At 39.8% G+C, this 144179-nt stretch overlaps 2 protein-coding genes across 2 annotated transcripts; one reads left to right on the forward strand and one right to left on the reverse strand.

The window, feature by feature from the left end:
• Positions 1-3248: 3248 nt before the first annotated feature.
• On the forward strand, positions 3249-75638 carry ENPP1 (ectonucleotide pyrophosphatase/phosphodiesterase 1). Its single transcript, XM_043888220.1, has 25 exons — positions 3249-3500; positions 36632-36704; positions 40127-40243; positions 41328-41453; positions 42336-42396; positions 43443-43540; positions 45443-45522; positions 46408-46527; positions 47584-47693; positions 49981-50046; positions 50351-50423; positions 52577-52685; positions 53875-54006; positions 55500-55531; positions 56299-56426; positions 57428-57497; positions 58426-58513; positions 60679-60848; positions 61682-61733; positions 63012-63163; positions 64993-65122; positions 66172-66252; positions 67078-67210; positions 69292-69454; positions 71632-75638. The coding sequence occupies exons 1-25, from the start codon at positions 3261-3263 to the stop codon at positions 71800-71802; spliced, it is 2775 nt and encodes a 924-aa protein (XP_043744155.1). The 5' UTR covers positions 3249-3260; the 3' UTR covers positions 71803-75638.
• Positions 75639-128448: 52810 nt separating this feature from the next.
• On the reverse strand, positions 128449-131796 carry CCN2 (cellular communication network factor 2). The gene is made up of 5 exons (XM_043888244.1): positions 131412-131796; positions 131075-131297; positions 130521-130772; positions 130180-130391; positions 128449-129804 (listed from the first exon to the last, which is right to left on the reverse strand). The coding sequence occupies exons 1-5, from the start codon at positions 131475-131477 to the stop codon at positions 129508-129510; spliced, it is 1050 nt and encodes a 349-aa protein (XP_043744179.1). The 5' UTR covers positions 131478-131796; the 3' UTR covers positions 128449-129507.
• Positions 131797-144179: the final 12383 nt, after the last annotated feature.

Below are 144179 nucleotides of genomic sequence, written 5' to 3' on the forward strand. Positions count from 1 at the left end.
ATTTTAACCATGCATAATTTATGTAAAAATTAAAGTATTTAATTGTCTTACAGGGGTAGGGACTGGGTGATTTAAATATGGAAAGGATCCATTTAAACTTTTGTGTAAAGTTAGAGAAATGTAAAAAATTTTATTGACATTTAGAGATAGTGTAATTTTAATGTATTACTTGTAGCTCCAGTTTATAAATGAGGAAACCAAGGCACAGAGAGTTCTTATACTCTACAAGGTCATGTTGTTATCCAAGCTTCTTCCAGGGGGAATATTTTCACGTTTACAAAAAAGGAAGAGAAACCAGGATGTCATACAAAGCTTTAAAAATGAACTAATGTCATGGAAAAAAATTTTTTTCTACATCTCATAAAGATGAAAGAGACTTGTGGTTTTTTTTTCATTTTCGACTGGCCTAGATGTCTTCTGTGTTTCACTGGGGAACTGGAGGGATTTCAGCTGGAGAAGCTTTGGAGCAGCTGCTAAAATAATTACTCTATTGTATATTTCATTTTTAAAAAACTGAGAAAAGTTGTTTCTCAACTTTGAGAAGCCTTAGTTCCAAACACAGCAAGTTGGTTGCACTTGGTGTTCTGGTCTTACTAACATCCCAGAGTTCCAGGCACCCAGGGGAGTGTTCACATATTTTTGTACAATACAACCTAAGGAATCATCAGATCTTACCCTCTCATCTTTACTGCCATCCTAGACTAGAATCCTCAGTCATTCAAGGCAGAATGGTTTAGGACTACGGACAACACATTGCCCACCTTTGCCCACCATTGATTTCTCCACTAACTGGAGAAGTTGTTACATCTTTATGTCTTTTGACCTTATTGTACTTTGGGCGTGTGGAGTGTTCACATATTTTTGTACAGTACAACCTGAGGAATCACCATATCTTACCCTCTCATCCTTACTGCCATCCTAGATTACAGTCTTCATTCAAGGCAGAACGGCTTAGGACTAAGGATGACATATTGCTTGTTCACTTTTACACTAACTGGAGATGTTTTGTTGCAGTTTTATGTGTCTTGACATTATTGCACTTTGGTGTGTGAGGCTATCCCTCAGATCATGTTGAATATAAAAAAGATGGAGGCTAAACTTGTCTATCACTCAGTTTGTAGCTAAACAACATGAGTGGCCTTCTCAATCCAGTTTTATTCTGATTTTAGAGCTTCAATTGGATTTTTTATAGTTACCCATAAAAGTCCCAGTTAGCATGAGGCGAGGCCTGAGCATAAGGCAAAGGCCACATCCTGGTGGCCTGTGTGCCAGGCCCACCCTGCAGATGAGTTACGTTTTGTTTGGCCTTGAAAGTGGTTTAAAGAAATTGTTTTTCTGAATTTCATAGACAAAATTTTGCAATCTGGAGAATTCACATAAACATCTAAATTTCCTGTTTCTCCTGAAAAATCTGACTATCTGGCCACAGTGGGCACACCAGCCTGCTGAGTAAATGCCACTACCTTTGACAGGGCACAAACTCACATTCACTCTCTGCCTCACTCTTTTATGTTCCTGCTGATCCTGGATGTTTGAGTCCATGACCATGCAGTCCCCTCCACCAATGGGCCAACTCTTTAAAATGATTTGTTGCCTCGGGATGCAGACAATACACCTACTTCATTTGCTTTCCCAAGTTCAAAGCCATTGGGAATGTTTCTGTTGTGGTGCTTTTAGAAGATCTGACACTCATTTGACCAGTCTCCATGGTGTAAATCTTTGTCCTTGAATCTGACTTTTGGGAACACTCAAAGGAAAATTTAGAGCCAAGTTTGGGGTGAAAAATATGTGTGACCATGTAATAGTGAAACCTGTTTCTCTTGGGTGGTTTGGTTTGTAAGCTGACTCAAAGGTAATTAAGGGAAAAAAAGGCTCAATCATGTTCTGAGGCCTTTACTTCTTCCAGATGTCCATTACCCTTTCCACTGAGCTGTCATAATATCCTATGTGTGTTTCTATTATGCATCTATGATTTGGGCTTTAGTTTTTTGTTTACTGCCCTCTCTCCTCTTTGATCAGACTGGGAGCCGCTTGGGAAAGATCTACTTTTGTTCATCTTTGATCTTGTTGGAGGCCATTAGCACTGTTGAAAGCCAAGAGACTGAACTGAAGGATTCATTATTGAATGAGTGAATGAATCAACGGACCTAAATGGAAAGCGTCCCAAGGTAATTATTTTAAAGGGGACAACAAACACTTTATATCGTAGGCATACATTCTTATTAAAAAATATATTTGTATATATTCCTGAAATCAAAATGAATTGAAAAATTAATCGATATTGGATTGTATAACTTTCCCTGTTCACTAACGTCAGCTCCGGTATTGAAAGTCACTCGTGACTGCACATGTGTGGTTTTCCTAACTGATGAGCAAGGAAGTATAAAAGCTGTAGAATCAAAGGTGAATAAAAATCCACCAAGAATTACAGCCTACAGCTCCTGTCCTAGTTTGAAACAAAGTATAAAAGTATTTCAGATGTTAAATGTTTCGGTAGCAGCAGCAACCTCATGATAGCGCAGCGCCGACACTTCGAAGCTTTCGATGTAGAAAGTCACTAATAAATATTTCACAAGAGCAGCAGCCCCACCCCCAACACCGAAAATCCCAGAAAATTAAACCTCATATATGTTATTGCATTTGTAAAATCAGGTGTTTTAAGGTTGGATAGTCCTGAGCAGCGTGAAGTATTCAGGGACTTCTTGTCTGTTTCTACGTAGGAGAAAAAGAAGGGTCGCTTCCCACCCCCGCGCTGTACCGTATAGCCTCTCTGCTTGTCCATCCAGAAACAGAGAGGTCCATCCCGACTCCACTCTCCCGCCTTTGAGAAGCCGCACAGGCGGCCGCATCCTCCCGGTCCACCCGCTCTATTTTGGGGCCCCATGATCTCATGCCCTCTGCAGACCACACGCTGCAGTTCCAGACCAGCCCGCGCCGCGAGGCCACGCAGGGCGATTCCTGCAAGTGTTCGGACGGTGCCCGAGGCGCGAGGTAGGCAAGGCTTGGAGGGGGAGGTTAAAGACACGCCCACGTGAAGGACCCAAAATAACCGACACGCTGAGTGCCCGAAATCAGACAGGAAGCCAAATAATCCGGGGCGTTGAGTTGCTTTCCCCTCACTCGCAGCGCCGGGCGGCGGGCGCCCAGCCAAGGGTCTGGCGGCGAGGGGCGGGCGGGGCGGCGGGCGGGCCGGGGCGGGGCCGGCGCGGAGCCTATTAAAGGCGCGGCGGGGCGGCGGGGCCCGAGCGCCCGGGGCCACGATGGAGCGGGACGGCTGCGCGGGGGGCGGGAGCCGCGGCGGCGAGGGCGGGCGCGGCCCCCGGGAGGGCCTGGCGGGGAACGGCCGCGACCCGGGCTCCGGCCGCGCCGCCGAAGCGTCCGGGGAGCCGCAGGCGGCCGCGTCGCTGCTGGCCCCCATGGACCTGGGGGAGGAGCCGCTGGAGAAGGCGGCGCGCGCCCGGCCGGCCAAGGACCCCAACACCTATAAAGTGCTCTCGCTGGTAGGTCCCCGTGGCCCAGCGCGCGGGAGGGCGGGGAGGGCGGCGCCCGCTCCTGCGCTGCGAGCGTGCGGTCAGCACCCGCGGCCCGGAGAGAGACAGCTGCGTGCCGCTCTTCGTCGCCCTTTGGCTCTCCTCTGCGGGTTTTCATCCGTGCTCATCACCCCCGAGCCTTCTCTTCCTCTCGGGGAAATAGCCCACTCTCGCTGGTATTACTGATGCTCCGAAGGAACCTGTTTATGAAACCAGGCTGTTAAAAATCGTGATCTTTAGAAATCCCACCGCTTTCCCCCAGAGAGTACAAGGTTGTTCCTGGGGAAAAATGACCAAGCTGAAAGTTGTCGGTTTTAGGATGATCGACAAGGTTTTTCTTATTTTTTTTAATTTAAAATTTTAATGTAATTTTTTACCTCTTTGGGGATATCCTTTCTTTGTATTAACCGATTCCACTTGAAAGATGTAATAGAGTTCTTTAAGTTGTATCAGGAACTTTAGAAAGTACTTTTTCTCTTGGCTCTGCTTAGGCATTTCCTTGCAGCTGTTCAGAAACTCCATCAATATTCATATTACGTGAATGTGAAGAAGTGTTTATGATTCGTCGTCCATTCTTCCAAAAGTACCCATTCGTCCTCTGCCATTTCGTTGGTACAGTTGCAGGATCCACAATCGATTTCAGGAAATGTGGGGGTGGTTTTCCCTTCCACATCTATGGCAGGAAGTACTGGACCCAGAATCCTGGGTTCTTGCTTTCATGGCCTTTATTAATTGCTGGGGCCTCCTATAACTTTCCCCAAACCTCAGTTTCTTCAATGTTAAAATGAGGACATCATCTCCGTGTGCATCACATAGAGTTATTGTGAGGGTCTGGTGGAATAATGTATGTGGGGAAGTAAATTTGAAAACCACAAGGAGATGTAATCATTTTATTGTATTATGTGGAAGTGCCATTTCCATGTAAAGTGCACCTTAAACTATATTGTCACTTAAGGTTTTATGATTGGACAATGCAGTGTGGAGGACATCTTTTCTGATATTTGAAATCTTTCCTTTCATAAACTTTCCTTTTTCACTGTGTTTTGGGTGTCATGGAAATGATACAGTGCTTTGAGGAACGAACTTTCCTAAAGAGATGGTGTCATATAATTAGTACTTAAAAATAAGCCTAAGATTCAAAGAGTAAGTGTCTCAAACCACATAAATGTTTGTATCTCAAGATATATTTTGCATCATATCTCACTGTTTAAGAACACCTGATACTTAGGAGAACTTAGTCTTTTGAGTCACCATTTTTGTTTCTGTCAGAGGGAAACCTTAGCTTTTGCAACACTGTTACTTAATATTTTGCAGTTTGGCTCAGGCATTCAATAATTGTACATTGAATCTGTATGTAACTCCCATGTGAAATCACTTCTACCTGCAGTCTTAAAAGTTTGCTAAATTTGCCAGTTGCTAAATTCAGTTTTAAAATCTTTCCTATTCATTTACCTATAAATCCACAGTAGGTATCAGCAGAGATCTACCTTTGGAGCATGAATTTCAGTCTTTGACACCTGCCATCAGCTGGTTAAATAGCATTTCGTTTTACTCTGTTGATACAACTCTGGGCTTTGACATGGAAATTTCTTTAATATTGCTACAAGTAGGACAGTCATGAGAATGTTTAACACCATTAGGTGGGGTCTTTTGCTGTAACACATGTTGAAATGAAAAGAATTCTTACTTCATGTCTTTTGAGGAAATACAATGGGCCATTAATATATACCCAAACTCTCTGCTGTGTTTTTGAAACTCTTAATTAATGGTTTCAGGTGAAAATGAAACCCCGGTGACTGAGTGGTAAAGAATCCCCCTGCCAGTGCAGGAGATGGGTGTCTGATTGCTGGGTCGGGAAGATCCCCTGGAGGAGGGCATATGGCAACCCACTCTAGTATTCTTGCCTGGGAAATCCCACAGACAGAAGAGCCTGGAGGGCTACAGTTCTTAGAGTCACAGAGAGACAGACACGACTGAAGTGACTTGGCAGACGCGGATGCACGCATCCATTCTTTCCCTTCCGTGCTTCCGTATTCTTCTTCCTCTAGACTTTCCCAAGTGATGCACTTCTAACGGGAAAAGTCTCCAAAAGGAGCTTGACAGTTGTCACCCAAGAGCTCTGGGGCATGTCTTCTAGAGAGAAGCTGCAATTACAGCAAGTGGAACATCTGCACTGTTTTCATAAAGCTGAAGAAATAGGTTGACTAATTGCATCTGAAGTTGGGATTACGAGAGCCCAACCACTGAGGGTGTCTTCGGTTTTCATCTAGCAGGATTAACACAAGAGTTACCTTCCGGAGAGATAAGCAGGGGCCACGGGACTGTCTCATTTTTTCTGAAAGTGCTTCAGATACACTTGAATGGTGGAGGGGAGGGGGAGTGGACGCAGAAGGCACAGTCCTGCCCTGGCTTCTCCACATATGACCCCTAAGCAGACCACAGGCTCTGCTCTGGAGACGTTGGCCCTGGTCTGTGGATGTACTCATGCCTAGGCACTGAGCCAGGCTGGTGGAAACTCCAGGAGGTCAAACAAATATATGCTTCAGTAGATACGTTAGATCGGAATGCTTTTTCAGGTCCCACATTAAGTTCTGAACTGAAATGTCTGCTTCCACTAAGGTTGTTCCTGGACATTAATTTGAAATAGCTTTCCTGTTCCCTGGCAGGGTTTTCAACCACATTGCAATACACTTTTCCATTCTTCAGTTCACTCTTCCACAACATCATGTTGTGTTTGTGACCTCTTGCTGTCCTTATGAATACATATACCTGTGTGTGCGCGTAGGTGGCCTTGTGTGTGGGTGGTGGTGCGTGAAGGCAACTTTCACCTTTTGATGAAAGAGTTCTTTGTAAGTGGCAGAAGTTGCCCTTGTTGATCAGAAATTTTAGTGTGAAAGTTATTAATTCCGTTAGCTTCTCTCTCCCTTCTTGTAACACAGCATCTTCTTTCCAGACTACCACCTGGAGAATACTCAAGATAGAGCTCTGCTGTTAATCCAACTTGAAATTGACATTGCTTTTTGGTTTGTAAAATTTTATATCTGCCCAGCCATCGTTGAGCATTTTATTTCAAAAATGACAAGCACATCTTAGGGTCTAGAAATGTGTCCTGTTTTCCCTTTATGGTGTTTTGTTTCACATGTTCTAATAAAATGTACTCAGGGTTTCTAGGAACTCAGCAAGACTGTTGTGTTTACTGCTGGGCCTACGGTACCTCACTGTCAGTGTCTGCTTTTGGTTGAATGAATGCAGTACGTTTTTACTTAGACTGAGTAACACGTTGACTTGGAAGAGGGTAAGCTAGGAAGACTGAATACACAACTATATACTCATATAGTCGATTGAAAGTCAGGAATCCAAATACAAATGCACTGATTGGGCTTCCTTGGTGGCTCAGATGGTGAACAGTCTGCCTGCAATACAGGAGACCTGGGTTTGATCTCTGGGTTGGAAACATCCCCTGGAGAAGGAAATAACTACCCACTCCAGTATTCTTGCCCAGAGAATCTCATGGACAGAGGAGCCTGGCGGGCTGCAGTCTGTGGGGTTACAAAGAGTCAGACACGACTGAGTGACTGCTGCTGCTAAGTCACTTCAGTTGTGTCCGACTCTGTGCGACCCCATAGACGGCAGCCCACCAGGCTCCCCCGTCCCTGGGATTCTCCAGGCAAGAACACTGGAATGGGTTGCCATTTCCTTCTCCAATGCATGAAAGTGAAAAGTGAAAGTGAAGTCGCTCAGTCCTGTCCGACTCTTAGCGACCCCATGGACTGCAGCCCAGCAGGCTCCTCCATCCATGGGATTTTCCAGGCAAGAGTACTGGAGTGGGGTGCCATTGCCTTCTCCAGACTGAGTGACTAAGCGTGCAATAGAGATGACACTTGTATCAATTCAGGGATAGGATCAAAATGGGAATGTCATTTACTTAGCGCTTAGTGAGATAAAAGAGGCAGTGAATGAACGACAAACAAAAGTTCCCAACTAGGGTCAGCATACCTAAGAGGCCAGAGGGCCTTCATGATAACTTGGATTCAGAATCAAGATCTAGCCACTGGCCATGCCGTTAGAAAGAAACAGCCCAGGTATGGTGCTCCCGCGGGCACAAGTAAGGTCATCCGTCAGGTACAAATGAATCTCCTTTGCTTATGCCAAGGCCTCTTCTGTGACTTTGCTGTCACATCCCAGCTTCCATTTGTATGTGGTTCTTTTAGGGATCTGTTATCTTCAGCATTGCTTTCTATGACTTCCTTTCCTTCTGGTTTGAGTCAGATTCTAGTCTTCCTCCCTCTCACCATTGATATTTCAGCTGTTGCTACTTCATGTGGCCTCTTAGGGACACACGGGTGCCCTTTCAGCCTTTCTGTGTTTTTCCAGTCTATTCCCTCCACTTTTTCGCTACCTCTAGGCTCTCAGTTTTGCCATCTCCTGCCACATCACATCCTAATCATGACTCTGAAGAGAATCTCTGGAACCATATTGAGAGACCTCATGCATTTTCTATAGTAAAGAACTGGGGACCAATAACCTTTTTATAATATTTATGGATTTTTTTAAATCAGCTTCTTATCTTCCTCTAGGTAATTCTTTTTTTTTTTCTTCTTCTTCTCAGATTTAAGTATTAAAGGCAAATGAAAGTAGTTTTAAATTCAGTTTTGTTTTTGAGTCTGATAAATTTCATTGGCAACTATCTGTGTCACTGTTAAGACATAGAAAATGTATTTCATCTATATAATGGACATTTTAGAGAAGCCAGAGAACTTAATCATGATTCATGGCTTTTTGGAGTGGAGGGAAGGGGGAAAGCCACTTCAACGTTCAAACAACTTAGGGACAAAAACCTTTTGAAATACAACTTGTAATTAGAGATCTGCTGTGGTTAACATAAACATGCCTCCATCAACCATGAAATATACCCCAAACAACAAAAAATAAACAGAAACCTTTTAGCAAATGACACCAAGCAGAACATAGATTACCCTTGTTAGTCTAAGCTCTGTGCAACAAGAACTGATATTCAGAAGGCTGACCCAGTATGAAAACCCTTTGACATCAAACAAGAGCTAAGTTATGTATTTACCAAGGAAAGAAAGTATCAGTTCAGTTCATTTTCTCAGACGGGTCTGACTCTGCAACCCGATGGACTGCAGCACCCCATGCCTCCCTGTCCATCACCAACTCCCGGGGTTTACTCGAACTCATATCCATTGAGTCGGTGATGCCATCCAACTATCTCATCCTCTGTCGTCCCCTTCTCCTCCTGCCCTCAATCTTTCCCAGCATCAGGGTCTTTTCCAGTGAGTCAGTTCTTTGCATCAGGTAGCCAAAGTATTGGAGTTTCAGCTTCAATATCAGTCCTTCCAATGAATATTCAGGACTGATCTCCTTTAGGATGGACTGGTTGGATCTCCTTGGAGTGCAAGGGACTCTCAAGAGTCTTCTCCAACACCACAATTCAAAAGCATCCATTCTTTGGCGCTCAGCTTTCTTTATAGTCCAACTCTCACATCCATACATGACTACTGGAAAAACCATAGCTTTGACTAGATGGATCTTTGTTGGCAAAGTAATATCTTTCCTTTTTAATATGCTGTCTAGGTTGGTCATAACTTTCCCGCCAAGGATTAAGCATCTTTTAATTTCATGGCTGCAGTCACCATCTGCAGTGATTTTGGAGTCCGAAAAAATAAAGTCAGCCACTCTTTCCACTGTTTCCCCATCTGTTTGCCATGAAGTGATGGGACCGGATGCCATGATCTTAGTTTTCTGAATGTTGAGCTTTAAGCCAACTTTTTCACTCTCCTCTTTCACTTTCATCACGAACCTATTTAGTTCTTCTTCTCTTTCTGCCATAAGGGTGGTGTCATCTGCTTATCTGAGGTTATTGATATTTTTCCCAGAAGTCTTGATTCCAGCTTGTGCTTCATCCAGCCCAATGTTTCTCATGATGTACTCTGCATTTAAGTTAAATAAGCAGGGTGACAATATATAGCCTTGACATACTCAGTTTTCTATTTGTAACCAGTCTGTTGTTCCATGTCCATTTACAACCTGCTTCCTGACCTGCATCCAGATTTCTCAAGAGGCAGGTCAGGTGGTCTGGTATTCCCATCTCTTGAAGAATTTTCCACACTTTATTGTGATCCCCACAGTCAAAGACTTTGGCATAGTCAATAAAGCAGAAATAGATGTTTTTCTGGAACTCTCTTGGTTTTTAGATGATCCAACGGATGTTGGCAATTTGATCTCTGGTTCCTCTGCCTTTTCTAAATCCAGCTTTAACATCAGGACGTTCACGGTTCATGTACTGTTGAAGCGTGGCTTGGAGAATTTTGAGCATTACTTTACTAGCGTGTGAGATGAGTCCAATTGTGTGGTATTTAGAGCATTCTTTGGCATTGCCTTCCTTTGGGACTGGAATGAAAACTGACCTTTTCCAGTCCTGTGGCCACTGCTGAGTTTTCCAATTTGCTGGCATATTGAGTGCAGCACTTTCACAGCATCATCTTTCAGGATTTGAAATAGCTCAACTGGAATTCCATCACCTCTACTAGCTTTGTTTGTAATGATGCTTCCTAAGGCTCACTTGACTTTGCATTCCAGAATATCTGGCTCTAGGTGAGTGATCATACCATCGTGATTATCTGGGTCATGAAGATCTTTTTTGTACAGTTCTTCTATGTATTCTTGCCACCTCTTCTTAATATCTTCTGCTTCTGTTAGGTCCATACCATTTCTGTCCTTTATTGAGCCCATCTTTGCAGGAAATGTTCCCTTGGTATCTCTAATTTTCTTGAAGAGATCTCTAGTCTTTCCCATTCTATTGTTTTCCACTATTTCTTTGCACTGATCACTGTGGAAGGCTTTCTTATCTCTCCTGGCTATTCTTTGGAACTCTGCATTCAAATGGGTGTATCTTTCCTTTTCTCCTTTGTCTTTCGCTTCTCTTCTTCTCACAGCTATTTGTAAGGCCTCCTCAGACAACCATTTTGCTTTTTTTCCTTTCTTTTCCTTGGGGATGGTCTTGATCCCTGCCTCCTGTACAGTGTCATGAACCTCCATCCATGGTTCTTCTATCAGATCTACCCCTTGATTCTATTTGTCACTTCCACTGTATAATCATAAGGAATTTGACTTAGGTCATACCTGAATGGTCTAATGGTTTTCCCTAGTTTCTTCAATTTAAGTCTGAATTTGGCAATAAGGAGTTCATGATCTGAGTCACCGTCAGCTCCCGGTCTTGTTTTTGCTGACTGTATAAATCTTCTCCATATTTTATAATAATATATTTAAAAGAGCTTTTCAAAAGAATGACCAGAATGTTCTGATAAATTTTAACTAGAACATTCTGTTTCCTGGGTATTTTAGTTATTTCAGATTTGATGACAAGAATTAAGATAGCATCAATAGTACTTTTCATTTTATCTTCCCGCTTTGGGAATAATGTTTGGTGGAAGAGTAGGTGGTAAAAGTTCAGATGATTATGTTCATATAGCACCTTGCACTTTCAGAAGCATTTTCTCATTTCTTTTTAATTGACCCTTGTCATATCAGCCCCTCTGAAATAGGAAAGTATGGTTACAGATAAGGGAAACTGAGGCTTGCAGAAGTGAATGAGTTCTTCATTAGGGTGCATAGGTTCCAGCCGGGAGGTGTTAGGACCATAGACTCCTGGGCTCCAATCCCAGACATTGTGATTTAGAAGATACGAAATTGTTGTGGAGTGAAGGCTTTTGTCTCATCCAAATTCATATGTTGAAGTGCCCACCCAGCCACGTGTGTTTATGGAACTGGGGCCTTTCAGAGGGAATTAGATTTACATGAGGTCGTGAGGATGAATCTCTGATGATGGGATTCGTGTCCTTGTTAAAAGAGGGAGAGAGAGGAGATCTGAGCAAACATGCCCATCTGTAGAGGAAAGACGGTATGAAGACAGTGAGAAGGCAGCCATCTACAAGCCAGGAAAGTAGCCCCACCAGGAAACACATCTGTCAGTTCCTTAATCGTGGACTTCTGAGCCTCTACAGCTGCGAGAAGTACATTTCTGTTACTTAAGGCACCCAATCGGTGGTACTTTGTTTTAGCAATTTGAGCAGATTAAGATAGGAAGGGACCCAAGAAATCTTTTATACAAGTACCTCAATTTATTCAGATATAGTTGGTTCATTTACTCCACTTATAGAAACAGTGGGTTAAATTTACAGGCAAAAGTCACATCATTTGTGAGTAGAGGACTATAACTCAAAGGATGTTTAACTACAGATTTTTATTCTGGACTAATGACACACCCTCTCTCCCCCATTCATTTTCCTCTTATCAGTGGGAAGTCAATAATCATGTGAGCTTCCAATGTATACCAATTTTGGGGAAAGTGACTTTCCTCTTCTTAATTTGAATTTCCTTCTTGGTACATCTTTAGATGCACTAGAACAGGAAAATAGAGTCATGGTGGTCATTTTGGGGTGAGTGAATTTTCGCTAGCATATCTCATTTGTGGGTCAGTCATTTCTCACCATTTCTTAGAACTTGACATAGATTTAGGTGCAAATATCCTACCGCTGTGGTTTGAGTCCTTTAAAGATCTTTCTATCTTGGTTTTCAGGAAGTAGTCCTCAGAAAGTAACTTGTTCTCAGAGCCGGTATCTTCCTTTGATACACTTTTTGGCATTAACAAGCATCTGGAGCCTTTTGTCTCTCTGAAGAGAGAGGGAGAACTGAAAAAACTCAACAGTTTTTTAAATGATGCTGTGGTACAATAAAATAAATTTAACCATCATTATGAGACTTTTTTTCCCCAAATAGTTTCATATTATTCCAGGTTACCTGTAAGTGATTTTGGATAAATATATTTCAAGGCAAAAGGCAACACAGGTAGCAGAGTTTCAGCCAAAATTTTTCAAGCAGCAGTTCTCAAAGTGTGGTCTGTAGATCTCTGAGGGGCCCCTGAGAGCCTTTCAGAGGGACTATGTGTCTAAACCATTGGAACAATGATAGACATTATTTGGGCTTCCCTGGTGGCTCAAATGGTAAAAAATCTGCTTGCGATGTGGGAGACCTGGGTTTGATCCCTGGGTCGGGAAGATCCTCTGGAGGAGGGCTTGGCAACCCAAGTACTATTGTCCGGAGAATTCCCATGGACAGAGGAGCCTGGCAGGCTACAGTCCATGGGGTTGCAGAGAGTCGGAGGCGACTGAGCGACCAAGCATGAAAACTGCTTGCACCTCAGTGGAATTGGGGGCGGTGGTACCAACTATAAATGTCCTCCTGCATTTGCAATTGAAACCAGAAAAGCCAGTTTCATGTACTGAAGCAGTAAAAATGTCCTCGATAGAGCAGATTTCATTATATCAACCTAAATTACCTGCCTTGTTAGTATTCCATGTGACACAATTGGAAGTCTGCCATTAGCACATCTGCTGCAGACTGAAGTATTGTTGTTTCTGGAGGAAAAGCAGTCGTGTTGTTATTTGAGTTGTGAGCTGAACCAGCTGCCTTTTTTTGGCGGGAGGGAGATATCATTTTTATTTGAAAGAGCAGCTGACAAACTGGTTATTCAGACTTGGGTATTTGGCCCACATTTTCTCAAAAACGAATAGTGTCAGCTTGTCACTTCCAGGGAAACAAAGTAAGGTACCTGCTACCTGTAATAAAATCCAACCTTTTAGGTAAAAATTGAAATTTTGGAGAATTTGATTCTGCCATTGTAAGTTTGACAGCATCCCAGTCCTTAAAGATTTTTCTGATGAACTCGATGGAGATAATAAGGGATATGACTTTTTTCATAGGCTGTAATGATATGTGTCAATGTTTGGAAGAATACATAGCTCAGTGGACCAATATTTTCCAAAGGACCAATGAATAGATTTACAAAAATATGTATGGGTATAAGTTCTAATCAACGTACAAGAAAGAATAATGGGTTTTAATGTAACAGTTAATTAATATTGTTTCAAGTTTGAGGTTGCATTTTTCCTTTAAGAAATTACAGCCCATCAATAGATGAACGGATACAGAAATTGTGGTACGTATATAAAATGGAATATTACTCAGCTATAAAAAAGAACACATTTGAGTCAGTCCTAATGAGGTGGATGAACCGAGAGCCTATTATACCGAGCATAGTAAGTCAGAAAGAGAAAGACAAATATTGTATATCAATACATGCATATGGAATCTAGAAGCTAGAAAGATGGTACTGATGAACCTGTTTGTAGGGCAGTAGTGGAGATGCAAACATGGAGGATAGACTGTGGACATGGTGGGGGTAGGGGGGTGAGGCGAGCTGAGAGAATAGCATGGGAATGTGCATTACCACGTGTAAAGTAGACAGGAGGTGGGGGTTTGATGTGTGACCCGGGGAGCTCAGCTCAGCGCTCTGTGACAGCCTCGATGGGAAAGGCGCTCAGGAGGGACGGGGCGTATGTGTGCCTGTGGCTGATTCATGCTGATGTGTGACAGCAACAAACACAATATTGTAAAGCAGTTATCCTCCAATAAAAACAAATACATTCAAAAATGAGAAATTACAGCCTATAAAATTTTGGTGTCATTTTAAAGAAGGATGTGCACCTTCTGAGAAGGCTGTTTAGGGTCCTCAGTAATTTGTAAGAGTATAAAGTGATTCTGAGATCAAAAGTTTTGAGAATATGTACTTTAAGGAAAGGTGTATGTTCAGTACTATTTTAAGAACTAGGGAAAGAGGGAAAGGAAATTAAGACATATAAAAAGGATCAGCTATTTACAACAATTTTATCTTTATTTAGGTAAGGTCCTTTATTGATTTCAAAATATTGATACTTTTCATCTACTACCTGGTTTGGTCCAAACCACAGCTCTGTCATTATCTTCATGTTAGAGATGAAAAAGAGTGTACTTAGAGAAAGTTGGGGAGCTTTCCAAGATCACAAAACTAATAATTCTGTTAATCTCATTGCTGTAGCTTATTGACAAATGAAGTTAGACAAAATTGGATTTAAAGTATTGTTATCAGCTGTTTGAAGGTAGGGAAATAAATTTCCTGAATATCAGCTTCAATAATCATTAGGTAGACTTCATCAAACTCTGTTAGGTGTTAGGAGAATTAAGTTAGATACAGTTTACAAAGTGGCACATAGTGTGACTTGAATAAATAGTCATTTTTCTTGTTATTATGGAAAGCTGCAGTACTACTGATTTTTATTTTTTCTTACTCAGAAGATACATCTTTGCAACCCAAAGTGTGGTCTGCAGACTAGCATATCAGAGTCATCTCCTTGGAACTTGTACAAAATGCAGAATCTTGGGCCCCACCCTAGACCTACCATACCAGCATCCGCATTTTCACAACCCCCAGGGGTCTCTCTGCACCCTGAAGTCTGAGGGGCTGCACTCCATAGGTATACCAACCTGAATTTCTTTGGCTGGGGGTTCCAATCAACCCTTGTCCTGCCACTGACTTCACACATAATGTTCTGATTAAAAAAACAATGAAATGTTCCTTAGTGACCTCAACTGTGTTGGCATTGGAAGGGGTGCTGCTGCTGGTCACGTTTCTCGCTCTCCTTTTTGAAGTTAAGAGGCACGCTGGTTAGCGCTGCCCCGGCGCCTGTCGTGCGTACAAATGTTGCATGAACAGCCTGTCACTCCTTCCTGTGCATTTTCCCTCTCCTAGGAGTCTGCCTTTGCTCCGACGGCTTTCTTCAATTGCCTTGCCTTACTGTACCCCGGGCTTGTCCTTTAATTGTTCCTTTTTTTTTTTTCCATTTATTTTTATTAGTTGGAGGCTAATGACTTTACAGTATTGTAGTGCTTTTTGCCATATAGCTACCAGTCTTCTGTCTTTGCTATGATCTGATAACATGCCCATGTTCTTTCCAGTTCAGCCATTCCATCTATCAGAATATCAAGTGGATTTCACTTTACATTGCTCCATCAATAGAACTTTTCAACTCAAAGTTTCCACTGCAGCGCCTTCTCAACAATCCACCATGTACTTGACACAATACCCAAACAAAGGAATCTTAGATCAGGGCTTTCTCAGGTGGTGTTGAGTCAGGTTCAACATCCTTGGCACAGAGTTTATTCCATAATACTTCATCTTTCAAACACATATGCTTTAGATAAACTGCCACCCAACACCATTTAGATTAGAATCTTTTGGAGACCAGGAGAAACAGGTGAATGAAGTGTATTCAGGTGGGAAGGTGGAGAGGGTGTGGTTTAGGAGCATTGTAAATAGACTATGTTCGTCTTATCTGTTTTTGGATTAACTAGAGAAATAAATACAGAACAACTCTGCTTGTACGGTATGTATCTAAATACCTTCCTGATTGGCTCACAGGGAGTAAATGTGAAGAATGTTGAGAGAGGGAAGTGTAATTATGCCTGTGTTTCTTTGAAACTTTCAAAGAAAAAGAGAACATTGATTTTTGTGGGAAGACAGTCAAAGATCTTGAGAGACAGGGGTCATGTAAAGAGTTCTAGACTTGGAGTCACAAGAATAATTTGCTGGGTGATCTTTGAGCAGTTTTTTTTTTTTTTTTTGCTTTCTCTGACCATAGCCTGAGTGTTTTGGATTAAGTGGGTTTCTTCTAGGTCTAAAAATCTTTGTATGGACAGCTTATAATATTTTCCCTTTGTTATAAGGATACTACATATTGCAGAAAGTTCAGAAAGTACAAAAAAGTATAAAGGAGAAAATAAGAATTGTGTATGTGCTATTATCTGGTGTTAATATTTTGTTTTTTCCCTCGGAACTTTTCTATGTATGTATTATTATTTTTTTTTAAAGAAAAATGGAATCATCAATGTATGACAAAACCCACTGGAAAAAAAAAAAAAAAAGAAAAATGGAATCATGCTGCTGCATATACTGTTCTGTATGCTTTTTAAGCTTGTATTTCCCTTATGAGATTTTCCCATTGCTAGACAGCTTTTTACTGCACCTTTCATGAATGGAATTTTGAGAATTTTATCAACTTTAGTTCATGGGGTAATCTTTGAAAGCATCTCTGCTCATATCTCAGACATAATCATTCCACAAGAATTTAAGTATTTTTTAGGACACAGTTTTTTCTTTTTAATTGGAGGCTATTTACTTTACAATATTGTAGTGGATTTTGCCATACATTGAAATGAATCAGCCACGGGTGTACTTGTGTCCCCCATCCCGAACCCCCTCCCACCTCCTTCTCCATCCCATCCCTCTGGGTTGTCCCAATGCGCTGGCTTTGAGTGCCCTGTTTCATGCATCAAACTTGGACTGGTCATCTGTTTCACATATGGTAATATACATGTTTCAATGCTATTCTCTCAAATCATCCCACCCTTGCTTTCTCCCGCAGAGTCCAAAAGTCTGTTCTTTATATCTGTGTCTCTTTTGCTGTCTCGCATATAGGGTTATTATTACCATCCTTCTAAATTTCATATATATGCATTAATATACTGTATTGGTGGTTTTTTTTCTGACTTACTTCACTCTGTATAATAGGCTCCAGTTTCATCCACCTTATTAGACTGATTCAAATGCATTCTTTTTAATAGCTGAGTAGTATTCCATTGTGTATATGTACCACAGCTTTCTTACCCATTTGTCTGCTGATGGACATCTAGGTTGCTTCCATGTCCTGGCTATTATAAACAGTGCTACGGTGAACATTGGGGCACACGAGGACACAGTTTTTGTTTAATTCATCTCTCAACTCCATCTCCATTGTCTTTGTTTCTTCTTACGGTTTGATTATTACTTTTCTGAAAATAATGACTTCCTTGAACTGTATTTCCACTCTGAATTTCCCAGGTACTGCCACAGCACATGTGGGAAAATGTGTGCTCCTAGATGCAGTGGTCTTTTTAGCCTTATTTTTCATTATTCCAGTAACAGTGTTACCACTCGAGGGTTTAGCACTTATACCTTCATGCATTCAGAGCAGACCTGGGACAAATGTATGTAGCCATTTATCAGTCAGTATTTGTCAAGCATGCAGATCAGACTCATCACATGGTAAGTGGTATGTGCTTGTTGAATTCCTGCATGACTTTCTTGAGTTTACTCTTTGTCCGACCCTAGGTTCAGCCCTTTATTTCCTTACTTGGCATAGTTATCTAAGGCAGGAGGGAGCAAATGTGTTGGCTGGTGAGTGAGCCTAGTCTGGGACCCACATCTCAAGGGACTCTGTGTCCCATATGTTTTAGGGGACTTGCACATCTTATATGCATAATTTGGATTTAGAGGTTCAAAGGGTTCAGGTTATTTTTCAGTTTCTGCTCTGGTGGTATTTTACCAATTTTAAAGAATCATAAAGGGCCTCAAGATAGATGCCTATCTCATAAATGTCCAGCTCTGTTGAAAAAAAAAAAAAAAAACAACAACAAAACCCAGAAACCTACATTACAGCTCAGACTTGTACTGTTCTCCAGATACACTTTGTAGAGATCATTTCTGTTTTTCACCCCAGGAGTGGCCTTTCACCTGCTTTTTTCTCATCCAACACCAGGCACCCCCTGGAATCCAACTCAATTCACCTTCCCAAAGGAAACACTCCTTTATTGCTCTTCAGCCTGTGTCCCTTGTCCCTGAATGACTCAGTTTCCACTTAATCGTTCAGAGGGCAGAGAGCTTGGTGGTTAAGGCCCCGAATGCTGGAGTTGCATTGTTTCTCTGTCCGTAACTGCTGTTTCCTTGGGCCGAGGGCTTCCCAGGTGGCGCTAGTGGTAAAGAACCTGCCTGACAGTTCAGTCTCTGGGTTGAGAAGATCCCCTGGAGGAGGAAATGGCAACCCACTCCACTGTTCTTGCCTGGAGAATCCCATGGTTAGAGGAGCCTGGCGGGCTACAGTCCATAGGGTCACAAAGAGTCAGACGTGACTGAAATGACTTAGCACAGACACACGCATCCTTGGGCACAGTGCCTTAACTTCTCTGTGCTTAAGTCACCTCACCTGTAAATTGGAGATACTAGAAGGAAATGGCAGCCCACTCCAGTGTTCTTGCCTGGAGAATCCCAGGGACAGAGGAGCCTGGTGGGCTGCCGTCTATGGGGTCGCACAGGGTCGGACACCACTGAAGCGACTTAGCAGCAGCAGCAATGGTAGTTACCTTGCAGATTTGTCTTGAGGATTAAATGAATTAATCTATGTAAACTAGTTAGAAAATTGCCTGAAAGATAGTAGATGCTAGATTAGGGATTATGATTATTATGGTGATAGCTAGTAACTTATTCAACAAATATTTAGAGTTCCTGTTGTGTGAGCAGTAATGGTTAAGAGGCGAGGAGCTAATTGGTAGTGAGGGGAGAGGAGAGACTTGTTCTCATGGTCCATCCCCATAGGGCTGGATGTTTACCGAAGAATCCTCCAGGACTGTTTCTCACCACCTATGACTGGTGCTGCCTAGAATATGCAGGCCTGTGAGAAGAGATAGTGAGAGGAAGTCAGTTTAGTCGGAGAGATGTAAGAAGGTGTCCAGGAGGAAGTGATGGGCAAACAGCAAAGGATTCTGAGGGGCAGCGGCAGCATGTACAGAGGGCCTGGGGTAGCAAGGATGTGGTGTGACCCAGAATCGGGAGCTGACCAGGTTGCTGGTGGGCAGAAAGATATGTGGTGGGTAGAGACAGGAAGGGTAGTCCGGGGCCAGGTCCAGGCAGGGCCTTGCAAACCGTCTCAGGGTTTTGGAGTTTTGCTTTTAAGAGCAATTGGGAATCACCAAAATGTTTTTTTCTGTTTAGTTTTGTTTCTGTTTTTGCTCATAGTAACAAAGTTTCACTTACCTTTTGGAAAGGTCATTTTAGCTTTAGTGGCAGTAACAAATGAGAGTGTGTTGTATGTAGAAAGAGCACTATCTTCTTTTTTTTACTTGGCTATTTCGTAACTATTTACTTTCTCTTTCCTACTGGATTTTTAAGTTTTACATGTCGCTATGCAAGTTAAAATTTGCACTAATTAAAGTTAAGTAGCATAAAAAAATAATTCAATTCCTCATCACACTGGCCACTTTTCACGTGCTGGCAGTGATGTGCGGGCACCACCCTGAAGGTCAGCACAGACAAAGGGAACACTTTATCATCTTAAAAAACTGTGCATAATGCTGACGATTGTAATATCATAAGGGTTTTTTTTTTTTTTTTCACTTTTATGGTCTTTTCCCAGGAAGTAATAATGAAAATGTACATAGAACAATTGTTCTTTGCTGAAGAAATGGTTGTTAGAACAAAATTAATTGTTTAAGAGGGGTAAGTTGTGAATGTTCTTACAAGCATAATTTTAAGATTCCTTATCCAATGTAATTGAGTTGACTTAAGCCAGGATATACATATTAAAAGGTGACCTTTCTGAAATTATGGTTACCTCCTAAATTTTAAATCTGTGTATCCATTATCATATTTTAAGTTCTGTCTTTAATTTGTCACTGTCATTGTGATTGAGAATAATTGTGATAGAGTGTTATTGTGATTTTATTGGGTCTTTACAGAAAGTAAGGGGTCATTTTTAAGCTCCCTGTTAATCCCATTCTCAGTCTTCAGGAGGAATGACCAAAAATCTTCTGGAAGTTATCTTTTTGTTGTCTGTTTCCACTGCTCATTTTTCAAGAATAAATGCAGGGAATGCTAGTCATTATGTTCCAAAAAATAGTTATGAAAAAAAAAAAACTAGAAATAAATCACATAAACTGAACATGATGTTCTGTCTGCTTTTTTTTGGTTTCTTTGTCTCTGACCCACCACCTGAATAGGCAGGTATCTGCCGAGGCAAGAAAAGCAGTGTTATTTGTATAAAGCCCACAGCACTTCACCTTAGCCCGTCTGTTCCATCCTCTGCCTAAGGGCGGGAGAGGCTGTCCTGTACCATTAATAAGCGAGTTTGCTCTCGTTCCTGTCTCATGAGCTTAACAACACTAAAATCACTTAATACTACTTTTATTTATTGACTCATGTCTTTCTTGATTGTAGGTTCTAAAGAAACAAATCATTTTCAGGATTATTTTGACAATTTTTCCCCAACCCCTACCCCCACCTCCTTGAATCCAGCTGAAGCAAGATCTAATTAAAATATGTTCTGCATCTAGGACACTGAGAATTAAAAACAAGTGAACTCTCAAAATGGAAAGTTCTTTGCCTGTATTAACTGTAACTTCATTTATGCCTTGGGGTATGTGTATGTGTGTAACTGATGTCTAATTATTTGCTATGCAGCCAGGGTCCAATTAGAAAAATAAAATCCATACCTGGTAATTGAATCTAGAGAATTTAGTATAAGAAACCAGTTAAAGAGGTGTTGGAAGAGCTGAAAGTCAAATGTTGGAAGAACTGAAAACCGAGTGGGATGGTGTGGCAATGAAGAGTAACAAAAGGAAGCTTATACTACCTTGAAGGCAGGAAAGACGAAGGGAAAATCTGAAGAATGTGGAGCTGGCAGCCGGGAGAGAAGCTGGAACCCTGGAGAGGTGAAGCCTCTGCTGAGGGGTCCTGTCCGAGGCAAGGAGGACAGGGAAGATGTATGCTGACTGTATTTCCAGCCATCCCCTCTCCCCCCACCCCACATCTTCTGCGGTGTTTCCCTGGGGTGATGCTGGTGTCAGGGAGCCCCGGTAATGTAGTTAGTTAAGAGGTCCTTTCTCTGGGCTAGAAGCACAGGAAAAAGACAGCATCGGAGTTTGGGTTTCTCAGGAAACAGACTCAGAGATGGAGCTGGCACGCCAGGGGTTTCATTGGGTTCGCTCTTGAGATCGGCTCCTGGGGAAGGGAAGGGACTGTGGGGAAGGTGAGGTGAGCTGTGATGCGGTCTGTCCATGGAGACAGTTCTTTCTGGCTTGAACCCTTAGAGCCTTTGAAGAGGGTGCAGTCTTTCCTGGGCGAGGGGTGTGGCCTTGGGCAAATGCTCTCTTTAGCGGGGACAGTTCTTGTCTGGTGGCACCCGGAGGAGTAATTCCTTCTTTTTTCAAGGGGAATCCAGGCAGCTTATTGCAGTGTCCGCTACTGATGGGGCAGATACGAAACCATGTCTGCACGTGGTTTATTTTTGTTAATCACATGCTACTGAAATCATATGAAGTGTAAGTCCAGCTTTCTCACTTAACAATATCATTTATTGTTAAAATATTTCCATGTCCCAACCTATCACTCTGTTAAAAATATATATACTTTAAAGATTTATTGATAAAATAAGAAGTGCTTATCAAATAGTATTACATGTGAAAAGAAACAAAATTGTATATAATTTTTTAATTGAAAAGATTATATATAGAATAATTTCTCAAGTATGTAAATATATACATTTGTGTGTGTGTATATATAATATATGCATATATATACATGCATGTGTAAAAATGAATGTATATATATGTGCATTTTTTAAGAAGTAAAGGAAAATAGACCAACGTTTTTAAGTAGTGGAAATTTTGTAGTGGAATAATATGGATTCTTGCCTATTTCTTTTTTCAATAAACTTTTTATTTTTAGAATACTTTTGGATTTACCGAAAAGTTGCAAAGCTAGTACAGAGTTTTCATATGTCACACACCAGTTTCCCTATCTTTAACATCTTATATTAGTATAGTACATTTGTCGCAGTTAATGAACTAATGTGGATACGGCCCTGTTAACTAAAGTACAAACTTTGTTCATATGTCCTTAGTTTTTTTGTGATGTCCTTGTTTGTCGTTCTGGTGTCCTATCCAGGAATACCAGGTTATGTTTCGATGTTATGTCTAGTTGGGTTCCTTTTGGCTAGGTTTCTCAGACATCCTCAGACTTTCTTTGTTTTTGATGACCTGGACAGTTTCAAGAACTGGTCGTGTATTTTGTGGAATGTCTGATGTTTTTCTCATGATGAGACTGGGATTATGTGCTTTTGGGAGGCAGACCACAGGGGTGAAGTGTCATTCTCAACACATCATATCAAGATTCTGTGCTATTAATATGACCTCATCGTTGATGATGTTAACTTTGATTACCTGGCTGAGGTAGTGTCTATGAGGGTTCCCACCTCAAAAATACTCTCTTCTGCCTTTCCGTTTTGTACTCTTTGGAAGGAAGTCACTGTGTCCAGCCCACACTTAAAGAGTAGAGTTAGATTTCACTCTCAGCGTGGAGTATCTGCACAAATTGTTTGGAATTCTTCTGTACTGGAGATTTGTTTTTTCTTCACCACATATTTATCTATTCAATCATTTATTTGTATCAGTATGAACTCATTAGTATTTAGTTTATACTTTGTGTCGTAACCTAATAATACAGTGTTTATAGTTTTGCTCAAATTGTTCCAGCTTTGGCCTTTGAGAGCTGGCTTCCGTGTCCCTTTGACACACTCACATGGTTGTATGTGTGTGTCTTTAGTACGCCCTTACTTTCTGGTGCTAAAAGATGAGTCTAAAAGTCTGTAACTTCATCACACATAGTTACAGTTCTTTTTCTTGTGATGAGAATTTTCAGGACTGACTCTCTTAGCAACTTTCAAATATACATTTTAGTATTATCAGTTATGGTCATGATACTGTACTTTTCCAGCACTTCTTACTTATTTTAGAAATGGAAGTTTATACCTGTTGTCATAGCCAGTGACTGTGTGTTTGTGTGTATGTATGTAGCCTTCCCTTACTTTCTGGTACAAGATTCTCAGAGTTTTAGGCTCTTCTCATCCTATTTTTTCCCCCTGAATGTTTACTAGTCTCTTGATACTCTTAAACTAGTGAATATAACCAATGAGTCCACTTCTTCACCTGAAACTTAGAAGTGGACTTGTGTAAATGTGCATACCTGAGCTCTCTGTGCATTTACCAAAGGAAGAAAAGTATACGTCACACCACTCACATCTCCTTATCACTCTGTGGAGTAGTTTTTAGACATTTCTCTTCCTCTGTGAACCCAGGTCATTACTTCTGAATGAAGCTGGCCAGTTGTGTACTTTTGGCAGAGTCAGCTCTTAGATTCCTTCACTGACCATTTTATTGTGGGAATTTAGGCATAAAATCTGGGAGGAAGAAAAGCAAGCATGCTCCTTCATATGGTCAGGAAACCATATTGGTTAGTACTACCAACTTTGATAAATTTGTCTCTGTTCAGCGTCTGGTCATCAGCTCTAATAGACTCAAAAGCACCTCATGGTTTTTGATGGGTCAAGGATTCAGGAAAGGCTTGGCTCGGCTGGTGTGGCTCATGGGCATGCATTTGCTGTCAGTTGCAACAGTAAGGAATGGAGCTCCTTGATATTGGCCAGGTATCTGTCTCCCACTTCAGGTAGTTTCAGAACCTCCCAACTGGTCTTTGCTGAGATAGTCTGGGCTTACCGCATGATAATCTCAGAGTAGAATGCTTGCATTGGGGCTGATGGCTTTAAGAGTAAGTATTTCAGAAATAAATTTACATAATTTTAAAGTAATTGGATAGTGTTTTATATTGTTTGGATTTCAGTTCAGTTCAGTTGTTCAGTCATGTCCGACTCTTGTGACCCCATGGACTGCAGCACGTCAGGCTTCCCTGTCCATCACCAACTCCTGGAGCTTGCTCAAACTCCTGTCCATCAAGTCGGTGATGCCATCCAACCATCTCATCCTCTGTTGTCCCCTTCTCCTCCTGCCTTCGATCTTACCCAGCATCAGGGTCTTTTCAAATGAGTCAGTTCTTCGCATCAGGTGGCCAAAGTATTGAAGTTTCAGCTAATGTACTTATATTAACTCAATTGTTTATTAACAGAAATTTATGTTATTTGCATATCTTTGCTATTACAAATAATGCTACAGTAAGTAAATATCTATGCATATCCTTATCTGCTAATGTGAACCTTTCTATCAGATAAATTAAGAGATTTGGAATTGCAGGAGTCAGTCAGTCAGTCAGTTCAGTCGTTTAGTGGTGTCTGACTCTTTGCGACCCCATGGAAAGTGTAGTCCATGGAATTCTGGCCTGGAGAGTGGGTAGCCTTTCCCTTCTCCAGGGATCTTCCCAACCCAGGGATCAAGCCCAGGACTCCTGCATAGCAGGTGGATTCTTTACTAGTTGAACCACAAGGGAAGCCCAAGAGGACTGGAGTGGGTAGCCTGTCCCTTTCCAGCAGATCTTCCCGACCCAAGAATCAAACTGGGGTCTCCTGCATTGCAAGCGGATTCTTTACCAGCTGAGCTATCAGGGAAGCCACTTTTCTTAAGAAGCTACAGTAATTCTGAAGATTAAAGAGAGGCCACAAAAGTGTATTTTTCAATATTGAAAGCAGAAGACAGGTAAATAAGCCATAGACCAAAATCAGTGTTGATATTTAATAATTTTGTAATTCCGTGTGGGGATTACCCACTCTTGGATGTAAATAGAAACTCTGGTTACCTGCCAGGTTTTTCAGAGGATCCTGCTTTGTGTTGAGGTGTTTCCTGTTATTAATCTTCTTGATTAGGTGTGTCTCAGGATTCAGTGAAGGTATAGCAGTCATGGAGCGAAGGTGGCCACCAAAGCTGAATCTCTGCTGAGACTGTTACTTTATACACCAAATGGACATTTTACGCTTTGACCTTTAACTTCAGAGGGAAATAGTCTGTGAAAACTATCCCTGAAATCTGGGAGAAGTGATTTGCTCACTCAGGCAGAAGTTTAAAAAGTAGGGGATGTTATTTTCCTTTGAAAATGCTTGGTACTTTTGGAAACAAAAATAAATGATCATATTTTTCTTTTTATTGTGTCTATATGAAAGAATGGATGTTAGCTGAGCCTATTGTGGTAATCATTTCACTGTGTATGTCAATCAAACCATCATACTGTATGCCTGAAACATATATAGTGATATATGTCAATTATTTGTTAATAAAACTGGGGAAAGAAATCAGTGAACATGATAGGAAAGGAGAATTACCAGCCTAGATAAATCAGTTCTCTGGAGACCTTTCAGGGTCCCAGGAAAAATTTCCAATATGAAGAATATGGCTCAGGTGAGTGTCTGACTCGTCTTCTGCTTCACCTGGGGAAGTAAGGCTTCAGGGCTACTGTTTCAGGTACTTCTCATGACAGGCCTAGGAGTTTATCCCAATGGTCTGCATTCAGGAAGAAATCTTAATATATGTATGGATTTGGAGTAGCAGTCCATAAGAGAGTAGGGTACAGGATGGGGTTGGGATGATCCAAATAAAGATAAGATCAAATGTCAAGGGAAAGTAGACTCATAGATACTATATATTTATTAGGGAGCATAGAAAATATCCAATCTAAACCAATAAAGGGACTGTAGATGACGTGATTTCCTCAATGTCACAAAACTCCCAAAGTAATACACAACTTAATTTGGATATAAAGGCATGAGAGTTATTGATCTCTTTGAGATTAGGGCTGCAGCTTTCTTATAGTTATATGTTTAATTGAAAAAGGATAGAGTTTTAAAAATAATTTCCCTACAGTTTATGGTATGGTAACATTCTAACCTTGTTTCTCTTTTCTTAAGCTAGGATTCTCATTTGATAGTTCATCTTAACATGTTCTCCTAAAAAAATTTTTTTTCAATTATCATGACTAGCTCTTGTGGGCTACTGATTTGAACTTTCCTTGAAACATTTCTTCAAATGCTTATTTTACAGGCATAATTTGTTGAAAATTAGGAAAATGATTAAATTTGCTTAAATACCAAAGGTGTAAAACCCTTTTTTGGACTATTATAGTTTAGACAAGACTCTCACATTTTTATCTGCCCAAGAGACTAGTGAAATCAAGTGTGTGCTGTGCTTATTTTGATACTCTCTGACAGAAATCACAGCAGGATCCTCTATGACCCACCTCCCAGAATACTGGAAATAAAAGCAAAAATAAACAAATGGGACCTAATTAAACTTAAAAGCTTTTGCACAACAAAGGAAACTATAAGCAAGGTGAAAAGACAGCCCTCAGATTGGGAGAAAATAATAGCAAACGAAGCAACAGACAAAGGATTAATCTCAAAAATATACAAACAACTCCTGCAGCTCAATTCCAGAAAAATAAATGACCCAATCAAAAAATGGGCCAAAGAACTAAACAGACATTTCTCCAAAGAAGACATACAGATGGCTAACAAACACATGCAAAGATGCTCAACATCACTCATTGTCAGAGAAATGCAAATCAAAACAACAATGAGGTACCATTACACGCCAGTCAGGATGGCTGCTATCCAAAAGTCTACAAGCAATAAATGCTGGAGAGGGTGTGGAGAAAAGGGAACCCTCTTACACTGTTGGTGGGAATGCAAACTAGTACAGCCGCTATGGAAAACAGTGTGGAGATTCCTTAAAAAACTGGAAATAGAACTGCCATATGACCCAGCAATCCCACTTCTGGGCATACACACCGAGGAAACCAGATCTGAAAGAGACACATGCACCCCAATGTTCATCACAGCACTGTTTATAATAGCCAGGACATGGAAGCAACCTAGATGCCCATCAGCAGATGAATGGATAAGGAAGCTGTGGTACATATACACCATGGAATTTTACTCAGCCATTAAAAAGAGTTCATTTGAATCAGTTCTAATGAGATGGATGAAACTGGAGCCCATTATACAGAGTGAAGTAAGCCAGAAAGATAAAGAACATTACAGCATACTAACACATATATATGGAATTTAGAAAGATGGTAATGATAACCCTATATGCAAAACAGAAAGAGACACAGATGTACAGAACAGACTTTTGGACTCTGTGGGAGAAGGCGAGGGTGGGATGTTTCGAGAGAACAGCATCGAAACATGTATATTATCAAGTGTGAAACAGATCACCAGCCCAGGCTGGATGCATGAGACAAGTGCTCGGGCCTGGTTCACTGGGAAGACCCAGAGGGATCGGGTGGAGAGGGAGGTGGGAGGGGGGATCGGGATGGGGAACACATGTAAATCCATGGCTGATTCATGTCAATGTATGACAAAACTCACTACAATATTGTAAAGTAATTAGCTTCCAACTAATAAAAATAAATGAAAAAAAAATTTTTTAAATTGTTTTGAAGTGTGCGTTCTGTTATCAGTAACTCCTAACAGATTGTGGGTATCATCTTCTCTTTCATGTATATAGTGTCATATCTGAATGTTAAAACATATCTGTCTGCTATTATCTTTCTTTGTCACTTAGGAAAACAGTTAAAAGCTCAGAGTAAACATGGAGGGGGGAGCCATTAAGAGTTGGTATTTCATAATAATATAAATATTGCATAAATATTTAAATATTAATTTAATATTTAATTAAATAATTATCTAATATTTAATTAATTATATATCACCTTCTGACTTTATTTTTCCTTTATTCTTTTTTAAAGGGGTATGAGAAAAAAGAATCCCAAAGAAAGTGTGTAGTTTTTTAATGTGAATATTATTTCTTTTTACTCGTGACTGGAATTCACTTTGGTAAAATCTGTTATACTCAGCATGCTACTGATTTCCCTTATTCACTAAATATGAAAAGTAGTTGGTATTTTAAGAAATGTACCAGATTTCATGGTAATATTTCTGAATAAATTAGAAGTGAGTGCTGTTGGAAATCATGGTATACATCCAGCTAGTCTATTAATCATTATTATAAAAAAAATTCATTGATGGTAGATTCTTGGAAAGTCAACCAAAAAATCTCTGTGATATGTCATTGAAGCTTGTTTTTGTGAACTCCTATCTTAGCATCTCTCATTTTAAAGGCAATATTTTCCCTTCTATGTTTGTGGAAACTGCTGGTATCCACAGAGCAGAGATTCTTTCTGTCCATAAAAGTAAGAGTCTCTCTGAGGGAGGTGCTATGGCTGGTGATCTTAGATTGCCTGTAACTCATACAGAGGTCTTATTGTGCTTTAGCAGCTGGGTTTGGGAAGGTAATGACATATCCTATCCACGTTCTGGGCTTGAGCAGGTGGTTACCCCACGTGCAAGGATCTGTGCAGAGTCAAAGGAGCCTACCGTGGTGTTCCTTTCTGTTATAGTGATTAGCCCTCTGATTTGTCCTTCTGGTTATTCTTATAAGCAGTGGTTTGGTCGCCTTGATCACCAAGATATGTTTGGGGTTTTGCGGTCGTTTTTGTGTGTGTGTGTATTATAGTTTACGAAATTACAAGTTATTGCTTGAAACTTCATAAAATGAGTCTCCATTATACTTTATTTTACCACCTCTTCTCTGTCATTGTAATCTCCAGCCTATGCTAGTCATAAGCTGATAGATTTGTAATAATGACTTCCGTGACTTCTGATTGAGACTTGTCAATGAGAGAATAAATACTGTCATTGTTTCCATAATTGCCAATGCTGGCATAATGGTGAGGGTAAAGGACATTCAGTTTAATACAGTTATCATATGAGATGTTCCCTTGTATAGTACTGGCAGACACTAATATTTCTTAAATTGATTTTGATTAGGTTGAACATGGGTCAGAGAGACAGAGATAAAAAAGATATGTTTTTGGAAGCTATCAGAAATTGAAATACAATTTTGAAGTCATGAACTTAGTTTTATAAAGAAATTCTGCCTGCTTATATATCTTATATGCTGTTTTTTATATTATAAATATATTATGATGTATTAAAGTTAGAACATCCTCTGAAGGACCATAGCTATTGTGTAATTTGTGGTGTATTTCCCATATGTAAAGATACATACAAGTTAATCTCACTTGGGCTTCCCTTGTGGCTCAGCTGGTGAAGAATCCGCCTGCAATGAGGGTGACCTGGGTTCAATCCCTGGGTTGGGAAGATCCCCTTGAGAAGGGAATAGCTACTCACTCCAGTATTCTGGCCTGGAGAATTCCATGGACTGTATAGTCCTTGGGGTCACAAAGAGTCGGACATGACTGAGTAACTTTCACTTCACTTAATCTCACTTTATCCACCTTAAGTTGTGAAGATGATCTCAAGCTTGGTGATTCTCCGATGTTTTTGGCAGAAGCAAACATAAATGCTTTCTTGAGGGAAACACCTTCATCCTAGGCTTCAAAGAATCCTGGAAATTTTTAGCACAAGTGAACAGAATACATTTAGAAACGATCAAGCACACACTGGGAGCAAAAACCAGCAGAAACATCCCACAGCAGAAGAAGACGAGCAACAACTTCAGATGATGGTATTATCAGACTCGGATTATAAAATTCTTGACCATTTTTTAAAGAAAATATGGGAGAAATAATAGGGAATTGAATTAGGAGAAGAATTTCTTGTGATCTTTCTTTGTGATACATACTAGTTAATGTCTTCTGAACTGCCTTTCAGCTCACAAATTCTGTCTTCCACCACTCTTCCTCTCTTCTAATGTGAAGCCTAATCCCTTAATTTTGTTCATTTTATTTTTCATTTTATTCCTAGAAATTTTATTTGGTTCTTTAAAAAACTTTGTAGGTTTATTGATTTCTGATAATCTATTTTCCTTTCATTTTGGACACTATTTGAAGAAATGATAACTTTCTCAAACTAATGAAAGACCCAATCCATAAAAGAGCTATATACCAAAAAAAAAAAAAAAGAATAACATGGCAGAATATAATGGTAAAAATTAAAATCACTGAAGGTATAGAAGAAAAATATCACATTTTTTTCAGTGTGACAGGCAACTGAACTCTCAATAGCAATGATTAAAAGCATGAAATAGTACAAAGAGATGAGATCTTCACTGTGCCAAAAGAAAACAGTTGGCAGGCTAGAAATGTATACCTGTCCAGAAATATCTTTTAAGAATCAGAACAAAATAAAGACATGTTTATGCAAAAATTACTGAGAGGCTCTGCCATCAGGAAAATTTTAAAAGGTTTTTTTAAGCAGAAGGTAACTGATTTCCCTGATGGAAGGTATAAAGGAAAAAAAATGTATTAAAATGCATAAAGTTGTAAATATTTAGGTATGCCTGAATGAACTTATAAAATAACAAGGTCTTAGGGGTTTAAAAGTTAGAATAAAAGTTATATTAAAAGAGAAGGAATTCTAAAAAGCTATAACCTAAACATCCATATCAACAACTTAGTAAAAGAAAATCCACTAATATATAAAAAAAAGAAAAATCCAGAAAATTAGACCTGGGATATGGAAGAAAAAAAATAAGGATAAGACCAGAAGTCAGTAAAATAAAAAAATAAACATAGTAAAGAGACCGACAAAGTAAAAGACAATTTCTTTGAAAAAGTAATATTACCCCTAGTGAACCTGCTTAAGCAAAAAGAAGGCAGCACAAATTATATCAGGAATGAAAAAAACACAAATCCAATGCTACAGATACTGAAAAGATAACAGTTACTGTAAATCATTTATATCAATATATTTGAAAATGTAGATGAAATGAAAAATTCCAAGAAAAAAAGGCACCTTATCAAAACTGAGTCAAGAAAAATTAGAAAATCTACATAATTCTGTAACCCATGAAGAGATTGAACTAGAAATCAATAAACTTACACAGATCTTTCTAGGTCCAGACCTCTCCATTAGTTCTATCCTCCAAGGAAGAACTAACTCTGATCTTACACATCTTTACTGCTTATTTTATGAAGCTGGCATGGCCTTTTACTTTAGGATCTTCTTATTGTTAGTGTCCTGGTATTTTACAGTGATGTGATTAAGTACGAGCCTTTGATTTGTTATTCTGGATGCTTGGTATTAGGACCTTTTGATTTCAGGATTTGTTCATATCTTCTTAAATGCCATTAACAATACTATTTAGCTGGGTTTGTTTTAAATATTTTTTTCCTCTTCCTTTTTTTCCTTTGTTGTTTATCTTAGATCTTTTCTTTTTGTTCATTTTGTATTCTAAGTTTACCTCAAATGATGGGTGAATCATGGTGGTTCATTGATGTTTAGCACTGAGGGATTAGGTAGGTTGAATGGAGGCAGAATTTGTTGATTCGAGTTTACTTAGAGTAAGTCGGCAGGGAGGAGCTTCCTATTATGCTGAAGATCCCTAAAATGCCAGAATGAGGTAAACTTTACTCTGGATCACTAATATCCATGCTAGCTTCTGGGTTCTCCAGTATACTGATCCTAAACGTATATGGGTTTGTTGTGGAAGCTTTGAGCCCTTGCCATTTTGAAGCCGAACCCCTTTCTGCCAGGCAGATGTCAGCTTCTTCAGAGTTTTAGGTTTCATGAGAGGGGTGTGAGGCTTGCCCCTAAGTGATGTGCTTGCCCAGGGTTACTGTCTTCTTTCCCCATTTTCATCTGACCCGTTATATAAGATCTCACACCATTTGGGGGAACCTTCATTGAGGTCAAATGTAGCTAAAATGATGCTGTGTGTAAGAGGCTGTACAAGGGTTAGAACTTTGTCTTTAGAAAGCTCCTCCATCCACTCAAGCAGCTGTTCTAACTTTTGTACTGAACTTTGTAACAGTTCTTCAAGAACAAGACATTATCTTTGGGCCTCTCATATCTTTGAGTCTCCAGTGGATATTTCTTGGCACCAGACTTTTTGCATTAAGATCTAATCCTCGTCCTCTAGGAAAGGAAATCCCCTGAAGACTTCAGCAGTGTCTTGGTCTGAGTTCTTTCAGAGTGGTTTCCAGAAGTATGCAGCTTTGGTCAAAGGTCAGAAGACTGATAGGCAATGTGGTCAGATAATTAATTCATCTTCAAGTTGGGGGGGGGGGTCTGTCACATTTGAATACCAAATCCAGCCATCTTCCATCTCCTTAAAAAAATTGCTTTTTGCCTTTATTCATTATAGGTGCCCTTTATATAAAGCAGACACAAAGGCACTTAACAAACTGATTGATTTTGTCAACTCACATGAAGAAAAGGGGGGAGGTTTATAGTTTTCCTCCAAGTTGTGTTTAATTAGTGTACTGATTTTTCAGGTCAGCAGTTACTGAACGCCTGTGTGTTAGGCCCTGGGCTAGGCCTGGAAAATACCAAGATGAGTAAATAAATCCATGCCTCCCTGGAGCTCACAGTCCAGTCAGAGGCAGACAGATAAACAGATCTCTCAGAGCACGGTCAGGCTGCAGTAACTGGGAATGAGGAAGGGACCGGAGGAGGACAGAGCGTCTCCTGAGAGAAAGCAGGCAGAAGAGTGACTTCGCAGACTTCCACAGTGTTGCCAGAAGACCTTTCTAGAATTTATAAATCCAGTCATGTTCCTTCCATGTTCAGACACCTCAACAGCTTCTCAGTGACTGCCCCGAAGGCCACCTTTCAGCCACCTTTCAGCCACTGCACTGGTCCTCCCCCACCACCGACTGCCCACTCCCTTCACCACCTGACCGGTTAAGTTCGAATCTCACTCCCGTCACTTACGAACTGTGATCCTTGGCAAGTTGCTAACCTCTCTGCAACTATTTCTTTAAACTTGGTAAGCACAATCATCTGTGTCTCAGTGTTACTGTCAGGATTAAATGATTTGATATAAAACTCATAGAATAGTGCCTAGCACGTAGTAAGTACCACCGAAGGGATGGTTACTACTGTCCTGTACAAGTGATGGCTCTTACTGCCATCATTGTTGTTTCCTCTTTCCCAGACCGGTATGATTTCCTTCCCTGGCATCACACAAAGCACCGTTGCATAGATCTGTTCCCAAGTCAGACACCAGGCCCCTCTGTTGGGGCCCTAGCTGAACCAAAGCTCCCCCCAACCCCTGATTGCTCAAGGAGTTCTTTCCCACTCAGGTGTGTGCTGCTAATAACGAATCTGAGTTTGGTGCAGGCAAGTCAGGCTTTTACTCAATGACCAGAGAATGGAGAAGGGGTGTTCATGCTCCCAAGGTACGTTCTCCCCAAAGGGAGGGGAGTAAGTGAATTTTAAGGGTCAGGAGGCAGACAGGACATCAGGGCTCTAGGAAAGGGGTGGAGACTTCTGGGGCAGCAGGGGCATACACAGTCCTCCCTGCCCCTTTGCACATGGCACCAGTTGTGCCTAGCAGAGTACAAATCCCCCTCTTCCCCCAGGTAGAGATGAAGCATGGTGATGAAGCAAAGGTAACTCTTGGACATCTCCAGGTTTCATCTGCACAGGCGAGATCCTGTGGTCAAGTCAGGGCCAGTTCAGAGCGGTTGACCACTGTGTGTCTCTCAAAGCACATATCTCTCTCAGTAAAACTTCAAAGCATCTGCCCAACACCAGGTGCTTTTGAAACATGGAGATGAGTCAGGGCCAGTGTCCAGCTCTTAAGGGTTGGCATGGAAACATAGAGATAAGTCAAGGCATGGAAAGTGGTGACATTTATCCTACTTTATCTGCCCTCTTGGAGCTGGCTGGTTCAGTCTAGTTTTGCTGCAGACTTTGTGGCATCTTGTCATCATGTTGATGAGCCACAACTAGCCTGTAAAGTTAAAAAACAGTTTCTGCACCTTTGCATGGGTGAGACATTGGCACTATCTACGTTAATTCTTAGGTTGCTTCTCACCATCTCATATCTTTATCATCAACAAATTCTAGAGTTGTTGTCCTGAGTAGATTATCAACTCAGATTAGAAATTTCACCACAAATTCTTTTTTGCTTTAATTTTGTACTTCTCCACAGAATTGAAATCCCATGCATATTGCAGGCACTCAGACCTTGTTTATTGATTGAAGGGGAAATCCTTTTTTGTCCAGCTCTGTCTTCGTGGTGTCTTTTTATAACCATTCTCTCCTTTTCTTTTCTCCACTGTACTGTTAGCATGTTAACACTTTTTTACGTATTTCTACTGTAGCTCTTGTCCAGTTCTGTTGTAATCATTCATTTTAATGTCCACATGCTTTGTTTCTCTGGAAGGATAGGAATTGCTTTCATTTGCATCTCTGGCCTTTAGCAAAAGGGTTTCACACAATAGCCACATATTTAGATGAGTACTTGATAAAGAGAATAATATGCATTATATTAGTGAAGTGAAGTCGCTCAGTCATGTCCTACTCTTTGTGACCCCACGGACTGTAGCCTACCAGGCTCCTCCGTCCATGGGATTTTCCAGGCAAGAGCACTGGAGTGGGGGTTGCTATTTCCTTTTGAGGGAATCAGTGAGAACAAAAAAAGATTGAGTGATTTCTTTGTACCTATTTTGTTTCAATAAATATCCAAGAAATAATTCAGATCCTCTAAACAAGCAGGAAACTCCAAGTAAATGTTTTTCTAACATAGAGGCAAAACATGCCAACAACTTTTCTTATATGCCTCCAAGCTTCATGATTTTTAAGGTAAAATGTAGATACAGCATTGTTCAAACTATTCTTGACAGGTTTATTACAAAGAAATAAACTTTAATCTTCATGGTTTAAGTTGTTGTTATTGTTTAGTCGCCAAGCTATGTCTGACTCTTTTGCAACCCCATGAACTATAGCCCTCCAGGCTCTTCTGTCCATGGGATTTTATTACAGAATGCTAAATACAGATTAGTTTGACTGTTTTTTCATTTCCCTATATATTTACAGTTGACAATAAGAGAGTTTTTGTTGTTTTTGATAGATCCTTTAGAATCACCCTTCTATAAGTTTGTGTCGCTTTATACCATCAAGGCTTAAGAAAACTTATTAGTATTCTCTTTTGATACCTTGTTCTGTTTGCTATTCTTTACTTGTTTGTTCAGGCTCTTCTTCTGATGGCTATTTATTTTAATGGACATATATACGTTTAGGTTTTTGATTTCCCAAAAAGGAAACTGACCTAGACCCTGTTGCATTTTAGGCCTGCTATTCTTTTACTCTTCTTTCCTTTCCCCTCATTTTCCTTTGAGATGAGCTAGACCTGCTTCCTTAGTTTTCTTGCCCCTCCGTTTCTCTTTAGTTCTGCAGGCCCTTGACAGTAGGCATCCCGAGGACAGAGGTCATGTCTCCTTTTTACCAAGTACCCAGTACTTAGTCCGCAGACCAGCATATGGTCAATACGCAGTATATTTTATTTGAGGGAATGAGTTCAGAAAAGTTAAAAGCCTTTACCTACCATCCACCCTGCACCATTCACCCAATCCTCCTGGCTCTGTTATCGCTTCATTTTGGTTTTCGGGAAATGCCACACGACCTTCCCAGCCTGCAAAAGGAGGCTACTCATTACTCATCTGCTGCCTCCCATATCCCTTCCATCCTGAAGGCCTTGCTTTATGCTGGGTTTCCTCTACTTGTCCTCTCTTCCCTTCCATCAGCTGTGCCTGGCAGTAACACACCATCATGTCTCCCTTTCAGAGCCCAGCTGAGAGGCTTCTTTGGTGAAACCTTTTCTGATCTCCTTCTCACTAAACACCTTAGCCTTTCTTCTTTAAACACTAGAATTCTGCAACCAAATATGCGCCATTTGTGACTTAGCTTTTTCCCAAAAAGCAAAGCTCCCTGGGGTATTTCTTACTGTCTGTTTCAGTGCATGATGTAATCTTTACATGTAGTTGGTGCTCGGTGCAGATTTTGCTGGATTGTCCAGAAATGTGACATTCCAGAGAACTGCCGCGGGAGCTTCATTCCACTGAGAAATATTGAAGACAATTTTGTAGATTTTTCTGCTCCTTTTTTTTCTAACTCACAAACTTCTGTCATTGTTCTTGGGAGTTATATGGTGTAACCACTTATATTAAAATGTCAAAGTCCAGAGTACTGGAGAATGAGAAGGTGGCAAAATATTAGAACTGGAAAGATTTTTAGGGATCCAGGGAGTCCAGCCCTTTAATTTTGTAAGTGAATAAATTGGTGTCTGGAATGTTAAAGTGACCTGCACCAAATCTATACATAGTTAGATATGTATAGTTTACCATAGTTTATGGTAACATTTGGGTCTTGGATGTAATCTTTCAACCCTGTCTGTTGCTCATTCCCACAAGCTGTCACAGTATATATGAGGACACTGTTTAGGTTTGTGTAACAAAACTGTTAGAAGAGGCTTCTGATATTATCATATTACCTTTTATGGACTAAAAAGTAGAAAATCGAGTCGCTTATTAGGTTTTCCTTTCCTCTTCTTCAATTACAAGTTTTTGGACTGGATTCACTTGCATCAACTGGGAAATTTCTGACTATATTAACCTAGGAGGGCATTTGTTTGCTAATCTTTAAGTAAGATCTTCGGTCTTTTGGTTGAAGTCGAACACACATACAGAAAAGTACATGAAGCGTAAATGTGCAGTTTCAGTTTTAACAGTGTACATGTCGTGTGACCAGCACCCAGATCAGGAAACAGAGCAGCACTGACATGTTTGGAAGCATTTAAAGAAATAAAACATTTGAAGAAATAAAAGGGCTTTGAATGAAACGACATCATTTTCTTTTTTCTCCTGACAGGTATTGTCAGTCTGTGTGTTAACAACAATCCTTGGTTGTATATTTGGGTTGAAACCAAGCTGCGCCAAAGAGAGTAAGTAGTATACTAATTCATGCGTGCCTGGGCGTGTGTATGTGCCCCGCGCGGGTGCGGGTGATAGCCTTCTTGAGAATGTGATTGAGACAGTAGTTATGTCCTCATCCCTTGAATGCTCCATGCATATGTGTGCATACTCAGTTGTGTCCAACTCTTTGGTGATCCCATGGACTGTAGCCCACCAGGCTCCTCTGTCCGTGGGATTTTCCTGGCAAGAATACTAGAGTGGGTTGCCATTTCCACCTCTAAAGGTGAGTACTCTATGGATACTGCAAATTTGATGCTAGTTTGAGCATTCTTCTTGAAGATCTTTTATTATTTTAGCTGTATACTATCTACTTGCAAAACTTCATCCCAAAACAACAAAGAGGGGTTATGACCCCCCCAAAAAAAAACAGTGAAAGGCCTCAAAACAACAAAAAAGAACAAAGATACAAACAAGCAGACATGGATGACAGGTTCTTATGCAGGGCTCTGTGAGTCTCTCTCCCTGACTTCCTCCAGGGGCTCCCACTTTTACTCTCTAAGGCGTTAGGTGCTGGAGCAGCCCTGAGGTTACTAGGTAAACAGCATGCCTGGGCAGCTGGAAGCATCCTTACATGCTTGTAAGTCTTTTAGAAATGCAGTCATTTCAAAACAATAGTGATATTTCTAAGCTGTTACTTACATTTTTCTCTTTATGAAGTTTGGTAATCATGCCAACATGGAAAGATCACTATAAATAATAAAACTTTGAATCACAGTACATTGTAGCAGTCATTATTTTGGATTTGAAGTAGTTTTTTATTTTTACTCCTTTTAAATCATTGATGAATTCCTAGGGAATTCAGTTTTGAAAACTGAACAAATCCTTCTATTCAACTATTCCATAATTGTACTATTAGTCATTTTTTTAAAAAAAATAGTGATTGTTAAGTTGTCATTTATTTTTAAAATGAATTAAATGTAGTAATTTTACATATTTAGTCAGCAACAATTCAGAGCAAACATATCAACATTTAGTAAAATTAAGAAGCTACACATTTTAGTGTTCACCTATGTAGTCGTTAAGCACTTAGTAATTCACCTTGAGTTTAATTTAGCACGTAAAAATAGAACTGAGTGATTGAAAACACAAATTTTAATCTAAACTCAAGGTGAAATACATATTATTTTTTAAGTTAATGGAAGCATACTGATGATCTGCAAGTAATAGCTATTATTATGATAGTTTTCCCCCATGGATCAGGAAAGTTAGTATTTTTGACCCTAGAAATTATTATTGTCATTTCATGTCCTTAAAATTGCCTCATTTCCTGGTATCAAATGAGAGTTAAATTCCGTGACAGTGTCTTCTTGGGTCAGAGGACCATGACAACCACGAGCAAGGATTATTCCTGTTTTTTTCTTTTGGACTTCCATTATTCTACAAGTGGGTTGTTTTTCTTACCACCCTGATTTATTTCTCATTAAACCTAGATCGTTGCTGATACCTAGTAAAGAGTCACAGCGTGAATGTTTTAGATTAGTTGTTATTGGAGTGCAGTTGTTTTGCAGCGCTGCGTTAGTTTCACCCGTAGAGCAAAGTGAGTCAGCTCGACACACACCCCTCTTGTTTGGATTTCCTTTCCCCTGAGTCGCCCCAGAGCACTCAGTAGCGTTCCCTGGGCTGTGCACTGGGTTCTCATTAGTTATGTCTTTTATTCAGAGTGTCAATCGTGTATATATGTCCATCCCAATCTTCCAATTCACCTCCCCCCTCCTCCCGTCTCGGTGTCCATCCATTTGCTCTCCTTGTCTTGTAAAGTTGTTTTTCTCTTTTTTTTTTTTTTTTGTATTTGAAATAAGCTCCTTAGTTGCTCTCTAAGGTTTTAAAAAATCTGTATTCAGCCTAAAATAAAATTTGCTTTTTTTTTTTTTAATTTTTTTATTAGTTGGAGGCTAATTACTTCACAACATTTCAGTGGGTTTTGTCATACATTGATATGAATCAGCCATAGATTTACACTTATTCCCCATCCCGATCCCCCCTCCCATCTCCCTCTCCACCCGATTCCTCTGGGTCTTCCCAGTGTACCAGGCCCGAGCACTTGTCTCATGCATCCCACCTGGGCTGGTGACCTGTTTCACCATAGATAGTATACATGCTGTTCTTTTGAAACATCCCACCCTCACCTTCTCCCACAGAGTTCAAAAGTCTGTTCTGTATTTCTGTGTCTCTTTTCCTGTTTTGCATATAGGGTTATCGTTACCATCTTTCTAAATTCCATATATATGTGTTAGTATGCTGTAATGTTCTTTATCTTTCTGGCTTACTTCACTCTGTATAAGGGGCTCCAGTTTCATCCATCTCATTACAGCCACTATGGAAAACAGTGTGGAGATTCCTTAAAAAACTGGAAATAGAACTGCCATATGACCCAGCAATCCCACTCCTGGGCATACACACTGAGGAAACCAGATCTGAAAGAGACACGTGCACCCCAATGTTCATCGCAGCACTGTTTATAATAGCCAGGACATGGAAGCAACCTAGATGCCCATCAGCAGATGAATGGATAAGGAAGCTGTGGTACATATACACCATGGAATTTTACTCAGCCGTAAAGTTGTTTTTAATGCAAAGTGTTTTCCTTCCACGTCTGGCATTTGCCCATTTAACGAAAACTCACTAGTACCAACTGTAGTCACGGCTCTTGCTGGATTCCCGGGGTACAGTGTGCTGGCCAGCGTCCAGATGTGGTCCTTGTCCCTAAGAAGTTTGTGGTCCAGGTTGAGACTGGGGTAGTAACCAAATGATCTAGTTACAAATGAAATTCAGTGACTGAAAGGGAAGATGAGGTTTCATATAAACTTTAAAAAATGGAAAAAGCATCTAGACAGGGGAGTTTGGGAAAACTTCTCAGAGGGAGCCAGGCTAGATCTGAAGGTGCAATGGACACATCAGGTGTGGTGGGAGATGAGTCCAGCAGAACATTTTCTGCACAAACACATTACTTCTTTACACCAGACTTAGGGTGTCGTAAGTCAGGTACTCTTTGTCTTCATGAAGTTTTCAGAGATTATCAGTTTTTAGAGAACCCTACATAAAATATTCAGAACAAGCTCTTCTTATTTTTCCTTTATTTAATATTCTATATGTATTTAAGTTTCATTAGCCCCTTAGGGTTTATTATACTATATAAAAGAAAAAAATTATCTTTTGTTTCTATGGCAAGAGATAAAATTGCAAACTTGATACATAAGGTTACTGCCTTCTGTCTGTGTCACTTTCTATAAGTATTTGTGAAAAGATTCTTGGTTAGCTTTTTGCCCATCCCATCTGTGTTTTCTAAAAGAGTATTTAAACCAACTCAATACTGAACTTAGGGTACATTAGTTGATATTTGCTTTGTATTTATGTAATGATTAGAAACATCTAACTCATTCGATATTTTCAGTTAAGAGTTGCAAGGGTCGCTGTTTTGAGAGAACATTTGGAAACTGCCGCTGTGACGTTGCTTGTGTTGACCTTGGAAACTGCTGTCTAGATTACCAGGAGACGTGTATAGAACCAGGTAAGAATGTGCAGGGGAAAAGATGGGGTAAAAGAGCAAAGGAAAGTTCTGCATCTTTTAGGTGTCTGATTTACCTAACCCATTTGAGATTTTAAAAAATTTGTCCTTTGTATTTCCTGACACAAACAAAATTTGCATATCTTGCCTTTGTTAAAAATTTTATGGATGGCAGCACTGTGCTGGTTTTCAGTATTTACTGACAGCCTATATAGTCTAATTTGCATTTTACCTAAGTTCAAAAAGGCTGATTAAAAATATATGACTCTTTCTGTTATGGGCTTATTAAAGCAAGAGTTCTTAAGACATCCACCTAAACCTTAAAATAAAGCTATCAGACTGTGAAAAGTTTGATTTGATCTTTTTTACCTATGAAAGTGAAAGTATTCATCACTCAGTCTTGTCCAATTCTTTGTGACCCCATGGACTTTAACCTGCCAGGCTTCTCGGTCCATGGAATTTTCCAGGCAAGAATACTGGAGTGGGTTGCCATTCCCTTCTCCAGGGGATCTTCCTGACCCAGGGATTGAACCCAGGTTTCCTGCATTGCAGGCAGATTCTTTACCATCTGAACCACCAGGGAAGCCCATAGAATAATAACATTTAAATGATAGCTAGATTTAGAGAAATTTGGAGAACTCTGGCAATGACTGGTGGAATAAGCCAAGATTGACATGGGAGTTGTATAATAAAAGTTACGTCTGTTTACATTTTATTTTTTATTTTCTTAATTAATTTTTATTGGAGTATAGTTGCTTTACAATGTTTTGTTAGTTCCTACCTTACAGCAGAATGATCAGCCATACGTACATTAATGCGTATATTCCCTCTCTTTTGGACTTGCTTCTCATTCAGCGTTTACATTTTAAAATGATGAGATTCTGGATTTTTAGTGAAATGATAATTGTTGCCTGCGTATTTTCTGTTGGTTCAGATTGACCACTGTGGTGAAAAGTTCTGTGAGTCACTGAGGGTGAAGAAATGGTCCATCATCTCTCATGATCACGTTCTGGAAGACAGTTCTGTGTTCATTTTGGACATGTTGAATTTGGACCATAAAATGCGTTATGTTGACATTTGTTTCTAGAGCGGATATGGACTTGCAGCAAATTCAGGTGTGGTGAGAAAAGGTTGTCCCGAAGCCTCTGCTCCTGTTCAGATGACTGCAAGGACAAGGGAGACTGTTGTGTCAACCACGGATCCGTGTGCCGAGGTCAGGAGGTTGTACCTCACCAGGCTCAGACACAGGCGGACATCTTCCTAGGTCTCAGAGGGGGTTGGCATGGGTGTGTTTTTTACAGTCGAAGTCATAGTTATTGACGAACCATATTGGCTGAAAAAATATCTTAAAGGCATTTTTTTAAAGAAAGTTTCAAACATATATACGTGAATAGAGAGAATATGTAATAAAGCTTGCATCACCCAGCCTAATAACCATGATTGTCTACACACAGCTAGTCTTTTTTATCTATAGTCATACACTCTGCTGCTGCTCCACCCTCAGGTTATTTTGATATTAGCTGCCTATTTAATGCTGTATTTGTGGAACAATCACTTCACAATCTTGGCTGACTATGTAACAGGTTCTTTCATCGTAAACGAGGACAGTGTCTGCCTGATGTTGAGAGAAGTTAGTGTCTAAGACTCTGTGTAAGCTGGTGTTACTCTGATGTCTTGCCTAGGTGTTGCAGGGTTCCTTGAAATTCTTTGACAAAATTTGACTCTGTATGAGAGGAACTAAAGCAGAAGATTCTGTTGGGTGGAACGAAGTTGGGTTATAAATTTTGGCTGAAAATATTATTAGCGACAATTTGAAAATGGAAAAGGTGCCTTCAAGTTCTCACAAATACAGCAATATGTTTTAGTCTTGCAATTATAAATTCATTCTTTAATTCCTGATATCAACTAACTCTTACTTTGAAATAGAATAACTCTCTATTTGTTCTATTCCCTGAGAATCACACCCCACATGATCTATGTGTCTCTTAATTTTTTTTTTTTTTTTTGGAATGTGTCCTAATGTGTCTCACAAACATCACGACCATTGTTTCTGTTGAATGTGTTCAACTCACTGTACTTCTTGAAAATATTTTAGGGGAGAAAAGCTGGGCAGAAGAAGAATGTGACAGCATTGATGAGCCACAGTGTCCAGCAGGGTAAGATTATACTCTGAGATACTAATGTTTTCTTTTATAGAAGTACCATTCTTTCTCTTTCCAAATTGAAAAGATAAAAATAATAATAATAATTCACTGGTTCAATAAATATTATTTTTAGTTAGACCTTCTTTTGGCATTGGTGGTATAGAAGTGATTATGGCATGACCCTCTCCCCCAGCCCCCCAACCCTCATCCCCCACTTCCCACTCCTGGTCTGGAAACTGGATAAAAAAAGAGAGGTTATGAATATTTAATGTTCATGAGTGCTAGGTGGAAGAATTTGTGTCTTCCTTCTTAGGAAAAAAGGATCTTTACTTTCATTTGAAGTTTTTCAAGTTGAACTTATAACAAATTACTTTATAACTTTTTTAAAAAAAATTTTTGGTTCACTTATGTATTTTCAGGATAACATGTCTATGAGAGATGTTACATAATTTTTATAATTTGTATTTTCCATTTTTTGTCTAAAGTATTTTATACAATACCTTATGTTTATAAGGTCATCAGGAAAGGTTAGTGTAGAATTTGAAAAGTGGAAATTTGGTGACAGTGTTAGACATGTTTATCTTTGTTCCACTTGAGATCTATGTAATTTGAATTATTAATCTTCAGAAATATATTATGTGTTTAAAATAATGATTTTTCCAAACTGTTAAACATTATAAAGCTGCCCTAGTAGAAATAAGAACACAATTTAGAATATGCTGTTTGTTAATATTTATTCTCCTACAAATTGGAGAAATATTATTGCATTTTGGTTGCATTTCGTCTGTCTTTTAGAATAGCAGGGACCATAAATGATGGTCTTTGTATGGTGCCTCAAAATGGGATGAGTGCTCAGTCAGTACTATTTGATAATGTACATGATGAAATACAAAATCATATGTATGAATATAGACACTTCTAAAATATTCTTTATAAAGATGCTTGTTGAGCTTGTTAGTTTACCTTAGATTACATCCCGACCTCAGTGGAAAATGTTTACTGGATCTGTGTCTTCTTTCTTCTTTACACATTTTTTTTCTTTCTTTCTCATTACCCAGGTTTGAAACACCTCCTACCCTCTTATTTTCTTTGGATGGTTTCAGGGCAGAATATTTACACACTTGGGGAGGACTTCTTCCTGTTATTAGCAAGCTGAGTGAGTAACAGAGTATACTATTGGAGTGCCACAGTGTCAGTAGACTGAGAAGGCAGTCTCTTTTTGGAAAAATACAGCAGAATCTGTGTTACTAAACTTCTCCGTTGTAAAATAGTTAAACCCTAGTGATAAGGACCTAGTCTTTAATATTATAATTGTTCTAAAACTGCCTTTTAAACAACTCTAGGATAATAATGATTATCTCGGGGTTTTTACTCCTTGGTTACAGATGTTAAGGGTAAGACATACTTTTTTTTTTTTCCTTAGACTTTTGGATTCATTTTGTGGACTAACTATTTGTATATTTATTTATCTAATATGACTACATCTTAAAGTAGAATTTCAAAAACTGAAGGTATTTCTTATATGAATCTAGTAGTGCAGACATAGAATATTTACTTGTTATTTATCCTTTAGTATCATGAGGCATCCTTCCAATTTCTTAATTAAAAGTTAGTAATGCAGTAGTAGAATAGTCTTTTCTTAGTATGAATGCAAAAGTTTTAAATCACATTAACCACCAGTAATATGGGTATCACTCTTATCATCATTATTGAAAAAATAAAAAATTAAATATGAGTATAAAAGCTGAAGAACATTGCTTGTTATCAGTGATCAGTGTTTGAATAGCCACAGTGTAATTCTGGACTGAAATGGAAATAAGTAAATTCACTATTTTGGTGTTCTTCTGGAGTTCTGAAGACATTATTTACTGGACTTGAATATTTAAATGTCAAAATCACTCTCCGTAATCACATAGGTACATTTATTGTACTTCTTTTGTAAGAAACTAATATTTGGAGAACTAAAAATTTCAGTTTTTAATTTCTATTGGGAAGAAAGTAGTTTTTATAAATAATCATTTGACACAAAAGTCTTTAGGAAAGAGCTTACATGGACAAGAAAGACTCTGTTTTATCAGCCAGGCTCACGGGCTTTGAGGCTTGCATCTGGCCCTTTGTTATCATCGGGGGGAAGGTTTGTTTCCATAGCATCGAATACAATATCCTGAGTGCAGAAGTAAGGAGCCATAGGTACCTATATGTGAAGTTGGAAGGAACTCAATACATAGTTAACTAAAGTCCTTGCTTTGGGTAATTAGGAAGTGTAGCCTATAATTCTGAGCTGTTTGGAATGCAAGGAGATAGAGAGACATGTACCAGCCTGAGGAACATTTTGGGCAATGAGGTATTGAAATGCTAGAATCATTAGTGATGTGTTCCCTGCTCAGTGGTAGAGGCAGAAGAGGAATGTGACTTTAGGGCTAAATCAGGAACAGTTTGACTTCTGTCCTTCTCGTATTAATACTTGAAGCCAGAAGATGCCTTTTATCATTAAAGCAGTGTTGAATTTGTCTAGAGTTAACTGGTTTGGACTTTAGAGTGGGACAATGTCCTCCTAGCTACTGCTTCATTCTTGTTTTCATTTTGCTGAGTTAGCAACTAGGGAAGTTTGTAGTTTTGTTTTGGCTGTTTGTTTTTTTTTAAAACTACAGCTTGTATTTAGATATGTTACCACCAAGTAATAGCAAAGATCTAGCAAGCATCATTATGGTCCATCTGGAACTTAATGTTATTAGTAAGTATGGGATAAATATTTCATTGGCTTATTTATTTTAATTTTTTTTTAACTAAAAGGAAAAACTAGCTCTCAACATTGAGTTTGAATCCACAATGTTGCTTTGTAATTCACCCTGAATTTTTATTTATTTATTTATTTATTTTATTAGTTGGAGGCTAATTACTTCACAACATTTCAGTGGGTCACCCTGAATTTTTAAATGGTTGTAAATCCCTTCTGGATTCATGTTTTAGTACTATTCAGAAGTCTGTGGTATCAACGCTAAATGAAGGAAACAGATTGTCAGTTGTATTTAATAACAATCTTTTTTTCCCCTTGTAGAAACCTGTGGGACATATACTAAAAACATGAGACCAGTATATCCAACAAAAACTTTCCCCAATCACTACAGCATTGTCACAGTAAGCTCTGGATTTCAATTTTTGTATGTTCACAAAAGTGAGATGTAAATATAACATTTTTCAAGAGAATAATTCAAGAGAGATTTCAGATCAGAAAACAATAACTTCTTTTTCATTGTGTAGTTAAACAGAGAAACTGAGGTTCTGGTCCTTGCTCTTCTACTAACCTGTTGTGCCCTTGGGAAAGTCACTTTACCTTCTGGGTCTCCATTTCCCATCTGTGAAAAGAGGTGATTGAAGACCCCAAGAAATGATTTCTTAATTCCCTTTCAGTTTAAGATTCTTAGGTTCTGTTCTTTCTGATGAGTTTTTAGCTTACTTTATTTGAGCCCCAGATTGTCTGCACTCACAGGTCCTTGGCCGTCTTTCCAATCATTTCAATGTGTGAGTCTAAGCAAACCACTTTGCCTGACTCTAGATGTGATTACAGCTCTCTTTTTGTTTCACTTTCAGATTTAATTTGGATCCAGAAAAAAAAAAATGTAGAATTCATTAGGCCTCAGGGTTGAAGCCAGAGAATTAATACTTTGACTTATATTGGTACAAGCTATTCTTGGACCCCAATCAAAAAGGATTTTGTTATGCAGAAATTTTTCACTGAGCAATCCAAAAGGACATCTCAGTAATTTTTTCAAAATTAAGAGGCTGCCACCATTCCTAATTTATTTTCTCCTATTACATAAATTAAAGCCACAAGTACTACATAAAACCTTAAGCGGTTGGTTGTATTTTGATAATACGCAGTGTTTTGTCCTTCTCTCCTTAATTAAGCTAGGTTAAATTCCTTGTAGCTTCAGTTGTGTATTTCTCTCTGATGATTTTGTTCTGTAACCTTAACATTAAAAACTCATAACATGCATAAAACTTGTATTTTATGTTTTTTAGGGACTTTATCCAGAATCCCATGGCATCATTGACAATAAAATGTATGATCCCCAAATGAATGCTCACTTTGCACTTAAAAGCAAAGAGAAATTTAACCCTGAGTGGTACAAAGGAGAACCAGTGAGTTGTTTATTTAATTTAGCTGTTAAAATTATTTTTTATTATTCTCATCTGTTTCTAGCAGAGTAAAATAACAGATCCCCTGGAGTTTTTAAGAACCTACTTAATCTGCTGTGTTTGTGTAATCCTTATGCAAATAAAGATAAATGCAGATAACTCTAAATATAGCTTATATCTTTGTATATTTTATTCCCGAGTAGGGTTCAGGTTATTCTGAGCCAGTTTTCTTTTCTGCTTAATGCTACCTTTTTGTCCTAGTAGCAAGAGCAGTAATCTGGGGGTAATATTTTGATTTACACAAAGCTAATTGTTTCTGCAGGAGTAAACTATGACTTTGCATTTGCTGACTTAGAAGATTCTCTCTGATTGTGATCTAGATGTGTTCTCCTTTTTAATTTTTAAAAACTGCCACAACAATTCTATAAGGTCTATTTGAATAGTCTTGATATCCCTCTTAGAAGGAAAAGAGCATGATGTTAATTTGCAAGTTATAATTTCAAATTTTTAGCCCTGACATTTAAAACTGTGATTTTGGGGCAAATTATTCTTTCTGTGTCCATTTTCTGTACTGTAAATAATTCTGTTAACTACCTCATAGAGTTATTGTGATGATAATTTAAATTAATATTCTAAGTTGCTTATAGGAGTACCATTTAGAACTGTAACTGGAAATAATAAGTGCTCAATAAATGTTAAGTTACATAAGCAAAATATGTCAATAAGTTAAAGATATATATATTTGTGAATTTTTCTTTTTTTCATGATTTTTTTTTTTCTTTTAACAGAAGCCTATTAAGTAGAAGCAAGTCTATAAAAGTTGCAGGAGTTACCAATTGTTTATGTTCTTTAAGTTAATTTAATTTCTGATTATTTAATTTCTTTTTGCTGCTGTGCAAAATCTCATTACATGGTTGTTTTGTAGTCTAACTGCTGGAGCTTACTGACATCAAAACTTTCTAGCATTTGAGAGGAAAGCATTGGCAGTTGCATGAACACAGTTTCCCAAGAAATCGGTGCTTCCATAATTTCCTAATTTTCCTTCCCTGTCTTCTCCAGATTTGGCTCACAGCTAAACATCAAGGCCTGAAGACAGGCACATTTTTTTGGCCAGGATCAGATGTGAAAATTAATGGAATTTTCCCAGACATCTATAAAATCTATAATGGGTATGTATAACTGTACTTTTTCTAGGACCTATAACATAGAACAGTTTATTTTCTTATCACAGCCTGAGTTCTAGCGTTTGAATGATATGTTATCTGAAAAATGAGACCTATCAAAATAAGAACTCTATTTCAAAGAGTTTTAAATGGATGGATGGTAGATAGATAGTAAAACTAGATGAGGTGGTTTGTTTCTTTTTTTGGAGGTTTTCTAGAAAGCACTGGTGGTAACATGTTGGAGTTTGTGTTCAGATCTTTGGATAGGAATAAGAATTGAAGTCCTGGTGAAAGTAGCGGTCCCGAACATTTTCACTCCAGGAAGAAAGAACTAGAAGAAGGAGCTGAAAGTATTAAAGGGACATGGGTAGGAGTGACCCTCTGGTGTCCAAAAATACTATTTGAAAGAAGATAGTAATGGCACCTCTAGATTTGCATTTTCAAATTACTTTTTTAAACATTCCATCTATAGTGGAACTGATTAGAGTAACCTCCCTTTGATATTCAAAATCCATGAGGTATTGTGGAAAAAAAACAAAAACAAAAACATGCAACTCACGCAACTTTTTTTCTGGAAGACTCCCTTTGGATCATTTTAGTGAGACTAGCAAAATAATTTGGCTTATACTTGGGGAATTTATGTCATAAAACCAATACAATAGTGTATTTGAGGGACGAAAGGCAAAGTTCATAAATTCCAAATAAGAAATGCATATTTTCTTTGGTAACCTTATGCTATTGTTTATTCTTTGTGGTTCATGTAAGCACCTTGTTATTTGCCATTAATTTCATTCCGAGGATGGTAATTGAGATTCTATGCATCAAGCACTGTCTTAGACTTGGAGAATTTTGCAGAGTAGTGATACACATTGTCTGGCCTCTCAAGTTCTGATAGAGACCTTCTCAAGGAACAACCTAGTGTACTTGGGGTTGGCAAGCACTCTGATGGAGACCTGGAAACAAAATTCTGTGCCCAGAGGAAGATGTCATTAATTCTGCCCAGAAACTGTTGCCTGGAGAACTGTCTGCCCATCAAGTGCCCGTTTCCCAATTTTACTGAGAGTCATCAATGAGTGGGTTCATCTTCATGAAGTCTTCATGAGGAAAGAGTGTATTGACACATGGGTTATTCATGACATGGCATTTCCTACTCTCAGATACAGGAATAAAATGGGAAGCAAATTTTTACACCCGACTACAGCTTTCATTTTTTTTTACAAACTTTCTGTTTGTTTAACCTATACTCTGAGCATATCATGAGAAATGCCAGGTTAGATGAGTTACAAGCCGGAATCAAGATACGTGGGAAAAACAACAACATCAGATATGCAGTGGCAGAAAGTGAACAGAAACTAAAGAGCCTCATGATGAGGATGAAGGAGAAGAGTGAAAGAGCCAGCTTAAAACTAAATATTAAAAAAAAAAAAACTAAGATCATGGCATCGAGCCCCATTACTTCATGGCAAATAGAAGGAGTGATGGGGGGAAATAGTGACAAATTTCCTCTTCTTGGACTCTAAAAATCACTGCAGATGGTGACTGCAGCCATGAAATCAGAAGATGATTGCTTCTTGGCAGGAAAGCTGTGACAAACCTAGAAGTGTGTTAAAAAGCAGAGACATCACTCTGCTGAAAGAAGGTCCAATATAGTCAAGGCCATGGTCTTCCCAGTGGTCATGTACGGTTGTGAGACCGTAAAGAAGGCAGAATGCCAAAGAATTGATGCCTTCAAACTGTGGTACTGGAAAAGACTCCTGAGAGTCCCTTAAACAGCAAGGAGATCAAACCAGTCAATCTTAAGAGAAATCAACCCTGAATACTCATTGGAAGGATTGATGCTGAAGCTGAAGCTCCAGTATTTTGGTCATCTGATGCAAACAGCTGACTCACTGAAGTCCTTGATGCTGGGAAAAATTGAGGGCAGAAGGAGAAGAGGACATCAGAGGATGAGGTGACTGGATGGCATCACTGATGAACTTGGGCAAACTTTGGGAGATGGTGAGGGGCAGGGAGGCTTGGCGTGCTGTAGTCCATGGTGTTGCAAAGAGTCAGACACGACTGGGTAACTGAATAATAATGAACAACAACTTTCAAATGTGTAAAAACTTAATGTTTGTTCCTAGGTTGGGAAAACAATTTTAAGTTTTCAGATGAAACTCTTACATTGCTTCAAACACATTTGATGTCTTGAATTGTTTTAATCTCTCTGAATGCAGTTTTTAGTAAGACATGCATTGATATTTTAAACCCTAACACTTGTCACATGTTTGTTTCATTTTATCTTTCATTTTAGTTCAGTACCATTTGAAGAAAGAATTTTAGCCGTTCTTAAGTGGCTACAGCTTCCTAAAGATGAAAGGTATGTAGATGATTAATTTCCACTCTGAAATACTGCTTTGTTTTATAAAAATGTCTGAATATTTTAAATAGATGACAGAAAACTTTGCTATTGCCTATGATGTTTTATATCCAAATGAACTTTTTAGTGACTATTACAGCCATGTTTCGAAGAATTCTAAACATGTAAATTATTTCTCAGCACTTTTAGAAATGTTACTCCAGTGCTGTATAGCTTTTATTCACTATCATTTGTTGAATTATTCTTTCTATTCTGTTTTACAATGTGTTCGTAAAATATTACATTTTGATACTGTTTGATTTAGACCACACTTTTACACTCTGTATTTAGAAGAACCAGATTCTTCGGGTCACTCTTATGGACCAGTCAGCAGTGAAGTAAGTACGTTTTTATCACTGGTTATTTCATTAAACCTGGTAGCATCTCACTGAACCTTGCTTTGAAGCAGATTTCTTGATCGAATCCATGATTTCTAGAAAGAGTGTTAAGGACATTTCTATTAAACTGAAAAGATGCACTTTAATCAAAAGAACTGGGAACATTGTTTGATTTTATGCTATCTACGGTGCTGAACTGAACAAATGATGAGTTAAATTCTGTATTTTTAATTTCGAATGAGACCTGTCACTCTCCACCCTCTGTCCTCTTTCTAGCAAAACCTATCGCCACTGATTTCAGTGTGGTTACGACCCTATGTGCTCTTGCTCTGATTCTGTCTGTCAGCTCAGCAGAGATGCTCTTTCTGAGAGGTGGAAGACATGTGGCCGACAGCACGGTCGTGTCATCACTAGACTGAGGAAGGTTTCCCATACCTCTTATGTTAGTCTAAGCAATTGGCCAGATGCTAATATAATTTTTATTCTTTCACTATCAAGATCCATCTCTAGGTCAGTTTGGCTACAAGTAAGTCTAAGGGTCATTTTGTAATGGATTATCAGATCATATAAATTTTAAGACCAAAAAAAAATTTTTTTAAGACCAGTATTACTTTTGTGTTCACTAAAGATTTCCCTCTTGAGAAACCTGTATGCAGGTCAGGAAGCAACAGTTAGAACTGGACATGGATAACAGACTGGTTCCAAATAGGAAAAGGAGTACGTCAAGGCTGTATATTGTCACCCTGCTTATTTAACTTATATGCAGAGTACATCATGAGAAACGATGGGCTGGAAGAATCACAAGCTGGAATCAAGATTGCCAGGAGAATATCAATAACCTCAGATATGCAGATGACACCACCCTTGTGGCAGAAAGTGAAGAAGAACTAAAGAGCCTCTTGATGAAAGTGAAAGAGGAGAGTGAAAAAGTTGTCTTAAAGCTCAACATTCAGAAAACTAAGATCATGGCATCTGGTCCCATCACTTCATGGGAAATAGATGGCGAAATAGTGGCAACAGTGGCTGACTTTATTTTTCTGGGCTCCAAAATCACTGCAGATGGTGATTGCAGCCATGAAATTAAAAGATGCTTACTTCTTGGAAGAAAAATTATGACCAACCTAGACAGCATATTAAAAAGTAGAGATATTACTTTGCCAACAAAGGTCCATCTAGTCAAGGCTATGGTTTTTCCAGTAGTCATGTATGGACGTGAGATTTGGACTATAAAGAAAGCTGAGTGCAGAAGAATTGATGCTTTTGAACTGTGGTGTTAGAGAAGACTCTTGAGAGTCTCTTGGACTGCAAGGAGATCCAAACCAGTCCATCCTAAAGGAAATTAGTTCTGGGTGTTCATTGGAAGGACTAATGTTGAAGCTGAAACTCCAATACTTTGGCCACCTGATGCGAAGAGCTGACTCATTGGAAAAGACCCTGATGCTGGGAAAGATTGAGGGCAGGAGGAGAAGGGGACGACAGAGGATGAGATGTTTGGATGGCATCACCGACTCAATGGACATGAATTTGGATGAACTGCGGGAGTTGGTGATGGACAGGGAGGCCTGGCATGCTGCGGTTCATGGGGTCGCAGGGAGTCGGATATGACTGAGCAACTGAACTGAACTGAATTGAAAGATTTCCCAACATAACTGCTTTTCTGATTCATCTTCATTCAGCGTCCAGTCCATTGCTTTTTAAATCATATTCATCAATTTATAAACTCGGTTAAATGCTAGTATTATTGGCTCATCAAAACCTACTTTATCTTAAAACTTAAAAATCCCAGTCCATGTTACTTGGATATCTTTCAGTCGATGAGAGATCATGTTGAAAGAGCGTGTTTCATAATACAGTAAAATACACAGACTATAAGTAAAGATTAGACTGGTTTGCTATAGGCAAAAAGATGCACAAGAATTTCCCTTGGGTGATTTTGCTGCAAGAGAGGAGCAGAGAAATACCAAAGGCAGTTTGCCAAAACCATATGCCATTCTGTGTCCTTGTGAGAGTCATGCAAAATAATGCAGTTTGTTTGGAAATAATGGGTTTTGTTCCTAGAAGTTCTAGTTTTAAAAAATTAAGTACACAGAACCCTAAGAAGCATTTCGTGAACACTTTTAACTGCATGACGTGAGACTGTTTCGCTTTCTTAGGTCATCAGAGCTTTGCAGAGGGTTGACAACATGGTTGGCATGCTGATGGACGGTCTGAAGGAGCTGAACTTGCATAGATGCTTGAACCTCATCCTCATTTCAGATCATGGTAACCTGAGTTTATATCATTTATCCTTCAGGTTAAATGGAGCTTCTAGAAGTTTACTTGATTGATTACTGTTTTATTATTTCCTCTGACTTTTATAGCTAATTATTTCTTGAGGAGAACCTTTAGAAAATACTACATTAAATATAACGTGGCAAGTGAAACAGAGAACTCACAGACACCTAAGAGCTTATTAACCACGATGCATTCATCTCCTGATTTGGGGAGGGCTTACGTCAGGAACTTGGGTTTTTTTTCAATATTAGATTTTGGTAAATCTACTCTAAACATTTTAGGCATGCTTTGAACAGATTACTATGTGCTGCTTCTATTTTCTCTAGAATGATAAATCTGACTTTAAAAAGGAGTATGTGTTAATTTTGGCAGTATTTTGATCTAACTCTTACTTACTGTGACCTTTGGAACATGTTTGTATGCAGACTTGGGACTGTAAAAGCAATGTGTATACAGGAAAATCAGAAAAAGCTTCTTTTTGTTTGTTCTTGTTGTTGTTATTGTTTGCTTCAGAAATAATTATTGAAAACTATTTCTAGAAACAGTCCTAAGAAGATGTATTCTAAAGAAGCTTCCAGTCTGAAAATGAGATGAGTGTTTTATACTCCTAGTTAATATACTAGTTGATTCTGAGAAAATAACTGTGCTTTCATATTCAGGCTAAAACTGTGGTACTCTTCCCCATTCACATAAAAATATTGTAATACGTAAATAAGAAACACTGAACTAATTTTGGATGAAGAGAAGGGAAAATATTTTTTTAAGTGAAGTGGTAAATATATGTGAAGCTCTGTGTCTTACCTGTTAGATGTTCAACTATCACAAGTGCTTGCATGCGTGTGTGCTAAGTCACTTCAGTCGTGTCTGCTCTGTGACCCCATGGACTGTAGCCCACCAGGCTCCTCTGTCCATGGGATTCTCCAAGCAGGAATACTAGAGCGACTTGCCATGCCCTCCTCCAGGGAATCTTCCTGACCCAGGGATCGAACCCACATCTTTTAAGTCTTCTGCACTGGCAGGCAGGTTCTTTACCACTAGCGCCACCTAGGAAGCCCATCATGAATGCTGACTTCATGTTTATTGATTTTAATTCTGGAAGTGAAAGAAATTCTGTCCTACATGTTAAAGGTTTTTTATTAAAGTTGCAACATGTTTGGGGATTTTTTTTTTCTCCTAGGCATGGAACAAGGCAGTTGTAAGAAATATGTGTATCTGAATAAATACTTGGGAGATATTAAAGATGTTAAAGTTGTATATGGACCTGCAGCTCGCCTGAGACCCTCTGATGTTCCAGATAAATACTATTCATGTAAGTATATCTCTGTGCTAATTTTGAATATGATTATATTTACAGTTAGTGTGTGCGTGCTCAGTCGTGTCTGACTCTTTGTAACCTCATGGACTGTAGCCTGCCAGGCTCCTTTGTCCATAGGATTCTTCAGGCAGGAATACTGGAGTGGGTTGCCATTTCCTACTTAGGGGATCTTCCTGCAGGCGATCCCCAGTAGGGGATCCCCGGCCCAGGTATCGAACCTGGATCTCTTGCATCTCCTGCATTAGCAGATGAATTCTTTACCACCTGGGAAGGCTCTATATTTACAATACCCTCCTCTGAATCATATCTTTAAATTAAAAGTGATCAATTAATTTCTTTTTCATGATTAAATATCCAGGACTGGCCTTCTGCACCCAAAGGGATTTTATGGGACTGGATGTGAGGGCAGAAGTCTAACCGCTAATCTGTTATTCATGACTAAGAATGTTATTTGATGAGCTTGGTACAGTTTTATGTTATCATGTGTATTTTTCTGGGGCTTCCCTGGTGGCTCAGATGGTAAAGCATCTGCCTGCAATGCAGCAGACCTGGGTTCGATTCCTGGGTTGGGAAGATCTCCTGCAGAAGGGAATGGCAACCCACTCCAGTATTCTTGCCTGGAGAATTCCATGGACAGAGGAGCCTGGCGGGTACAGTCCATGGATGGCATCGCAAAGAGTCTCAGAGACATGACTGAGCAAGTAACACTTTCACTTTCATATGTTGCTTGTGTTGGATTCCAGATTACTTATAGGGAAAAAAGCTCAAAATTTCAGCTACATTTATTCAACTTTAATTAATATTATTTCATTAAAATTACTTACAGATGTTATAGCATAATATTCCATTATGAGGAAGAATGCTGGCTGAAATGATTAATTCTATAAGCAACTAATTTCTCTTCCCAGAAATGACTTTCTTAAACTATTCCGAAAAGCAATGAGAAAGTGTTTTGTGAGCAGAGAAGAAGAAATTTCACATTCTCTCTTGACCACATGTCATACCCAAACTGCCAGGAAATTTTAAACATTCATTCTTTTGAAAATTAAGCCTGTTTAAGAACTGATTGTTATCCCCTTCTTTTCGATTACCATCCTTGGTAATTGTAAAATACTAAGAGTAGTTTTGTTTATCATTCTGTTACAATTACCTTTGAAATGGAAAGAGAAAAGAGGTTTTTCTGACAGTCATCAGCGTTGGATTAGGTTTGGGTATATGCAGTGCTATATGTTTCAGTAGATATGGTTGAATATTCATGAGGAGATGTGGATTTCCCTCCAGGAAAATTGTTATGCAAGTATATTGACATAGTCACCCAAAGCACAGACTCTAACTTGTACAATAACAAGTGTTAATTAGTACTTAAGAAAAATTATTAAAGTAGTATGTGATTGTTTTAAATGGGTTTGTGTCTGACATGCTGTATTTTTGTATTATTTTTAATGGTAGCATACCATTCAACTCTTCTTGTCTTTATCTCTCTTCAGTTGATTATGAAGGCATTGCCAAAAATCTTTCTGTGAGTATCTTTATTCCCCCATTACCGTTTTGTTGCTAGTTTTGTATAAAATATATTTAGAAGAAAGTTTTGGTATTTGATTGGGAGATTGTAAGACTTTAACCTTAATCTATTTTTTTTTTTTTTTTGATTATCTGGGCCAACATTTAAATGCCCTGTGGTTTTTAAAGGCCTTTAAGGACATATCTCAATAATGTAGGTTTTTAAAATTTTAAGAATTTATTTACTGACATTATTAAATTTATATGACAGTACAAGAAGTAATTGAAAACAATAGGAGGGGAAACCCTGTGGCCATACTACCATAAACACTTAGCATTATGATATATTTCCTACAAGTTTTTCTTGTGTTGATTTCTTAAACTTTTGTCCTGATGCTAATTTACCTATATTCCATTTTTTTTTTACTTGATGAAAATTCTTACAATTTTAAAGAAAGTTCTTAAAATTATTATAAGAGTATTTGAAAATAGATTATCAGTAGTAGCACAAATACAAACTGGTGTCTCAATCTAAACATCCTAGGGCTCTTATGCAATAATTAGAATTTCCTATAAAATAAGAATATATAATAGTTGGGAATATGCAACTTGTACATTATATAAGTAGTGAAAACTCAGTTATTTTTGCATCTATGACTTATTGGGCATACTGATTAAACGTTTGGGAGAAAAAAATTCATATGGACTTAGGAAGCAATTTCAAGAGCAGTTTACACTGAAGAAAATATGGAAATAATGGTTTTTCTTTGCCTCTTACAATTTCAGTGCCAGGAACCAAACCAGCACTTCAAACCTTACCTGAAACAATTCTTACCCAAGCGTTTGCATTTTGCCAAAAGTGACAGAATTGAGCCCTTGACATTCTATTTGGATCCTCAGTGGCAACTTGCATTGTAAGTTCTGACAGTCTCCCAGGTAAACCTAGTCATCCAAGGTAACCATTGGGTCCTTTCCAATGATGGGGTAATATGAAGACTTCAAATATGATTCCTTTTGTCCCAGTTTCTCTCAGCCTTGGACTATTGACATTTGGGATCAGATAATTCTTTGTCCTGTGTGTTGTGGGATATTTGAAAACATCCCTGGCTTCTACTCACTAGATAAAAAAGTACTTTTGATAGTTGTGACAACAAAAAATATCTGCAGAAATTGCTGCAAATTCCCTGGTGAGAGGGGTCACTTCCAGCTAAGAACCACTGCTCTATCCCCTCACATCCATCTTGATTATTTCTTATGTTCCACTTGCCATTGTGTCTCTTCTATATGTTATAGTTATGCCTAATAATACCTTCAAAGTCTAACAAATGATTGGCAAAAGCTCTTTACTTTATAATAATGAGCAATTACCATCTTCATTAGACAGAGATTTTTTTTTCATTCTTGTTATACTAAATCTATCAATAAACCTCAGTTTATTGGTATGTTCAGCAAATTATTTGGATCATGCATATTGTTAATATCTCAAACTTGATCATTAACTTTTGGAAACCAGGAAGCCAGAGATGATAAATACATACCCTGTCCAGCAAAACTTAAGCAGTAAACCAGAATTCAGTCAACAGAATTACACTGTCTCTCCCTTATTAGAGAACTGTACTTTGAGTGTTTAGAAAAAGAATATGAAAGAAGAGAAGGTCCTTATTCTCATGAGAGAACTAATATTTAGTTCTCTAATATGTTTAGAGAACTAAATTTAGAACTAATATTTAGTTCTCTAATAATAACATATCTACTATGTTCCAAGCATTTCTTTAGGCTAAATGGTATAATTTTTACAAATAAATTGTTAAATACAAAGAATAGTTACTCTTTATTAATGGAGATAATGTCATGAGTGTCGATTTTGCTTTATGAGTGGACTTTGCGTTATTAATTTGTATTATGTGACAATTAGGAATCCTTCAGAAAGGAAATATTGTGGAAGTGGATTCCATGGCTCTGATAATGCATTTTCAAATATGCAAGTGAGTAAACCTATTCTACTTTAAAAATTATAGTTTATATCTAAAGAAAAAACTGATATATAAAGTTTTAGACTTAAAGACATAGACTGTCATTATGTGTCTTTAAAGAGAATTAATGAGGCACATTCTTTCATATAGCTGTTTTACTTTGAACATTAATAGAATTTTAAAAAATTTATGTTCCATGAATATGTGACTTACACTTTGTGTGTGTGTATGTGTGTGCATGCGCACACTCAGTCGTGTCCAACTCTTTGTGACCCTGTGGACTGTAGCCCACTAGGCTCCTCTCTCCATGGGATTTTCCAGGCAAGAACTCTAGAGTGGGCTGCCATTTCCTCCTCCAGGAGATCTTCCCAACCCAGAGATTAAACCTGTGTCTGCTGCATTGGCAGGCAGATTCTTTCTCACTGAGCCACCTGGAAATACGGAAGCCCATATTTCATACTATATTTCTAATAATTATTTTTTCATCTATTTGTACTTCATTGAGAATGTTGCTTCACAGTAAATGAAAGGCAGTAATTAATAGGTGGAAAGATAACATACTTATGTTCTAAATAAAGATAATCCCCTCCATTTGCCTAGAACTTTAAAAATTTCAAAATACACTCATATCATTATCTGATTTGATCCCTACAGCATGGTGAATGATGGGCAGAGTAAGATTTAGATCCCATTTCACAGTTGAAAAAAGATTTCATCATCATTTTGTTCTGGTTGTCAGGTTAGGAATTGTGATAAAGTTAAGAAAGATATCCTAGATGTCTTTAGATTAAATGTGCAACAGGGATTAAAATAATATCCTAGAAGGTCCACTGGGCACAGTATTTTTCCACTTATCTTAATATAACCAGTTTGTATATGTACAATGGGCAAAGATATAAAATACCTTTTTAGTGACCAGTTTCTTTTCTGGCCAACGTAGGCTCTCTTTATTGGCTACGGACCTGGATTCAAACACAGCACTGAAGTTGACTCCTTTGAAAATATTGAAGTCTATAACTTAATGTGTGGTAAGTGTGAATGGGTAGCTCTTCTCCCTTCTGAACACAGAGCTGGAATAGATTATCGAAAGTAGGTCACATGCCGGGCACCTTTCAGGAAATGATGATAAGGCAAGATCTTCATATTTCCACCTTTCTTCTTCCTGACCCAGAGTCATTGAAAAAATATGCAAAACATAGCTATCTGTTTCCACTAGGCTGCACAGTGGTGAGATATAACAGTCAGAGCAGACAGTCTATAAATGCCAAGTGCCTGGGACTTTGCTAGGCCCTAGACTTAATGAGATGACAGTTGAACCAGATCAGGGTGGAAGCCAGGGAAAAGAATTTGGAGGTTGTGAAAGGTAGAAAAAACAGGTGGATCCTCTAGTAGCAATAATAGTTGAATGGACGGCAGTGTCAAGGTTGCAGAAATGGAGGAGAACACTCTGGCTATATTCTTAGTTTACTCCATACCTTCTCAACTAGAGCTTTTATGGTTGAGTATTGCATTTAAAATATTGCTTCCTTTTTCTGATAACAGTACTGGAATTTATAAAACCTTAAATGTGTCCTAAGTATTGGCATAATTCTTTTAGTGGGAGCCTGAATACTTAAGTGAGTTAATTTATCCTATAGCATCTAAACAGTGCCTGGCACATAATAAGTGCTTTACTGTGTAAGTGTTTGCTGTTGTTATTATTAACAGCATGAGTCTTAGACTTGGACTGAGCTGATTTTGAATCCTAGGTCTACTATATTAGTAGCTTGAGACCTTTAGCTAAGGAAGCATGCTGATTCCTGGCGTGCATGTGTACCAAGTCGCTTCAGTCAAGTCCAACTCTTTGCAACACTGCAGACTGAAGCCCAACAGGCCCCTCTGTCCATGGGGCTTTCCAGGCAAGAATACTGGAGTGGGTTGCCATTTCCTCCTCCAGGAGATCTTCCTGACCCAGGGATCGAACCCACATCTCCTAATTCTCCTGCATTGGCAGGTAGGTTCTTTACCATTAGCGCCACCTGGGAAGCCCACCTTGGAGAAATTGAAATTCAGTTCTAGACTATTGCAATAAAGTGAATACTCTAATAAAGCAAGTACATGAGTTTTTTTCATTTTCAGTGCACATAAAAGCTTTTTTTACACAATAGCGTAGTCTATTAAGTCTGCAATAGCTTATGTTTAGAAAAATGTACAGACTTTAATTAAAAAGTACTTTATCGCTAAAACATGCTAAGCATCATCTGACAATGTGGGACTGTCACAGACCTTCAACTATAAAAAAATCTCTGGAGTGTGATAAAATGAAGTACAATGAAATGCTTGTTCCTCAGATGAAAAGCTATGGCAAACCTAGACAGCATATTGAAAAGCAGAGATATCACTTTGCCAACAAAGTTCTGTCAAGTCAAAGCTATGGTTTTTCCAGTAGTCATGTACAGATGTGAGAGTTAGACCATAAAGAAGGTTGAGTGCTGAAGAATTGATTCTTTCGAACTGTGGTGTTATAGAAGACTCTTGAGAATCCCTTGGATAGCAAGCAGATCAAACTAGTCAATCCTAAAGGAAATCAACCCTGAATATTCACTGGAAGGACTGATGCTAAAGCTCCAATACTTTGGCCACCTGATGCAAAGAGCCAACTCATTGGAAAAGACCCTGATGCTGGGAAAGGTTGAGGGCAAAAGGAGAAGGGATGACAGGATGAAATGGTTGGATGGCATCATCGACTCAATGGACATGAGTTTGAGCAAACTGGGAGACAGTGAAGGATAGGGAAGCCTGGCGTTTTGCAGTCCATGGGGTTGTGAAGAGTCAGACATGACTTAATGACTAAATAACAATGAAATGATGTCTGCCTGTATTCATCTACCAAATATTGACAACTTAAATATATTTAGCATGATTGGCATATAATAAGCATTCAATAGGGGATAACTATAGTTATTGTTTACACTAAAATTTAGAAATTTTTATAGAGAAGCACAGCATGCATATCAATATTTCCATCAAGAATAACCTGATCATAAATATTCTACAACATGAGAGAGAGAGATTTTTAGTTTTATTTTAGGTAAAGAGTTAAGGACTCTTATATAGATTTGGATTTAAAAAATAAAATTCATAGTGCAAAACTACTATTTAGTTTTGAAATTTCTTAAGTAAATCTTTATTTACCATTCTTGGAATTGTGCAGATTTACTGAATTTGACCCCAGCTCCTAATAATGGGACTCATGGAAGCCTTAATCACCTTCTAAGTAATCCTGTCTACACTCCAAAGCATCCCAAAGAAGTCCGCTCCCTGGGCCAGTGCCCCTTCCCAAGAGCGCCCAGGGAGAGCCTCGACTGCTCGTGTGATCCCTCGGTAAGTATTCCGAAGATATTTAGCCCAGTGGCTATGGCTTCATAGCACCTTCTGCATAGCGTACGCTGCAGAAATATATGATGATTGAATTAAAATCTGTGAGTGGGAGCGAATGTACATATTTTCAACTCTAGTGACATATGCCGACCTTTTTATTTTTTATTTTTCCCCCTCTTAGTTTTTACACCCTTGCTGTATTTTTAATCCCCTTGTATTGAGACTTGATCTGGCTGCAGGCTGCGAGGAGGCTAGCTGAATTCTGAAATATACTCAATCGCAGAATCCGGGCTGCCCTCCTAAGCAGTGAGGTCTTTTATGAACCAATCTCAGTATTCCCTCTCTAAAGTACATCCCAACCTATTTTAAATTTAGAAGGAAAATATTTTGGGGGATGAAATGAATTTATGACACTTCATTTTTACTCCTATCTTAATATGTAATTGTTGTAAGGAGATGACAATATATGACAAATTATAAACAAAATTGATCGTGTCCATAAAAGCAGACATTTGAGTAGCTCATCTTAGGCTCTGTCTTTTGTTTTAGGCTTAATTTATGCTTGTAAAAGACCATAAGAGTAGAGATAAGAATTATAAACAGTAGTTATATTCTTATTTTTAATGACTTGTGTTCTGCTGTGCTAATAATTTTGTCTTTTTGCAACTATTATCCCTATGTTTTTATCCTCTTCTTCAAAAAAATAATTTCATTTGTACAGCATGGTTATAATTTTATCTTTGTTGTGTGGTGGCATACTTAAGCTGTAGAAGTCATTTGTTACAAAATTAAAGCACACTTTTCAATCCTCAAAAATTGTATCATTAATTTTTTAGATTTTGCCAATTGTGGATTTTCAGACACAGTTGAATCTGACCATGGCAGAAGGTAAGCAGGCTTTTCCTCAACAATGTGAAGCTCAGAATTAGTTTGGGGTCATTGTTTGCGAATAACCAATAAAATAAGGTAGCAGTGGAGGACCAGCTGATGAACTGGGTGAACTTCTTAGCTTGACAATCTAAACTGTTAGTCATAAGGAAGGAAGGGGTGTTTACAGTGGAAGCGGTATGTAATGTAATTAGTGGAAGCTGAATCACTCGTTATGGACTCAGTGGAGTATTTTGAGATTTTTGAAGATATTTATAGGTTTATATTATAATAATAGGTCCTCAGATTCCATTTAAAATACCTAAATTTCTGTTTCACTTAGTTCTTAATTATAAAGGAGTATAAATTGATTTATCTAAAGTTACTTTTTCATAACTCTCGAACTAAAATTAAGCATATGCAGACATCTGACGAAGTGTGGATATTTAGTATCCCTTTGATATCCCTTGACACAGTCTCAGATCCTTAAGTTACTTGGCTAACAGTTTTTTCTTGCTGGAATACAGAAGTGAATTCTGCATGCTCTTGACTTGGATTTCTCTCTATGAAATCTCTATAAATGTGCAGATTAGAGAAATTTTAGATGACCCCAAGGTGGCAAAGTGTCATGGTGAAAAATGACACCTTTGGAACTGAGTAGATATGGGTTTGAATATGAGCTTAGAAACCATATGTCCATGGAAAAAGTATTTGTTCCCTATAAGTTGCTCTTTTCTCATCTATAAAGTAAGTATATAACCTCAATTTATAGGAGTCCATATGAATTAAATTCAGTGATATATACAGAGAATTCTATAAAGCATCTGATGCTTGAGAAAAGGGCAATAAATGGTTTATGTACTATTATTCCATTTGGTGTAGTCTCATAATTTCAGTTTAAAATTTTTGCTTTCTGAGTATACACATCATCCAGAAAACTTTCTTTTGATATTATGTCTTGGAAAATAAGTAATAAAGATAATATTAAAGAATTTTAGTAATATAAGTCCTAGTTACTGAAATTCCCAGCAATCTCGTGTAGTATCTTCTTGTAATATCTTAATATCACATTGATTTTCAGGATCTACATAGGCATACACTGTTGTGAACCCCTTTTGTTTTTTTAAAATTGTTTATGGTTCTGTTATTTGTAAGTAGTTTTGTTTTACAGTTACAAATAATTTTTCAATAGGATTAAGTAGAGAAAAGAATCAGATGAGTGTATATCATTATATCTTACCATGGAAAGCATACTAAGTGTGTTTGAACAGTGGTTTCACGTTCCCCCTATGACCCAAGAGAAGACCATTAAGCGTGGCACTCTACCCTATGGGAGACCCAGAGTTCTCCGGAACAGCACTGTCTGTCTGCTTTACCAGCACCAGTTTGTGAGTGGCTACAGCCAAGACATCGTGATGCCCCTTTGGACATCCTACACCATCGACAGAAATGCAAGTATTTGTCACCTCTTTGCCTCTGTGTGGTTATGTTATATTATCACTAAGCAAAACTTTGACAGCATCATTTCTCACTGTCAATCTCAGCTCTGTAACCAGCTCCCAAATTAGAAGATCACTGAACCGAGAGTCAGAAAAATTAGGTCCCGGTTCTAGCTTGGCCACTGACTAGCTACGTGGCTTTGACGTTCAGAGCAAACCTTTGTGAAATGAGGGTATGCAGTGAAGGTTTCTCCCAGGCTTTGGGTTTTTTTTTTTTTTCCCTTGGTTTTAATATTTGATGATGCTAATTTCTAATTTCATGACGTCACTTTTACAATCAATTAGAGTTATTATTTCTAAACACACAGCCGTGTAAGTACAAGGATTTCCCTCAGCTGCCCAAATCTTGGGCCCTCAGGGATGGAGGAGGACATGGAAGCTCAGTAACCTCCCTGCGTCTCCCACCTACAGGGAGACCTCCCAGAGCAAATCAGGGAGAGGCCTGGGGTCCTGTCCCCCACCCAGACTAGGGGAGCTCAGCCTCGAAAGGAGCCAAGATGTTCCAGAATAAGACCGCCATTCTCCCTCACCCTCACCCCCTGCATGCTGTGGTAGCAAGATAAATGAGGAAAGAAACAGAGCTTGAGACAGAGAATGGGGGAAGGAGATGAGGTTTACATCTTATCTGGAAGTCAAGTTTTAAATTAGTTGTTGTTCACTCCCTAAGTCTGTCCGACTCTCTGCGACCCCATGGACTGCAGCATGCCAGGCTTCCGGGTCCTTCACTGTCTTTGGAGTTTGTTCACACTCAACTCCATTAAGTCAGTGATGCCATCCAACCATCTCATCCTCTGTCACCCTCTTCCCCTCCTGCCCTCATTCTTTCCCAGCATCAGGGTCTAAACCAGACTGACCAGATTTTCAGAAAGTGAAAATGTCTGGTAAGATATAGGATGCCCTTAAAGGATAGAAAGGGGATTTGAGAGAGTTTAGTTGACTATAGCAGTTAGATTTTAAAAACACAGTTATTGTTACTACTCACTAAGATTGTTCATGTATATGTAATTTTTGTATCTGTGTGTAGAGAGAATACACACACACATTCACATATGTATGGAAAGTTTCTACCTTAATTTGATGTTTAATTTTTGAAGAACATCTTCAAACATTTCAAACACTTTTTAATTGACTTTGTAATATTGAGTTCGCCAAAAACTTGATTTCTGTTTTTCCATAACATCTTCAAAAAACCCAAACGAACTTTTTGGACAATTCAGTATATAGCAGCTTACCCAGTATTTTGTAGGTCCCCATCCTATTTATTATAGTTTAATGCCTTAATTATAATGTCCTTGGACTCTGAATTTTCAGTTTTCTTATATAATGAAAGCTGCAAAAATTGAGTCATCACTACTCATGAGGTTTTCACATCAAATTACTGTTCAGTGGCTTTCCCCCACTGCCCGCCCCCCACCCCCAACTTTTGGCTGTGTTGTACTATGAAAGAGTCTGATCTCTAAAAATCAGCAATTCACTACACAAAAGTTAGAAACTGAATAGACAAAAATATTATAAACAAAAGTAGCACAACATGGTAGGAAAAACTTGCACATATATGACAACTGATTAATATCTTTAATATTATAAAGAGTTTTTACACTTTGGTTAGAAACAAGATGAATACACTAACAGAAAACTGAATAGTGGAGCAGGGCGTGAACAGACAACCACAACTCCATGATTTTATGATATGGGTTACCTTTGATTTATTATAAAGCTCTAGCATTTTGTTCTGTTCTGTATGCCTCATCCCTGATTGTCCTTTTCATTTTGTTCTTCAGGACAGTTTCTTTACAGAAGACTTTTCCAACTGTTTTTACCAGGATCTCCGAATTCCTGTTAGTCCTGTCCATAAATGTTCATTTTATAAAAATAACGCTAAACTGAGCTATGGATTCCTCTCCCCACCACGTAAGTCTCTTCCTCTCTGCTGTTCCCTTTCCCTTATGTTTTTTCTTTCTTCCATTTCCTTTTCTTTCTTATGGGGAAGTGTACATCTTGTTTATTTACTGGTGAAAACTGTGAATGGGGAATAGAACTATGAGGGACATTGTTCAAGTATCTGAAACTTGAGTTTTGGAAACCTGTTTACTTTTGTCTGGAGGGTGATGGATTTAGGGTAACCACTGTAGATAGAACATTCTTCACTTTTCTACATTTCTTTTTAACAGAATTTGAGAAACTCAGGTCAAAAGGATGCATCAGGGTTCTTAGGAAAGAGATAACCATTTTGTTGTTTAAAAAGAAAACTCTGATTTGTCAAAGAATGAGGTTGGGAGAACCTGAGTTTCCTTGCTCTTTCACTGATACAGGCCCCTGGGGAATGGCTTTTTTTTTTTTTTAAATCATGTTCTATTTTTTCAACTGGCAGATCTGTATGTTAAATAGAAGACATTTTGAGGCCAGCCTAAAAAGGAAAAAGTCAGAGGACTCTAGTCAATACACTCAATATCCAGTCCAGTCCCCAGAGCAAGCTTCTGAAGTCAGAACTTGGCTTTTGCATTATAAAAATAAGTCCAAGCCAGAAGTCCATACAAAGAAGCCTTGTACAGCATTTCAAGGCAGACATCCCTTGTGATGTTTTTTTCTGGTTAGTAGGTGTTCTGAAGCCAGATGTTCTCCTTTTTTCTTTTTTCTGTGAAAGAGTTCAAGGAAAGATTGTTGACACAATATACTTTAGTTGAAAATAAGGCAAATGAGGTAAAATTTGAATATGTTTCATTTGGGCCCTTCATATTAAAGATTTCGTTTCTTTGATAAATTCATTTTGAAGAAGAAAAGATCCAATTTTTTTTTTAAGGGACCTGATCACATTGCATTTCCCGCCTTGATCTAGTACCTGGGAAAGTTTTACGAGTTTAAGATGATAGCCCATTTTTTTAAATACCCCCATGAGAAAGTATAGTTCTTACTGTGATTTGTAAAGAATGAAATAGTTGTTCTTGTTATTTTCTTTGTAGAATTACATAAAGGTTCAAGTCAAGTATATTCTGAAGCATTACTTACTACTAATATAGTGCCTATGTACCAGAGTTTTCAAGGTAAAATTTTTAATCTTATATCTCTTAGTTTCAAATGAATTTCCCAAAATTATAGGTGTGATTTATATGTAAATGACTGATCCTCCAAATTAAATGACTAAACATCAAGTATGTTCTTATAGGTTTGTTTAACTTAGAAAATACCAGTACACAAAAAATCCTACAAGTATTGAATTATGATATAGTCCCATATTTATTATTATGCTTTATATTTAAGTGTCTACAAACACTTTTGTGGGAAAAGAATGTAGTGTTCTTCTTAACTTATCTAGCTAATGTAATCTACTAATATATATTAAATTTCAGTCTGTTGCCTTATTTAACTATTTAGAAGTTCTTGATAATTGTTTTTAATTTAAAATGAATGGATTTTACATCATTATTAATTATTGCAGCTATTGGCTTTTTTAAGAATAAATACACATTTATACTTTAAGTAACTTACAGAGCATACAAGGAAAATTTTATTGTAGTTTACCTCTGGAATGCTTTTGCATAGTTCAAAATTCTCTAGAATATTTCCCCCAAAATACAGATGTTAACAATAAATTTGAATAGCTTGCCTTGTTTGTGTTCTTATATTTTTTATGCTTAGTGATAGTATTTGATCTCAGCTTCATGGTAATACATATGTTCAGGGATGCCTGAAGTAGAATTGAATTCAGCGTTTGCTGGTTAGTCTTTCCAAGAGCAAAAGCTGATTGTTGGCCAGACTTCACTTTATCCCTACGTATGACAAATGCTAATTTTGATTCATAATTTGACTCATGGTTGATTTAAGTCATCTCGTCCTTTTGGCACTTAGCGTCTTCCTTCTTGTTTCAGTTATATGGAACTACTTTCATGGCACCTTACTGCAGAGGTATGCTGAAGAAAGAAACGGTCTCAATGTTGTCAGTGGTCCTGTGTTCGATTCTGATTATGACGGACGTTATGATTCCTTGGAGACTCTGAAGCAGTAAGAACATGTTTCATTTACTCTTAAATACAGCTCTCAAATGGGACTACCATCCAGTTGAGTCAGCAGAACCTCTTCTATCTATCTATTCATATTTGTGTAGCTGACATTTCTCATTATGCAGGAAGCCCCTTGAAATAGCTGATTAATTTTGATGTTTTGATATTCAGTAAAATATTTTTTAGATGAAATTAGTGTTTATCCCCCACTCAGCTTAGGTGAATAATTCTATAGCTCATATTAAATACTGAACTCTGCCTTTTGTTAAGAAGATAACAACAGTGTTTAAAATCTCTCTCTGTGGCTATTGTGAAGAAGCCGTTTTAACTAGCAAACTGCCAGTTACAAGATAAAGAATGAAGACATAAAGCCATAGTGCTGCGGTGTTGCCGTAGGTTGAATGTCGCAGCTTTCGGTTTTATCCAAGTCTGCTGCAAGGGGAATTTGTTGCAGGAACGAAAGTGGGGTGGAAGAGGATGGCCATGTCCCAGATCACTTCTGAGTCCCTGGGATGGCCACCAAGTGTGGGTTGCTGGCTCCACACAGGAAAGACTTCAAGAGCGAGCCATAGTAAAGAGAAATGAGGTTTATTCAGGGAGATACACACTCCATAGATAGAATGTGGGCCATCTCAGAAGGCAAGAGGCCCCAGGGTATGGAGTGTCAGTTTTTACAGGGGTGGGTAATTTCACAGGCTAATGAGTGGGAGGGGTCTCCCAGCTCTTTTGAGGAAGGGGTGGGTATTTCCAGAAACTGGGCATTGCCCACTTTCTCGTCTTTAGAGTCGGCCTTGGGACTGTCATGGTGCCCGTGGGCATGTTGTTTGGGATGCCGATGTGTTTCAGTAAGTGTATACTGACCCCCAAGGTCTAGTGGAATTTGAATCATCCGCCACCTTGGACCTAGTTTGTTCTAACCAATTTATGTCACGTCCTTGGACTATGTTATGTTTTTAAAGATTGTGCCCTGCCCCCTTCCGGTCTCAGAATGATACAGTGACCTTCTTGAGAAACCATCAGTGGTGCTCTCATAAAGGAAAGGGGAAGAACATTTTAGAGATCAGTTGATCTTCATTAAAACAATTGCAAAATTTTTGGAAGCAATTTTGGTTCTTCAATCTATGAGAAAAGTGGAGTGAAACATCCACTGGGATTCAGCCCCCTTCTGAGAACCGCTCCCTCAGGCTGACTTAGAGGTTACTGTTTATACATGTACACCTGTGACCACTTCATTTGTAAAATTATATTTTTAATATATTCTTTAAGGCATAAGGATCCTATGTAAATGCCTCAGAGGTAGCAGCAGGAGAATGGGTAGAGAAGAGAACTTATTCCTTTCCCATTCACAGCTTCAACTGGAACACGTTTTAATCTGCTTCGTGTATAGTGGCTCCACATAAGATTGTGTTTGTTTGTTTTTTTAATGATACCACCACTACCTTAAATTTTGAAAGATAACTAAAAAACCAAATGAATCTACTTTTTTTTCCCCCCAAACAAATCTAGTCTTCAGATCTAAGGAAATAGAATTAAGATGAGGTAAATGTGTCACTTGGGACATCTTTGAGAATATGCTTTAATTAAAAACAAAAAGTAAAAACAAAGTTATAGGATAGGAAAGAAGATCCAGTTAAAACAACAGCTTCTCTGAAGGAGCTGGAATGAAAAAAATCTCAAACCAGTTCTCTGTCTTTCACTCTCTGTTCGTAACTGCCTGGAGTTTAAAAGATTCTCAGTAATGCTTTAGAGTCTTGATTGTACATTTTCAAAATTGATGATTTTTTCCCTTAGTGTCTCAGTTCCAATATGTTAAGGTGGAATTACCAAAAAAATACAAAGTTTTAATAAATTTCTATAAAAAGTAACATTATTTGGATTGTGTTTCTATGTCTTCTAATTCTTCTTTCTCCATCTGGCAGAAAATGTTGAGGTATTATGATGACTAACTTCTTACAGTATGTTTAATTATTTGACTGAATTTTATTGGGGGATATATTGTGTTAAAAATATACTTGAGTGAGATAGTCATTAAAGGGAAGATAGTTATTTTTTTCTTAAAGTGCATATTATCGTATTTTACAGAAACAGCAAAATCATCCGTAATCAGGAAGTTCTGATTCCAACGCACTTCTTCATTGTGCTAACAAGTTGTAAAAACACATCCCAGACTCCCTTACAGTGTGAAAATTTAGATCCCTTGGCTTTCATTTTGCCTCACAGGACTGATAATAGAGAAAGCTGTGCGGTAAGTGGCCTTTGTAATTTATCTTTAAGCATCGATATATAAATATATTTGTGCATGTCTTACATCTGACATTACTGTGGGAAAAGAAGACATAACTAGAACATACATGTTTGAGATTATAGAATGCTTTTAAACTTGATCCTCTTAGTTTATTCAAAGAAGATCATTCTTGTCTGTTAAAAGCACCAACAGTAAGATCAAAATGTAAAAACTTGGTTGACGTCATATGGCTTAGCCACTAAATCCATGTATAAATTCTGGGCCCTTCCCTGGAAAAAAAGGGCTGCAATAGATTTATGCTTACATTTCACTAACCAAACTGATGTTAAGTGCCTTGAATTAGGTGTTAAGTTCCTTTTCCATCTGTACCATTCCAAAAGCTATTATACCAATAAGCATTTAACAAATTCTATAATGGCAGTATAACTAGAAGACACCAAATATTGGACTTGAACCAGAAAGTGAATCCTTTGAAGGTGTATCACATATACTTGGTCTTCCCTGGTGGCTCAGACGATAACAAATCCACCTTCAATGCGAGAGACCTGGGTTCGGTCCCTGGGTTGGGAAGATCCCCTGGAGGGCATGGCAGCCCACTCCAGTATTCTTGCCTAGAGAATCCCCAGGGACAGAGGAGCCTGGTGGGCTATGGTCCATGGGGTCACAAAGAGTTGGACACGACTGACCGACTAAGCACAGCACATATACTTACTGACCCCTTCTGTTTCATGTCTGATACAGTGTCCAAGGATTAGCTGGATGTTGGCCTGAGAGAACAGATGTCTTTTATTTATTCATGTAAATGCTGGAACAGATGGTCAATATCTACTGGCCAAGTAGTCTACTGAGTCAGGCTCTGCCCTTGAAAGCCAGGGTGAGGGTCGCTGGAGTGGAGGAGACCGAGTGAAGCAGCTTCCGGGTGGTGGATGATTAGAAGCTGATGGGAAAATGGAAATTATTGATCTGTTCCCTTTTATGTGAAAAGTCTGTATTTATTATTTGCAACTAATAATATCGTCAGGGCACATGAACCTTTATTGAAGTGTGTCTTTGAAGTATAATCATAGCACACCAGCAAGTGGATATGTTCTTCATCTGACTTTCTCCAGTAGCCATTTTCAGAAAAATTTACACCAACATATGGGTGTATGATTTCCATCTCTGCTTCCATGTGCCAGAGCATAAGCCTTTAATTCTTTTTTGGTCTCATATTAGCTAGAACTTCACTAATTCACCAGAAGTGAAAGTGTGTTTTTCCACTTCCCCTAACCCTTTCTTCATTGGAGCTGTGTAGATAACTGATTCTGATAAGAACTAGCATTTATATAGCTCATTTGCACACATCATTGTGTTTGATCTTCAGAACAACCCTGTGAGGAGGGCGCAGGTAAGAGAATTAGTATTCAGATGTTAAATAACTTGCCTCAGTTTACCTGGTAGGATAATGGTAGAAGTAGAACTTGATCCAAGTTGTTGTTGACTGTTTGCAGCTCCATGGACTGCAGCATGCCAGGCCTCTCTGTCCCTCACCATCTCCCAAAGTTTGCCCAAGTTCATATCCATTGCATCAGTGATGCCATCCAGCCATCTCATCCTCTGAGGCCCTCTTCTTTTTCTGCCCTCAATCTTTCCCAGCATCAGGGACTTTTCCAATGAGTTTGCTGTTTGCATCAGATGACCAAAATACTGGAGTTTCAACTTTAGCATCAGAGCTTCTAACCAATATTCAGGGTTGATTTCCCTTAAGATTGACTGATTTGATCTTGCTGTCCAAGGGGCTCTCAGGAGTCTTTTCCAGCACCATCATTTGAAGGCACCAGTTCTTCGGCATCAATCCAAGTTCCTTTATGCTAATTCCCATATTCTTTGCACCGTGGCATGTCGCTTCTGTTTTCCAACATTTTTAACCCCATACTGTTTCTTGCACCAAGGCAATGTAGGTATATCTGTTCCACATACACTTTCCTCAGATTTAATACATCTATTAAACAAACATGCATGGTATGTATTGGATGGTGAACTGCTCAAGAGCAGGGATTATGCCTAACAATTCTCATGGCATCTGCCATTTAAGAGACAGGGTGTCATGGCTGATTACAATGAGGGAGATGCAGAGTGTGTAGGGAAGGTGGATTGAATATTGTCCAGTGACTTTTCTTCCTTTCCCACCCTCATAGCACGGGAAGCATGAATCTTTATGGGTTGAAGAGTTGTTGAAGCTACACAGAGCTCGGATCACAGATGTTGAACACATCACCGGACTCAGCTTCTATCAAGAAAGAAAAGAGCCAATTTCAGACATTTTAAAGTTGAAAACACATTTGCCAACCTTTAACCAAGAAGACTGATACTTTTTTTATTCCAAAAACAGGACAGTAAATCTTTGTGAAAGAGCCTTCTGTTTTATACATCCTCTATTTACGCTGTTGCATTGTTTGGAAACTGTTGACCAGAGTTAGAACTGGGAATCCTCTGTGATACACGACCTTCTCAGGGAAACTTGTGGCCTCCGCGTAACAGTAGGAAAGTGTTCCTACTGAGTCTCACACATGTTTGAATGTGTAAGAATTGTTCAGATTTGGGAATAAAGACAGATCATACCTAAAACTGCTCTTCTACTTCTCTTAAGGGCAGAAGGAGCTGTGAACATTCTCTGGACACCAGATATTTGAATCATATTATCATTAATCAATTTCTATGATGCTGACAAACACTAGACTAATGAATAGGATTGGAGTAGACCATGTTTCATTAGTTTATTCACAGGAATTTAAAAGTGATTCTGGATTCTTTTTAACTAGGATATTCATTTATTTTCATTTTAATCAGAAAAGTATATGGGAGCAGAAATATTTGAAGCCCTATTTTTATCTCTTCTATACACCCCCTCAAAAGCTTACTATTTTTTAATTGTGACTGGGTTTCTTCAGATTTAATGATTCTTTCAGGTTAAACTTTAAGGGACCATCTGTACTGAGTGTATCTACCCTTTATAAAATTTTATTCTACATTTGTACCAAAAAAGAAAAATATTCCAATCTGATCACTGATGATATAGGTTGAAAATAACTCCAATAATTGTTACTTTATACTGTTAAAAGTGCGTCTTGTCTTAGTTAAACTTCATGGGGCTTGTCAACTCATGCAAGATAGCATTTTTCATCCAAATAATAGGAATGTTTTCCTCTATAGACAAAAATCACCCTACTAGCAACAGAGCTGTCCTGTTCTGAGATGTTCATTCTGAAGTTCCATTGATTTGAAGAGAATGTATTACCATCATTTATTATCTTCTTAATACTCATGATAAATGAACTTGATTTTCTTCACTTTGTAGACTGTATATACCGTTCAGTACCAACCTGTGAATGTTCAAAAGCTACATTCATGTTTTAGGCTACTTGAATCTGATTTAAGTGTTATATTAATACACCAAAAGTCTGTATTTGTCCTTCACATTCCACTTGTTCTTCAATAGCATAGGGGCCCCAAACCTTCCAATAATACAGCTTGCATCTGAAAATTATTTACTAATTTAGAAAGTTTCGTTGATTTTATTTTAGTCCCACAGATCCCTGAGGTTATATACATTTTTCCCCCCAGACTCTTTTTTCGGTTTTTCAGATTGGGCAATTTCTATTGTTCTGTCTTCAATTCCACAGATTCTTTCCTCTAATTCATTTTGCTGTTGAGCCCATTCATTTATTTTTATATTTCAGTTATTGCAGATTTTTTGTTTCTAAAATTTCCATTTGATTCTTCTTTGTAGCTTTTATTTCCTTGCTGAGAATTTTTATCTCTTCGCTGAGACTTTCCAGTTTTGCATTTGTTTCAAACATGTTCATAATTGCTTATTGAAGCATTATGTTGGATGTTGTAAAATCCTTGTCAGGTAATTCCTACATGTGTTGTCTTTATGTTGGCATCTGTTATCTTTTTTCATTCAAAAATATTTTTCTGGTTCTTGTTGTAATGAATGATTTTCAACTGAAACCTGGATATTTTAGGGATTATGTTTGAGACTGTGGATCTCATTTACACTTTCTGCTTTAGCTGACTTTAGCAGGGGAGTTGGGGGCACTATCCTATTAATGCCAGTTGTGTTAGAGTCCAGGTTTTTTCACCCTCTATTGACGCTTGGAGTGAGGAGAAACCCTTGTTGCTGGACAGAGTAGGAATTCAGTATCCTCCTCTGTCTCCATTGATGTCTCCCTGCCTGGGATGTGCTAGGCTCCTAATTAGCGCTTCCACGTGGTGTGCACTGATGCTGTGGACAGGGGTGGCAAGGAAAAATTTTTTTTTTTTATCACTAGTGGGAATAAAATTACCAGTTTCCTACTCAGCCGTCTCTGATGCTCTTCTGGCAGAGAACTTGGGGCAACTCTTCACAGCCTGGCAAGCCCCTGTCTTTCCTGGCATGGTGATGTTTTTAGTTGGAGTGGAGTGGTTATTGTTTTGTTTCTTGCTAGGCCACTCCTCTTCTGGTCCTTTGGCTGCAGAGATAGCAGGCCTTTCTTGGGGTTTCTTTTTGTCCTTACTTGTTGGAATATCCAGGTTGCTGACTTTTGCGGCAGCAAGTCTGGGATATATGAACTAAAAGGAAGCCCAGGGGGACTCATTGCGGTGTTGCTGCTTGGGTCTTGAGGTCCCTAGCCTGTCTGCCTTCTCCTCTCCACCTTTTAGAATCTTCCTATCTTTCTTTTATATATAATAACAAAGCTTTTTATCTGCATTTCGCAGAAGGATATCTACTTCTTTGTAGAAGTATCTTACTGATTTTTATATATTCTTCAAAACACATGCAGACACAGTTGCCTCTACATAGAACATCTTAGCAGATCTTAATTAAGTGGATAGACGCCTTTCCCCTTTGCCAGACACCAGGAATAACAGAAAAAAATGATTTACAGTCTTTTCAGTCTTGAAGAAAGGGAGGAGACATAAGAAATGTAAATGATCCCAAGAGTGTGGTAAATGTTCTAAAGGAACCATGGGGCACGAAGGAGGCCCTGGTGCCCCTTGGCAGTGAGGGTGGTGGCTTACTAGAGGAGGTGATAGCTGGGCCCAGACTTGAGGGGTGAGTTAGAGCTCTTCAGGGGAAAGGGTGCGGGAAGGGCATTTTAGCCTCCCTTGGATGCATACATTTTGGGCATTTTTCCATTTACTGCTACTGCAGATATTTTCTACAAGTGTCACTGTGACCAGTTTACAATAAGCAACTATTTCATTTTTTTGTTGTTGACCTCCTGTTCTTAAAGGAAATGTCAGAATATAAATTCTGTGCTGACTCTTTAAAGGGAAAGGCATGCACATCTGTTCCTACTTCGTTTTCACTTGCTCTTATACAGCATTCTTTTTTTTTTTTCCCTCTTGTCTGGAAAGAGACCCTTTCTTCTACTCTTTAATCAACTTAAAACATACGATTCGTCTCCAGTTTGAATGCTAAATTCACATGATCATGTATGGGAATGTTTTTATCTTACTTTTCTCAATAAAGGCCATCCTTTCCTTTCAAATGAACAGCAAAACTTTTATTTATGCCTAATTTTACTGCCCTATCTCTCGTCAGTACTTCTTAAATGAGGTAAGTAACTCTCATGCAAAATTTTCTACTTGGTTAGTCTAGTGTGGCAGAGCAGAAAATCAGGTGAAACCTGAAAATATTTCCAGGAATCAGAGCAAAGAGGGCAAGCCTTAGGGAGAATAGGTGAATGTTTAGGTTCCAGCGGGATAAGGAGATCCACAGGACAGCTGGGCTGATTGGTCCCGTTTAAGGAGATAAGACAGACCAGGCGGAGAGAGCCAGACCACCCGGTCCTGCGGGAGGCTCTGACCCCCTCGTGACTGTTTTCTGCCGTTAGCTGCAATAACTGTCCCGCCCAGATCTGTGGGTACGTGTTTATCTATGATTGAAACTGTTGAACTTTGAAACTTAAGTGTGATCACACTTCCTACTGAAGCCTAGCACAGGAATTAGGTATGTGTGTGCTTTCACAAGCACCAAGTAAATTTTTTTATGACTATACTTCAAGGACATTTTCCCTGATTTTTTGGCCAGTCTAAATATTGTAAGATAGAAAAAACTTCTACAGAATAAATATTGTAAGATAGAAAAAACTTCTACAGAATAAGTGTCTCTAAGCTAAGAAATGTGGATTTACAAATAAAAGTTGTGTATCCAGAAGACCGGCTGCTTTCCTGCGAGGGTGTGTGTGTGTGTGTGTGTGTGTGTCAAGGGTTGTAGACAATTATCCGCAGCTGTGTTGTCCGAAGGAGAGACAAGATCCAAAGTTCATTTCAGGTTCACAAAGTGAACAGCCATTTCTGATGTGTGACTGACTATTCTTGTTTTTTGGTATTTTAATTACATTTAGCTATATTTCAAAGTAAAAACAAGTAACATATATAAAGGCAAGGCATATAGAAATATCTTTCCAGTGTTTAAAATGATCTGAAACCAGAAGGAAAGACTCCAACTTATAACTTATATAAATTTTTTCAACATGAAATTTTCCTATTTATCTTCTCCATAATATATAGTGACTGGAAAAAAAAAAGATGTTTACTAGAAATCATATGTATACCAGGAACCATAGATGTATAAAATACAGTTAGTTTACTAGGAATGAGTATTACACCTATGGGATGGTAAAAGGAAGCAATATAATCCTACCCCAATGCAATTGTTTTTTTTGTTTTTTTTTTTTTGCAATTGTTTTAAATTTAACTTCATACTTGCCCCAAGCACTCAATTCAAGGGACAATTTGAGGGTTTTAATACAAATATCTAACATATTATTTTTAAAACTCATATCCAATTTCACTATAAATCAGAAATTCAGAACTCAGAATAAACTTCAGCTTTCACAGAACAGAGATACAAAACAATTTAATAAATATACAGGAAATGAGTTTTTTACATCTTTTGATAATTTTGTCCAATGATATCCAGGTATTTTTCACTATCAAATATCATTTCTGCCTACACTTAAATGCAGTAGTTTGGGGTTTAAACAAAGGAAGAAAAACAGGGGTCTCAGTGGAAAGTTTATAAGCTAATGAAAGCTTGAAATGATTTTAAATGAGAACAAAATATTCTCAGTCCAATGAATAGATCTCATTGCTCCAATTTTCACAATTTAAAAAAATCTCAGATAAAACCTACAATTCTGAGTTCTTGCTCATAAACTATTATATACCTTGACACAACTTCACTGTCTTGAGTTACTCAGTTTTGTTAAGGTCCAAACAGAAACAAGCTGGTAAATCTATGAGGCTTTTATTTGTGTACTATCTTGTTTTTAAGGTAACACCACTGATTAACTCAGTAGCACACTTTAAGACCCCAACAAGATTAGATTCAATTAGAACAAAACTGACAGTAAGTTTCAGAGCTGGGCTTCCTCTGTTAAGGAGTTAGGCATTAGGGATGAATTGGGGAACAGGGCAGATGGGATGCCTGTCCTCTTCCTTGGTACTTACTAAGTTCTAGCCCAAGGCACACTGGGGCTTCCGCTCTGCAATGCAGGAGACCTGGGTTCGATCCCTAGGTCAGGAAGATCCTCTGGAGAAAAGAATGGCTACCCACACTCCTGGTATTCTTGCCTGGATAATTCCATGGACAGAGGCTACAATCCATGGGGTCACAAAGAGTCAGACACGACTGAGCTACTAACCCTTCACTTCCAAGGCAGATGTCCTTAGGAGTCCTCTTCTCTATTCCCCTAAGGGACTGGTCATGTGCTCATACCCTCCTAGACCTTGGAGACTGTAGACAGCACCTCCCCTCAAGACTAGACATTCTTGTGCAGTTGTCCCGACTGTGTGTTCCCTGACCTGGGCACAGTGTTGCTAGATGGCATTGAGACCTAAGAGATTGTCCCCAAACTCCTTAACCCACTCCCATGCTAGGTCTAAGTACCTGGCTTGCTAAAAGCAGTCTGCAACCATAAAAGATAATAAAATAGTTTCAGGATAATGTGGTTATAGGTATAAGAGGATTTTTAGCTTCCAGCTGGGGTTTCCAGGAAAAGACCTGGCAAGATCGTCTCCTTACCATAAACTGTGTAAGGAAAATGAGAAATCCCAAGAAGCTGCATCATCTATACTTCTGTCAGCCTGTTATCTTCTGTTAACTTTGCTGACTGTATCCTTTGAGCTTATTTCAGAATACTGTAACTTTGATAAGATGTGTGTTGAGTGAAATTGAGTTCACTGTTTCACCAGGGGTACAACTCAATACTGTGGGATATTACCCCCTCTCCCCCCTCCCCCGCCCCTGTGGTTTGAATTGTCAACAAAAAATTAATCATTAATCAATCAATCAAAGAAAGAATTGGGAAATTTTAACTGAGTCAAATTTGAGGATTATAACCTGGGAAGAGCATCTCAGAAAGCTCTAAGAACCGTTCTGCCCATTAGAAGTCAAGGCACAGTTTACATAAGGTTTTTGAGGCAGAGTGCAAGTTGCTCAGTCATGTCTGACTCTTTGCAACCCCATGGACTATGGAATTCTCCAGGCCAGAATACTGGAGTGGGTAGCTTTTCCCTTCTCCAGGGGATCTTCCCAATGCAGGGATCGAACCCAGGTCCCCCACATTGCAGGTGGATTCTTTACCAGCTGAGCCACAAGGGAAGCCCTTGAGGCAGAAGGCTATATATTAAATGAAGCATTATTGATTATATAAACCAGATTTCAGCACCATGATGGTGGGTCATGTGGTCCTTTACAAAATCAAAATACTATCTTCTAAGGAGTTATCTTGTTGGTACTAGGGGAATGTTGCTGTTTATGGTTGAATAGGTATTCCTGGTGATGGGGGAAGTTTGGTCCATTGGTAATGCAGCTACACAATGAGCGGTGAAGGGAGAGAGGAGGCCAAAGAAGACTTTTTATGTTTACATTTTTCTTATCTTTGCCATAAATATGAATTCCATTTCACATAACTCTCATTTGGTATTTAGCATGTATTTCGTAAATTGATCGATGGTTTTCATGTATTTATTGTCTTGTCTCCAAAGTTATTTCTCACTGAGGACAGAAATAATCTTTATATTCTCTGTCTCTAGCACAGCACCTTGCATGCAGTAGCTGTTCAATTTGAAAAATGACCAAGTGAATAAAAACCAGTGAGATGATCCTAGCAAAGCATCCATTTAAGATTGCCAAGGCATCACAGGTTACAGAAATGCAGCTGAAGGACAATCACACTGAAATGAATAATTCTTTGCATCCCTATTTTTAAGTTCCAGATGGAATTTTCAATAGAATATCTTTTTAAAAGAGTTCATTTATAGATGTATTTCTAGTGCACAAAGCAGAGTTTTTTAAAATAATAGATCAAGAATGCCTTTCGAGGGCCATTCACAGTTGTTTCATTGACTGTATCCTGTGGAAAGTATGATGCCTGATGAACTGAAAGCACAAAAGGGAATTTTTAGAGCTTTGACGTGTCAAGTGAGAACCCCTCCACAAAGCACGTAGTGTTTCCCCAGTAACAAGCTGTCATCATAAATATTCACCGGCAAAGGTGGATCTGCATCGCAGGGCCACCCAAGTGATGTAACCCACGCCCCAGGAGCGAAAACTTCTTTTTTTTTTTTTAACCATACAAGCTACTTGTGTTTTATCACCAGAATACCACAAAGGCCTGGAGCAAAATCAAACTGAACCGGTTTAATCCAAGACAGTGGACAAAGAAAGCTAAAGGTCACTATTTTCCATGCCTTGATTTCTCTGTTTCCATGCCAACCCCTCAAGGACGGACACTGGCCCTGGCCCATTCCTGTGTTTGTTTCAAAAGTACCTGGTGTTGAGCAGAGATGCTTTGCAGCTGTGCTGGGAGAGATGCCTGCTTTGAGAGAGACACAGCAATCAGCTGCCCCCAGCTGGGCTCTGACTTGACCCCAGAACCATGCCCGCACAGGTGAAACCTGGGGGAGAGTGGCGTTCCCTCTGCTTTATCACCATGCTGAGATCTCCCCGCAGGGAGGGATTTGCACTATGCTTGGCACAATGCTGCTGTGTGCAAAGGAGCTTGGAAGACTGCACGAGTCTGGGCTGCCCCTTGAAATCCCCACCCCTTTCCTGGAGCCCTGCCGACCTGTCTGCCTCTTGATCCTTAAAATTCCCTTCCTCCCTTCCCCTGGGGAAAGGTTGTTTTGGTGCTCAAGCACCTCTTCTCTATTCTCTGGCCATTGACTTTTCATTCAATGGCTTGGTGTAAGTCTATCTTGCTTGCTCCAACTGTTTCATTATTGGCAGTGCAAACCTGAGCAAGAAAGAACCTCCTGAGCTCGGGATGGGGATGGGGGTGAGGGGAGTTCAGTTCAGGTAGGGCCCCAAGAGGGGCCCTCACATCTGATCTGGTTCTCACGTTCATCCACTCCAGTAACACCTTCTGCAGTAGGGGAAAACAGATCAGCCTGGAAGGAAATAAGTAGGTGGTAACAACCACCCCAGAGCACCTGGAACAAATGGATTTCAGGTGACTTCCCTTTACCAAAGAGATTTTCCTCTTTCCTAACTCTTCCTCCTATTTTTGAAATTTAGGGCAATGGAATCTAGCATTGCCTATGATGGTAGTGAAGTAAGAAGTGTTAGAGGTGGGTTAAGTCACCCCATCCCTCTCTGATGGAAGGTTAACAAATGACTAAACTTAAATTTTCAAGTAACCAGTGCATCAATAATATTATTATGACAACAAGTCTTTGAAATGAGATCAAATATGATGATAATTATAATAACTACCCATTACTGAATGCTTATCTTGTTCCAGACATTGCACTAAATGGTTTACATATATTTTCTGAACAATCCTGTAATGTGAAAATACTATCTAACTGTGGCTAGTGGGTTATCCCTGGCAGGGACTTGAACTCAGATCCTGGCAAAGTTCATATGTTTAAGGAGTATATCATGTTGCCTTTTTAATAAACACATGGAAAATGTTCAAGTCATCAAGTTCTACTCCATTAGTAATTGAACTCTAAAACAGTTCTTGAAATACATTTATTAATAGTGTAAATATTAATAGTAGGACATATAACCAATTTTTCAAAAAGCTTTTTAAAAACATAACCAAGATACGTTAACCCTGTATTGAAAAATGGGCAAAAGTTTGGATTAAGGCATTTGTAGGAAAAAAATGCAAAGAGCAAACCTAAGTGCATAAAAATGTTTTACTTCATTAGTTAACATTTTTGTGCTTACCCCATGGTGAAAAAATTAAAAAGATACACATCTCCACTGTTTCAAAGTTAATAGGCTGTGAGACCTTGAGAACGGCATCATAAGACAAGATACTCTGACATCTCTGACAGCAATTTGATGACTGTGTTCTGAAATCTAAAAATTGTCCATAAACACTTCAGTCTGAAGTGTTCAAATCTGAAGTCTTCAAATTTGTTCTAAAGAAACCATTATCCAACTGTCAGAAGATACAAAGTAATATTCAATCTAAATGGTTGGCTATTATTAGAGAAACAGTAATAGTATAGTATATTCATATAATAGAATATGCTCTTAAAACGTGATGCTTATTTAAATTTATTAAAGTAGAAACTTCACTTTCAATTTCAATAGGAATTGAAAATGACAGCTTCTAAAATAGTATATGATAATGTATCCATTTTCATGAAAGGAAAAAGAAAATCCCTTTTCTTCCTCTTTCCCCTTCTTTCTTTTCTTCCTTCTCTTTCTCTCTGTTGTTCCTTCTGGAGGCAAACACCTTAAAATATTTACAGTAATTGTATCTGAGTGGCGGGATTTGGAATAATCATCATTTTCTTGTTCCTCTAGAATGCATTAATTTCATAATCTGAAAGGAAACAGTAAAATTCATTTAGGAAAAAAATATTTTAAAAATTCATAAAGTATCTGATGGAATTTCAGTTGAGCTATTTCAAATCCTGAAAGATGATGCTGTGAAAGTGCTGCACTCAATATGCCAGCAAATTTGGAAAACTCAGCAGTGGCCACAGGACTGGAAAAGGTCAGTTTTCATTCCAATCCCAAAGAAAGGCAATGTCAAAGAATGCTCAAACTACCACACAATTGCACTCATCTCACACGCTAGTAAAGTAAAGCTCAAAATTCTCCAAGCCAGGCTTCAACAGTACATGAACCGTGAACGTCCCGATGTTCAAGCTGGATTTAGAAAAGGCAGAGGAACCAGAGATCAAATTTCCAACATCCGTTGGATCATTGAAAAAGCAAGAGTTCCAGAAAAACATCTATTTCTGCTTTATTGACTATGCCAAAGCCTTTGATTGTGTGGATCACAATAGACTGTGGAAAATTCTTCAAGAGATGGGAATACCAGACCTCCCGACCTGCCTCTTGAGAAACCTGTATGCAGGTTAGGAAGCAAGAGCTAGAACTGGACGTGGAACAACTGACTGGTTCCAAATAGGAAAAGGAGTACGTCAAGGCTGTATATTGTCACCCTGCTAATTTAACTTATATGCAGAGTACATCATGAGAAATGATGGGCTGGAAGAAGCACAAGCTGGAATCAAGATTGCTGGGAGAAATATCAATAACCTCAGATATGCAGATGACACCACCCATATGGCAGAAAGTGAAGAACTAAAGAGCCTCTTGATGAAAGTGAAGAAGGAGAGTGAAAAAGTTGTCTTAAAGCTCAACATTCAGAGAACTAAGATCATGGCATTCGGTCACATCACTTCATGGCAAATAGATGGGGAAACAGTGGAAACTGTCAGACTTTATTTTCCTGGGCTCCAAAATCACTGCAGATGGTGACTGCAGCCATGAAATTAAAAGACGCTTACTCCTTGGAAGAAAAGTTATGACCAACCTAGACAGCATATTAAAAAGCAGAGACATAACTTTGTCAACAAAAGTCCATCTGCTCAAAGCTATGGTTTTTCCAGTGTCATGTATGGATGTGAGAGTTGGACTGTGAAGAATGCTGAGTGCTGAAGAATTGGTGCTTTTGAACCATGGTGTTGGAGAAGACCCTTGAGAGTCCCTTGGACTGCAAGGAGATCCAACCACTCCATCCTGAAGGAGATCAGTCCTAGGTGTTCATTGGAAGGACTGATGTTGAAGCTGAAACTCCAATACTTTGGCCACCCGATGCGAAGAGCTGAGTCATTTGAAAAGACCCTGATGCTGGGAAAGATTGAGGGCAGGAGAAGAAGGGGATGAGGATGAGATGGCTGGATGGCATCGTCGACTTGATGGACATGGGTTTGGGTGGACTCCGGGAGTTGGTGATGGACAGGGAGGCCTGGTGTGCTGCGGTTCATGGGGTCGCAGAGAGTCGGACACGACTGAGCGACTGAACTGAACCGAAAACTGAAACTGACAACATCTGAAGTGTCTGTCCCCACGTCTATATAGGTGGTAAACAGTCCAAAGAGCAGAAAGTACCCAGGACCGAGGGATATTGACTAGATACAAATTAAGAGTTTGTATGTGCCATGCACTCACACTGCTGGTTGCCATGGCAATGCTAACACAATTCCAAAAGGCACGTTCTGACTTGAATTCTGCCATGCTGCACAAGACATGTCTTTTATCACCTTCCTTTCCATTTTCTGCGTGCACACACACCTGATCCTACTTCCTTCTGATCCTCCTTCCTTCTGATACACCAGAGAGGAAGTGTGGTTCTTTTCTTCCCCAGACCTGATTCCTCACTGCCTGGAGGACTTTTTTTCTTAATGATTGACCCTTCTTTCTCACACACACGTCTCTGATTCCTACTTCTGAATGATCCCATGCCTCTGCTTTGACTACACGTGTGTCCTTCTATTTACGTAAAGTATTTACCCTGTTGCGTTTGCCCCCTCTGACTCCCTCACAATCTTCTCTGACTATGGGAGAGAACAAAAAAGTGACTGGTCTTTATTTCCTGACTTTATTTCTTCCCCAACCTCCCCCTTTGTTTGGAGCTCCGGTTTCAGACCACCTCCCCAAACACCCTTACTTCCTATAACCTCTCTTAAAAATGTCATAATTCCTGGCACTCCCTGGTGGGCCAGTAGTTAACACGTCACCTTCCAATGCAGGGGGTGTGGGTTCAGTCCCTGATGGGGGAGTTAAGACACCTTACATGTCATGGCCAAAAAACCAAAACATAAAGCAGAACCAATATTGTAACAAATTCAATAAAGAATTTTAAAATGGTCTGTATCAAAAAAATTTTTTTAATAAATTTTCCTAATTGATAGATTTTATTTTTATTTTGGAAATTTAAAAATATATTGTAAAATATAAGGAAGAAAATAGCACTCATCAACGCAGGCTCCCAGTGATAACATTCTTTCTAGTTTATTAACTTCATGATTGCTGCATTAATCTTTTTGTTTTGTATTTTCAAACATTATGAGTATTTCAAGCATCTTTACATGATCCTGATTCCATTTTTCAGCAATATTTTTCTTCTTTATTTGTAATTTATTTTTTCTATATTATTACTTCTTTGAGCCTGTTATCCCCTCTTTTAAAAATCCTTCTGTTGTTCAATGTCTTCCTTAAGTTTATTTTATTTTTTGGATTCATATTTCTATTAACCTGCTCTGTAATGTGAAACATTTCTTCCCACTTTTTTGGCCTATGTGTTTTTCTTCTAGATGAAATAGATGAAATTAACCCTCCCTTCCTCCCTTTCTACAATCCTTCCTTCCTAACCCTCATCTACCCTCCCTTCCTTCATCCTTCCTCCTTTTTTATCCTGCAATAATTTGCTGAGTTTAATGCCGTTTCTTTTTATATTACTCATTGCATATTATTCTGAGATGAAGCAATCATCTAGTTGCATCTGAGAAATGTTTGTGTTTTCCTTTAAACTACTGTGCCAGGGAGGAATAATTTTGTCTGCTATTCAATTGTCTGAAGCTCAAGGGCAGGGTAGGGATGGATTGAGGTTGTCTTAGACTTTCTATAATATTTGGGATCTTTCCTTCTGCAGAGATTGTGTCTCAGAGAACTGTACACTTCATCTTTGGTTAAAAAATCCTATGTTGGATAATTTTGGACTTTGACTTATTTCCCCAATTTAGTGCAGACCAAGGAGATTTCACATATCTGTCAACTGTATTTTCTCTTTCTGTTTCACTGGTTTTCCTCCTATTATGTCCTTATTTAACCATTGGAGTAGATTGTTGGTTTTTTCCACTCTGAATACATCTTTTCAATATGACTTTGCTGCTCAATCCTTCGAATGTGGGCTAGACTTGTGACTTATTTTGACCAACCAAAAGTGGCAGAAGTGACTTTTTTCCACTAATGAGGTTGTCCACTGATGTGGTCACCATGTGGCTTATGGTTTCAGCTCTGAAAATGCTCCTACCACCATGTAAGGAGGTCAATGCTTGACAGTTGGGTGAAGAGAGACTGTGTAGGAGAGAGGCTCAACTCAGAGCCTGTTCTAAGGGCCCAAACAAGAGTGTGAGGCCACCTGATGGTCTAACTCCAGTGGAGCTGCCAGATAACTGAAGCTGTATAGACAGCCCCAAAGGAGACCAGCAAAAGGAACATCCAGCTGAGCACACCCAAGGAATCATGAGAAAATTAAATCATTAAATAATTATTATCATTATTTAATGATTTAATGTCTTAGGTTTTTATGCAAAAATATATCACTGGAAAACTCAGCAGTGGCCACAGGACTGGAAAACGTCAGTTTTCATTCCAGTACCAAAGAAGGACAAAGCCAAAGAATGTTAAAACTACTGCACAACTGCACTCATTTCACAGGCTAGCAAGGTTATGCTCAAAATAAGCCAGGATTCAGCAGTATGTGAACCAAGAACTTCCAGATGTTCAAGCTGGATTTCAAAGCAGAGGAACCAGATATTAAGTTGCCAACATTCGTTGGATCATGGAGAAAGAAAGGGAACACCAGAAAAACATCTACTTGGGCTTCATTGACTATGCTAAAGCCTTGGACAGTGTGGATCACAACAAACTGTGGAAACTCTTAAAGAGATGGGAATACCAGATCTCCTCACCTGTCTCCAGAGAAAGCTGTATATGGTTCAAGAAGCAACAATTAGAATCGGACATAGAACAACTGACTGGTTCAAAAATTGGGAAAGGAGACTGACAAGGCTTTATATTGTCTCCCTACTTATTTAACTTATATCCAGAGTGTGCGTGGAAGTTGCTCAGTCGTGTCCAACTCTTTGTGACCCCATGGACTATACAGTCCATGGAATTCTCTAGGCCAGAATACTGGAGTGCGAAGCCTTTCCTTTCTCCAGGGAATGTTCCCAACTCAGGGATCGAATCCTGATCTCCCGCATTGCAGGTGGATTCTTTACCACCTAAGCCACAAGGGAAGCCAAAAATACTGAAGTGGGTAGCCTATCCCTTCTCCAGGGGATCTTCCCAAGCCAGGAATCAAACTGGGGTCTTCTGCATTGCAGGCGGATTCTTTACCGACTGAGTTATCAGGGAAGCACGTATGCAGAGTACTTCCCGCAAAATGCCAGGCTGAATGACTCACAAGCTGGAATAAAGACTGCTGGGAGAAATATCAATAACCTCAGATATGCAGATGATATACCACTCTAATGACAAAAAGTGAAGAAGAATCAAAGAGTCTCTTGATGACGGTGAAAGACGAAAGGGAGAAAGCTGACTTAAAACTCAACATTCAAAAGACTAACATTCTGGCATCCAGTTCCATCACTTAACGGCAAATAGAAGGAGGGAAAGTGGAAGCAGTGACAGATTTTATATTCTTGGGCTTCGAAATCACTGCAGACAGTACCTGCAACCGAGAAATTAAAAGACGCTTGCTCCTTGGAAGGAAAGCTATGACAAACCTAGATAGTGTAAAATTGAACCTAGAAAACTGCAGCCGCGGCGCTTTAGATTCCAACACTAAACTAAACAGCAGTTCGCCCCCTGCTGGCCATATTAGAATTGTTCGGTTCAGTTCCGTCACAGCCGTGTCCGACTCTCTGCCACCCCACGGTCTGCAGCACGCCAGGTTTCCCGGTCTTTCACCATCTTCCGGAGTTTGCTCAAACTCATGTCCATTGAGCCGGTGATGTCATCCAACATCTCATCCTCTGTCGTCCCCTTCTCCTCTCTTCTCTCTTCAGTCTTTCCCGGCATCAGGGTCTTTTCAAATGAGTCGGTTCTTTGCATCAGGAGGCCAAAATATTGGAGTTTCAGCTTCAGCATCAATCCTTCCAATGAGTATTCAGGACAGATTCCTTTAGGATTGACTGGTTGGATCTCCTTGCAGTCCAAGGGACTCTCTGCAGCCTTCTCCGACACCACAGTTCACAAGCATCCATTCTTTGGCTCTCAGCTTGCTTTATAGTCCAATTCTCACATCCATACATGATTACTGGAAAAACCATAGCTTTGACTAGATGGACCTTTGTTGGCAAAGTGATGTTGTGGAATAAGCTGGTCATGGAATAAATACGTTCCATGTAAGATTTGCTGTTGTTCAGTTGCTCAGGCCTGTCTGACTCTTTTGTGACCCCATGGACTGTAACCCACCAGGCTACTCTGTTCATCAGATTTCCCAGCAAGAATACTGGAGTAGATTGCCATTCCCTCTTCCAGGGAATCTTCCCACCCAGGGAATGAACTTATGTCTCCTGAATTGCAGGCAGATTCTTTACTGCTGAGCCAGCAGGAAAGCTCCATGTAAGATTGAGTGCTTTTATTTACCAGAATATTTTCTATAGAGACACTAAACTCCCAGAGCCACTATCTATAATTATTCACTTATCATTTTTCCATTTCTTAACGTGAATATACAGTTCATTTGGGGATAGCTCACTCATCCTCCAACTTTTATTTAACCCTAACAGGTGCCAGGAACTGTGCTAAACAATTTTCAAAGATGACATTGGTGTGGATCTAAGTTTGGCATCTAATAGAATAACATAGACATGTAAATTATTAAATGAAATTTAATATCCAGTAAGCCTAGAAAACTGCACTTGTTAGATTCCAACACTAAACTAAAGAGCAGTTAAAGTTTACATCAAAAAGCAGTTGAGTTTACATCAGTAAAGTGTTATCAATGTGATGGAAGTTGTCTGTGTACTAGAGAATAAGAATGAGGACATAAAGGAGGCAGTGAAGAGGTTCAGCAGAAGTGTAATTAGTAAATTGGATTCCTATCCTTAGAATTCTCTATGATGAAGTGATATGATCGCACAGATACATTAGTTATATATTTTAATATAGTCCCCATTTTGTCTCTAGTTGGATTTTTTAAGAACAGTTTCTATTTAGAAATAATCGCAGAGTCGCAGGAGGTTGCATAAATAGTATAGCTAGTCCCCTGCCTCTGTCCCGGTTTCCCCAGTGATCGGGGCTCCAAGAGAGAAAGCTGATAATGATATAAAGTGTGTGCATAATTCTGTGTCAGTTATCATATGTTTAGATTTGGTAAGCACCGCTGCAATAAAAATAGGGGAGTGTTCCATCACCACAGACCTCCCAGTGCAGTATAGTCTCAGAGAGTCACACCCACCTCCTCCAGCATCCCTAACACCTGACAATTGTTACTCTGTATAAGATGGCATTGTCCCCTACATCATGTCTAATAGCAAGACACAGACATGTAAATCATGGAAATCAAATGAAGGAAATATACTAAGGTATTTTGTCATTTCAAGAATGTTATAAATGAATTCATATAGGATGTAATTTTTTGATGTTATCTTTTTTCCCCCACGCAGTACACTGTCCTTGAGATCCATCCAAGTTGTTCAAGTTGTTGCATAAATCACTAGTTTGTCCTTTTTAATTGCTGACTGGTGTTCTTATTATGAATGTTCAGATCTACTTACTCATCTATTATAGGACATTTGGTTATTTCCAATTTTTAGCTGGTACATGTAAAACTGCTATGAAGAATCATTCGTGGGTTTTTGTTTAGACATAAGTTTTGATTTCTCTGGGATAAATGTCTAGGAAGACAATTGTTGGGTTATATTGTAAGTGTATGTTTAGTGGTTTTTTGTTTTTTTTTGAGAAATTGCCAAAATATTTTCCAGGGTGGCCATATCATTTTACATCACCACCTGTGATGTATGAAAGATCCAGTTTTCCTTCATCCTTGCCAACAATCTGGGTGTTACTATTTCATTTGTCCTGTTTTGACAGATGTGCAATATCTCATAGTGATCTTAATTTGCATTCCCTTATTTGCTAATATGTTTTAATGTCCTTATTTGCCACCTGTAAATCCTCTAGTGCAATATAGTTCACGTCTTTTGCTCATCTTTTGATTGAATGGTTTATTTATTTATTTTTTACTATTGTATTTTGAGAATTCTTTTAAAATTCTGGATATGAATTCTTCATCAGATATGTAGGTTTGGAAATATTTTCTCTCAGTCTGTAGATTGTCTTTTCCACCTTAACAGGGATTTGTTAAGAACTTTTGATGCATTTACTTAGCAAAATTTAAATGCTTTTAATTTCAATGAAGTCTGATTTATCCTATTTTTTTTTAATGAATCATGCTTTTGGTGTCAAGTCTAAGATCCCTCCACTAAACATTTAGGTCCTGAAGATTTTCTCCTGTGATTTCTTTGAAAAACCATTACCATTTCATGTTTTACATATAAACCTATGATCTAAAACTTTGAATTAATTTCTGTACAAAATGTGAGTTTAGGTTAAGGTTAATATTTTTCCCTACAAGTATTCAGTTGCTCCAGCATTATATGTTGAAAAGTGTATCCTTCTTCCATCGCATTCCCTTCATACCTTTGTCAGAAACCAATCCGGTGGATCTTTGTGGCTCTATTTCTGGGTTCTCTGTTCTCTCCCATTGATCTAGGTGCCTATCTCTCCATCAACACAGCGCAGTCTGTTTACTGTACCTATACAATAAGACTTACAATCAGGTAGGGTGAGTCCTCCCATGTGATTATATTTTTTCTTCAAAATTGTTTTAACTACCCTAATTACTTTACTTTTCCAAATAATTTTAAAATAATCTTGACCTTACTAATAAAATATCTTCTGGAACTTTTACAGAAATTGCAATGAATGTATGGTAGCACTAGTGGTAAAGAACCTGTCTGCCAATGCAGGAGACGTAAGAGATGCGGGTTCGATTCTGGGTCAGGATGATCCTCTGGAGTAGGAAATGGCCATCTGCTCCAATATTCTTGCCTGGAAAATTCTATAGACAGAGGAGCCTGGTGGATTACAGTGTGTGGGGTTACAAAGAGTAGGAGGCTGGTGAACACACACACACACACACACACACACACATCAATCTGGAGAGAATTGACATATTTTCCAATCCATGACCACGATATGCCTCTTCATTTATTTATATCTTCTGGGTTTTTTTTAACTTATATTTTAGTTTTCATCATGTCCTTTGTAGCTCATTCGGTAAAGAATCTGCCTGCAGTGCAGGAGACCTCAGTTCGATCCCTGGGTTGAGAAGATCCCCTTTAGAAGGAAATGGGATCCCCTTTAAAAGGAAGTGGGGAAACCCACTTCATTATCCTTGCCTGGAAAATCTCATGAACAGAGGAGCCTGGTAGGCTGCAGTCCATGGGGTCGCAGAGTCGGGCATGACTGAGCGACTAACACTTACTTACTTATTAGATTTACACTCAGATTTTTTTCTACCATCTGTAAATAGCATTGTGTTTAAGATTTTGATCTACAAATGTTCATTGCTAATGTATAGAAATACAATTCGTTTTTGTATATTGATCTTGTATCATGCAATTTTTCTGAACTTTTTAACTAGTTCTAGGATTTTTTCAGATAGATTTCTTGGAATTTTTTATGTAGATAATCATACCATCTATAAATGAGAACAGTTATATTTCTTCCTTCCCAACCTGTACTCCTTTTAATTTCCTTTTTTGCTTTATGTCTCTGACTAGAACTTAACAGTATTATGTTGAATAGCAGTGGTGAATGGGTATCCTTAACGTGTTCCCAATTCTAACAAGGGAACATTACTTTTTCACCCTTAAAAATAATGCTAACTGCAGGTTTTTTGACAAATATTGGTTGATAGAAATGCCATTTTGTTTTATTTTTCTCAGTCAAATTAAATCTGAACCTTAGTTGCTATGTTTATGATGAGGATCCATTTTGTGTGTGTGTAAAAACAGTAGGTTTATATAAAACAATTAGAAAAATAATAAATAATACTGTTATGAAGAATTTTCCTTTACTCTTCAAAGCTTCTTTCAGCTCATCTAATAGTCAAATTAACATGAAAAACAGGATAAACAGGAGAAAAAGTGGAACGTGAAGTAGCTCAGTCGTGTCTGACTCTTTGTTGACCCCATGGACTGTAGCCTACCAGGTTCTTCCATCCATGGGATTTTCCAGGCAAGAGTACTGGAGTGGGTTGCCATTTTCTTCTCCAGGGGATCTTTCCGATCCAGGATCGAACCCAGGTCTCCCGCATTGTAGGCAGATAGTTCAGCATCTGAGCCACCAGCGAGTCCTAAAACAGGAGAAAAGCAAAATTTAATTTTAAACTTATGGGGACTCCATGAACATGAGCAATTCAAAGACAGAAAGGTAAAATGAAATCTGTATGCCATTCCGAGTTAGGGGTCTGGGGCTTCCAAGGACAGGATGGTCATTACAGGACAATAAGAAGAAAAGCAGATGTGGGGTAATTGGATGTTTGCCCTGCCACATATATGGGCCACTTAAATAAAATTGATCCCTTGCCGGGGTCCAGCCTCGGCAGGATCCAGGGGATACGCTCAGGATGAACGGCGTCGGCAAGAGAGAGAGAGAAGACACGTGAGACCAGCCTTGATAGGGCCAAATCTGCGAGGGAGAGAGAGAGAGAGAGAGAATGACCAGACGGGGATGTTTGCAGGGTCTGGCAGAGCCTGGCAAAGCTTTATTTTTTACCGTAGCTTTTATACCCTGAATTAGTACATTTCTAAGGGGAAGATAGTTTAACATTACATCGGCTTGTTCTTCACGAAACCAGGGTGTTTTCTGCATACTTCTTTGTTTATGAGGGTCTTGTACATTATCTTCTGGCCTTGGGGCCTATTGACATTTTATGACCTAGGTGAATGCAAAGCTGTTTTCCGTAATCTATTCTTTAATGAACACAAAGGTCAGTCCTTTTGCAGAAGTTATCAGTTAAATTTATCTAAAAGGTTTACCACACAAAGACTCTGCAGCTTTGGTGAGGCAGCCCCTGTTTAGCATTCCTGGTTAAAATGAACAATTCTAAACTCTTATTTTTCTAAATCTTTAACTATAACCACTTTTAGAATAATATTTTTATGTTCTCTAATAGGCTTCCTCACCCCCGAAGGGCTCTATGCCTATTAGGGCCTTTATGTGATCAGGTTCTTTATGCTGTTTTATGATTAGGGTATTATGAGCAGTCAAACGCATTTTCCAAACAAACTAAAATACCAGCAAAGGAGTTTAACTTGAAACACTCCTTTCACCCTGGATAATCTCATAAAATACCACCACCTGGGAAACTTATTGATTAAAGTTCTAAATTGATTCTTATTTGGAAAGAGATCGGGGAAGGCCTTCTGCCTGTGTCACAGAAATTAGGGAGTAGTCTATTGAAGCAAGCATCGGAAAGACAGATATCATCTTTAAGGTGAGTGCTGGGGGCAGCTTTTCAGAATCCCTGAAAACCTGATCCGCCTTGCCTGTCAGGTTTTCTCCTCCTGACCTTGTCCTGGGTTGGATCTCATGTGCCGGCTCCCGGCAACCCCTGGCAATAATTCTAATTCTGGGAAAGACTCCTAATTTAAACGTTTCTAACCTACAGAAGAGGCAAAATTTCTCCTGAATCCACAGAGTCTCCATTGCTTTTAGAACAAAATAATCTACCCACTAGAGTGGGGGGATTCACTGTGGGGAGAGTCATTCTGAACCCCTTCAATACAAAGAAAACATACTCCTGTGTTTTCTCATATAGTGACTACATGAAAAGTAGTGATCACATTAACAATGACTTGACCAATTGCTTTAAGAATATCTTTTGTATTTTCTCTTGGTTATTGTCTTTCTTCTTATCACAAAGTCTTCATCCTTATGAATTAAAGTAAGAAAAAAAAAAACAAATCACCAACTACAGTTGGCTCTTGCCATTGTGTTTATGTAGAATTGATAAGCTGTAATCACTTTGCCAAAAAAGTGAAGTGACTGTCACTTTATTGATAGGATGAAGTGGAAAATCAAAACCTTTAAAATATTATTAGATATCTTAGTGAAATAGAGTGAAATATCATAATAGGACCTCTTCACTTTAGGAAATATTAGGGGCATGGGATGCACATGAACTAGCTATACAGAGGCCATGGGAATTCCTTGGGGAGCATTGCCTGGCATTTCGAGAATCCGTAAGAGCTCTGAACACTGAGAGGAGCTGTTTGCCAGAGTATCCTGAAGACGTGGCTTCTCCAGCATCGCAAGAGTCACTGAGGCCTCGGCCAATCAGTGGAGACCTTCCCCAGGCAAGTGGAAGCTCTCGGCACGGCCAGCGATGGCTGCCGATTCCACTGGCACGTTTCTCTGAACGGTTTGTACTATCTTTTTTCTACTGGCTTTTGCTTTAACAACAACAGTGATAAACCGAGGACAAACAGCCCAGAAAAGATAGCTACAGAGTTTATTTGGTTCTTGATATAGTTTGTCCAGCAGCAGTGCTTCTCTTCATCCAGCAGGTGGCGGTAAGTGATTATGAGAAGTACTATAATCGCCCTGAAGAACCTAGTACCTTGGGCTGTTTGGAAAAGTAATTCTAAGGGTGTATTGGACATCGTGCTTTTCTGAAGTTATCTTTTAATTTGAATATCTCCTGAAATATTTTTATTTGGTGCCTCTAAACTAGTGAAGTGATACCTTCAAAGCATAAAGCGGATTTTCAGCCGAGCTACTTTAGTTGAAAGGGCGGCATGAAGCCACTCTCCCCTAGATACAGCAGAAAGACCCTGCTTTGGCTCAGCTTCTCATTGGAACAACTGACCAGTAATTCTAACGACTAGGTGACTAACCTCCATCTGAGATGTCTGACAGTCATCTCAAATTTAATATGTTCAAACCAAGCAGTTATGCCCTGGGTCCAGCCTCAATAGGCTCATAAAAGCTGATTGATTATTTGTCAGAGATTTGGCATTGACTTTACATTGGTAACTTGAAATTGACTATCATGGAAACAATTACAATAGAAACTTTCTATTGCTATAAACCAGTGCCCTCCAGCTGGTTGTTAAATATTCACCAATATCACACTTATCCAAACACGCTTGCTTTGTTCCTTAACCACACCTCCTCTCTTGCTTACACATCCTATCAATTCCCAAACCTCTGATTATTTCAGTCTCCAAAGTCCAGTTTAAATTCACTTCCTCTTATGCTCAACTAATATTTGACAAGGAAGCTAAAACTACCCAATGGAGAAAAGATATTCTCTTCAATTAATGGTGTGGGGAAAATTGGATATTCATATTTAAAAAAATGAAACTGGACCCCTATCCTACACTACTCACAAAAATTAACTCAATATGGATTAAAGACTTAAATATAAGACATGACACCATAAAACTCCTAGAAGAAAACATGGAGAAAGAGCTTCTTAACATTGGTCTTCACAATGATTTTTATTAGATGTGATTTCTAAAGTGCAAAATAACAAAAGCAAAAATAAGTCAGCAGGAGGACTCTGTGAAATTAAAAGCTTCAGCACAGCAAGAGAAATAGTCAGCAGAATGAAAAGATAACCTACAGAAATGGGAGAAAATATTTGCAAACCACATATATGATAAGGGGTAAATATTCAACATATACAAGGAACACGTATAATTCAATAGTGATAATAATGAATAATAAAATAGTAAAATCCAATTTTTAAAATAGGCCAAGGACCTGAATAGACATTTTCCAATGATCAACAGGTACATGAGAAGGTGCTCAGTATCACTAATTATCAGGGAAACGCAAGTCAAAAACACAATGAGCATGGCTATCATCAAAGAGGCAAGAGATAACAAATGTTGATGATGTACAGCTTATAGCAGCTGTATAGAAAACAGTATGGAATTTCCTCTAAATAAAACTATCGCATGATCCAGATATCCCACTTTTGGGTATGTATGCAAATGAAACAACTGTCTGGAAGAGTTATCTGCATCCTCATGATTGTTACAGCATTATCTACCGTGGTCAAAACACTGAAACAATCTTTCCAGTGGATTGATGGATAACGTGGTGTAAATGTACAACAGAATGTTATTTGACCACAAAAAAGGAGGAAATCTTACCACCTGCAATAACATAGAAGGACTTTGAGGGCATTATGTTAAGTGAAGCACTTCAGACAGAAAAAGACAAAAACTGTATGAATTAAAAAAAAAAACAAAAAAAAAAAAACTGACCTTACAGAAAGAGAAAAGATTGGTGGTCGCCAGAGTTAGGAACTAGGGGAAATAGGTGAACAGGGTCAAAAGCTAAAAACAGAAAAAAAGGATTCACCTCCTCCGGCAATGACACTGAGCTTGCTTCTCCACCCCTATCACTCCCCTTCACCCTTAACCCCATGTCTCTGGCTTCCATCGTATCAATTCCCCTTCACCCCTAACCCCATGCCTCTGGAAGATTCTGACTTGGTTTATGCCACAGGGTAAAATACCCTTATTTTATAATAGGTATTTCTCAGGAGTCTAGCGAGTAGATATTACACTGTGGGTTTCCAGTGGGGACTTTGAGCCCGCGTCTGAGACATCATGGTATCCTCACTGGCTATGGTCGAACTTGGCACATAGTATATACTCATGTGGCTGTGGTTTTGGTTATTGCCACAGAGTAAGTTTGCTTAAAAGAAAAGTTGGCTTAAAGCTCAACATTCAGAAAACTAAGATCATGGCATCTGGTCCCATGACTTAATGGGAAATAGATGGGGAAACAGTGGAAACAGTGTCAGACTTTATTTTCCTGGGCTCCAAAATCACTGCAGATGGTGATTCCAGGCATGAAATTAAAAGACGCTTACTCCTTGGAAGGAAAGTTATGACCAACCTAGATAGCATATTAAAAAGCAGAGACATTACTTTGCCAACAAAGGTCCATCTACTCAAGGCTATGGTTTTTCCAGTGGTCATGTATGGATGTGAGAGTTGGACTGTGAAGAAAGCTGAGCACCGAAGAATTGATGCTTTTGAACTGTGGTGTTGGAGAAGACTCCTGAGAGTCCCTGGGACTGCAAGGAGATCCAACCAGTCCATCCTCAAGGAGATCAGTCCTGGATGTTCATCGGAAGGACTGGTGCTGAAACTGAAACTCCAATACTTTGGCCACCTGATGCAAAGAGCTGACTCATTGGGAAAGACCCTGATGCTGGGAGGGATTGGGGGCAGGAGGAGAAGGGGACGACAGAGGATGAGATGGCTGGATGACATCACCTACTCGATGGGCATGGGTTTGAGTAAACTCCGGGAGTTGGTGATGGACAGGGAGGCCTGGAGTGCTGCGATTCATGGGGTCGCAAAGAGTCGGACATGACTGAGTGACTGAACTGAACTGAAGTTTGCAATTCTTTTACACTGATCATTTCACCCCAACCAAGTTATTAACATCACTTTTTATTTCTCTTCTTCATTCACCCTGTATATTTGTTACATTTTCCTCAAACCAGGACCCATGATGCACCCCCACGGCCGCCTCCCACCATCCCATCTTTGTGTGTGCTCTGCCCCGTCCCCCTCGAATGTCTTCAGCCTCAAGGTTTTACTCAGATGCTGTGTTTCTTCTGTGGTGCTTTTTTCTCTCCTTAGTCTTTCAATTCCGCCACTCTAAGTAATCTGATCTCTCCACAGCATGTCTCCAAACTTGTCCACTAATTCCTAAAATTCCGTGAAAAGGGGAAACTGAACTAATCCACTGTGGTTGACTGGACCGCATAGGGGGATGCCAGAGTTCATGAAGAATATTCTGAGAGCCTTGCCAAAGTCACTCCCTTGTCCAGACCAAACTGGAGTGTGAGTGATGGATAGAGATTTCGGATGTGGGGTATGATGAAGGGGAGGAGGGCAAGGCTGGCAGGACGTGAGTTCTGTCTATTTAAAGCCGCTGCCTGTTTGGCAGCCCTCCCTGAGGTGAGAAGGCCATTTGTGCTCTCATCCATATCAAAGGTACAGTTAACACCCTCCGGCCAGGTCTGTTAGCCTTCCTCATAAAAGCGTGTTTGGAGAGCTATCTCTGGGGAGGGAATTTGGGGTGGAAACTGGAAGAAAGCAAGCCTGAAACTGAATTGGGAAAGTAAGAGATATATCAAGGGGGAAAAGGCAACAATTTTGAAGTGGAAAATATCTCCTGAGGAGTAAAAATAGTAGCTTTTAGGTGGCATATGAGGCAGCCAGGCTGCTAACGTTCTCATTAGTTGACTTCTTGTGCCCCCGGGACTGTGCTCTGAAGGCCGATTGCTGTCTTCAGCACTTCTAACCAGAGGGTATCACTACTCTGGCCTTGGATTCTGACATTCCAGCAAGACAGGTAGCTTTGCAGAGTTAAAGAAGCTTTGTTTTGAAAAAGCTGATTTAGCAATCATTTTTCAAGAATTTGTTGGGTATCTGCTAAGAACAGATACTAAGTATCTGTCAAGAGCATCTGCTGAGTGTCTGCCAAGAACAGTAACAGGTGCTAGGAGAGGGAGAGATACAAAGATAAACACGTGATTCAAATTTTGTTTTGCTTTTTTTCCCCTTTGGTGCTTTGGATAAAGTGAATGGTTTTCATCTGGGAAGACAACATAAAGGATGAAGTGGTTGCTTATGCTAAAAATGATTCTACCTAGTGATTTTTTTCCTGGCCTCACTGTGAGGCATGTGGGATCTCAGTTCCCCAACCAGGGATTGAACACGTGCCCCCTGCACTGGGAGGATGGAGTCTTACCCACTGGACCACCAGGGAGGTCCCTACCTTGCGGCTAATGACTCTCCGAGCTCACTCCTCTTCTTCATTTCAACTTAGCACACTTTTAGTAAACTTGTACCCTGTGCTAAATACTTTGATGGGCCCTAGGAATATACATTTGAGTCAAACATCATCTATTTTTTTTTTTAAGAAGCTCACTTCTTGGTGCTGGAGCCAGATTCGTAAACTTCTAACATTATCCCTAGATCAGTTATAATTGATGGAGGTACAAACTTCAGGGGAGACACGTCAGACAGAGTAAGCTGAAGGAGGCATTACGGAGGACTTACAACAGTTTGCTGCTATTTTTCTTTCTTTCACTCGTATGCTTTTTCATCACACACTTGCTAGGCCCTGGCATCCCTGATTCAGAGAGTAAAGTTAGACAGAATTTTCCAGTAGGAAGAGAACACTACCTGTGACAATTAGGCTTTTCCACTGAGCCTCCAGAGTCCTCTCAACACGAAGCCCAGGGAGCCATTCAGAGACATTGCCGTTTGCACAGGACAGAGACCGATTTTTCCCCTTAGTCTCCCTCCTGAAATGATGCTCTGCTCCTCCGTTCCTTTAATTCTTACCGGTCTAAAATTCCTGTTTTTGTGCCCTAACATTCCCTGATGAAAGATTATTTCAGGCTTTGTAATTTTAAATTGTGAACTTATCTTCATCCATGGAAATTCTCCATAGCCTGGCTTGGGAATGCGCCATTCCAAAAAGGTTTCCAATTTGCTTTAGTCAGGCACACTGAAGATATTAGCATTTGGGGGCTAACTTTTGTGTTAATCTCCTAGCTTAAGGGTTCCCAGATTAAATAATTTCAAACCTGTTTCAAACCTCGAACTACTTATGAAAAGACCCACAACTTTCAACGTCAGAAGAGAGGTTTTTTCCTGTCCGGGCAGACAAAGCCATTTATCCTGTGCTAGTAGCTTGATTTTTTTTTTTGTAGACCATCCTTTCAAGTGTTCTTGCTTTACTGGGTGGGGAGCTTAGGGTGGTGATCTTATTTTCATTTCTACCTCTTGGCTTTGCACTCTGTGTTCACTTGGATGCTAAGACCCTAGACTTATGTTTTCTGGGACTAGAAGCCCTCCTGGACAGCCCCAGTGTTATTTTGTATTTATAGCTTTAGTTTTTAATATCTTAATATTTGAAGACAGTATAGAATTCCTTTTTTTCCCCTTGAGAGCGCAACCATGCATTTTAAAGATTTTTGGTTACGTTTTACCCAGAATTTCTTGGTTTAGACATGGTAGGAGAATGTTCAAGTTGTGTACTGACCAGAAAGAGAAACTATCCAGCAAACACTTAATACCTAATACATCATTCAAGCCATCCTTAGCATCCATAGACACACATGAAAACAGAGTGGGGCCTGTGACAATGTCTGATTATTTCAGCCTCTACAGGTTCTAGATATAGAAAGCTGTGTCCTGCCTTCTACTCCTTATGGCAGAAACAAATAATATATTAATAGTTCAGGCATGAATCAAATCAACAATTTTTAGTGTACAAATATGGTCACATTTCTTTATTTTTTATAGAATCACTTTAAATCCAACTGCCTTTACTGAAAGAGTCTAATGTCTCTCTGTTAAGGCTTCACCCTCTCCAGAAAATTTTTCAAGAACTCCTAGGGATTATCCACTACGAAGGGAGTCAGCCTATTTAATTAACACCCAGACAGAGAGCTGCCCAGCCCCTCCGCGCAGCTATGCAGGTCTCTGACACACGGGGTCGCTGTTGAGCCGGCGTCCCGCTGTGTCCAGGTTTGGTCGGGTTACTGCTCCACGTTCATCCCTGCCTGCCGGTACCCTCGTTTGGACAGCAAGGTTACACCACAGCTCTTTTAGTTCATTCCCAGATCTTCAGCAACTGTTTCCTAAAGTTGTGACTGAGTGGCTGGGCCTGAGGGCCTTTTTGCCTCAGCCAACTGCTCTCCCCCGCGGCTCACCTCACTCATTCTTGCCTCCTGTTTTTTAACAGTGCTTATACTGTGTATATTTTTCTCAAGGACATTAATTAAGCTCCCATTCTTTTAGCTTCTCCCTTATACTAAAAAAAAAAAAAAATCAAATTTTATTAGTATGGTGATTTACAATTTCATAATTTACCAATACTCAAAACTCACCTTATGCAGGTAATACTGAGACCCAGAAAAAAAAAAAAAAAGTGACTTTCCCAAGAGAATTCTACCAATTAATGGAAAAACTGGAGTGCCGCTGTTCTCTGTACAAATAGTATATCTTTCAGACACTAACTCTTGCCACACAGTGAGCGGTTTGAGGTAGAAATCAAGCAACCCCTGTATATCTTCAGAAATCTTTTCTTATTTAAGTATGCGTGCTAAGTCGCTTCAGTCATGTCAGACTGTGACTCCATGGACTGTAGCCCACCAGGCTCCTCAGTCCATGGGATTCTCCAGGCAAGAATACTGGGGTGGGTCGCCACGCCCTCCTCCAGGGGATCTTCTCAACCCGGGGATCAAAACTGTGTCTTCTGCCACTCCTGCGTTGCAGGTGGATTCTTTACTGCTGAGCGACCAGGGAAGCCCTGTCTGGTCGTTCCTCTCGCTAACTGTCTATTCTTCATTGCCGTTAGTGCAGGAGTTGCAAAGTGAAAGTGAAAGGCACTCAGTCGTGTCCGACTCTCTGCGACCCCATGACCTATACAGTCCATGAAGCTGTCTGGGCCAGAATGCTGGAGTGGGCTGCCTTTCCCTTCTCCAGGGGATCTTCCCAACCCAGGGATCAAACCCAGGTCTCCGGCATTGCAGGCAGATTCTTTACCAGCTGAGCCACAAAGGAAGCCACAACACTAATGTTTCTCAAAGTGTGGTCCTTAGACTAACAGGATCAGCATCACCAGGGAACTTGTCAGAAAAACAAATTCCGAGATCTCACCCAGACATGCTGAGTCAAAAACTCTGGGTGTGGGGACCAACAGTCTGTTTTCACTGCCTTATAAGAAACCCTGTCAGACAACACGTATAGTCTTTTATCTGTTAGATACTCTGTTAGATACAGTGCTTTTATCTGTTAGATACTCTGTTAGATACAGTGCTTGACCAGGTACCTAAGATTTTGAAGGTCTTGAAAAATGTTTGCAATTTGAAAAACAAAGTAATCTCCAAGTCACAGAAAGAAAATACCCAACTGTAAATCAAAATTAACACATTGGTCACAACACAAAACAGTATGTCAGTCAACTAAGCCTAAATTCTTAAAACTACTTATATGTTTAATTAGAAATGTAGGTGTCTTTTAATATGATATGTGTATCTTCAAAATAGGTGCATACTTTGGTCTTGTTTTGTTGTTTAATTCTTGAACGTAGAGATTCAATTTCTCATATGGCATCTTTGTAGATGAACATTAAATATGCAGGAGGGACATCATCAATTTCCAGACATGTGTTCAGATGACCACAAATATTGGCGTAATTAAAGGAAAGAGAAAATTACTATGCTGCAGTGAACTCCCACTGAAATGGCTTCTTAAACTAAATTATTATAGATAAATGAAATGAGAAAGAAAAGACAAACCCAAACTATATAGCCCTAAAGGTTTGTTACGGGAGGGTATCATGCGTGATTTCTATTTTCTTCTTCTCTCTGCTCATTTACCTGTATATTCTCTAATGTAATGACATGAGATATTTAAGCAACATGAGGTGGAAAAGAAGGAATATTTATTGATTGCTTACCATATATCAGCTTTTGTTGCCTGCGTGCTCAGTCATGTCCAACTCTGCAACGCCGTGGACTGTAGCCCACTGGGCTCTTCTGTCCATGGGATTTCCTAGGCAAGAGAACTGGGGTGGGGTGCTATTTCTTCCTCTGAGGGATCTTTCCAACCCTGGGATGGAAACTGTGCCTCTTGTATCTCTTACATGGTAGGTGGATTCTTTACCTCTGAGCCATGGGGGAAGCCCATATATCAACTACTATGCGCCTCCTACATAACAAATGATTGGGAGAATTCACTGAATGCAATACTAAATTCAGTATTCACATTAAAGAAGAAGGCGTTGACTACTGTTTCTTTTTACAGATGGGAAATCTGAAGTTTAGGAAGTTTAAATTACATTCTAAGGCTGCAAAACCATAAATATGGATCCAGGATTAAAATATCTTTGAGACACTAGACACTCATGATTTTTCCACCTAGCATGCTACCTCTCTGAGGAGTAGTGTTAATAGTGAATATCAACTCTGGACAATTTTTACTATACAAGACATATGGGTGCCATTTATTATTGTTTCAGGATCTGGAAATTTGTGAAGTAACTAAGCCTTTCTATGCCAGCATATGTAGGCATATGTACAAAATAATTATTCTTTATGTACGAGAAGTCCATATTTGCTATATTTGAATTGAACTTCAAAAGTTGACATTTAGGGGAAGAGTTTGTTATAATAAAGTCTATTTTGAGACTTTATTACTCCCCATTCTCTTATAAGACTTTAAACACACCAAGTTCCATCAATCTGTTTTGTATTGGTTGCTTAGAGGCAGTCTGTGGCTACATCATGATTTGTCAGCTCTACAGAGTCATCTCCTAAAAATAGTGCTATTGCTTGGTTATAAGGTTGTAAGAGAATAGCCCATAGCTACTATTGACAGACAATATGGTGTTATTGTTACTGGGACCAGGGCAAGTGTAATATGAAAGGCTTAGCTCACAAACACTCCTTTCATCCAAGTCTCTATTCTGGTTCCTAAATAACATATCTCATTGAATGCGCAGAGCTCCCCCGCCTGCTAGCTCTCTGTCATCAATAGTTTAAGAAAGAAGTCTAATTAAGGAATGGAGATTTAACTCATATAATTTGCTCAGCAATAAGCTCACCCAGCAAACAAAGATCTCATTTATTTTAGTCCCGATGAGATTGTAGATGAACATCTATTCATATGACAAAATGTTCTTGACATTGAGAAGTGGAAAAAACATTATTAAAAAGTTTACATAATATTTGATCATTAAAAATTATGTTTATTCAACAATCCAGAGCAGGGGTCCCCAGCCTCTGGAATCTAATTTATGATCTGAGGTGGGGCTTATGTAATAATAATAGAAATAAAGTGCACATAAATATAAAGTGCTTGAATCATTTGGAAGGCACCAGCCCGCACCTGCAACCCTGGTCCATGGAAAAATTGTCTTCTGTGAAACCGGACCTGGATGCCAAATAACAAGTCATACACAAAAGTTTTCCAAAAGTGAATTGTGAATGTCAATTTTAAACTTAATTAAAATTAAAATAAAGTTTAGGAAGTAGTTCCTCTAGTTACACTAGACTCATTTCAACTGCTCAGTGGCCTCATGTGGCTAGTGGCTGGTATGGCTGTGATGTTTTCTCATGAAGTCTCAAATTGCATGATCACATCCAGACTCAGAGGATGAGCTTCCTGTTCTGAAACTCAGGACAGTTGAGGCTGCCTTTATGTTTCGTAATGAAGACGAGATGAGATTAGACCTGGGAGTCAAACTCATAATCTCGGTCCTCATCAACCAATGTACTGAAGGTGAAAAAACATTTTTATAAATATATGAAGCAGTGGCTAGATTCCAGAAGTTTTCTTGCTGGAATTAGGGGAAGAATCACCTGATTTATCATTAAGGAGAAACCATGGAAACAATTTTACTAATTGTATACTAATTATTTTTGCTTAAGAAATCAAGTGGAAACCTAGTGATATCTACTTCAGGCTGGAAACATGAATTCAGTGGGAAATAAAATATATCAGAGGGCCGAGATGCTCCATCATAGTCCCAGAGAAATCCATTCATCATTGAGGTCACATGGATCTAAGAGTAATAGAGTTTATGTTGCAGAGTAATACAATGAGAGCAGGATATGAAAATCACTGAATCTTGAGAGCAGACGTGCAGCTTTACCCCTGAAGGAAATTGCCTCAACAACTGAACAGTTTCCATCAGACAAGTTAAATCGAGAGGAATCAAGACAAGTTAAGTCAAGAAGAGGAAATAGGCTTTTCAGGGATCAGAATCAGTGACCCTTCACTGAAAGTTCAGGACAGCCAAATGCCCAAGGGAGGAACCCTGGGGACCATTCAGGCAGGGTCTTGCAAGGAGCCCAGAAAGGCAGCTACGGACCTTTTGGAAAAACAGACAGGCTGAGGATGGTGTCAGTTCAGGAGTTCTGGGCCTGGGAGGGGGCAGTCATTTGGGGCCAGAAAGTTGAAGGCACATTTTTGCCCTGGGTCAACCACAGAAATGTGCTAAACTTAAAAGCCAGTTTTTCAGCAGCTCCCATCTCCCCAGAGGCCAGTGTCTGCAGCCATCAAACTGGGAAGGCCTCTCTTTCCAGGCTTCTCCCACTCAATCCTACTCCTCAGGCTTAATCTCAAGTCTCTGGCTTTTGTCCTGCTGTCTTACACATAGATTCTCTGCTTTGATCTTTGGACATTATCTGACTTTTAATTTCTTCTCAAAACTGTCTCTGGACTCCATGTTTTGAGGTTGTGTTTTTCCTCACTCAGAATAGCTTTAGGATAAAGCATCTAATCCATTGGGTAGTATACGCACAAATCCTGGAATCTATGAACATTTTAGAGATTACCTGCCCCCCTACCCCGGCAGAATATTTTAGTCCTGGAAAAAATATTTATGGCTCAGAATAATATAAGACTGGAAAATTGAAAGTATTAAGTGCCCAGGGAGCTCAGCTCAGTGCTCTGTGATGACCTAGAAGGGTGGATAGGGAAGGTGGATGGGGATGGAGGATGTGAGGGAGACCCAACAGGGAGATATATGTATATGTAGATAGATAGATAGATAAAACTGATTTATGTTCTTGTACAACAGAAGCTAACACAATATTGTAAAGCAATTATATTTCAATGAAATAAATTTTAAAAATAAGATTTACAAATATAACACTACGTCAATTGTATTGTCAAATTTAGTGTTTATACCAATTTCACTACCTTTGACTATAATTTTAGAAGTTGGAATTTCTTACTCTAAAACATTCCCTACATATACACAGTGATAACTGACAGACCATAGTCAACCACAAATCAAATGCTATCTGTAGCAAAATGGTTTCAAAGGTAAAATTATAAGCATCGTTTCAAAAACTGTTTGCCTGCAAATTGTCTTTGGTGTGGGATGGGGGTTTGTTTTGATATGTTTTATATGATGCAGAGTGAAAGAACTCAGCATCTATCAAGGCCTTAAAATGATCTTGAGAACCCATCTCCATCCAACCCATTCCTGGCCTTTCCTGTTCCTGGATAAGGCAAGTCCATATAGCAGGTAGCATGATGTGTCCACAGGTTCGCAAAGAGTCAGACGCGACTGAGCGACTGAACTGACTGATGATGTATCAGAAAGTCTGTAAAATTCACATCCTGGACACATCAATTTCTAGCGGTGAGAAGGTTGACAACTTCTTTAGCCTCTCAGACCTTCCATTTATGTGAATATTCAGAGATTTCTGGGAGAATTATAGAAAATGACAATTGGACTCATTATCTAGTAGGTCAGTAGGACAGTGTAGAAAGAGAGAAGATGGATTAAATCCCTGTGTCCTATAGGGAAACAGAAACAGAGGGATAAAATTGAACTCAGGAACAAGGACTTAACTTAGGAGTTAAAAACTACAGGTTTCAGAACTGCAAACCTTACAAAATTTGGCATTATTTATTGGGAGAAAGAGAGACTTAAGGTAAGAGTGCTAAGTGGCTCTTGTGGTCATTGCATCATTGTTCCCAGGACTCATTCCCTTCCCTGTAGGATAATTATGCATTCTCACCCATTTTCATGGAACTTGTTGAGCTACCCTAGAGACTGAATACTCTTGGCCACCTGGTCAACTTGGTCACCTGGCTTGTTTCAGCCAATGCAGTGCAAATGCCACATGCAGATAATAGCTTTAGGGGCAGTGGAATGATTTGGCTCTGCCTCTTGGCCATTTCCATTGTCCACCATAATGATGTAGTGTCCCAGAGAAGGGCTGCTCTTCTTGATTGGTTCTGGTATGAGAAAGCACATGGAACAAAGCCACAGCCCACAGCCGTGGTGGAGCTGCTAGCCTGGGACTCTGGGAGAAATAAACATCTGTTGTTATAAGTCACTGAGATTTGGGACTGCTTTCTCACCACGGGAAAGCTGACTGATATAGGAATTTAGGAGGTAGACACCCCCAAGTGAGAGCATTACTCTCCTTCATCTTTTCTGGATCTAACTTGAAAAAGACGATTTTTGCATTAACCAGCAGTAAAGAAAACCAGCAGGCTCCACTCTTCCCAGAACAATGCTGTGCATACTTATGATAATTAGCACTTTAACAGAATTAGTACATTAACATTAAAGGTATAATCCCTGCACCACCCATGTCACAGACCACACCGTCACATGAGGAGTTTGGGAGTGGAGTCGCAGAGAGATTTGAACACCAGAAAAGTTACTTATTTGTCCCTAATGACATTTTCTGGGATTTACTGATGTGGCATTTTACATTTTTCAGTTATAAGTGTGAACTATTCTTTCTTGCCAATTTTGCTAGTTTCTTTCTGTACTTAGAAAATCAGCATTAATTAAATCAACTCATTTCCTAAGAGCTTAATATAGCACACTAATTTTTCCTTTGTAGTGTGAATCTGTTGTTTTTTCTCTGAGTTCTAGATAAATAAACGTACCTTGACTCAGGAGAACATAACCTTTCATTAATTAAAGCAGTCTTGGGGGAGTGTGTAATTTCCTCGGTTCTGCCTTGCCGCAGCAAAAATTTGAAGTGATGGATGCATCACTGTCTCAATGGACATGAGTTTGAGTCAACTCCAAGAGTTGATGTTGGACAGGGAGGCTTGGTGTGCTGCTGTCCACGGGGTCACAAAGAGTCAGACTCGACTGAGTGACTGAACTGAACTTGAAGAAGGAATCCATAGGGCCTGGACTCCAAATTAGGCCTGTTCATGCTGATCATGCTCGGCCACCTCTCCAATGGACTCTGAACTCTGGGTTTAGTGTCTATGGAGATGACAACAGAAGGATAAGACTGCCTCTGGACAGGGGAATTTTGAAGATCTTATCCAGGTTACTCATCACCTAAGAGAAGACGTACACTAATCTTTACCCTTCCTCCAGACAGGCCATAAATTTTTCTGTACCTGTTGGAGTGTAACCTCATGCTTATTGATTATTGGCTAATTGTTTAACTGTCTGAGCACATGGCACATGACTTACTGGGATTGTATTTACCCTTCCTTTGTTTACGTAAGTCTCAAGTAATTTGTGGTGGTGGGTTCTGACACGTACACATGGGGTATAAAAGATTTTCACAAATGCTGGTCAGGGTCCTTGGCTAAGAGGAGACTCTGCCTTGGGCCCGCCGGCGTAATAAACTGCACTCCACTCTCTGCATTGTCCTTCTGAGTGAGTCTGTTTCCCGGAAAGCGTGGCTACAACATTTGGTGCACAGGCCGGGAAACTGCTCACTTTGAGGAGACAGGTCTCATTTGAGGCCACCCCGAGGCTTTGTGGCTTGAATCTCCTAGAGGGGGGAAGGCGCCTCGCCCTTCTGGAAGAATCCGGCCTTTCAACACCTGGTTTCTTCGCTTTGGCAAATAGTGAACGGCAGCAAGGGAACTGAGCGCTCACGTGGGTAGGAGCCCACCCAGTAGGGTGAAAGAGGGGCCTGATCACCCCCCTGGGAGGGACCAGAGGGAGCCACATAGGAAACTGGTTTAGGTTGGCGACAACAGCTGGTCGGCACTCAGGTCGACGGCTGTGCCAGGGATAAATAAACGGAACTTAGGGTTTAAGAAAGCCAGTCAGGAGGTGTGTCCACGCCGTCCTAGGGAACTTGCGGAGCTGTCGCCACAGGGTTTTTACAAAGAGGATATCGAATTCTGCGCACTCGTATTCTGCCCTCCCCCAGGAGGTACCCATCTGCTGCGTGACCCATCATCTCCCCTGCCAGTGGAGACAGGTAGATTGGCTTCTCGGGAAGGTCCTGGAACGTGGGAGTCCAGAGGTGAGAAAATGGGAGGAAGCGAATCTAAAACTAAGGCCACTGTATTGGAGAATATGATTAAGAATTTTAAGAAAGGATTCGATGGAGACTCCAGGAGGAAAATGACACCCAGCCGGCTCCGGACCCTTTGTGAAGTTGAATGGCCTTCGGTGTGGGTTGGCTGGCCACGAGAGGGAACTATGGACTTAAATCTCATAAAGGCAGTCTATGCTATAGTTACAGGAAAGCCCGGACACCCCAACCAGTTCCCGTACATAGACTCTTGGCTGGGAATAGCCCAGGAGCCCCCTAGATGGGCCTGTTTTTTCGCCCATGGTGGGGGAGGAAAAATCTTGATGGCCCAAAAGGTAAGCAAGGATGAGAAGGAAATTTTACAGGACCCTGAAGGAGATGAACTTCCCCCACCACTGTATTGAATGATGATCCCGCCAGCTAGTATCCCTGCGGCCACTGGAGGCCCAACCGGAGGAACCAGCCCGAGACCCGTAAGCCTCCGGACTCCTCAGCGGTCCCGACAGCTCCAGAGGTTGTAGAGCCGCCCCCCGGCAGGCTGCAGCCTCAGCTGGAGGGACAGTGAGCTCACGGACTCTATCACCCTGGCTGCTGCCACTACATTCCCTAAACTCTACCTCCACTCCCGGTAAGTACTCCCGGACAAGCGGGAGGAACCACTGGAATTAAACAAAGGCTCCGCTCTGCCAAAGAGCCAGAAGAAAGAATACCCTTGCAGATGCCTCCTAGAGAAGTCCAGCAACCTCCAATGATAGGGGAAGACGGTAATTATCACCAAGCTCCTGTAACCTATTACTATCAGCCCTTTTCATCAACCGATACACTGAACTGGCAAAAACACACCCCCTCTTACATGGTGGAACCCCAGGGCATGACTAGACTAATGGAGACTATTTTCCGCACCCATCGACCAACCTGGGATGATATAATGCAATTACTAGCATCCCTCTTCAGTACAGAAGAGAGATATAGGATCAACACTGAGGCGAGGAAGTGGTTACAGGAGATGGTTCCTGAGGACACTGCTAACCCAGAGAGGTGGATAGAGCCTTTCCTACTGACAGACCTAGTTGGGACTATAATACAGAGGAAGGAAAAATCCAATTAGACAGATACCAGACGGCGATTATACAAGGACTTAAAAGGGGAGCCCGGAGGCCGATGGACATGTCAAAACCAGCCGGAATAGTTCAGAAGGAGAACGAGTCACCTTGTGAATTTTACGAGAGACTTTGTGAGGCCTACAGACTCTATACACCCATAGATCCAGAAGCTACGGGCTCCCAGATTGTTATCAATTCGGCATTTATCTCGCAAGCATTTCCTGACATAAAACGAAAGCTTCAAAAGACTGAGGGAGTTCTATCCATGTCTAGTTCTCAGCTGATTGGAATAGCAGATAAGGTGTTCTGGAATAGGGACACAGAAATAGAAAAGAAATACAAGAAAAGGTATAAAGACGAGCAGAGGAGAACAGACGAGAGATTTGCAATGTTGGCTGCTGCACTTGGAAAGTCTTCTGAAGACTTTTCCACCGCCAAAGGAAAGAACCCCCACCCTCCAGCTCGAGGTCAGGACAGCCCTCCAGCCAGTCCCAGTGGAGGTCCCGGGCCCCGTTACAACCAAACCAGTGTGCCCTGTGCTGAGTTTTGTGGCCCCTGAAAGAATGAATGTCCTAAGGCAAGGAAGGAAGAGGAAGCTCCCACAGTTGTGGGGCTTGCTGAGTTAGAAATTAAATAGGGCTGCCGGGGCTCAGAGATATCAGGTCCCTGAGAGCCCATGGTAACCTTAAAGGTGGGGGACCAAAACATTGACTTCATGGTGGATACAGGAGCAGAACTGTCAGTAGTAACAAAACCTGTGGCCCCACTGTCCAAAAAGACTACCGCTGTAACTGGGGTATCGGGAGAAGAGATGATTAAATCGTTTTGCCAGCCCAGAAAATGTCAGATGGTGGGGGGCACCAAGTGATTCACGAATTCCTCTGCATTCCTGAGTGCCCAGTACCCCTGTTGGGAAGAGACTTGCTCTCCAAACTAGGAGCACAAGTGACTTTCTCCCCGGAGGAGAGGCCCACCTTCCGGATGGGCACTATGACTTTTTTGCTCTTTCTCAATACCCACCAAGATGAGTGGAAGTTGCATGAGCCTCCGAAGGAAGAACCGGGTGGGCCGGAAGAGCATGAGAGAGAGCTAACTCAATTATTCCCTGAGGTCTGGGTGGAAGACAACCCCCCCTCCCCCCAGGCTGGCTAAACATCACGCCCCAGTGATAACAGAACTCAAACCAGGCACCATCCCAGTTAGAAAGCGCCGGTACCCACTACCAATAGAGGCCTGGGCCAGCATGCTGCCCCACATCAATAGATTGAAACAAGAGGGCATTCTAGTAGAGTCCAGTCAGCTTGGAATACGCCGATCCTGCCAGTCAAAAAGGAAGGAGGACAGGACTATAGGCCTGTATAAGATCTCAGGCTAGTCAACCAGGCTACTGTGACTTTACACCCCACTGTTCCAAACCCCTATACCTTACTCAGCCTCCTCCTTCTGAGGACTAAAGTTTATACTCTCCTAGATCTCAAGGATGCCTTCTTCTGCATACGCCTCGCCCCAGCGTCACAGCCCATCTTTGCCTTTGAATGGGAAGATGCAGTCAGGGGCACCAAACAACAGCTCACCTGGCCTCCCCACAAGGGTTTAAGAACTCCCCAGCCATCTTTGTGAAAGCCTTGGCTTCTGAGCTGAACTCATTCCATCCGGAAGAGTATGGATGTTGGCTCCTACAATACGGGGATGAACTGCTGCTGCCTGCTGAGACCAAGGGAAAATGCTGGAAAGGGACAAAAGGTCTGCTCCAGCTGCTGATAGAAGCAGGTTACCGGGTGTCGAAGAAGGCACAGATCTGCAAGGAGGAGGTAAGGTATCTGGGGTTTGTTTTAAAGAAGTACACAATGTTCCAGACCCTAATTGGGTCCTATATACTGATGGCACTAGCCTGATAAAATAAGGACAACGGCTGTCAGGTTAGCCAAAGCGGAAGGGGCCATCAAGACTGAAAAGAGATGGTGGGAATTGCCAAGTGGCAAACTTGGTACCGGAGGAGCTGGCACACACTCTGGTGAGCCAAACACACCAAGCGACCCACCTAGGCCATGCTGCCTGCTCACAGGTTAATGCTGCCTCTCAGGTATTCAGACAAAAACCTCCAGGTATTCAGCTGAAAGGCATGTTGCCCTTTAAACACCTGGGAGTGGACTTCACTGGAATGAAACCTCACCGACACTACAGTTACCTGCTGGTCATGGTATGTACGTTCTCGGGATGGGTAGAAGCTTTTCCTACTGAACTGAAAGAGCATCAGAAGTAGCCCAGTGCCTGCTTAGGGAAATAGTTCCCAGATTTGGACTTCCTACCAGCATTGGTTCAGACAATGGCCCGGCTTTTGTAGCTGGTTTAGTACAACAAGTAAGCAAAACTTTAAACATCAAATGGAAACTGCACACTGCATATAGGCCCAGAGTTCTGAGATGGTGGAATGAACCAACCGGACACTTAAATAGACTCTCCAAGTGGATCATAGAGACTGAGTGCTCCTTGGTGGACTTGCTTCTGATGGTTCTGCTCAGACTCAGGATGAACCCCACAGTCCCAAGGCTATTCTCCATACGAAATTGTGTGTGGGAGGCCTCCTCTCATAATAAAACAGGTGTAAATAAATTTGCCTCAGGTAAGGGGGGATAGGATTTCACAGCAGATGGAACTGGGTAAGGTAAAAAATCAGGTAACTAAGTTTGTACAAGAAAGGGTGCCGCTCCCCTTTGGGGAACAGGTTCATGAGTTTACACTTGGTGACCAAGTATGGGTCAAAGATTGGAAACATGATTTGCTAGCCCCTTGGTGAAAGGGCCCTTATGTTATTCTAACTACCCCTGCTGCAGTGAAAGTTGCAGGTATTGTCCCTTGGATCCATCATACGAGGGTGAAGAGAACATACCACACAGACCCAGAAAACGCTGAGTGGACTGCACAGAGGGACCCCACTGACCCTTGAGAGACTAAGACCATCCTTAAGAAGAAGGAAAAGAAGATCCCAGACGAGCCCCTCCAGGATGAAGCCGCACAATCAACTCCTGCTGCTTGGACTCATCAACGTGATTTTGAATTTAACTTCTGTCTCAACTCATGACAACGTTTACACCTCATGGGCACATTCCTACACGGACTTCCACAACACCTCCAACTGCTGGGCATGTGGGGCTATGCCTCTGTCAGTGATGGATGGACTTCCTTGGTGGGTGTCACCGCTTTACCAAGGAGATTTTAAACCTCTCTGCTCTTTTCTGGGATGACAAAAAGAGCCTTTCCTCTCTCCTGTCAATCATAACCTCTCCTTGCTCTCTTGGTGTAAGACCTACAGTCAATAGACTCAGGTCATTGGGTTACATGTGATATAAAAGCCAGTGTAACAAAAGCCTAACCTACAACAAGCCCCGGTAAATCTACCTTATTTACATGCTAGGTGGACAAGATCTGTGTTTCAATGGTATGAGTATAGTGCTGCCTTATTAGTACCCTCTAGAGGCACAACAGATATTATGATGAAAGTAGAGGCCTTGACTAATTTCACAAAACAGGCCCTCCTAGATAGAACAAAAGCCATCCAAGCCTTAAATGAAGAGCAAATCCAAATGAGAAAAGCAGTAATTCATAATAGAATGGCTTTGGACATACTCACAGCTGCTCAAGGAGGGACCTGTGCTATAATTAAGGTTGAATATTGTGTATATATTCCTGATTTATCTGGCAATGTATCAGTTGCTTTAGATGACATGAAAACCAGGTAAAAGCAATGTTAAATGAAAACATTCCTTTCTGGACTTTGGTCCTATCTTGGGTGAAGGGTGATTGGTGGAGAACTATATTTACCACTGCTATAGTTGCCTTGATAGTTCTGCTTTCTGGGCCCTGAGTTTTACAATGTATTATGAACTTTGTAACCCAGAGGTTGATAGCGTTCTCTCATGTGGGTGGCTGGAGGGCTAGGGTACAAATATATCACAATAAATGATGCTCGTTACGGAAACTAGGAGCATCAAGAGTGGGGAATGAAGAAGGAATTCATAGGGCCTGGACTCCAAATTAGGCCTGTTCATGCTGACCATGCTCGGCCACCTCTCCAATGGACTCTGAACTCTGGGTTTAGTGCCTATGGAAACAACAGAAGGATAAGACTGCCTCTGGACAGGGGAATCTTGAAGATCTTATCCAGGTTACTCATCACCTAAGAGAAGATGTACACTAATCACCTGTTCCTCCAGACAGGCCATACATTTTTCTGTACCTGTCGGAGTGTAACCTCATGCTTATTGATTATTGGCTAATTGTTTAACTGTCTGAGCACATGCACATGAGTGATGGGGTTATTGGGATTGTATTTATCCTTCCTTAGTTTATGTAAGTATCAAGGAATTTGGGGTGGTGGGTTTGGACATGTACACATGGGGTATAAAAGATTTTCACAAATGCTGGTCGGGGTCCTTGGCTAAAAGGAGACTCTGCCTTGGGCCGACCGGTGTAATAAACTGTAATAAACTGTATTACACCGGTGTAATATACTGTAATAAACTGTAATAAACAACTATCTGCATTGTCCTTCTGAGTGAGTTTGTTCCCAGAACGCGTGGCTGCAACAAACTGAACTGACGGACCATTGTTACAGCTCTGTGTTACAGCTCAGTTTTATTTAGAAAGCAAAGGAAAATATATCCTCTAGGCGTGAGGCTGGGTGGACCCAAAAGATGTGAAGAGAAGAGAAGCCTCCTCCCCCCTTCTCCACCCCCCTCCCCCCCACTCAATTTTGACTCCTCTTTTTATATGTTTTTTCTCCTCCCCCTGAACCTGCCCTATGTAAATTGGGCTAGCCAGGAGGGCTGTTTGTTTTACTTGAGGTCCTCACTCCCGTCCTTGGAGCTTCCTTTGTTCTATCTTCCCGGGCTTTTCCCTTCTTTGTCTTTTAACCACCATTTTGGACTCCTTTCTCCTATTCTAACTACCTAACAGTAGCAACTACTAAGATTTTTTTGGAGTAAACTTTTAAAATACTAAATATAAAAATAGTGTTACAGACGAAAATGCTTCCCTGGTGGCTCAGTGGTAAAGAAACTGCCTGCAATGAAGGAGATCCAGCTTCAGTCCCTGGGTTGGGATGATCCCCTGGAGAAAGGAACGGCTCCCCACTCCTGTAATCTTGCCTGGAGAATATTCCACGGACAGAGGAGCTTGGCGGCCTACAGTCCATGGGATCACAAAGAATCAGAAATGATTGAAAGACTATCACTCATAGACAAAAATAATCCCAAAGCTCTGGGATCTACCCAAAATGTAAAGAAATAGAGTACAAAATACCTTCCAAAAATGTCTAATGGCTAGGGGTTGAAGGATGGGTGAGAAATTAAACTAAATCCTACGTGTATTCTTCTGAATTCAATCCATTCCATAAGCTATTTGCACATTTCATGGTTGATTTGTTTTGCATTGTAGCTTTGGGATTTAAATGCAAAATATCAACTCTTTAAAAAGATATTTAATTTTTAAATATTATCTACAAATAAACATTAGATCTGATTAATTTATTTTAAAGATACAACCCAGAAAAACATCTATTTCTGCTTTATTGACTATGCCAAAGCCTTTGACTGTGTGGATCACAATAAACTGTGGAAAATTCTGAAAGAGATGGGAATACTATATCACCTGACCTGCTTCTTGAGAAACCTATATGCAGATCAGGAAGCAACAGTTAGAACTGGACATGGAACAACACACTGGTTCCAAATAGGAAAAGGAGTACGTCAGGATTGTATATTGTCACCCTGCTTATATGACTTATATGCAGAGTACATCATGAGAAACGCTGGGCTGGAAGAAGCACAAGCTGGAATCAAGATTGCTGGGAGAAATATCAATAACCTCAGATATGCAGACGACACCACCCTTATGGCAGAAAGTGAAGAGGAACTAAAAAGCCTCTTGATGAAAGTGAACAAGGAGAGTGAAAAAGTTGGCTTAAAGCTCAACATTCAGAAAACTAAGATCATGGCATCTAGTCTCATCATTTCATGGCAAATAGATGGGAAAACAGTGGAAACAGTGGCTGATTTTATTTTTGGGGGGGCTCCAAAATCACTGCAGATGGTGATTGCAGCCATGCAATTAAAAGATGTTTACTCCTTGGAAGGAAAGTTATGACCAACCTGTCAGGGAATGTTTAAGGAATTGCATATGTTGCTTTCTGTTTCTCAAGGGCCCTCTGTTCCTTATCAGTTCCTGGAAAACAGGAACGAGCAGAGCTGCACACAGTTCTCAGGACTGAGGTCATGAGGCAGAACACATACTTGGATTCCTTTCAGTAACCTTTTTACTTTTCTGTAAATTTACTTAGTCATGTTCCTATTTCCAATACATGGATTGTCTTTTGGTCCTGTGACGGTTGTTATTCCCTAGTTACAGTTGTTAGGGACCTATGACTGTTGTTATCCCCTTAGCTACTGTTGCTATGCGTCTGGTTTTGGTGTTTTTTACTCAACTCTATTTTTCTGCCTAGAGCTTCCTTGTATAACAATTTATAAATATATAAACACAGGCCGCCATGAGTAAAGCATCCTTGTTCCACTAGAGACTTGGGTCCCTCGCATCCTTCTTTTCATCGACTCCTGTCCCCAGGTTCTGGTCTGTCAAGAAGACCATAACACCAACCTAGACAGCGTATTAAAAAGGAAAGATATTACTTTGCCAACAAAGGTCCATCTAGTCAAGTCTATGGTTTTTCCAGTAGTCATGTATGGATGTGAGAGTTGGACTATAAAGAAAGCTGAGTGCTGAAGAATTGATGCTTTTGAACTGTGGTGTTGGAGAAGACTCTTGAGAGTCCCTTGGACTGCAAGGAGATCCAACCAGTCCATCCTCAAGGAGATCAGTCCTGGGTGTTCATTGGAAGGACTGATGTTGAAGCTGAAACTCCAATACTTTGGCCACCTGATTCGAAGAGCTCACTCATTGGAAAAGACCCTGATGCTGGGAACGATTGAGGGCAGGAGGAGAAGGGGACGACAGAGGATGAGATGGTTGGATGGTATCACTGACTCAATGGACATGAGTTTGGGTAAACTCTGGGAGTTGGTGATGGACAGGGAGGCCTGGCGTGCTGTGATTCATGGGGTTACAAAGAGTCAGACATGACTGAGCAACTGAACTGAACTGATAATTAAATAACTCACTTAATTCAACCCATGTTTACTAAAACTCTTCCATGTCAAAGTTGAACCTCTGAGCTCAAGAACTATGAAGCAGATAGGATCTACTAATATCCTGTAAAGCAAATCTAAAGTACACAATTAGAATGGTGCTTTTAAGTATAACTCTCTGTGATGATGAAAAAGTGTCCTACATCTATGCTGTCCAATATAGAATCCACGAGCTTCTGATCATTTGAAATAATGCTCGAGTGAAAGAAAAGTTGAATTTTGCACATTATTTAATTTTTCATGAAAATTTAATAGTTACACTTGTCTATTGGTTTCCATCTGGACAGCAAAGAACTAGAAAATGGGTGAAACTGACATAAGCGACATAAGAGGTTATAAACAGTATGTTTGCTAGAATGTTTTAGGAAAAAACAACACTACTGACTGGTCAGGGGAATTAGGAAAGCATTTGTGCAAGTGACTTCTGGGAAGAGTTTTAAAGATGTGTAGTATTGGTTTATATATAAATGTGTGTATGCACACACACACACATACACATTATGAAAGAATCAGGGGAAGAATTTTTCAGGGAGAGGGACTAGAGTGAATAAAACAATGTGTGGAAACTATTTGGAAACTGGTAAGGCCAGCTTGGTTTTGGCATAAAAGTATGTACAATAGTAATATGAAATTATTCTGGGTAGATTCTTTGATGTTATTTTGTGGATCTTGATTACCATTCTGAAAAGATGGTATTTACCTTGGTAATAACTTTTGCATCTTTTCTGGAGCACCAAATTTATGTGACCAGAGATGACAATCTGATGGCAGTAATTAAGAAGAATTGTGGAGGGACAGGAAAACAAAAGCTTGTATTAGCAGATTCATACAAGTATTGCTGGCAAAATAGTGAAATATGTAACAAGAACAACGGAAATGGAAATTTTGAGATGGTTTAGAAGTTTCTGTGTTTGGAGGCATGTGAATAGAAATTGATACCTACCATTTTTCTTTGGAGATTTGTGATGATAGGATAGCATGCAGTGGTACCTTTCACCGTCAAAGTGAGAAGGGATTTTGGCACCTGGGAATAAGATGGAGGGAACTGCGACCTGATAACAGCTTTATGAAGCTTTCAAAGAGAAAGGAGAGGGGACTTCAGTTTCCACTGGTCACCAAAGCATCTGAGAGTTTAGAGAAGGTGCAAAAGTAATAAAACTGCCCAGAGATTGCTTTGGCCCCCTTAGGAAGCCCTACTTACAGAACCATCCTGTTGAAAATATTTAAAAATTTCTCTTGAGTGTCCTTCTTTGACTCATGTGTTACTGAGAAATGTGTTATTTAATCTCCAGGTATTTGGGGATTTTCCAGCTATCTTTCTGTTTTTGATTTCTAGTTTAATTCTATTGTAGAGCAGACATGATATGATTTCAACTCTTTTAAACTTGTTAAATTACATTTTGTGGCCCAGCATGTGAATATATACTGGTGGATGTCCCACGTGAGCTTGAGAATAAGGTTTAATATACAGTTGTTCGATCAAGTAGCTTATAGATGTCAATTATGTCCTATTGATCAATGGTGCTTCGAGTTCATTTGTGCTCTTACTGATTTTCTGCCTGTTGGATCTGTCCAGTTCTGATAGAGAGGTATCAAAATCTCCCTCCAAGAATAACAGTGGGTTCATTTATTTATTTTCATAGTTCTGTAAGCTTTTGCCTCATATACTTCAATGTTCTGTTGTTTAGGTGCCTGCACATTAAAGATGGTTATGTCTTCTTGGATTACTGACCCCTTTATTACATACATACATAATGCCCCTCTATATCCTTAACTTACCTTATTCTACAGTCTGCTCTTTCCAAAATTAATATGGTTACTCCCGCTTTCATTGGATTAGCATTACCACGGCATACCTTTCTCCACCTCTTTCCTTTTAATGTACATATGTCTTTATAGATAAAGTGGGAGAATTTTAGACAACCTATAGTTGAGTCTTATTTTTTGATTCATTCTAATAATCTGTGTCCTTTAATTGATTAGAACACAGACTTTTAAAGTGATTATCTATACTATGTGATTCCATTTTTTGTCCTTTCTTAGCATATCAGTTATATTTCTTTTTAAACATTTTTTAGTAGTTGCCTTAGAGTACACTACAGATTTTAAAAAAAATTCAAGTCTGTTGTCATATAACACTCTATTACTTCATGGGTGAAAGTGTGTTAGTCACTCAGTTTGTCTGACTCTGTGACTGCCTGGACTGTAGCCCACCAGGTTCTTCTGTCCATGAAATTCTCCAGGCAAGAATACTAGAGTGAGTGGCCATTCTCTTCTCCAGGGGACCTACTCAACCCAGAGATCGAACCTGGGTCTCCTGCATTGTAGGAAGATTCTTTACCATCTGAACCACCAGAGAAGCCCTTCGTGGGGAGAACTTTAATGAAGAAATCCTAATTCCTTCCTCAACCTTTTGGTGAGCTTGTATCCCTGCGAACATCACCAATCCTTCTCAGTGTCCCCAACTTTGGTGTGACCACATAGCTAGAGGGAGCTGAAATTAAGCCTTTTCCTTCCTCCAGACAGGCTGTTCTCAGTCACTCAGTCACATCTGACTCTCTGTGGCCCCAAGGACTATAGCCTATCAGGCTCCTCTATCCTTGGGATTTTGCAGGCAAGAATACTGGAGCAGGTTGCCATTTCCTGCTGCAAGGGATCTTCCTGACCCAGGGATTGAACCAGCATCTCTTTCTTCTCCTGCATTGGCAGGCGGATTCTTTACCACTAGCACCACCTAGGAAACCCTCCAGAGAGGTTAGGCTCTAAAAAAACCCCAATAGGTTAGGCTCTAGTGAAATAACTTCTCCTTGGGCTTGGCCTTGTTAAGAACAGAGTGCTCTGGTATATTTTTAGATGGTCGCTTTTGCCTTTCCCCTGCTTGAAGCAAGAGAGAATTTTCCTCCAATATACATAGAGGTCCTGGAGATGAATCACAAAAGCATGGGACTCCCCTTAGGACTGGGTCTGGGGCTACTTTCTCTGTAAATGAATCTCTAAGTTGAAGTTAAAATATTTGAGAGTGGGTAAAAAGAAAGTGGAGGATTCCATGACAATGGAGAGTTCCCACCTGGGTAACAAGTAGATTAATAGTGCTATTAATAGAAATGCAGAGTCACATGGAAAAGCTGATTTTGAGGGAAATTGTGATGTTCTCTTAGTGAGGAGCATAATAAGACCAATAGTATTTCTCTTTTTTTCCTAACATCAAGGATGATTCACCAAACCATGTTTATACAAAATAAACCACCACCTCCCTCAAAAAACTCTTCAAGTAGATGATCCCCAGACCTAGCTCTCTATTAAAATACACCCAATGGTGCCTCCAGTCAACATCTCCCAGGGGAGCCTCTTGGCTGTTGTTCTTGGCAATGACCCCGTCTTGGCCACTACTTCCAACAGTGGTCAGCATGAATTTCCATAGCTGCACCTTCCAGTGGCCACCCACATTGTCACCGATCCTAGCCGGTGGCAACATCTCCGGGCAGGTCTTCCATCTGGTGAATAAGACTGCCAGAGTTTGGCAGCAGCTCTTGACCCCTGTATCCCTGGAATCCCTTTAAATTCCAAAAGGTTTAATTTGAAAGGATCTCAATCCCAAACATCTTAAAGGGCTTATGGTTTCCCTCAGTGACTAATGGGCACGTTAGACTTCCAGCATCACTCCCCAAGGCCAGCTCTCAATAGGCTCCGTATTAAGCCCTTAAGGGGCCGTTAAGATGCCACATTATTCTTTTAAAGTTCTTTATATCTCCATTGGCTACTCTACATACCTCTAGCAGAAAAGTCCCATGGGCAGAGATGTTGGGATTCTGGCTTGAAAGACTGATGGGTGTTTTCTCACTGTGGGATCCTCTGGGTACTCCAGAGAGCTGAGCAACCTGCGTGTGGGAAGGAGGTCACCGGACAATCATGTTTTGAGCAGAGCAGCAGAAAGACTACCACAAAAAGATTGTTAGAAAATTGACAATGACTCAAACCCAAAAGAATGAAAGCCGTCAGAAACTGTATGAGTGAACTGAGAATGTGTATAATACTCTCAGGAAAACATTTTAGTTGCTTTTCCCACTCTCTCTCACTGTTCATTAAGGCAGATCCATGAATTGACTTCTCCGCAGCTTGAGCAAAGCTCCTGTCCTCTTTAAAAGGTATCTCTCTGGGTCGGGAAGATCCCCTGGGGAAGAGAATGGCTACCCACTCCAGTATTCTTGCCTGGAGAATCCCATGGACAGAGGGGCCTGGGGGACCACAGTCCGTGGGGTCACACAGAGTTGAACGGGACTGAGTGACTAGCACTTTCCTTTTCACTTTTACCAGAGGCCTCCTTATAAAACCTGCAACTCCCTCCCCACATCCAGGGAATTCTAGTGTTTGGCTCATGGTCCACACGGCTCCCTTCTCTCTCCACAACCCTCTATCAAGATGTCTATGCAAATGGACTTCTGAGAATTGCCTCAAACTTTTCAGAGCTCCTTAATGTAAACATGGAAATGCCTTGAGTTACAAATGATCATGACATGAAATAAATTTCACACTGAGAGTCATCAGCTCAAACTATGGGTAAAGGTTAAAAATCAGCAAATTAGTAAAATACAAAACAAACACAACAACAAACTCAGTCATGTAGAAAATATTCCCAAGTCCCTGCTTTTAATGTCATTTTCAGCACTCTATAATAGCTCACTAGAGAGGATACAACAAATACTGACCACAGATCAGAATGAATTTAGGTAGAGAGAATTAAGATTGAGGAGAAAAATAAGAAGTTGAATCTATTCTTATTAAAAACAAAATAAAAATCCCTCTGGAATGGTATAAAAGAATATTTGAAAAAAGAGTAAGACTACCATAGTTTGTCTTTTTTTTTTTTTTTTTTAATGCTAAGGGTTTTAGTATTAGAGGATTTCAATCACAAACCTAGAATAAATCAATATACATTGGATTGAAAAATAGTCAATATTGTTAGCAGTGAATGTAGAAGTATAAATTTAAATTTTCATCTCAATTTCCCAATTTAAATAGCTCTACAGATGATAAAAAATGTGCCTGCAGTGTGGGAGACCCCGGGTTGATTCCTGGGTCAGGAAGAACCCCTGTAGAAAGAACTGGCAACTCATTCTTTTACTCTTGCCTGGAGAATCCCCTGGACAGAGGAGCCTGATGGGCTACAGTCCTTAGGGACGCAAAGAGCTGGATGTGACTAACAGACACTGATCCTTGGATTTCATATGGTTTGTTTTAAATCGACCTGTTTCCTAAACTGTGTAATGACCTCTTTGTGCAGTGGCCATTGTATCAGCATCAGCTTTGGGCACTTTCTGTGCTCTCCCTATTGTTTTCATAAACATGATGATTGACAGGACATCAGTTGAAAATATAAGATAATAAATATAAGATATTCTTAAACCAATTGGATTCATGGGTCTATTATTATTCTCTTGGTCTTTATTATATTTAGGACTAAAATGTAATCACTATAGTATTTATTTATAGCCCAGCCTTTTCAGGGAAAAGACCCAAGCTACCATAAGTGATGTTCATGAAGCCTGGTTGAAAATGAAAATGAGCATGAAAATGAGTCTGTACGTAGGAACTACTTTTTAAAGATCAGACAGCTGGGTTTAGTTTGAAATTTGCATTTATTCACACTGAGTAAACATGATTGAAAGTATTACTTCCTCCTCTCTTCTCTCAGCCCCTTCTGCTGTGTCCCTGGATGCTTTATTAGCTTTATTAGGTCATCTCTAGCTTTTGTTTTGTTGTTGGTTTTAATTAGATAGAGGAAATTATTGTTTTTCATAAAATAGCATTTGCTATTCATTTGTTTGTCTGTATCCTGTTGAAATGTACCACACATAATAAAGTGTTGATAAACCTTACTGCTGAAGTAGAACTTACAGAATGAGAAGTTATTTTCCACAAGGGACTTTAGACACCTTAAAAGCTTGTTGTGCACTCTAATAAAATGGTATTTATCAAGTCCCATTAAGTATACGTCAAATATATAGTTTCATGATTTCTAATAGTTAGCTTCATTTTGGAATTATGTTTAAATGAAAGAGCCTACTGATAACTTAATAAAAAATTTTGGAAAAGATCAATCTGTCCTCTGAGATTTAAATAAAAGTTGGTATGAGTACATCTGATATTGAAAGGGAAATCTAATGCCTCCCTAAGATCTTTGTGCAGTTTGAGAAATACTTACAAATAATTCTAGCTTTGAGTTTCTATCTCTACTAATTTCTCAATTTCATTTCCCATACATATCAAAGGGGCTGTAGTGGTTTTGTTACACTGGACTTGTTATATGCACTATGCATTATCTTTCAGGAGCTCATTATCTGAAATATTAAAAGGAAGGCTTTTCCCCCTACTATATAGTGATGACTGTTTTTTGTAGACAATTTGGAAAGTCTAAAATATTATGAAGATGGAAAAAATAACCCCCAAATAATCCCTTTTAATGTCTTGGTAGTATTCTTTTAAAAAAATTCCCTAAATCCATTTACTTATTTTAAAAATTTCAATTGAGATATCATGTACATATTAAAAATGTATGTGAAGTTTTCTCATGCTCCCACCTCCAAAATGACCACTATTCTGAATCCCATCACTGTTGATTAGTTTTGCCTATTATTCAATGTCATTCTAAGTAGAAATATGTAGTGTATGTGATTTGTATGTATTGGCCTCTTTCATTTAGTATAATATCAGCAGTTCTTTTTTATTGATATATACTATTCTATTGCTTGAATATTCTATATTTTACTCATTCTCCTGTTAATATATATATATGGATCATATTCAGCTTTGGGGATGGATAAAACTGCTTTCAGAATTTTGCATGCGTGTATTGATCATTTCTTTGGATCTATACTAGGAGTAAAAGTTTTCTATGTAAAATGTTTAGGTTTAGCAGATTCTGCCAGACTGCTTTTTAATGTTATTATGCTTATCTAAGTTACACTATTAACAGTGCTGACAAAGATTGTGTTAGAATTTGTTAACCTAATGCAAGTGTTAATTTATTTTACCTTCTTGAGACATAAATTCTAATTAATAGATGATATTCCACATTTCTTACTAATTTTTCTTTGTCTTTTAAATATCAAAGGAGATCAAACCAGTCAATCCAAAGGAGATCAACCCCAAATATTCATTGGAAGGACTGACGCTGAAGCTGAAGTTCCAATACTTTGGCCACCTGATACAAAGAACTGATTCATTGGAAAAGACCCTGATGCTGGGAAAAATTGAGGGCAGGAGGAGAAGGGGGCGACAGAGAATGAGATGGTTGAATGGCATCACCAACTCAATGGACATGAGTTTGAGCAAACTCTGGGAGACAGTGAAGGACAGGGAAGTCTGGCATGCTGCAGTCCTTGGGGTCACAAAGAGTCAGACACAAAAAGTCTAGCAACTGAACAACGACAGTGTAGAAGAGAGTCTCTATGTCTATTGCTTTGTATCCTGTATTTAGATTTGGAATCTGATAGTATTTTAAGAATACATTTTATGTTTGCCTTATTCTTGGTCTTAGCAACAGTCTATATATAATCAGTGTGATTCATGAGATAAAAAATAGCTATTGTAAACTTACCAAAGAAAAATCTTCCATGAATTTATTTATGGAATTGGAAAATGAGGTAAGAATATACATTGAATTTACATGAATACATGAATTCCAGAGTCTCTATGTGTGTTGCACATGCTCCTAGGCACTTGGAAAATTAAGGAATAGTGACTTGAATGGCTTAGTCATCTGTTTTTTTTAATAGAAATATACTTGATTTATTACAATATTATATTAATTCCTGTTGTACAGCAAAGTGATTGAGTTATACATATACATACATTCTTTTTTATATTCTTTTCCATTATGGTTTATCATAGGCTATCTAGTCATCTGTTTATATACTGTGACCTGTTTATCTAAATCTGAAATTATGAAAAACTTGAAGACTTTGGCATATCCTTTGCTACTTTTTTAAAATGAGGAGTTAAAAGATTTGTTTTTAAACTCTTTTTCTGATTATAAAATATTGCATATTCATTTCTGGAAATTTGGAAAAATACAGAAAATTATTTTAAAAGAATATAAAATTGTTTTAAATTGAGTATCATGTGATGAATACTATTAAGAGATTAATTTCTTTTAAAAGTCATCTATGGATTATGTCTGGGGTTGGTACAGATTGGACCAATCTCTTCTGAGGCACTGTTAGTTATGGAGAACAAGGATATGACACAGAAGTCATCATGGAAATATTACATTTAGTGTATAATGAATAGATTCCCTATGATTATCAGGTGACCGGGTTTTTTTTTTAATTTAATTGTCATAATGAGGTAATGAATTTAAGTATAGATGATAGGCTTAATACACTGTGATTTTTATTGTCCTAAGAAGCTCAAATTGCCTCATCTTTAGAAGTCTCTTCAGTTTGGCTCTTGAATCCTTTCAAAATGATCTTAATCGTCCTTGTGAACTTCTTTATTACCTAATATATAAAGGTATTCCCTGCATAATTGTTTTTAACTTACACATTTTTTTGCTCCAGGCCTGGAATCAGCTATTCTCTAAGAAGCTCTGGCTGTTTTGGTGGAAAGTAACATTACAAAGGTACAGTTTGGGCCTAGGGATGCTCATTGTTTTTGAGTTGTCATTGTAGTTTTTTCAGTGAGAAGATGTAGCAAAATATTTAGGTGTATAAACATATATATATATATATATATGTATATATATAATTTGTGTTTTACAAAGATGATTTTACTTATTCATTTATTTTTGACACTGCCAGGTCTTCATTGTTGCACGGGCTTTTCTCTAGCTGTGGAGAGGGGGATACTCTCTAGTTGCAGTGCACAGACTTCTTTTTGCAGCGGTTTCTCTGGTGAAATATGGGCTCTAGGGTGCATGTGCCTCACTAGTTGTGGCATGTAGGCTCATATTTGTGGCCCTGGACTTCAGAGCACAGGCTCAATTATTGTGGTACACAGTGGGCTTAGTTGCTCTGCAGCATGTGGGATCTTCCTGGATCAGGGATCGAACCCATGTCTCCTGCATTGGCAGGCAGATTCTTTATCACTGAGCCACCAGGGAAGCCTTGTGTGTGTGTTTTAAAAGATAAAATGCATCATAAGTTTATGCTGATATTTCTAATCCAAATTCAGGACTACAGAATCTAACTTAACCACTTTTTTAAAAAAAATTTAATTGAAGGATAATTGCTTTACATTATTGCATTGGTTTCTACCAAGCATCAACATGAAAGAGCCATAGGAACTTAACCACTTTTATATTAAATCTGTATTTTCTGACTTTCTTACTAAGAATCCCAGTATTTCACCAGCGCTAAGGATAGTATTAGAATGTCTATAGCAGTTAATTTTCTTTAACCTGCGTTATACACTCGATAGTCTCAGAATAACAATACCATTGCCACTACAACCAATGAGAGCGTGCAAGTATGCGTGCATGCGCGCATGCTCAGCGGCTTCAGTTGATTCTGACTGCAACGCTGTGGACTGTAGCCTGCCACTCTTCTCTGTCCATGGGATTATCCAGGCAAGAACCCTAGAGTGGCTTGCTGTGCCCTCCTCTAGGGAATCTTCCTGACTCAGGGATGGAACCTGAGTCTCCTACGTCTTCTACATTGGCAGTTGGGTTCTTTCCCACTAGTGGGGAAGACCCTACCACCAAAAAAGTAGTTAAGTGTGTGTGTGTGTGTGTGTGTGTGTGTGTGTGTTCTTTACCACTAGTGGGGAAGACCCTACCACCAAAAAAGTAAAGTGTGTGTGTGTGTGTGTGTTCTTTCCCACTAGTGGGGAAGACCCTACCACCAAAAAAGTAGTTAAGTGTGTGTGTGTGTGTGTGTGTATTGGGGGGTGAGTGTCATATGCTACTTTTATTCTCTCCCCAAACCTTTATGGTTGCACTCTACACTGTCAGAGTGTAGGGCTGCTGTATACTGTACTTTCTCCTCTTTCGTCTTTATTTAGTCTTACTTCTAAAGATAAGCGATGTTTAATGCCCACCACCAGTCCTTAATGTTAACATTTCTCAGACATTTTTGTTTTTTGAGCCTGTCCAGTAGGCTCTTTCGAAAGGGTTCATAAGAATAATATGTCCTGAGATCTTATATGGTTTTAATGATTTGTCTGTGTCCTTTATTCTTGAGTATCAGTTTTGAAGGATAAAAATTCTTTGGCTCACATTTTCTTTCTTTCAGTACCTTAAATATGTTATTGTAATTTTTCTGATATGAAGTGTTGTGGTCATTATCAGAATGATGAATTACTTTTCTTTTACTTACAAGGTTCATGTTCTTTTTGCCTAGATGTTCTAACAATTTTTTCTTTTTCTTTATATTCCATCAATTTTACTAGAATATGTCTCAGTGTTGGTTGATTTTATTAGTACCTTCCTGTATCACTTTCAAATCACTTTTTATTTCAGTTATTTTTTTAATTGATAGTTTTTGGGTTTTTTCTTCATCAGGAATTCCTACTATCCATATGTTGGACCTTCTTTGCCTATCTATAATATTTATCACTCCTGAAACTTTTAAATTTTTTATTTAAAAATATTTTCCTCCTCCTCATCAACTACTCTTCTTAAGGAATTATCTGTTGTGTTTGTTCACCCTTGTGTCCCATGTAGTTTTCTAACATTTCCTTAATTTCTAATTTCTTCTTGAAATTATTTCCAAGTTTTACTAACTCATTTATGTTGCTATTTAATGTCATTAGTCGTTTCCTTTTAATTATTTATGTCTAGTGTTATTTTCTTAATGTTCTCTCGAAATAGTAGGTTATAGTTTAGGCATGTTTTCTGAACATGTATTTCTGGCAATCTCCTTTTATCTGTAGAAATGCTATTCTATCCCCTATTATTATTTTTTCATATAATATCTTCGTATGGATTTGGCTGTGATGACTTTGTTTTTCTATTTTTTATACAAAATTATTTTTCCTGAACTTTATTTAGGAAGACAGCTCGGTTTAAATAGCTTTTCTAACTACACAGAGTTCCCTCTTTTATTGTTTTCATGTGTTAAAAATATGGCCATCTGCTTCTTGAGCTTTTGAACCTGTTTTCTTCTCATTTTTATCTGGACCTTCTCTCAGAATGTCTTTGTTGTCTCTGACTTAATTTTGATTTTACTCCTAAGAATGTGGAGTCCTCCCTTGGGAGACAGGCTTGGTTTGTAACTTTTGTTGGAATGGGCAAAACAAAACTCTTACCAGTTTCACAAGTTATCTTCAGATTGATCTGTATTTTACTGTTAGCTATTTTGAAGCTCTCCTCTTCTCAGATGCATCGAATACCGTTGTATTCCTTTGCTTTTTCTCACATTTTATTCTGACATAGTAAAAGTCTTGTGGTTGATTTCCCCCAACTCATATCTTAGGGTGCAAAGGATGTTTTGCCAACTAATTTTGTTATATGTCTCATGGTGTTTTGATTTCGCAATCTAATTTCTGTTTTTATGTGGAAATTTGGAAAATCTTAAAATCTATGCTTGCATTCTTACTTCTGTCTTCCCAGAATTCTCAAATTCCTTTTAAAACAGTCAGGTTCATTTACCATGGCCCTTCATCTTTGCAGCTAGGAGTCAAGTGACAGAAAGGAAATGTAAACCAAGCAATGTGCTCTGTGTTGTGCGTGTGTGTGTGTTTGCACGTGGATTTATTTGGGGAAGTGGGGCACAGCTACTGGCGGTGTTGCTATATACGTATGTGGGTGTATTCTGAAAGTCCAATGTTTTGACCAGAAATACTTTTCACATTTTGAACACGGGAAGTTTTCCCTTTGGTTTGTGGCATGGGCTCTGTTTGTAGAACTAGCCTTTATTTTCGGATGTATTTTTGTCTCTTAGAATGACTCTGGCACTAGGACATTGCTAATTACCTTGTGATGGCTTAGTCTGTCTGCAGCTATTTTTTTCCCTAGAATCCATAGCTATTCTTATCTAGAAAAAATGGGCTTCCAGTTGTCTCTGGAGTATTCCTTTTGTCTGCCACTTATGTTAGTTGATTTTTCAGTGGAGACCTGGAGAGATCCAATATCATTTCCATGCAGGGCTTCTTGAACAATTTCGTTTTGTCAAACTACTTAATGAACTATTGATCTTGAGATCTAATATAGTGAAAACTTGGGCAAATGGGAGTTGGTTTTAAGGCAAATTTCTGTAATACAAATGAATGGAAGGTTGACTTATCCTTCTTTTCGTATTTATGCCATCGTCTATTTGTGATTGGTTATCATGGTTACTGAAAGCAGAATTATGCAAAATAACTTATTTTTACAGATTTAATAGTAAGATACTGAAGCTCAGAAATAGATCTACAGTAAAGCATACAAATTCAAAAAATAGTTAAAAATCTTCTATGTGCAAGGCACATGTAGGCTAGTTTATGATGATGGGTTGGAAATTAAATGCCTACAACAGCAGAGAGATATTAAATATAAACAGAATCAAGCATAATAACAGGGATTGTTATTATGTTATAAACAAGCATAATAACAATCAATCTGAAGAGAACTGATTTTATAAAGTACTATGAAGACAATGAAAAATGCCTGTGTGCTCAACAGTGTGTGTGCCTGTAAATTTGTGACACCTGATTCACTGTGAAATGTTTATGTAAAAATCCTATTGAAAGGATCAACCAATTGATAAGAATAGATGAGAAAAGATATTCAGAAAATTATAAGTGCATAGTTCTAAGACAAAAACTTCCCATTTAATAAATGAAAAACCAAGCCCTTTATAGAAAAAATATATACTTTATTTTCAACTAGAAAGGTGCAAACATGTAACTTTTGGTCATACTCTCAACAAATAAACTGTCCAAAAAACAGTCATAGTCAAAGTAGAGACAAATGCTTCCAGGTGGAAAAACCAATCAGCTATACAGAGCCACTCGTTTTTAATAAAGCTCATTTGTTCGTTAAAAGTGAGGCTACTGTGTTTCCAACCTACAGATCAGACTTTGAAGGACATCACTGCCTCACCTTCAGCAAACAACCTGTTTGGATGGACTGTTGCTCCAACTGCCCAGAATTTCTATTTGAATATCCATTGCATGCTTTGAATTATCAGACAAGCTTTCCATCCTACCTATGGTGTTCAGAATTGAGGCTAACACTTGAAATATCAAAGCATTAAAAACATAAACAAAAAGGCACAAACAACTTTAAATTAACTTAGATAACTGTACAAATATATATATATATACACACACAATATTTACAGTATCAATAAAAAAATCTGGCTTGTTACAGGCAAATTAGCTTGCCACAAGCTGTCCAGTCTAATAGAATTCTGATTCCTGAACAATGTCATCAAATCAGAATGTCATAGCTGAATCTGCTGTTCTGACTTAAAGACGAACTTGACTCAGCCTCATGATGGCTGGAGAACGCACATCCAAGCTGTCGCTGGAGCTATAGGCAGGTCAGTGAGCATGCTAAAGTTTTCCTTTTCAGTGACACTCCAAATAGCAGTCACATCACTACTCCTAAAGATGACAAGGCTTTCTACTGGCCTCCTCCCACTGCTCCTAGCATACATGCTGGCGCTGTGCACTAATACAGTCCTATGGTCAAGTCTCAATTTCTTCAAACCAGTGTCTGGGGTTGACGGACTATTCGTTTGAATATCACATGGCACAGTATTTTGAATTTGGTGGGAATTTTTCTTTTCCCCAGTTAGAAGCACAGATTTAAATACCTTGTGCCACTGAAATCATGTGTACACAAAAATGAGATGTGAATCGATTCAAGTGCCGGCCTAAAATGTCCAGGTGTCTCACTGTCTCTGGCTTTAGGCCATGTCTCCGTACATCTTCCTGTAATACAGTGACTCGAAGATGTCATTGTCTCCGGGGCAGTTGTAATGGCAGGCACAGGTCTTGATGAACATCATGCTCTTCTTCATGACCTCCCCATCAGGACACTTGAAGTCCACGGGAAGGGTGGTGGTTCTGTGCGGGGTGCAACACCGCCCGTCTGTGCACACTCCGCAGAACTTGGCTCGGTATGTCTTCACGCTGGTGCAGCCAGAGAGCTCAAACTTGATAGGCTTGGAGATTTTGGGGGTCCGGATGCACTTTTTGCCTTTCTGAGGAAGACAAGGGAGGAGAGAGAAATCAATGACTCTGCAAGGGGTGTGGCTTTCTGCAACCTCTGTGTGTTCCAGTCTCCCCGGCATCCAACTTCTGTTTATATTTTGAGGAGGGAAAGTTTGAGTCTCATTTGCCAGTTTTCCAAAAATAGACATGGCCTCTTTGGAGGTGTCTTGAATGAAACAGGGCTGTGGAGGATTTCCTGGTGGAAAACTGGTGGTTTCTATTAGGGAAGGTCTCATCCCAGTAAAACAGCTCAATGGTATTTTTGGAGATAACAGGCCTATGTAACAAGGGTGATAAGAGACCTAGCTCTGGGCCAGTCCACTCTTATTCCATGACCAGGAGTCAACAGAAACAGAACAGCATACCTTAATGTTCTCCTCCAGGTCAGCTTCGCAAGGCCTGACCATGCAGAGGCGGCTCTGCTTCTCCAGCCTGCACAAGGCGTTGTCATTGGTAACGCGGGTGGAGATGCCCATTCCGCAGGTCTTGGAACAGGCGCTCCACTCTGTGGTCTGGACCAGGCAGTTGGCTCGGAGCATGGTTGGGTCTGGGCCAAACGTGTCTTCCGGCCGGTAAGCTGTGAGAGCAGGGCACACGAACACAAGGTGAGACGCCAGGCTAAGACACATCCCCCTGCCCTCGGCCAAGTCAGGACTCGGCCCCTGGGGGAGAACCACGAGGCGGACTTAGAGGAGGCTCAGCTCACCTGCGAGGGCAGGGCCGACCACCGTGTGCTCCTTGGGCTCGTCACACACCCACTCCTCGCAGCACTTCCCGGGCAGCTTGACCCTCCGCGGGAAGGGGCAGCTGGGGCTGGGCAGGCGGACGTCCACGCCGCACAGGGGCACGCAGCCCACCGCCCCGTCCAGACACGTGCACCGGTATTTGCAGCTGCTCTGGAAGGACTCTCCGCTCCGGTACACAGTTCCTCCGAAGACGCAGGGGGCACCATCTTTAGCTGAAGGAGAGGAAGAGAAAAAGCGAGGGATGCAGGGGTCAAGCATCATTCTGGAGCCTCCAACAGGAAGCGCATCGGAGATGCGAGCTGGGAGCAGGGCTCCAGGGGGCAGGCTGGAAACAGCCGAAGGGGAGGAAGGGACCCAATTCGAGCGGCGTTATTTTCCGGTGGCGGGAAGGTGGGTGTGAGGGAAGAGGTCATCGACGGTCCCCCCCGCCCCGCGACCCGCCCGGGACCCCGGTGTTGGGGGCGGGGGCGAGGGTTCGGGGAGGTGGGGAGGGGGCGGGGGCTGCAGGTCTCACCGGTGCACACGCCGATCTTGCGGTTGGCCGGGGAGCCGAAGTCGCAGAAGAGGCCCTTGTGCGGGTCGCAGGGGTCGCGCTCGGTACACAACTCGCTCAGCTGCTTGGCGCACACGCGGCAGCAGCCGCAGCCGTCCAGCACCAAGCTGACGCCGGCGGGGCAGCGCGGCTCGGGGCCGGCAGGGCACTGGCACGGGGCGCTGCAGTCTCGGCCGGAGGCGGGCTGCGGAGGGAGACGGCGGTCGGCCGCTGCACGCCCCTCGGCGCCGCGGGGCCCCCTTCCCGCCCTCCGCGTCCCGCCCCCGGCGCCGGCCGCCGCGGGGTACCCGGGGCTTACCCGGCTGCAGAGGGCGAGCAGGAGCGCGAAGGCGCAGCAGACGGGGCCCAGGCCGGTGGCTGACATGGTCGGGGCGCGGCGGGCGGCGGGCGGCGAGAGGCTGCTGGCCGGGCGGGCGGCGCGGATTTGGGCCGGAGGCGGGGGCCGGGGCGCGCCGGGCTGCGGTCTCGGGAGCTGTCGGCCGGGGCGGCTGCCGTCGGGCTGGAGGAGGTGGGTCGCCGGCGGTGGGAGTCGCACTGGCTGCCTCCTCTCAGCGGGGAAGAGTTGTTGTGTGAGGCCGGGGCGGGCGGCCCAAAGCTTTTATACGCTCCGGGCGGCCCCGGCTCGCCAATGAGCTGAATGGAGTCCTACACAAACAGGGACATTCCTCGCATTCCTCCCCACCTTCCTGCCTCATCAACTCACACCGGATTGATCCTGACCCCTTGACACTCAGCATTCCTCCCGTCTGAAAAAGCTGGCACACTCCAGCTCACCAAAAAAAAAAAAAAAAAAAAAGCTCAGTATTTCCAGCCACCAAATAGGATTTTCCCCCCTTGCCTCTTCGCACTATTCCTGATTTATATCATTTAAAAACATACCGGCATTGATTTTATCGTTATTTTTATACCACTTTAAAAAAAAAAAAATACCACTCATTTCTGTTTCTAATAGTTGTGCCTGTTCTACCCACTGACATAAATCCTTTGTAGGAGATAGATAGCTGAGAAGAGGCTAACAGCAGGGATTCCTGAAAAATCCGAAAGGGTTTCCTTTTTATTTTTTGGTAATGACTTTTAGTTTTAGAGGCTGTCTGCCTTTGAAACTCTTGAGAGGGCACTAGAGGGATTCATTGTTTGTAACTGCTTGAAATTCCCAAGAAGCAGAGGCATACCTGCAAATCTCTGAATTCCATATGTTGGGGGTGTAGGAAATTGATCATTTGTCGTATGAAATAACGTGGGTGCCATGACCAGAGTAGAAAGAGAATAAAGCAGGGGTCTGAGGATGGATGCAGTTTTGTGGGAGAGATTTCCACACTCTTTCTTCGTGTTCTCTTAATATGTAGCAGTTTTAGTGTTGGGGGCATAGAGAGGGAAAAGGGATGATTGGGCATCAATACTTCAGGAAAAATCGGTCTGTTGTTACGACAGGACAACTGATTCTGTGCTGGGTAGGTGGAAGCCCCGGGTGTTGGGATGTAAAAAGGGGTGGGAAGACAGGAAAACCGTACAGGAGGGGACCAACATGAAGCTTGGGGTTTACTTGGGGAGTTTTAAACACAGTCATGGGTTTTTGAAAAATGAGTGATTTTTCTTATACTAAAACCTATAATCTTTGAATGTGAATTGGACTTGGTTTGTCTGGCAGTATAAAAAAAAAATCCAATTATATAACAAGAACACTGTATACCGTTATATTTGATTGTAAACTGAGTGTCAGTAAATAATATATTTTAGTGGCTCTCCACACACCTATAAATAGTGATTGTTACTTCTTATTACCCTAGGAGTCTGAAGCCTAATAGAGTGAGATTAGATCAAGGCAGGAACAGGTTTTATTCCCTGTGATCCTGTGCAGATGTCAAATATGGCCAATAAAATCTAAACATATGTCCCTTTCCTAATATTGCTATCTAGCTTCACTAAGGAGTCAGGTAATTAACCATGCTTCCTTTTAGAATCTATAGTTTAGTTGCTTATTTGTTAATAACTCCAGTTTGCATTTAATGGAAAGAGAATGATTCCAGGGCTATGCCATTTTTTCCTGTTGTAACATCACATTGTTTGATGCTGGTGCTACCCATGAGCAGATTCATTTTAGCCGTTGATTATTTCGTGTATAAGTTGAAGATTAACCTATCTGTTTAGGATGCAAAAGCAAGCTTTCAGAACATTATAGATTATAATTTGAAAATAGCCTGTTTAAACGGGCCACATTTTTTTCAAGTTTCATTTTTATTCTGTTGAAAAAGAGCCAAGAAAAAAATAACTAACTTCAGCACAAACCACATCATCTGTGCACAATTACCTTGTTAAGCAATCCACATGTTGTACAGTGTACTTGCATGTCAACAGTATGAATGGCCAGCCAGCAATGGGGGCCTATGAAGCTGAGGAAGAATTTTCATCATTGTTATTTAATGTTCTTTCCAAGCATTCCTCAAAGAGAAGAGGCCTTAAAAATTCCTATTTAAAGAAGGAACATTCCAAGTTATGTTAATAGCCACATGTGTATTAAAGGCAACTTGGTCCCCAATTTTTTCTTCCCCCGTGGATGATTTTGAAAGTCCAAAATATGTGGGAAGCCACAGTGAAATCTTTCAAGACCTAAACCTCCAATTATATCTACCACTAATGGCTGGAAAGGTGTGGTGGATGGGGAAGGGTAGGGATGAGAAGCTGGGACCTCGCCCAAGGTGGCCTGCGGCCTAGGCCATGAGCCCTCGTGGCTTGCAGGGTGAGAGAGCTGGGAAAACCAGATGGGGATTTTTGAATCCTCTAGAGGTCCTAAGAGCCACCACCACCACCAGCTTCATGTCCAGCAGAGTGGAGACTCATTCATGGAGGGGCTAAATTGCAAGACTGGGCTCCAGTTGGGTGACCTGGGTTGTATTCTTGGAACTGCCATTCACAAATTTTAGGGAAGTCACAAGTAGGAGTCATATTCTTAAGTTTCTACTTATAAAGTGATGGTAATAGTAAGACTATTTTATTTCATAGGGTTTAAGTATAATTAGATTATAGTTTTCAGAGAATTAGTGCTTTATTTTATTTATCTTTCTTGATTTCCTGTTTTTCCAAAAGCACATAACAAGTATATTCCTATTCTGCGGTGCTGTTAAAAAAAATATCAAGACATATTATAAAAAGAACTTGGTTTTGCTGTAAAATTCACATGGTCTTTCAAAGTCTCAGAAGTCCATAGTTAGCTCCAATTGGATGGTTCTAATATTGGCTAAAAGAAGACAGCATATTGAAATATATAGAACATGGAATCTCAGAATAGAAAAACATGCTCTGCATGTAAGGTTAGATTGGGGCTTTATGATCAAAACTCTTTTGAAAGGTTTAAAACAAAAGATTATGAAGAGAGTGACAGAAAGAGAGGGAGAGAGAGAGTGAATACGCCCAAGACATTCACAGACTCAAAAGTATGTTTATATTGTGATACAGATCATCTGGTGTCAGGAAATTCAAAGGGAAAGGCTGACACTCTGTCTTTCACTCATGCCGTGGAATCTGAATTCTTGTACTATTATAAATGACTCAGCAAATGTTTGTGTGTGCCTGGGCGGTAAAGTGGAAATAGTGGCTTCTTACAACTTCTTCCAGCTCTGACTTATCCCAACGCTTTTGACTGACAGCAGGTCAGAAATGGAAGAAAAAAGTTCTTTGAATTTGTGTGCAGAATGGTTAAGATGCACTAATTTTGTCTTGTAAGCAAGTGTTTATCTGGCCAATGCTTTTTAGAGAGCATTTTTTTTTCCCCTGGTAAAATGAGGAATTCACTGAGATGGCCACTGAGTCCTATTTACAGAGCTATATAAGGTATGCGTGCGTCTACTCAGGCATCCTTTGTACAGGTCGTTTGGTTAAGGCTTGTAAGATGTTCAGCTGCGAATGTACTCCATTCCTTCTCGTATGTTCTTTGTTGTTTTTTTCCCCCCCTGAAAAAAAGATAAGTTACTTGATCAGGTATCAGACACAGAAAATCTGGCAGGACTACAGGAAAGTGGCCAGAGTTGGAGTGTTTGTGTGCTTAAAGAAGAAATCTTGCACACTTCAACTTTCAGTCGTAGACATTTTCTTATAAGAGCAAGCGGGAGTCTGTGCCAGCCCTCAAAGCGGAAATCAAAGCTCCCAGGGAATGTGACTCAGAGCCAAGAGCCGTACGCAATGCATATACACTGAGCTGTCAGATTTATAGGTAGTCTGGCCGTATAAGGACATCTGGACAGGGAGTGATTTGTCGTGGGTTGGGAGTGGGCTTATGATATTTCTGACATGCCTCAAATCCAATCAAGTAAATGAATTCCAGCAAAAAAAAGAAAAAGAAAGAAAAAAGAAAAGGAAAAAAGGTGTGCCAGAGGCTTTTGGAAAAATAGTAATAAATATTATCCTAAAATCTTCCGGGACCCTGGCTTGGCTTACATTTCCTTGTATTTGCTTAAGATGAAGGTTAAAGGGAGGGCTGAACTCCCTGGGAGTTCAGAGGTGGGAAAGAAGCAGGGATGTTTACTATTGAAATGACATTCATTTCCTTCATGCTTTCCTCTCCTTATAATTAGTTCTCTGCCTTTCTGAGGCTATTTTCTGATGCAAAGGTATTTGTCAGAAGGTAGTCAAGACTGTTCCATGTGGTCTGTGTTTTATGTTTGCTTGTTCATTTACTTGCTGGTAAATGAAGTTGAGGGTTAGAGGAGTGAGGGAAGTAAAGAATTTAAATAAAAAAAATGCTGTTTCCTTCAGTTTGCTATTTGTCTCACTTATCCTGTTCATTGAATGAGAATCCTGTGTTGCCTCTAGTCTGCTTGCATTAATTAGTCTGAGATGGTGCTAGAGAATACAGATGCTTCTACATGGAGATGTGTCTCTCTAACACTTTTCCTGATAGGTTAGCAACACAAGTGTGTTGCCATAGCAACCTGGAATATTTACAGCCCTTAGGTAGAGTCTCCTGGATGCTTAACGGTGATAAGTGAGTAGGAATGAAAAGAATGGAGGTAACCATTTTTTCAAATGTGTGATTTGGGGAAAGGAAATCAATAGGTTTAAGAGGAAGATACAGTTTAGATGATATCATTTATTTCGGAGAATGGGAGTAAGTGAAGGGATGAATGTTTTGAGAAGACTAATGTAGAATATACTTGAATGTGTCCTTAGAGATTTTGCTGGGGAGCAGGAAGGTGGGGGCAGATGAAGCCAGAGCCATCAGTTCATCCTTTGAAATGTACTTCCACCTCCTGTCAACAAGCCTGAGGCCCCTTCTCAAAACTTCAGGGCTTCCTGGAATACTTTTTGAAAAATCACTGGGTAGGACTCAGAGAACTGGCTAGGCTTCCCAAGTGGCTCAGCGGTAAAGAATCCTCCTGCCAAGCAGGAGACTCAAGTTGGATCTCAGGGTTAGGAAGATCCCCTGCAGCAGGAAATGGGAACTCACTTCAGTATTCTTGCCTGGGAAGTCCCATGGGCAGAGGAACCTAGCAGGCTGCAGTCCATGCATCGGGTCACAAAAAGACAGACCCTACTGAGTGACTAAACAACAACAACAGAACTGACTGGGAACTTGGAGATGTGAGTTCCACGCCTGCTGTTTACCTTCCATGGGAGCTCAGAGATGGCCCTGATCTCCAAGTACTCAATTTCTCACCTGCTTATAGTGTTTTTAGCCTAAGGAGACCATGTTTATGAAAGTACTTTTAGATAATGTCTGGCAACTTTAAATGTACCCATCTCTTCTTTCAGTGGCTCTTGCTCTTCTTAGAACTAAATCCAGCTGAGCCTTGATTTTTAAAAATTCCATCACAGTTTGACTTGATAACACCATTTATCTTTGCAGGGATTTCTGAGTATTAAAGCTGTGTGAAAGCTTAGAGAAAATCAAATCTGACTTCAATTTTTAGCCTAGGTGCTCAGAATTGGTAGGGACATTTAACAAATGAAGTTTTAGGTAAGAATATAGAATGTAAATATTCAGGACACAACTGAACTTTTATTATTTCCTGTGTCTATGATGTTTTCTTTAGGTTATTTATTTCTCAGAAAGCCAAGATGATATTTTATGCTTAACATCATGCCACATACATTTTACACTCTACATATGTTTGGACTGACTTTCTTCTTTAATTTATAATGCAAACTGTGCTACCATGAGAACGACAAGCAGATTTTCAAATTAAATGGGAACTGGTAGCCAGTACATTCTACACTATTGAAAACTAAGTTGTTCAAATTGTCCAAAGAGTTTCTAAATATTCCCCTATGTGTGAGTTTTTAAAAAATTGTGCATATGGGAATTGTATATTAAAACTTTGACAGATGGGTAAGGCTTTTTGCAAAGGTATCAGAGCTTCTAGGTCAGAGCTTACACCATAAAGGAAGAAAAGCCACTCTATTTAAACTCTTGACACAATCAGATTTGAAGTAAATGTGAACTAATGCATTGTTTAATTTGACATTAGAATGCACAATGACAATTTTGTCTGATCAATTTAACAGGAATGCTTCTTAGCGCTCTGTCTATGTGCCTGAAATGGATACCCTCTATGGCTGTATTGCCTTGTGTTTATGTAGAAATTTTAAATTTACAAAAGCCCTTTTACCTAAACGATCTTGCTTCAACTTCGTAACAACCATGTGAGGGATATTGCTCCCATTTTGTAGGTGAGGAAATCGAGGTCCAGGAAGACTGAGTAACTTTACATAAGCATGGGCAGAGGTGGAGCAGGGACATGTGAATTTAAATTCAGTTTTAAAGGGAATACCCTCCCTCTTCTTGCAAACTCCACTGCCTCTTTTCTTCGCTTTTTATATACACTGATCTCTGAGCAGTGCATGTTCTTAAAATAGTTATTTCAGAGCTTCTTAAAACTCTGGAAGCATACATCCTAGAAGGCATATAAAACACTGTGGGATAATTAGCAGAGTTAGCATTATGTTGCTGAGATAAGCATGAAGTAGAAAGATAACGTTTACTGATCTGTGTTAGGAGAGACTCTTGGGCTTAGACAAAGATTTTTTTCCCGGACAATTAAGATTTTTGTGATTTTGCTGTGTAGGCAGATGTGTTGCTTGTTATCCACTAACAAACTAATGTAGCTAAAAAAGGAAACATGAATCAAGATGATGGGTATGCTTTGGGAGGCTTAATATCAGGGTGTGTACTCCTGTGACATCAGCTTCGGCCCACACTGAAAATGTTCAGTCTCTAACTCAGTGCTGTCTTGTTTAGGCTGAGACTAGGACCAACCACAGGCATCAAAAAAATATCTTCTTGAATAATTGCATCATTCCCTGATAAGCTACCCATATGAATAGATACTATGACAGAGTCTCAGATAGGCCATGAACACTGAAGCAGGGTCTACCATAGTCTGATTTTTCACACTTGTTACTTAGTAGGTATGTCTCAGCATGTTATTAACATAGTGCTTATTTTATGGACTTCATCTCCAGTGAAAGTGCACTTTCCTCGTATTGAATCAAGTGTGCATTTCAGGCTTACAACTTTCCCCTTCTTTCTCGATGGAATGATATATGATTTGAATCCTTCTGAGTTTCATGTTGTCCATGGAATGAGATCTGTGTCATCACCACACATGGCAGAGATTAAGAGTGGTGTTGTCTGGGAGTGGCCGGTTTGTAATGTGGGGATTTTCTTATTGACCCATGTGTGTGTATGAAAGCTAACAACTGCAGGATAAAGTTTCATGTAACCACAGACTTAACTTGCTCATGTCTGGAAATATTTTACCATTAAGCCATTTCTCACATATAGATGATGAAAGCTGACTTTGCCCAAATGACACTTTGGTGGTATCTTCATCATTTCCCACTGGTCTCCGTTGATTCTTCTTGCTCATGTGTTTTACCCAGCTGTTTCCAAGTGTGGCGGATCCCTGAGACTCCCACTGCTTGCTTTTGACTCTGGAGGTAGGCAGGCAAACTTCCGGCCTGTCTTCATGTAGACTGTGAGCCAGTTTTACTTTGCGGTGAGTGAGGCATCGCTGGGCACTGTGGCGGGTGCTTGCCGCAGTAGAACGGAGCGCAGACCCTCCATCGCCCAGGCCTCTGCTCACCAGTCCCACAGAGTCCACCAGACCAGCTTACGGAGGAGCTGCCAGCCAGGGGCTGCCACGGCATGGTGGTACCTGTTACGCTTCTCTGGTGTTCTCTTCTTGCTCATGGAAGCCTGGTCTTAATCTCAAGGGAGCTCAGCAATGCCAAGTTCCTGTATTGCTCACATACAACTTTCCAGGAAGGGAAAACGACCTCTGATTGAGTAGAACTGGCTGTCTGTAGACTTCTGCCTACAACAACTGCCAAGGACTGGGGGGTTTCTCAGACTCTGTGTGAGGGCAGGTGACCAAGTCATTGAGAGTGCATCATGTGGTGTCCTTTAAATGCACTGCTGAAGGTCACTTGCTTAGGCTCCTTTTTAACGGCAATGATGGAGGTAGGGAAATTTTACTCTTCTGTTATTTCAGGCCGCCCAGTATTCAGACAAGCTTAGGAAAGCAAAGGGAAAAAACCAAAGAAACCAGTAGAGCATGTTTTGAAAACCTTTGTTGCTTACATTTTAAGATCTCAAGAATAAAGCCTACAAAGTAAACTTGATTTGTATTTAATTAAAGTGACTTTCAACAATTCTTTTTTGAAAAGTTAAAAATGTAGTTTACTGAAAGATACACATCTTTACAGGCTTCCCAGGTGGCGCTAGTGGTAAAGAAATGACCTGCCAATGCTGGAGACTTAAAAGATGTGGTTTCGATCCTGGGTTGGGAAGATCCTCTGGAGGAGGGCATGGCAACCCACTCCAGTATTCTTGCCTGGAGAATCCCATGGATAGAGGAGCGTGGCAGGCCACAGTCCATAGGGTCACAAAGAGTTAGACATGTTTGAAGCGACTTAGCACGCACTCATGTGTCTTTACAAAGAGTAATGGCGAACAGTCCAATTTAGAAGTTTAAATAAATGTAGATGATTTGAATACTAACAATATATACATAAAGCTGAAATCACTGACTTTGAATAATTTTTGATATTCTAGTATGAAATTTTATTGCTTTATGTAGGTTAATTCTATAGTTTAAAACAGTTCCTATAATTAGTCACCATTGTGGATTTAACTAGGCTGACTTTTTGTTATCTTGATTTCAAATGTTCTGTTGATAGAAGTAATACAGAAGTGATGTGAATATAGGATTTGCTGGACTTAGTATTTCTATTTTTGACTGCTTCAGGAGAGATTTTTTTTCCTTTTTCTTTATTATTTCATTAATCAGCTGTTTTATTAAATGTGTGACATAGTGCAAACTAACTTATTTGAGCCTCAGTTGGCACCTCTTGGAGATCTACTATTACCTACCCTATAAGATTGTTGGGACAGTTTGAGGGAATGAAATCTCCAAATCTTGTAAAGTGCCAAGGACAATGCTTGTCACAGTATAAGCACTCAATGAATGCTCGTTAAAGGAAAAGAAAACTTTCCTTTTAGCTCATATCTAAATATTTTCAGATCTAAATTTCTACGTTAGGACACTGACCGAGTATCGGCCCCTTAGCCCAGAAGGTTTCGGGGCCGTGCTGTCTGCATACTGCATGGAAAGAAAAGAATGTGCTAACAGTTTCTGTTGACAGCCCTTTTCCAGCAAAACACATACCGTTGTTATGTCACTTGTGAATGATTTATGACTTGTGATTCTGTCCTTAAGATCCCCCCCCTTTTTTTTTTCTTTTTTGCCATCAAAGTGCCACAGGGGGCAGGGGGCAGAGTATAAATTCTTGAAAGAAGTGAAGACTACAACTAAGGAATTTGATACCAGTTATTATTGAGTGTGCATATCAACAATATCTAAGCAGATTATATTAATATACATGATAAAGTAAAAATATTTATGCTAAAATAATAAACTAGCCTGCTGTTCCATCTTGGATTTTGTTGTAAAAACAATGCCTGGAAAATGTCTCTGTGGGACAGGAGATGTGTGTGTGTCTGTGTGTCTGTGTATCCACATGGGCGATACTGACACTGTAGGAGAGGGAAGAAAATTTAAGTTTCTAGTTTTTGCTGTTAAAATCATGAAAGAGAGGAAAAGAGAGAAAGTCTAATATGTATAAGATGAGGATGAGAATGGCTTGGTTACAATAATATGACACAGCTTCACATCATGAATGATACTGAGTCCCCTCTGTACATATGGGAAAATTTAACTTTATGGAATTCAATTGCTAGAAAAGACAATGTCAAAATAGAACTGTGCAAGTGGAAAATGAAATATCCCTTTGGATGATGCAGTTGCACTTCATGGCCATAAAAGAGGTGACCTAATTTTACCATGCTAATAGTAAAAGATGTGGTATTTCGTCTGCCTCTCGGGAGAAAGTGAGGCACAACGAAAGTGTTAGGGAAGCTGAGTAGAGAAACCTAAAGATTGGGTAGGTTGGTGATGGTACCATGTGACTCTTCCCTGTTGGAAAGTAGTCATCTCGGCAGTGGTTGGTCAGCCTTCTTTGTCTCTCTCTGCTTTCCCCCAAAGCCCGCCTTCAGGATCCTGATATGCACAGATGAGAACTCCTTCCCCACACTGCCTCCCTTTCCCCCGTCTCCAAAGTGGTGCAGTGTTCTCAACAAACCCTGTCCTGAAGATGCTTATTCTTGTGAAATATCTTCCTGTGTGTCTTTACAGCACACTTAACAAATTTTCTGACTTGTTGGGGGCTCTGTACCTGGCTCCTGCCCTTCCACTGAGCCCGAAGTCCTGTAAACATCATGGGTTTACTCCAGTATCCACCGGAAAACACTTGCAAGTTCTTGTTGCCTGTTTCTTTGAAGCCAGCAAACAAAACGCACAGCCCTTTGTCCTGCACATCCTTCTATAGAGTGTGTTTTTATACTCTGAAGCTCCTAAAACACATGTATACGCATGGCACACAATCACACACACACACACACATACACACCCACCCACTCTGTTTCCAAATATTTACCATACAACCCACTGTAATAAGGTTTCTGATTTTAGCACAGTGATTTGCCACCAATTCTTTGCCAAATCTAGTGGATTCTTTTCCGTCCTTATATATAACTTGATTTCTCTTGGGTTTTGTAGTTGAGTCTCATCCCCTCTCCATCTCTTTGACCACTTCCTTTAGTCTCCCTTTGAAGTCTCATTTCGCCCTACCACAGACGCCCTATAGTCTTTTGTCCCTGGTCCTCTTTTTACTTACATGTTCTTCTACTGCCTCATGTAAATGGTTCCCTGCTCTCTGGATCTTCACCAGAAACGTTCTTGCTATGCACAAGACATTAATCTGAATGTCCTACGCAGACCTTCAAGTACTCAAAGCCACCCCCAAATCCACTCCCTTTAAGTTTCCCAGTCTTAGTGCTGGGAACCATGTCACTCCATATTGAAGCCTGTACACTGATATTCCTTTTTCTCTTTCACATCTTATGTCTAGTCAGCCCCAAAGCTCTATGGACCCTACCTTTCATGACATTTTCCCAGTATACCATGCCATTAGCATCTTTAGTCTGAACCCCTGTGTTAGTCTTTTTGTTATTAACTGCATTTTGACCTACCTTGTTTGCCCTTTCTAATTTGCTCCTTTCACTGCTGCCAGAAGTGCTGCAAAGTATTTACTTATCTGCTTAAAAGCTTCACATGGTTTTCATTGCCTTCAAAATAAATTCCTTCGTCTGGTTCCTATCTTTCCCATTCTTATTTCTCAATACCTGCCACCCCTGCCCTGTTTTCATTTCATGTTTTGTTCCAGTAACTTAGTTTCACTATGCTAATCATGGCCTTATTACGTACTCACCTCGCTTATCCATCACCTGGAGGAGCTGTAAAGTGTGTTTACTCCAAACACAAACTTTCAACTGTATTGGGAGCTTTTTTTTGATCTAGTACATATACATTCACACATACACATGCATTTAGTGAAACAAAAAACTTATAGAAACAATATTTATTGTTACCATATGTGATATTTTTGGTACTTTAAAATGAGTTCTATTTCATTTTTTAAAAATGTTGATTTTGGCCTCAGTGATGCTGTGATTTATAAGAAATATATAATGGTCTCTCAGTGGTATATGTATGCTTGGTCTTTGTACCATTTCTGTCTCACAGCTTTCAGAACGCTTGAAATTTCCTAAGTGTTGAGAGTGATAAAGGTGTCTTTTGTTATATGAATGAGGTAACCTTTGGAAGCACTTAAGGACTGCCATTGGCACCAACCTTGAGATTAGAGGGTTGAGCCCTCCTTTTCCCCTCTTCCCACCCCCACCATACCAGACCTCTGGGGAGCTGCAAGAGGTTCAATCAATCGCCAATGGCTGATGCTTTAATCAGCCATGCCTATGTGATGAAGCCTCCATAAAAGGACAAAAGGATAGGGTTCAGGAAGTTTCCGGGTTGGTGACCCCGTGGCGGTTTAGGAGCCGGGTGTGGCTGCAGAAGCGTGGAGCTCGGCACCCTTTCCACCTGCCTTGCCTTATACATCTCTTCCATCTGGCTGTGAAGTAAAATGTTTGTTCGAGTTCTGTGAGCTGTTCAAGCAAATTAATAGAAAGCAGGGAGGGGGTTGTGGAAACCTTTAATTTATAAGCAGTCAGTCAGAAGCACTGGTAAGAGCATGGGCTTGCAACTGACTTCTGAAGTGGAGGACAGTCTTATGAGACTGAGCCCTTTAATTGTGCAATCTGAATTGTTTGTTAATGCAGAGAAGCTCCCCCCGCCCCCCCACCGCCCCGCCACCGCAACACACACACTGAAATTGGATCTAAGAACCCTTTCGATATCTAAGCTTATTTTACTGTCTCATGGAAACCACACATTAGAAATAAGATATATGGATATAACTTTGCAATCCCAGGTTATCAGGATAGGCTATCTGAGTAAGCATTGGAAGAAAGGGGAAGATCATGTGAGGATGTGAGGTTTGGGGATGCTGTAGACATTTTAGGATCATCAAAAGAGCACCTGTAGTTTCTGGGAGAAGAATATGTGGAGTTCTAGCAAAATATAGAGCAGAGATGCAGAGAAAACCCGAGTTCTTG

The sequence above is a fragment of the Cervus elaphus genome, chromosome 26 (assembly GCF_910594005.1).
Source record: "Cervus elaphus chromosome 26, mCerEla1.1, whole genome shotgun sequence".
Lineage (NCBI taxonomy): Eukaryota > Metazoa > Chordata > Mammalia > Artiodactyla > Cervidae > Cervus > Cervus elaphus.

Coding starts and splice junctions, on each gene's coding strand:
- ENPP1 (XM_043888220.1), top strand. CDS start 3,261: ATGGAGCGGGACGGCTGCGCGGGGGGCGGGAGCCGCGGCGGCGAGGGC. Junction 36,705..40,126: donor ACCAAGCTGCGCCAAAGAGA/GTAAGTAGTATA, acceptor CGATATTTTCAG/TTAAGAGTTGCAAGGGTCGC. Junction 40,244..41,327: donor GGAGACGTGTATAGAACCAG/GTAAGAATGTGC, acceptor ATTTGTTTCTAG/AGCGGATATGGACTTGCAGC.
- CCN2 (XM_043888244.1), bottom strand. CDS start 131,477: ATGTCAGCCACCGGCCTGGGCCCCGTCTGCTGCGCCTTCGCGCTCCTG. Junction 130,773..131,074: donor CAAGATCGGCGTGTGCACCG/GTGAGACCTGCA, acceptor CCTCTCCTTCAG/CTAAAGATGGTGCCCCCTGC. Junction 129,805..130,179: donor ACCTGGAGGAGAACATTAAG/GTATGCTGTTCT, acceptor TGTCTTCCTCAG/AAAGGCAAAAAGTGCATCCG.